Source organism: Pteronotus mesoamericanus, unplaced genomic scaffold (genome assembly GCF_021234165.1).
Source record: "Pteronotus mesoamericanus isolate MK-2021 breed Mesoamerican mustached bat unplaced genomic scaffold, CSHL_Meso_final contig_177, whole genome shotgun sequence".
In the NCBI taxonomy this organism is placed as follows: Eukaryota; Metazoa; Chordata; class Mammalia; order Chiroptera; family Mormoopidae; genus Pteronotus; species Pteronotus mesoamericanus.
The window spans coordinates 6511161-6627289 of record NW_026555073.1 but is presented as its reverse complement, the minus strand read 5'-3'; the positions used below and the strand labels follow the sequence as shown (position 1 = coordinate 6627289).

Genomic DNA, 116129 nt, shown 5'->3' with positions numbered 1-116129 from the left:
AAAGAGAGGGAGAGAAACATCAATGTGTGGTTGCCTCTCGCGTGACCCCCTACTGGGGACCTGGCCCACAATCCAGGTGTGTGCCCTGACTGGGAATCAGTCGGGGACCCTTTGGTTTGCAGGCCGGCACTCGATCCATTGAGCCACTCCAGACAGGACTCATCTTGTAACATTCTAGGAAAATTGGACCTAGCCGTGTGCTTGACAGCATGAAAGCATCTTAACCCCTCACTCTACTGCCAAATTATTTAAAATAAAAATAATCTTAAAAAGCAGGAAAGCCAAAACATACTTAATATTACTGAAGGAGGTTTTTAAAACTAAGTGAACAAGCCCTAACTGGTGTGGCTCAGTTGGTTGGGTATCCGCCAGGAAACCGAAAAGGTCGCCGATTGGATTCCCAAGTAAGGCACATAACTGGGTTGAGGGTTCCTCCCCGCTTTTCGGAATGCGAGAGGCACCAGATTGAATTTTCTCTCCCTCTTTCTCCTTCCCTTCCCTCTCCTTAAAAAAATAAATGAAATCTTTTAAAAAAGAAAAAGTGAAAGAATTGTACTCTGAACACCCACCAAGATTTTACAATCAACAATTTGTTAGACTGGCTTCATCACATATTTATCCACATACCATGAATTATTTTTATTATTCTTTTAACTTTTCTCTAAATTTGAAATTGTTTCAAAAGTAAAAGTTAAACGACTTAGTATGTAGTAATAGGAGACAAAAAAAATCAAAGAAGTGAAGGAAGTTTGGGTGGAACAGAAAGAATTACTAGTGTGGAGCAAGACACAAATTCAAGCCTCTGAAATAATATGTATTTCGAAGCTGATGACTGGTCTAAGATCAGTGTCTCAACTCTCCTCTATTGGGCTCTAAACCTGAGTTCAAGGTTTGAGAGAGGGCGCCAAACGTCATTTATAAAGCCCGAAACGAAACTACATTTCCCAAAAGGCGTTTGTCTTTCCGTGTTATAAAGAGGTTACAATTTCTATAGGTTTTCAGAGGTCTCGCGAGATTTCATTAAATCTCATTAAAGTGCCCGTCCGAAAGCCATTTTGTTTTTCAGAGTTCTTTGCAAGGGTACTTGAAGCGAAGATCCAGCAAACCCAGCAGTGCAGTTGCTACAGTTCTGTCTTCAACTTCACGATGTTTCCATTGGCCAAAAACGCGCTAAGTCGTCTCCCAGGTGAGAAAAATTGTGATCAAATCATTTCCGACGTCCTTTTATCCATTTGTCCTCGAAGTCGTTCTTCCCTTTCCCTCCACTTGCATCCCGACCTTCTAATTCTAAATGCGTAGTCTCTCACTACTCTCTAACTGCAAAGATGTCCTTAGCATTAACTTAATCACCCAGTGTTTCTGTTGCGGTTCACAGCTCTCTTTTTGTTACCGGAGCCATACCCCAGCCCTTTTTTATTATTCAGTAGTAACCTACGATTTCAGGGTAGAGCACGCTGGTCGACACCTCTTGTTCCCTAAGTAATTTCGTTAACTTTTAGCGTTGTTGGTACATTTACTCCCAAATAGAATTGCTGTAACCGTAATGGAAGGAAGCTGTAAATCTAGCTCTTCATCTGGTTTTATCGTTGGGAGACAACCTAAATGGTAGCCCCACAGCTTTTGTTATTTGTGCGTTATTTCTCATCGAAAAGTTAGGAAGGTGCTGGGGAAATTTGACACCATCATTATGTATTTGGAATGCACTAGATTGGAGAGGAAAGTCATTTCCATGATTTATTTGCACTGAAGGTGACCTTGAGTAAAGTGAGTAGTGTTAAACAATGAAAGTGACCTTAAGCTGTTACTTAGCTTTTTTAGCCATCTTTTTATTTTCAGTTTAGAGCAGTTGGAGGTATAACTAGGTGTATATAACTAGCTTGTGTTCTGAACACTCAAGCAGCTTTGACAATAACCAAAATATAGTTGCCCAGCTGGGGGTTTTTTTTGTAATCCTAAATCCCCTTCTGTTATGTCTTTCACATTGAGCAGACCTCTCTGAACCTCATTTTCCTCCTTTGTAAAATCGGGGGCTATCAAATAAAACCTACCACGTAAAGTTCTTTGAGGGTTATGAGATTACTAATGGGTGGTAACTAAACCACTTCTTGTCACAGAGAAGTCTAAAGAAATTCACGTGGGCCACCTGAGTATTGAAGTCATTAGGTGTTGCAGAATTGTTTGGTAATCATTTTTCCCCACTTTGAGCAGGTAGGGAGGGCGTTGTTGTAACTCAGGAAAGGGTTTGTTGTTGTTGTTGTTGTTGTAGTTTTTGGTTTTTATTCCAATGTGGAATTCACAAACTCACTTTTGAACTGCTCTGGAGCAGACTATAGTGTGAAATGTTTGTGAATTTGCTCATCCAAGTGTGATTAATGGTTTAAAAAATTGTAAGGCAGTTAAGAGAAGAAACCATTAATAAGAAATAACTATCCTGAAATAACACATTGTCTCATACAGAAGCAATTATATTCTTCAGTGCTAGTGAATAATCAAGATTTCTGTTTCTTTTAATATGCTTTCCATGAGTAGTGCATCAGTACCTTTTGGGGCTCTTAAACAATAAGAACATACCACTTAGATTGGAGGGGAATTTAAAAACAGCTGGGACTGTGCATTTTCCGGTTTTGGCTATTCCCAAGCCTTCCTAAGCCCCACCAGAGGCAGTGAGGCAGTGATAGTAAAAGTGAAGTTTTAATGTGGTCATTCTGCTCAAAAACCTTTACCTCAACCAAAACTATGGCCCTCCGTGAGGCTTTCTGTTTTATCCCCTATGGCTTGTCTATGCAAACAGATAATTGGTTTTCTGCTATACTGGGTTTTTCTGTCTGCCTTTTTTCAGATTCCCCTTTCTCACATCTACATAACCAAATCCTACCTGGTATTCAGAGTGCTTAGTTAACATTCTACTTCCTTCTATTACAGTGATTTGTGTCCACATGCCTAATATCTTCCTCTAGACTGGAAGTTACCTGAGGATGGGGCCTGTGTTGTACATATTTTCATGTACACCATTTCCTTTAGCATAGTGATGTATTCGTTAGTAATTTTTTTTAAAATCAAGATTGCTCTAGTTTTTGGAGGGGTTCCCTCCACCCAATTTTAAGGCCATGACCATGTAGTGTGCTTTAATTTGAAGTCCATTTTGAGTTTATTTTTTATGTTGTAAGTTGAGCAGTGCCGATTAAACCTGAGTGAAAATTTAAGTCATAAATATTCAAATTAATAATTAGGAGTCAAGTTCCAGACATGATACAAATACGAATTTGTAGTGAATGTTACTGACATAACTTGTTCTTTGTTTTCCCCCCAATACTTAACTGTGAAAACTTTCAGACATACAGAAAAGTTGGAACAATTGTATGATGAACATCCACATACCCACTGTATAGATTCTATAATTAATATTTTGGTATATTCTGTCACTTAACTTTCCATCAGGCCATCTTATTTTTGATGCCTTTCAAAGTATGGCACTTTTAGCTACAATATGTTTTAATGTTTTATAGAACTGTGTAATACTGCAAAGTTAACTTCTTTGGCTTTCTCACTTGCCAATATCAATTATCTCTTTTCCTGATAATTCATAGATATGCTTCTGTGTATTTTTTTCTTTAAGTTCGAAGCATTCAGCAAATAACAGCGAGGCAGATCAGCCAGAAACGGACACCTGATTTCCATGACAAATATGGTAACCTTGTATTAGTTAGTGGAGCCACTTTCTGTATTGCTGCGTGGGTATATGTAAGTACTATTGATTGATAATTTCTGGCTTAGATGTTTTTCATTCTCATTTAGATTTCGTATTCAAAATGTTTTCATGCAGTAGCATACATTTCTGGTTAAGAGGGACTTTAGGAGATTCCCTAATGTAATCTCCCAGAGAAGGAATTTCTTTCTCAGCATTTAGCATTCATCCGTCATCTGTTCTTAACCTTTTCCAGTAACAAGTTGCTTACTGGATCAGAAGGCAGCCAGCCCTTCCCGTGATGTATAGCTGTTTTAAAAGAATCGTATGTTGAGTTAAAAATCTGCTTCCTTCATATTTTACCAATCATTCCATTGTAACAGAAATTCTTAACTCGTTTCCATATATCAACCATTAGACGTTAGAAAAATTGCCGTCATGTGTCCTGGATCTTTCAGAGTAACAATCTATTTTTTTCTTTTTAAGAGAGGGAGAGAAATATCAGTTGGTTGCCTCTCACATGCCCCCAGCTGGGGACCCGGTCCACAATGCAGGCCTGTGCTCCCAGAGGGAATCAAACCTGCGACCCTTTGGTTTGCAAGCCGGCACCCAGTCCACTGAGCCACACCAGCCAGGGCAACAGTCTTTTTTTTTTTTGTTTTGTTTTGTTACATGGTTTCCAGGGTTTTCACCATCTTGGGTCACTATCCTTCATTTAATTAGTTTTTCTTCTAAAATTCTGCCCTTAGAACTGAATATAACATTTCTGATGGATGAGATATAAAGTGACTTGCTTTCAATATTTTAGGGTTTTTTTCCCCCCACAATCTACTTATTAGCCACTATACTTGCTGGTTAAAAGGAGGAGTCTTGCCCTGGTTGGGTGGTTCAGTTGATAGGAGCGTTCTGCACACCAGAAGGTAGTGGGTTCAATTCCAGGTCAGGGCACATGCCTAGGTTGTGGGTTTGGTGCCTGCAGAAGGCAGCTGATCGATGTTTTTCTCTCCCTCTCCCTTCTTCTCTCTAAAATCAATGAACATATCCTCATATGGGGATTAAAAAAAAAGTAGTCTTGAAGTTAAAATAATTATATAAGTTGATTTTAAAAGGTAGGAATCAATGCTTGCCTTAATAAACAAAGATATTTTAATAGGCCTTTTTCATTCCTGTTTTGATCTTCCTGAAATCAGATATACTATTTAAATAAGTGTGTGTATTTAATTAGAAGAGTAAACAGATGTTGAACAAATGTGTGATCGGGGCACTTTTGGAGGTGAAGTGCTCCTTTATGAAGGGTTATTACAAAAGTGTTCTTTGGCAGTTGTGCATGAGTGAATCAACATTTTGAGGAGGTAGTATAAAATGTGAAATACAAACTTAGTTAATTAAATAAAGTTAAAAATTCAGTTCCTTTGCCATACTAGCCACATTTTAATAACTGATGCGGCTGGTCAGTACCAATACAGAAGATTTCCTTCACCTCAGGAACTTCTATTGAACAGCATTGCTCTAGAGAATTAGCACAGGAATTAGATTTGCCTACAGAGGGCACTATATTCCAGTGAGTTTCTATTTGTTTTTCACCTATAGAGCAGAAGAATGACTTTGTCACTTTGAAGAAATAGTCTCCAAGGGAGAAGGGACTCTGGTTTAAACATGTATAACTGACACCATTTTAATTCTTACAGACAGCGACACAAATTGGAATAGAATGGAACCTGTCCCCTGTTGGCAGAGTCACCCCAAAGGAATGGAGAGATTAATAATCATCGCAGCTGGTGTAATTAATTGTCCCAAAACCAACACATAATCTGCCAAGTGAAAGCGCTGTGTACCCATGAAAATATGGCATGATTGAAGAAATAAAGTACATTTGAAATCTTCATTGTAGGTTTGTTTGTTTCTTTTGTGAATGGAACCAACCTTGATCACTTACCATTTATTTAACCTTTGTGTTAATAAAATCAAAATGGTATACAACCTAAATAGCGTTTCTAGATGAGATCGTGTGAAAGTAAAATTTGGTCATCACCTGGAAGTCGACTTTATAGTGGACTGAAATTGAAGTTCATGAATAAGTGATCACAGAGTTATTTTAGGTCATCTTTGGGCTAAAAATCTGATATCCAGATCTTGGTTATGCCTGCTACTTCGTACCATTTCTGTTTATATTTGAAATTGGCATTACTAAATCCTTTTCATTTCTTCCAAGGGAACTCAGGGTGCCACTGGACCCAAGGGAAGAGTGTTCTATCAAATGTATTCCTAGGCTGTCTGTCTCAGGACTAACTAGCTTCTTGGTTCTCTCAGCACATTTATTATAATTAGTCCTTTAGATTTTTCAGTATATTTATCTGAAATGTTTATGGTGTTATTAAAGAAAGGACCTGTTTAGTTTTTTACTTATCTACTGTCAGCGCTGCACTGTTTTTTATTTTTTTAATGAATTTATTGGAGTGACATTGGTTAATAAAATTATGTGGGTTTTAGCAGTACAATTCTATAATATATCTGTAGTACACTGTTGGTGGGAATGCAGCTTGGTGCAACCACTATGGAAGAAAGTGGAGGTTCTTTTAAAAATTAAAAATGGAACTGCCTCATGACCCAGCAATTCCACTTTTGGGAGTATATCCGAAGAAACCCAAAATGCTAATTTGAAAGAATATGTGCACCGTTATGCTTATTGCAGCATTATTTACAGTAGCCAAGATAGGGAAACAACCCAAGGGCCATCAACAGACAAGTGGGTAAATAAGATGTACACATATACAGTGGAATACTAGTTGGCAGTGAAAAAGAATTAAGTCTTTTGCAATAGCATGCTTTCTCTGGCCACTTAGCTTTACATCTGAAGCTGGTACAGAAAAACAATGTTAAGTGTTTGAAAAATAAAGATATAAAAAACCTGTAGAATTTAGGCATGCAATTGATAAGCGTTGCCAATTTAAAAATGTTATTGAAGGGCTATCAAGTTTTTTTAAATTAGGGTGAATGTCATGAATCCCATTGTTAATTTCACTCTAAAACAATTATTTTAGTGAGTGTATTCTGTTTTAAATTCATACTTATTTAGAACTAGGTACCTTGTTAGTTGTAGAGGCACAAATGAGTTGTCACTCGTGACTTTTATTGGAAATACTGATACCACTTCGTAAGCATTTTGGGGGCACCTACAAGCTGTTCAACCCCATGAAACTTGATTTCTTGAAACATTCTATTTGAAAGTGAAAATTATAGAACATTGTAGTAATGTTTTGAGCATTGAGAAGGAAGATTAGGGTTGATGCATTTAGAAATGTGTTTTAGAATGAATGGATTGGTGACTACGGATGTGCATGGCAGAGGATCTTGCAGTTTATAATGGTAAACTAGGAAAACTACAGAACTAGTAGATTGGTATTCTGATAAAAGTTTTCTAGAAGATAAGCTAGACCTAAGAATATTTTTGAAAGCTCAGCACAGTGTTAATACTGTGGTTAAAAACTAACCTGCTACCCTGGCTGATGTCGCTCAGTGGACTGAGTGCTGGCCTGCAAACCGAAGGGTCATCGGTTCGATTCCCAGTCAGGGCACAGGCCTGGGTTGCGGGCCAGGTCCTCAGTAGGGGGCGCGTGAGAGGCAACCACTCATGGATATTTCTCTCTCTCTTTCCCTCCCTTCCCCTCTCTAAAAATAAATAAAATATTTTTAAAAAATAACTTGTAATTGGAAGTCCACTTAGGAGCCATTCAAATTTCATGTGATGTATTTTTAAGATTTTAAAATTGGAAATGAATTTGTATGCTAATAGTTAAGGCTGTGCACGTTGATTAACAGCTAGAATTCTTGTCTGGGAAGGTAAGGAGTTTTGAAGGTAATTTTTTTTTTATGTGTATTGGTGTTGAGGAGGAAGGAAAAATTACTTCTGAAATACTTAATTGTAGGCCTATAATTTACATCCGTAGGCAGTAAAGGTGGTGTCTGTCAAGGCTTAATAGGAATCTGACAACAGGTAGGATGAAAATTATTTAATACTTACATATGCTTATTGTGTGTTAGACACTTGTTTTTTTTACAAATACTAATTTAATCTTTGTAGTTTCTTACTATTTTGAGTTCCCCAACATTTATTAGACTTGATGGTCTTTTTATGGGAACTGGGTTCAAATGGTTGCTGTCAAAAATATAAATAACTGTGATTAGTTTTTCCCTACCTCATATGACAGATATTTAATGAAACGAAATATGAAAAGACTATATGTCTATTTGAAGTTAGCAAGATGGAGCCTCACCTCTTACTCTTTTAACGTTAATGGTTTTAAAAATGGTAGGATTTTGCTGCTTTTTGAAAAGTCAGATTGGAAAACAAAAATACATTTTTCTCAAATGATTTCTGTAGCGCTTACTGCCATGTTACTACATTTTATACAGCTCACTTCTCTCTAAAACTCATGGTAATATATAATATTTTTGCATCCTTGGAATACTCTAGGTTTTTAAGTGCTGAATAACTGAAAGAATAAATGTAGAAGTGATTCAGAGCCTGGAACAGTGTTGTGAATGTACCGTGAGGTGAGATTCCTGCGCTAGGTGCAACATATATAAAAATTAGAAATTCAGATGCATGAATTAAATATAAATAAAATTTTTGGAACTCATTTTTCAGTGGAGAGAGGAGAGCAAGTTTATAGTTCCAATATTCACATCTGGAGTTAGGCTGTAACAGTCCGAGGGAAGTACGTTAATTTCATGCTCGGAAAGGCTTAACTATTAGGAAGACGATTGATTTACAAGGAGCTGTATAGTACTTCTTGGCTGGAGGTTAGGAAACTGCAGATGACAGACGTTTGGATGGGTTTTTAAAACAATGTTCTGTTTTATTTCGGTTTGGTGAAGGGGGAAGGAGACACTCTACAGCGCCAAATAGACTTTCTCCTGAAGCCGCGTGTCAGCCAGGGGGCGGTAGGGGACGGGAAAGCCTGACTCCAGCCCTCGCGTTCCCCTCACGTGACGCGTCCGTTTCCCCGCCCCATCCGCCCTGCTTCCGGCCCGGGCATCACCCGGAAGTGAGGGGAGGAAGAAAAGGAGGGGCAAAGGCTGCAGGCGGGCGGCGGAGGGTGGAGGAAGAGGGGCAGCAGAGGGAGGAGTTGCCGCCGCCGCTGTCGCCCACAACACCAGTGCCGCGGCCACAGCCACGGGCGCTGCTATGATTTCTCCCGGTGTGTGAGGTTGGAGCCTCCGCGTGTGGATTTCTCGCTGTCACGAGCTGCGAGCTCCGGAGGTTTAACCGTAGGACAAAAGCCAGGTTAGTCCTATATCGGCTTCCCGTCCTCCCGTTCTCTTAGAGGGGTATACTGTGCTGTCAGTCTGTACTACTGAGTGGGGCAAGAAGGTCATTTTAATCTGGGGCAGTCTCCAAACTCTCAGTTCTTTACGACTCAGGTATTTACCATACTCATGTTTTACTGCCCCTTACGCGGGAATACAGATGGGAAATTAGGTTCTGACCTGTGTTAATTTCTGTACCCTCCCGGGGTAGTTTCCTGATTATCCATGGCCTATCTTATTACCTGATTAATTGAAGGTACAAAAAGGTCTCTGTCCGGTATTGAAAATTCCATAGACTGTCCATCATTATTAATGAAATAATATAAAAAAAATTTTGCGGCGTGTCTCGCTCTGGGAGGATAAGCTAAACTGAGAGAACGCTCGTGTTTCCTTCCATTCCGTTTTGTTCATTCTGTCCCCTTCCAGTAAAGTTACTCGCCATCCTTGTTGCACCCTGTGGCATCCTTATCTTTGTCACGTTTTCTTGTAGGAGGTGAGGTACTCTTAATCAACAACTCTTACTGTTTCACAAGTTAGTATTTTTCAGCACCTCGTCTTTGTTTTAATTACAGCCTCTTCATCCGCAGTAATATGGCTTTGTATTGAAAGTGTGTGCACAACATTTAATTAGGTGATACTGACGTCTGAGGGGTGGTAGGGGACATACACAAAAAATACGACAGAGTTTCTGGCCTCAAAAGAGTTCGCACTCAAGTAGTTGAATTTAGTTGTGAAGACAATGGGTTAGAGCAGTTCCACTAATTGAATAATTAGGCTCGCTCTCCCACCCTTTTTAAAGGATATTTTGAACTGAGATTTTATATTTTATCTTTCAAACTTTCTTATATCTACAGTCGACAGGAGAGGTTTTTGTTTTTGATTTTTTTAAATACTGGAAGGTCTCACAATGTAGTAGGGAAGACTGATACACCCTTTTAATCTCAACATATATTAGAGCAGAAAGTGTTAGCAGAGTAGAGGGAAAGGAGCATTTGAGCTAGGCCTTGAAAAATGGAAAGCCTTTACCTTTGTAAGGGATGGCAGGGCAGGTAGAAAAAATAGTGTGAGCCAAGCCTTGGAGGGGCTAAAAACATGCAGGACATCCAAGAACACAACTGTGCATCAACACCCCTATTTCTAACAGAGCCACATCTTGCAAGATTTCACTGGTTAAGAGAAAAAAATACAGAATACAAAACTGGTAACCTTACAACCGTATCCAACCACCCTGCAGCCAACTAAAGAGCTTATACACATCCAGTCAAGACGGTGGAGTAGAATGTTAACTGTAATTGAAAAATAAAAACAAATAGAAATCACCCGTAATTCCTTCACTTCGCAATATATCCACTGTTTTTTAAGGGTTTTTTTTTTTTTGTTCTTCTGTATTGGTGAGATTTTCAAATCTTTATAACATTAAACATTTAATCCATAGAAAAGCTTATATAGAGTAAAAATACATGAAATGACAAAGACTGTTAATGTATGGTATTTATTTCTAATGTAAACTCTAAAAGAGGAAGAAGTGACGCTAGCTATACTTCAATTCTGATTGAGTGTTGTGTGTAAATATAATTTGGAATCATTTTTCTGTTTTTTATTTAATCTTTATTGCATTTTTCCCATTACCATTTAGTCCCCTTAGACCCCTCTCCTCCATAGACTCATTTTTTACATTGTTAGGAATGAATAACAACATTGTCTAAAGTCAGAAGCTGTTCCAGGTTTTCACCAAAGAATTTCTGCATTTCCTTTTGTCTTCTAAACTGATTTCTCTACTAGTTTTTAATGTGATAGAAACTATTCTTTTCCAATCGTAGTCTTTTCCCCCCATTTTTATTGTATTTTTCCCATTACCATATATCCCCCTTATACCCTCTTCCACTCTTCTCTCCCTCCAGTCATAGATTTGTGGCTTCTAGGTAGTAATCCCTAGGAACAGTAACCCCTCTAGAGGATAGGTTAAAATCTCTGGTCTGTAATGCATGTACTTCTTTTAAAAGTACATGCAGAAGCAGTAAAATTTCTTTGAAAATGACAGCAAAGAGCAAGAGAAAACCCCAACTTAACACGCTACAACTTTTACTTCTCTGGGGGCTCTGAGGCAATACATTCCTTTTTAAAAATCCTCGATATAAATATATATTTGACAAATTGAGTCACTACTTTTGACATCTCAAATCACTGAAAATAATCTGCATTTGTCAGTTGGTGAATTTTGAGAAGAGGTTTGCCTGAGATGCTACAGGTACTAACAGAGGTGAAGAATAATATTTGGGAGTTTTGTCTCAAGATTTTCTCTACTCATCTTTGTTAAAGGGCAGTAGAGCATCGAAAGGTTTCACAGACTTTTGTTTTACACAGTGATCTTTCCTAGGACATGAATCAAGATGGGGGCAGGGAGCAGGGAGGCAGGCAACAGTCAGGCCTATTCATTTCAATTTACCATCCCAGCAGTCACGTTTTTCACTTATAAATTTGTCTTCAGGTTGATTTAATGTGCTGTAACTTACTTGCTGAGATAGTGTGGCAGGAAATATGTCACAATACCTTTGGAATGTGTTTCATTAAAGTGAAAACGTAGATTGTTTCTGGTTTCATAAATCTGTTCCTAGTTTCTCCAGCACTGTTAGAAAATTTAAGTGATTTCCTTATCCTGTGGGCTGAAATGTGTGGGGTATTGATAGGTTACATCCATTTTCACAGGTACTTCTTTCCCTGAAGGAAATGACAATAAAATATCCCCATTTTGAACCAATTAGGTGCACTTTGTCCCAAGTTTTCTGCCCACATTTAGAATTATACAGCTATGGCTCGGGGATTTAATTTTTTCATCTGTTTTTTACTTTATAATTCCTCAAGTATAGAATTTCAGTTTTCCAAACCTATAATCAGAAGTGCATTTTAATAATTAACTGATTGAAATAAATGGGTTATTTCACATTTTAGGGAAATTGTTTTAGTTGGGCCATTTACCTTAGTTGATTTTGTTTGTAAAAGTTAAAGTGTTTTGTTTTATGCAGAATCAACCAATGAATGCATAACTAAGTGGAAGAACGAATTGATGTTTTTCTCTCTCTCAAATCAATTAAAAAAAGAGTTGATTTTTCAGCTAACAAAAGCCTAACAGAGAGCTTAGCTGATAAAGAGTTACAAATGTAATCTCCTTTGTTGATCCTTGCACTTAACAATAGTAGGGGAAAAAAGAAGACATTTAATTGTTTTTGGTGATGCTAAAATTATTTGCTCTAAGGATCCTACTTGAATTATTATATTAATTTAATAATATAAAGTATATATTGACTATTAATATATTAATTATATTAAAACATCAATATTATTAATTCATTTGTATGCAACTAGTTTCATTTTGGTCAATAAATGCTCTCTTATTTTACTATACCATTTTATTGTTAGTTCTAAATATCATTTTTTAGTTCCGATTTACAGTCACAATATCTTACTATTAATTTCTAATCACAACTGTAAGTTCATTTTCATGTATCAGCAATCAGATCGGTGTCATATGTCTTCAAGTATCATCCATCTAAAGCAGTCTTTTCTTGCTTTTTCTACCTAGGTGATAAAAGGATAAACCTTTGTAGTCTTCACATAGTTTTAAAGCCTTAAATTCATGTATGATGATGGATAAAGGAATAATTTGTTTAGTACAGTGTATTATTTGACCTTGAGTGCCAAGTTATGATTATGATTGTTTACTGTGTTATTACAAAGTAACCCACAAATTCTTGTTTCTTAACTTTAGGGCAAATGGTGAATCATGGGACCCTGAATTTTTTACTGGTTTTGTTGTTGTTGTTGCATATAAATGAAGACCAGAGCCATTCCCCTGTCTGTTGTGAAAAAATAAATCTGGTACTTTGTCTGTTTTCTCTACCTTGGTAAGAGTTGACATATGCTTTCATAGGGCAAAATTTTATTCCTAGACCTAGCAAATGGCTAAACTGAGACTAGCTACTCAGTCTGGCGTAACAACCTATGCTCTTATCTAACAACAAAAAAAATGAACTGCATTTTTTCTTTTAAATTTTTTTATTGTTCAACTACAGTTGTCCCCATTCTCCCCATTACTCTCCCCTGCCCTCCCCCCTCCCACATTCAATCCCCCCTTCTCCTTGTCCATGTGTCCTCTGTACTCGTTCCTTGACCTGTCCCTTCCCCTCCCTTCCCCAGGTGTCCCCCTTCCCCCTCCCCTCTGGTTACAGTCAGTTTGTTCTTTGCATTTTTTAAAGAACATAGACATTTGAGCAAAATTCAGGCTAATGTGTAGAGTGCCTTGTTTGTCCTAAAGAGAGAAATGCCCAGTTGCCTTCTTTGAAATGTGAATGAACAAATTTATTTGATGATTAAAAGTTAAAATATTGGTAGCTCAATATTCCCTTGGGAGTTTCAAACTAAATTCAAGAGTAAGAACTCATAGTTTTGTTTTCTAATGTTTAAAATGGTGTTAGTCTTATTTTATTTGTATTCTCAGAGTGTCTCAGGAAGAGAATAGAAATGGTTTATGTTTCTTGGTTTCTTTTAAATTTTTATTTATTTACTTTTAGAGACAGGGGAAGGGATGGAGAAGCGAGGGAGAGAGACAGCGATGTGCGAGAGTTACATCGATTGGTTGCCTCTTGCACCAGTGCCCCCTACTGGGGACCTGGCCTGCAACCCAGGCATGTGCGTGACTGGGAATCGAACCGACGGCCATTTGGTTTACAGGTGGGCACTCAAGCCATTGAGCTACCCCAGCCAGAGCTATAGTTGTTTTATTATCTTTACAGTGAGCACATCTTTGAACTTCATTTGGACTTTGATGTTTATAATAATATGTGTATTTAAACTGTACTAAGAGATCATGCAATAAAAGGTGATAAGCGTAAATTGGAACATGTGCTGGTTACATTTTCTGGACTACTGGATATTATTCTCTTGATAACTTGAAGGCATCTTAATTTCCCAGGCCGCGATGTGCTATTTTAGAGAGGCACTATAACAGAATTAAGAATGGCGTCTGTGGCACCAGACTGCCTGGGTTGGAATCACACGCAGCTCCTCTGCTTACTGCTTGTATGACCCTAGACGGGTTTCTTATCTTTCTTGCCTCAGTTCCTCCACATTTCTGAAACGGGGTCAATAACAACACCTGCTTCTTAGGGTTGCCAGTGAGTTAATACAGGTAAAGCCCCAAAGCAGTGCCTGGCAGGTAGTGAACACACAAAGTTTAGTTATTGTTATTCTTTTAAGACATTACTTACTGTAAACATAGTTTTAGCAACCTGTATAATAAAATTTTAAATTATAATTTTGCTGTACCATAAATTAGTAGACTATAGGAGCAATATACTAATCAGTCAGTACCAGGAAACAGTATTTAATTAGGTTGGCCAAAAAGTTCATTTGGTTTTTTTCCGTAAGATGGCTCTAGTGGCGCTTAGTTGTCTTTAACTTCATTCAAAACAATTTTGTTAGATTGTATTGTGACAGCTGTCATATCAGCATGCATAAAAAAACTTATCAAAATTGGTGAATTTTTGTGTAGCCATTTTAACATTAAAGGCGGAAGAAAATAAGTGACATATTTGACATACCGTGCTTCATTATTTGAAGAAAGGTAGAAACGCAATTGAAATGCAAAAAAGATTTGTGCAGTGTATGGAGAAGGTGCTGTGACTAATCAAACATGTCTAAAGTGGTTTGTGAAGTTTCATACTGGAGACTTCTCACTGGACGATGCTCCACGGTCGGGGAGACCAGTTGAAGTTGATAGTGGTCAAACTGAGACACTTGTTCAGAACAATTAACATTCTACCACACAGGAGATAGCTGACGTACTCAAAATACCCAAATCGATAAAGTTACTGGTGAAAATGAAAACCGTGTTTTACTTTATGGAAAAAACTATACGGACTTTTTGGCCAACTCGATTTCTACATTGCGCCATAGAAAGTGGAAACCTCAGACTAGGAGGGTACAGTAGCCTGCAATGCACGTACATTATGCTGGCATGCTATTTCAAAACTCGTTATGACAGCTAGCAAGTCATATCACCCTGATGTACTCGTTCTATTTCTTCACCAGTCTTCTTGTAGAATTAATAAGACACAGACTCTGTCTGGGCTGTGGAGATTTTCTAGATTATTTTTCAAATTGCCAAATGCTGACCATACTTCTGCTGAATGGTTTCTGATATGTAAAATGGAAAAGGCTTCATTCACGTCTAACCTACTTTGCAAAATAACTGAATTTTTATGAAGTTGTGTGCAAATTGAATTTTTATATTGAACTATATCAGCATTCCAATTAATAAATGCTTATTATATTCTCATATATCTAGTGTTTACATCAGCTCTGTGTAGTATGCAAAGAAGCACAAAGCATATGCTCCAATGTCCAGCCAGACAAAGGAGTGTAATACCAAACGATTACAGAGAAATTAGGTACTAAACTGTGATGGTTATTCCAAGGGTATCCAGCGTTCAAAAAGGGGGTGGGTACAAGTATTTGACATGCTTTTCATGGAGGAGTTGGGACTTGGGTTCATTGACTCACTCCACAATTATTTGAGTAGGTACCGTGTGCAGTGTGCTGGGGATATCGTAGTGAACACAGCAGATACGGTCCTGCTTTGTGGAGTTTACAGACAAGTAACGTGATAGGATTTAAATGTGTGGAAGAGAACACTCTCGGTGAGGAGAATCATCTCAATAAAATCATAGAAAGAGGTGGCAAACAAGGACCGCGTGGCAGTGAGGGCACTTGCCTGATTGTAGTAGAGAGTTTAACCTCGGAGAGGAGTGTTGAAATTGATAGATGCGGGCCATCTTTTGAATGATTTAAACAGCTATGGGAAGTGGGGTAGAGCAGCCTTGTGGGACTGAGCTCTTAACCCATGACATCTGACACTATCTCCAGATGGACAGTGTCAGAGTTAATTAAATTGCAGGGCACTCAGCTGGTGTCACAGAGAATGGCTTGGGGAAAATCCCCACCCATCTGGTGTCCGAAGTGTTGTGAGTGCGGTAGTAGTGTGAGAGTAGAGGAGAAACACGGGAGGGAAGGCTGGGTTTTTCCAGTACACTCGTCATCTTTTGAATGCTTTCAACAGCTATTTAATCTGCGCTAAATTCCTTTGGATACCCTGTTTTGGAGAAGGTTAGGAACATGGGCTTTGGAGTCATGCCGGCTCCGTTTGATACCATCTCCGCTCTTAGGTGTTTCCTGAGTTTAGAATGTTGTATTAAGTTTTCCCAGGGACACAAGTATAAAGGCAATAACATGATATTCACGCAGAGCGGCTGCGGTCAGTAACCACAGTGACACCGGGTAACAGTGGAGAGCAACGTACACATGAAGTGCCAGTGGGAAGTCCAAGAAGTTGGGCGAAGTAGAAGAAGGTTAGGCAAGGCAAGGAAATACGTTCTGTGATGCTTGGTGGAATGCCATCAGAAATGTCTTCGAGCAAAACAGACCACATTTGCCTAACCTTTGGTTTTGGTTGTCTTTCTGTTTGTTTGTTTGTTTGTTTTTAAAGATATTATTTAGTTATTTTTAGAGATGGGGTAGGGAGGGAGAAAGAGAGGGAGAGAAACATCCATGTGTGGTTGCGTCTCGTGCGCTCCCTGCTGGGAACCGGGTCTGCAACCCAGGTGTGTGCCCTGACTGGGAATTCAGCCAGCGCCCCCTTTGGTTCACAGTTCGGCACTGAGGCACCAGCCAGGGGTTTGGTTGTCTTTCTGTGAGAAGAGAAACGTAACTGCAGTTATTTGACTTGGCCATTTGAGGACTACCAGTGGTCATTGTTTTAGGTTCTGTGCTACATTGGAAGCATCTGGTCAGTTTTAGAGTCTATTCTGTATTTGAAGCCTAGACCATTTGTGTCCTAGTTCTTGTGTGGTACCTAGATACAACTCTGTCAGAGGCTTGTGTAGTTAGTTTTGTTTGTAGTCTGTGTTAGTATTCTCTCAAGTTGGTTTAAGGCATGAGTGCTTTGCCAAATGAACGCCTGTTATGACCTGCCTTATTCTCTCGTTACCCTTGGATTTGATGTTGGTATGATCATATTCTAAGAAGATTCAACAGCAATATCCTGGCAGTTTTTAGAATTTTTTCCACACCAGACAAGTAGAAATGATCACACAGGACCATCTCTGTTTCCTCCCAATCCTTTATTATGGTGAAGGCCAACCTTATTAAAGGAGGAGCTTCTTTTAATCTGAGTCTTGAGATCAGGACAGATACAAGCATTGCAGTCCTTGAGAAGCTGTTGCTGGCTGTGCTGTTCTCCCCTTCGCTCTGGGAATATGCTGGCTGAGACTTGTGGCAGAAAGGGTGAGTAGCAGAGAGAAGCCATTATTGGAAACCAGCTTGGCGCTCCATGAGGTGAGGTTTCAACCTGCCAGTAGATCCTGATTTGCAGGTTGGAGACTCCCACTTTATTTTCACCCAGGGCTGTTGTCTTACACAACTCCAGGGGGCAGCAGTTACATTATGAGTCTATAAAAATTATGACATGGAGTTATGCAATATGGCGGCCCAGAAACCTATGGAAACCACTTCTACTTTTGGCCCCAATTTCCCCTCAGTATCTACTACATACAGCAGCACGGTTGTGCCAAGTTCATCATTTGCATCTCACTTTCCACCTTAAGGCTCTCCTCTAATCAAACAGAAGACATTTAGATCTTTGAGGATGTTAAAGACTTGCATCAATTTTCTTACTCTATTTAAGTGTACTCATCTGTAAAATTATGATGAAATTTGCTCTAACTCATAGGTTGCGATGAGTATTGAATGAAATAATGTATGTGAAAGTACTTTTAAATTATAGAGTGCTATATAAATGTAAGATAATATTCTTTCTTGATGTGTTGTGCTGTAATAGAAGGAGAACTGAATTTGAATCAGGAGTCTGGTGTTTAAGTTCCAGTTCTGCTATTAACAAACTAACGTTGGACAAATTACTTTGTGTTTCTGGGCCTTTGGTTCCTTATGATAAAAGGAAACTTAAACTGCCACTCCTCTATACCCAGAAACCCGAGAGATATTTTTTTCCTCACCTCACATTGTCAATCACCAAATCTGTTAAGTTCTTGATATTTCTCAATTTCCCCCTCCCACCCCCTTTCTGTCTCCAGACCTAATCATTTCCCTTCCGGGCAATAGATTTGTTTGTTCTTTTTTTGTAAAATATATATGTAATATAATACCAGTTTAACCATTTTATTTTTTAAAGATTTTATTTATTTTTAGAAAGAAAGGGAGAGTAATATCCATGTGTGGTTGCCTCACACGCACCCCTTACTGGGGCCCTGGCCTGCAACCCAGTCGTGTGCCCTGACTGGGAATCAAACCAGCGACCCTTTGGTTTGTAGACCGGTGCCTAATCCACTGAATCATAGCAGCCAGGGCCAGTTTAACCATTTTAAGTGTACAATTCAGTGGCATTAAGTACATTCACAATGTTGTGTAACTCTTAAACCACTATTTTTTTTTTTTTAATCCTCACCTGAGGACATTTTTTCATTGCCTTTAGAAAGAGAGGGAGAGAGGAAGGGAGAAAGAGAAACATCAATGCAAGAGAGACACATTGATTGGTTGCCTCGCACACACTCCTGGACCAGGGTTTGAATGCGCCTGGACTGGGGGACCGAACTGCAACCCAAGCATGTGCCCTGACTAGAATCGAACCTGCAGCCTTTTGGTTACAGAACGATGCTCCAATCAACGGAGCCACACCAGCCAGGGCCTAATTACTATTATTCTTTTCCAGAACTTTTCATCATCCCAAGCAGAAACTCTGTACCCACTAAACAATGACTTCTCACTGCCCTTTCTCCCATCCCTGGTAACATCTATTCTGCTTGCTTGCTTTTTTTTCCTTTGGTGTTACGAGTCCACTCTCTACTGGTAAATTTAAAATATACGAGTGGAAATTAAAGCACAGAATAGAAAAACAAGCAGACCCGTGATCAGTTATCTAAATGAACCAAGATTTCTAAACAGAGACCTAAACATACACATGTACCAATGTAAATTTTCTTATTTTGGGTGTCGTACTATAGGTATTCAGGATGTAACATTTGGGGAAATTGGGTAAAGGATACACAGAATCTCTTTGCTATCTTTTTAATTCCTGTTAATCTATAATAATTTAAAAAAATTCAAAAGTGAATAAAATAATCAAAAATGTAATTGTAGCCAGAAAAAAAGTTAACAGCAACTCAACATTAAGTTTTGAATATGCTGTTAGTGAAGATGGTAACGGGGAGAGTTTAAAATAAAATGTGCAATCAAAGAAAGAATTGCATTATTTTAAAAATATAAAAAATTAGCCCTGGCTGGTGTGGTTCAGTGGATTGAGCAGTGGCCTGCAAACCAAAAGGTCACTGGTTCGATTCCCAGTCAGGGCATATGCCTGGATCATGGGCCAGGTACCTGGTTGAGGGGTATGCAAGAGCCAACTGATTGATGTTTCCCTCCCTTCCTCTCTCTCTAAAAATAAATAAATAAAATCTTCAAAAATCTTAAAGCAGCAGCCTGGGTTGTGGACGGGACTGGAGCTTTATCTAGTCCTGTGGCTGACAATGTGTTTATTAGAGATAGCAGTCTTTGAAGTGGATTTCTCAGCAATCAAAGCTAAGTCAAGCATTTGTATTACAAATAAGAAAAAAACAAATGTCAGGGTTTACTACAACCTGCTTCTAAGTCTAGTCTTTTTTTTGAAAGATTTTCATTTTATTTATTTTTTTAGATAGAGGGGAAGGGAGGGATAAAGAGGAGAGAAGCATCAGTGTGTGGTTGCCTCTTGTGCACCCCCTACTGGGGACCTGGCCTGTAACCCAGGCCTGTGCCCTGACTGGGAATTGAACCAGCAACCCTCTGGTTTGCAGGCCGGTGCACAATCCACTGAGCCACACCAGCCAGGGCTAAGGCTAGTGTTTATGCAGCTATTTTTGGAGGCCTGAACTTACCTTGCATTTGCAGGGGACATCCAAGCAGAACTCTGGAGAGTCAGACAGTCTGGAGCTATGTGCATACATTGGACCACATAGCCTATTGGGTATGATACTCCTGAGTCAGAAGATAGGAAGACATGGCTCCTCTACTAACACTTCCATCTCAAACAAGTGACTGGTCTCTTTGTTTTCCCACCTTTATCACAGCCACTTGCTGAGTTTTCCTGTAGGTCCCAGTCGCCACCATGCAATTAGGTGCTACGGATGTCCTTCTTAGTGACCAAGATCACTGCTTTACATCTCTCTTTTTTGCTATTCTGCTTTTTGTCTCTCTGAATTTATCTCTTCTAGATACCTCTTTTTAAGTATGTTTTTTTAATTGTCGTTCAGTTACAGGCGTCCCCATTTTCCCCCATAACTCTCCCTCACCCTACCCACCCCCACCTCCCACATTCAATTGGTACCTCTTATAACTGGCATCATGCAGTAGTTTTCCTTTTTATCTGGCTTATTTTACTCAGCATAACGTCATTAGGGTTCATCCTTGATGAAGTATATGTGAGAGTTTCATTCCTTTTTATGGCTGAATAGTACTCCGTTATTGGACAACAGACTTTTAGCTGGTCTTTCTGACTCTAGGCTTGTCCTTTTCAAATTTATCCTTCATGATATGACTTGACCTACCTTTTCAGTCTCCTTGTCTTTCCCACCTCATGTCATATTCCCAGTCATAGTAAAAGCACTCCTTCAAAGGTGCCACAGTGTGACACCTTTTATTTTGTTCTTGGCCCTTTTGTTTGGAGTTTCTTTCTGTTCCTCTGGAGAACTCCTACTCAACCTTCATGACCCAGTTTACCTAACAATAGCAGTTTGGTTCGATTATGGTGCAGTCATATAATGGACTTCTATTTTGCCTTTTTAAATTATGGCATAGACTATGGACTGGATTTACTGGGTTCAAATTTCAGTTTTGTCACTTCCTAGCTGGGTGCCTTGGGAAAGTGCTTTACCCTCTGTGTGTCTCAGTTTCATTATTTGTAAAATGAAGATAGTACTGCTATCTATCACATTGGGCTGTGAAGGATAAAATAGTAAAAAGTATTAGGTGTTGTTATATATTACAATTTACTGACAGAAAATATTCATTATAACAGTGAATAAAAAGAAGCATATTATAAAGCAATAGTGTATCACTTTATTAAAAATGCATGTGTGTGTGTGTGTGTGTGTGTGTGTGTGTGTATATATATATATAAAATATTCTCCTAAACTTACAAAGACACATGCACACACAGAAACACACACGTATACATCCCTACCTCCAAATGTTTATACTAGTTCTCTCTTGATGGTGCACTGGTTTGTTGTCTTTTTTTAAATACTTCTTATCTATATTTTCTGTTTTTCTCCAGTTGACTTTTTTCTTATATTTTAAAGGGGAAAAAGACAATTAAAGCATCTCTTCTATGAAGTCTTTGCTCAACTCCCTTTGTTTTTAGGTTACTATAGTAACCATGCATCCCTGAGCCCTTTGAAGGCAGAGCCTGTGTCCTATTCACTCACCTTTCTGGGCCTGGCACAGGACCTAAAAGACACTAGGCTCTTAGCAATATCAGTAAGGCAAAGACAATATCAAATTATGCGCAAAGAATTTTACATATGTTGTCTGATATATTCCTCTCAGCAGTCCCTTGGGTAAGAATTACCTGGTAAGAGATGAGGAAACTGAGCATTAGAGAGATCAAACAATTTGCTTATTTATGATCACACAACTACAAAGTGGCAGAATTTGGATTCAAGTCTAAGTTTGTCTGATGCCAACAATGTTCTCTTTAATGTATATTGAATTAATGAATTGCCTAATGTATATACCTGCTATTTTCAATGAAATAAATTTATGAAAGGCCTCTGTGTAAACAAAAATATGCTCAGTGAATGTAAAGATAGGCTATTATGATTCCTTTCCTGCCACATTCCCACCCACACCCTTGATCCTGACTAGGCAAACCGGCTTTCCTGCTCCTATGCACAATATTTCTTCTCTCTATTCAACTGGCACGTTAGTTCTCTGTATGTTTTTTTTTAGTATATTTTATTGATTATGCTATTACAGTTGCCCCATTTTTCTTCTCCCCTTTGACCCCATCCACATGGTGCCCCCCTTCCCTCCAGCCTTCCCGCCCCCTTCGTTCATGTCCATGGGTCATACATATAAGTTCTTTGGATTCTTCATTTCTTATACTATTGTTAACCTCCCCCAGTGTATTTTGTACCTACCAATGATGCTTCTTATTCCCTGTACCTTTACCCCCATTCTCCCCCTTCCCCTCCCCTCCCAGCTGATAACCCTCCACGTGATCTCCATTCCTGTGATTCTGTTCCTGTTCTAGTTGTTTGCTTAGTTTGTTTTTGTTTTTCAGATTCAGTTGTTGATAGTTGTGAGTTTGTTGTCATTTTACTGTTCATAGCTTTGATCTTCTCTTTTTCTTATATAAGTCCCTTTAACATTTCATATAATAAGGGCTTGGTGATGATGAACTCCTTTAACTTGACCTTATCTTGCAAGCACTTTGTCTGCCCTTCCATTCTAAATGATACCTTTGCTGGATAAGAGTAATCTAGGTTGTAGGTCCTTGCCTTTCATCACTTTGAATATTGCTTGCCAGTCCCTTCTTGCCTGCCAGGTTTCTTTTGAGAAATCAGCTGATAGTGTTATGGGAACTCCTTTGTAGGTAACTCTCTTCTTTTCTCTCTTTATCTTTGATCTTTAGCATTTTAATTATGATGTGTCTTGGTGTGGCCCTCTTTGGGTCCAACTTGTTTGGGATTGTCCGAGCTTCCTGAACTTGTATGTCTGTTTCCTTTGCCAGATTGCGGAAGTTTTCTTTCATTATTTTATCAAATAAGTTTTCAGTTTTTTGCTCTTCCTCTTCTCCTTCTGGCACCTCTATGATTCGGATGTTGGAATGTTTAAAGTTGTCCCAGAGGTTCCTAAGCCTCTCCTCATTTTTCTGAATTCTTATGTCTTCATTCTGTTCCGGTTGAATGTTTATTTCTTCCTTCTGCTTCCAATCATTGACTTGAGTCCTGGTTTCCTCCCTTCACTGTTGGTTCCTTGTATATTTTGCTTTATTTCACCTTGCATAGCCTTCACTTCCCCTCTGTTTTGTGTCCATACTCAATCATTTCTCCGAGCACCCTGATTACCCGTGTTTTGAACTCTGCATCTGGTAGGTGGGCTATCACCTTGTCACTTAGTTCTTTTTCTGGAGCGTTGATCTGTTCTTTCCATTTGGGCCATATTTCTTTGTCTTGGTGCTCCTGTTACATCACGAGGGGCGGAGCCTTAGGTATTCTCCAGGGCAGGGCAACCCACTTCCCTGCTTGTGGTGCTGTGTCGGGTGGAAGGGGTCAGAGAGGGAACAATGCTGCCTGCTTGGCTCTCACCCTGCTTTCAGTCACTTTCCCTGCTTCCCCCAAGTGAATGGCGCCCTTCCAGGTGCTGCCCCGGTGCTGATTCCTGAGTAAGTGGGCGTGTGTACGTTCTAGGACCCCGTGGGCCCCTCCAACGGATTCTGTTGAGAGACTGGCAGTTTCTTTCACTGCCACAACCCCTACACGTTTTTCCAGTAAGAGGTTATGAGGCTTTATTTACCGGCACTGGGACCCTGTGTTGCACAATCTTTCTCGCTCCCCAGTTGTTCCTCCTGGTTTTTATCTGCATGTGAACGTGGGACCGATTGTCCGCCAGCCCTGCGTTTCCTGGCTGGTCCCCCAGGTTCCCTCTTGCCACGTGTCCTCTCCACCCTGGCTGCCTATCCCCACCGCTCCTACCAGTCTGCATGAATGTTTCTTCTTTGACTCCTTGGTTATCGACTTCCATACAGTGTGATTTTCTGGCAGTTCTGGTTGTGTTTTGTTTTTAAATTGTTGTTACCCTTCTTTTGGTTGTGCAAGGAGGTGAAGCATGTCTACCTAACGCCCTCATCTTGGCTGGTCCATATGTTTTGTTAAATTTTTTTTATATTGTCCAAGTTCTACCCACTCTTTAGGAACTTGGCTCATAATTATTAAGCTTTGCAGGTTAATTCAGCCATTTCCATCAAGCTCACTATTGTGTGTGCATGTTGGAGAGACTGATTGGCAAAAATCTGGCCACTTACAGTTTGTTTCATGAGAAAAGTATGGGAGTGTCATCTTTGAATGTAGATGCTTACACTTATCCTGATTTGATCGAATTACTTTTCTTTGTGCTGTGTCCAACTTTAATTCCCTACATTCATAGGAGGTGTTGTCAGAATTAGTTTTTAGCTGGAAGATATTAATTACTTAAGTTCAGCCTGTCTTACTTATTTGTATGTATATGTTTATGCACATGAACCCTTCAAAAATAGAGGAAAAAAGGGCAGGTAAGGCAAGAGAAGAGGCACTTTAACAATTTATTTCAAAAACCCAACAGAATATACTAAACCAAACTTTAGAATTTAGTTACAGCTTGACTCACAGATTTTTCAGCGTTAAAAAGGTGAATCCCTTTTAAAGCAAACTAATGGAAGGAAAGCATTTACTTTATGAAAATTACATGCCTTAAATGGGGGGAAATAGCTCCCCTGTAGATAAAACATAGTTTTTACTCTACCATAACTACTTTCTAAAGATTCCAGCATATTTTAGAATCTTAGTTTTGTGAGATGACAAAATTCATCCTAGTGCTTTCTAAGAAAACACAGAATCATAGAACTGAGGAATGAATTCTTTTTAAAAAGATTTTATTTATTTTTAGAGAGAGGGGAAGGGAAAGAGAAAGAGAGGAAGAGGAACGTCCAAGTGTGGTTGCCTCCCATGCACCCCCAGTTGGAGTCCTGGCCCACAACCCAGGCATGTGCCTGACTGGGAATGGAACCTGTGACCTTTCAGTTCACAGGCCAGCGCTCAATCCACTGAGCCACATCAGCCAGGGCAGAATTTGTGCTTTGAATTCCCAAAATAGTACATATCGTTGATAGATTTTTGTTCAATAAATGTGCAATGGACTTCTAATAATATTTTCCCCAGCAATTCAGTGGATTTGATAGAGCCATCAATATTAGGGCTTTTGCTTGTTTGTGATAACAAAGCACTTGAAACTTGCCAGTTAAAAACCCTTGTCCTAGCTGAGTAGCTCACTTGGTTAGAGCATTGTCCCCATACGCCATGGTTGCAGGTTTGATCCCGGTCAGGGCACATACAAGAAGCAACCACTTAATGGATAAATAAGTGGAACAAGAAATCAATGTTGCTCTCTCCCTCTCTCTCCCTCCCCCCCAAGATTAATTTTTTTAAAAAGAAAGCTTTATTTTTTTAAAAAAAAAAACCTCTTACATGTCTGGAATGATGAAAACCTTCTCTGAATTCATTCTCATTCATATGTATAAAAATACCTGGCTTAACAGGTGTCCTTAACAATTTTTAATTGCTAGTTCCTTTTTAAAGGAACTGAAGCTCCCACACATTTCCAGTGCATAATTTTTCATCCTAACCTGTTCTGATAGTGATTCAACTTTGAACAGGACAGAATGTTATCAGGTTTTCACCTTTATTAACCAAAGTCTATAAAACAGGACATTAAAAGAATTGAGGGGTTGGGTGTGGGTGGGAGTATAGATAGGGACTATGTTTATGGAATGTTTGCTTCATGCTAAAAATTGCTCTTTGGACCTTGGTCTACCAAAAAGAGAAAATTTATGAAAAATATGGATGTTGGGAAAAGTCAAAGTATTCTGGAATACATAATGTCAAATCCTACTTCCTTGTCACCACATTTAACTGAACCACACTGGTCAGGGCTCAGTTCTACTTGATCATTCAACTATTTATAAAAGTTGGCTTATGACAAATTTTAGGCGCGGCTGAAAATGTAAATTATGAGGGCCCTTTTAAAACACAGTGGAATCAGATTTCTTTCCTCTTTGTTCTGTGGGTTATTGTAGAGTCTTATCTCACACAAAAAAAATGGACCCATGCTAAAAACTTTCCTAACCATTCAGTGGTGGCGAATTGAAGAAAGGAACCATAAAAACTGTGAATATATGGCTTATTACTTTTTTAAAAACCTAGAATGTCTTTATTCATTGTCTAATTGTTATTTGTAGGGCCAAAGCTTGCTCTTTGCATATGGGTCCTCTGGAGTTCTTTCTTTTCTTTCTTGCACATACCACATCCATATTGCTTTATTCCAGCTTTCCAGTCTCTAGTCTAGTTTCATGTGAGTAGAGAACAGAATTCTTTTAGATTTTTATGATCGCCCCCCAATCGCTAAGTTGTTTCATGTATAGCTGTTTCAGCAGTTTACTGTTCGCCTTTAGTGAGTGTTTCTAAAAGCATTTACCTTTGTTTTCATAGAAAGAATAGCTCTCTTTTATACTCATATTTCACTAGTTTACATAATATTTCATTGAATCACATGATTATGAGAAGTTCAGTGGGCATAAACAGGCTTGGGAGCAAACGCAGGGGAATCAGTAGGCCAACATACTCCTGGTGAGGCAGGGAGTGCGTATAAGCGTGCTGTGGGCATCTGAATATTATAGTGATAGATGCTGTGGGCATCTGAATATTATAGTGATAGATGCTGTGGGCATCTGAATATTATAGTGATAGAAGCGAGACCATCAGTTAATCCACTGGAAGTTGGTTAAGAGAACTTTTTGCAGCATGAAAATTTTGCTTTTTCTTACTTAATGTGTCCTGAACTTTTTTTCTGTCTGTAAATGGAGATCTAAATCAGTTTTTAAAGAGGTTTTATTTATTTTTTTACAGCGATGGGGAGGGACAGAGAAAGAGAGGCAGAGAAACATTGATGTGCGAGAGAAACGTCGGTCGGTTGCCTCTCACACACCCCTATCCCAGGACCTGGCCCCCAACCCAGGCATGTGCCCTGACTGGGAATTGAACCAGCAACCTTTAGGTTCACAGGCTGGTGCTCAATCCACTGAGCTACACCAGCCAGGACTAGATCATTGTTTTGTTTTGGTTTTTTTAAAAATTATTTTTATAGAGAGGGAAAGGGAAGAAGAAAGAGAGGGAGAGAAACCCCAATGCGGCCACCTCTTGCACGCGCTCAGATCAGTGACCAAAGTAAACCCACAACCTGGGCACGTGTCCTGACTGTGAATATAACCTGCGGCCTTTCAGCTTTGCGGTATGACCGCTGCCTGACTGAGCCACGCCGGTGAGGGCTACATCATTGTTTTTAATGACCACATGGTATTATACATGTATTAGGCCAAGGTTTTGCTTGCAAACAATATAAAACAGTTCTGACTCACTTAACCAGACAAGGAATTTATTGGTAGGCTATTAGGATTGCTTATGGAGTCAACAGGGAAGATGGTCAGCCAGGCTTGGAAAATGGGCAGGAATCCAGCGAGGCTACACCAGGGCAAGGTCATACCATAACAACAGTCTGGTGGGGACCTGTCCAACAACACTGGCTTTCTCAGTACTTTGGCCATCACTGCTGCTGGCCCCCTGATGCTGCGGCTGCAACTGCCGTGAATTCTCTGTGACTGTCACCGTGTATTTGTATAACTTCCTCTGGATTCAAAACCCTGGGCAGAAGCATCTGCCCAGCCAGGTCTAGAGTCACTTAGCAGCATCTCAGCTTCAGGGATGAAGGGTAAGAAAATATCTCTCACTCCCGCTTTGGCTTCAGTATTGGGGGCAGTAATGCCCTAATGTAGAAATTTAGGTTGTTGCCTATTTTTGTTCTGTTTTAAGCTATATGGTAATAGTCATATTTTACTAACCTAGTAGGGAGAAAGTGTTTTATTATTGTTGTTTTAACTTATAACTTTAAATGTAAATGTTCATGTGTTTATTGGTATTTTGAATTTCTTACCTTGTCAGTTGCCTGACTTATAAATAACTATTTGGGTTTCTTAAGTATAATATGCATATCCTAAAAGTTACTCTATTGAAGTGTATAATTCAGTGGGGTTTTTTTTTTAAGGATATTCTGTCTAATTCCAGAACATTTCATTACCCCCAACAGAAACTCCATGTATGTTTTTCTAGTATGTTTACATGGTATATTTTGCCACATGAAATTTTAACATTTTTTTATCATTAAATGTTAATATCTATTCCTTTTTGGTTTCTGCTTAGAAGGGCCTTCCCCACCCTACGTTTTGTTGTTGCTATTGTTAATTAATATTCACCTTTATATCTTTGTAGCATTTTCTATTTTCTTCTTCCATTTCAGTCTTTAACTCGGTTGGGAGTAATTTTGGTGCACGATGGGATCTGAAAACATTCCCCTCAGATGGTTAGCACATACCGAGCTGTTCCCCAGGCATGCTGTATCACAATTGAGCTGTTTGCACTGGATGAAGTTTCCTTTTTCACCGAAAAAATGGTTAGCGCATGATGCTAACACCACTTAATGGTTTCTCCATTGATTGGAAATGCTGCCTTTATTATATACTACATTATTTTTTTAAAATTTATTTTTATTGAATTTCTTGGGGTGGCGTTGGTTAATAAAACTCTGTAAGTGTCAGGTGTGCAATTCTATACATACATCATCTGTATATTGTATTGTGTATTCACCGCCCAAGTTAATTCTCCCTCCATCACCATTTATTCCCCCCATACCCGCTTCTATCTCCTTTCACCCCCTTTCCCTCTGGTGATCACCCTGCCGTTGTCTGTGCGCACTGTATTCTCATATATACACATAGGTCTGTTTCTTGGACTTTCTGTTCTGTTGCAAGCATCTGTCTATTCTGACATCAGTATAAGAACTTTTAAATAATACATTTAAAGACATTTTAATGTCTGATAGGGTAATTAATATTATTTGTTAGTAATTTTAAAAATAAAATTAATGACATACTTGAGAAGTTTGCCCAAGCTGACTTGTCATTTTCAGATCTGACAGACTTTTATCGTTTATTTTATAGCTTACTTGTCCTTAAATCAGTTATAGCAAATGTTAAATAAATGCTTTTTCAACGTCATAAAATGGTTAAATACAGTTGTTTTTACTTTTCATAGGTATTTAAATTTTTTTCTTTTCCTCAGGGGCTTGGGGCACTTATTTTGTCTTAGAGCTAAACTTATAAAATGAGCCCTGGCTGGTGTGGCTCTGTGGATTGAGTGCCAGCCTGCAAAATGAAGGATCGCCGGTTCGATTCCCATTCAGGGCGCATGCCTGGGTTGCGGACTAGGTCCCTAGTAGGGGGTGTGTGAGAGGCAGCCATACATTGTTGTTTCTCTCCCACTCTTTCTCCCTCCCTTCCCCTCTCTCTAAAAATAAATAGATAAAATATTTAAAAAAATGTATAAGATGGACTCTTCCTTATGAAGAAAGCTATAGCATTATAAGTAGTCTATGATTTACCTGCAGATTGTATCTGACATGCTTAAATTAGATGGTTGTTTTAATGGGGAAAAAAGTGTTCCAACTACCAGTCTTCTTAGAATCTGAGGTAGACAACTGTGCCAAGACCATTTTTAACCCATAATATGGTTGAAAAGTAGCTGACACATTTTAATGTCAAGTAATTGAATTCTACATCCCTCTACTTCCCAGAGATTAGAATGGTTTTATCTGAGGCAAGAAAAGTTTCATCCCTATTAAAAAAACAAAACAAAACATGTTTTTTTCCCTGGCTGGTGTGACTCAGTGGACTGAGTGCCAGCCTGTGAACCAAAGGGTTGCTGGTTCGATTCCCAGTCAGGGCACAGGCCTGGGTTGCACTCCAGGTCCCCAGTAGGGGGTGTGCGAGAGACAACCACACATGGATGTTTCTCTTCCTCTCTGTCTCCCTCCCTTCCCCTCTGTCTAAAATAATAAATACTTTTAAAAAACACCCCCCCTCCAGTCTATTATTGACATGGCAGCAGAGGCACAGCCCCTGGTGGGAAAGAAACCAGTAACTGGAGGGCTATTTCTCAGTTTCTGAGGAACTTGTCCCCACCTGTGTTTATTGCAGGGGACCATTATTTTTCAAGCATTTTTTTTTTCTACTCTACTCCCACCTTTGGCCATTTTTATTTTATGCCTTTTGCAAACAGTACCCTATTAAGTTAATCCGCCTGAGGCTATTGTTAGCTCTGGCCTGCAGCCTGAATTGGCTGTTTGAGTGTGGGTAAGTCTGAGTGTTGAGCTTCCTTAATTTTAAAAGGAGGCTACTACCCTATTTATGTGGCAGGCTGTCGTGAAATTCATGTCTATGAAAGTTTTGTCAACTCTAATGCTATAGGAATATGAAATATATGTATTGTTATCACAAGGACAACTTTTGTTGTTTTTTTTTTTTAGAAAGCGATTACCAAAAGCCAAAACAAACAAACAAACAAGGCCAGCAAAGCACATTGCCTTTCTTAATTTTAATGTTCTGTTGTTTTTTGACCTCACTAATTTGTCTTAAATATTGGCTCCTAATCTTTTGGGAATGATCAAAGGAAAAGAACAATTATGTTTCAGAACATACACTTGTCTACTCCAGCTGTTTCATCTGGAATCTTTGTCCTCTGTTTATATAATGACAGTTGTCTGATGAATGAGATTAGGCACACTCAGTGTTTTGAAAACAGGTTAAGGAGTAAGATCAATTTTCATTTTAAAGGCTTACATAATTTAAATGAATTAGGTGAATTATATAAAGTAATAGATAAGCTAATGCTTTCCTCTTTTCAATTTAGATGTGGCAGTGATTTTAAATAAAACAGGTACAAAAAATTAAATTTACTTGGAAATATTACGTAGCTACCTTGAATGCAAATCTAGTTCACTGTTGTTTGCAAAGCTTGAAATCATGAATCTGTTTAACAAATTGGTGCTTTTAAAACCCTGGTAAAATAGGCTGGGTGATTTTGACTGCTTATATGTTGGAATTTATTATTGGTCTCACTTACTGAATTATGCCAATTTTGGAAACTTCCCTCTTAATTTCTGCACATTCCCTATATTTTTCTTCTTTTTTTAGCCCTAAAGTGGACTGGTTTTTAAAAATCTTTTTCCTCCAGCTTTATTGAGGTATAACTGACAAAAATTATATATATTCAAGGCATAATATGTGATGTTTTGATATACATATCCATTGTGAAATGATTACCACAATTAAGCTATTTAACATATCCATCACCTCAAATAGTTTCCAATTTTTGTTAAGCACTCTTAAGATCTCTCTCACCAAATTTCAAGTCTATAACACAGTATTATTGACTATAGTCACCCTGCTTTCTGTATGTTAGATCTATAGAATTGGATTAGCATCTCTCCATTTCCCCCTCTGCCCAGGCCCTGTAACCACCATTCTAGTCTCTGCTTCTAAGAGTTGGAAATAACCTAAATGTCTTAGGTTAACTAAGACATTTATTTCCAAAGTTTTAACTATTAGGAGCACTGTTGTAATGAGCATTCTTGTTCATGTTTCTTTGCGCACATGCGTGAGACTTTCTGCAGGGTAATAAATATGCCCAGGAGTGAAAATGTTGTGTTCTGGTATATGCCTGTTTTCAACTCTACCAGATATTGCCAGGCAGGTTCCATAGTTGTTGTACTAATTTATACTCTTTTTGTTTTTTAAGATTTTATTTATTTATTTTTAGAGAGAGGGGAAGGGAGAGAAACATCCATGTGTGGCTGCATCTTACGCGCCCCCGACCAGGGACCTGGCCCGCAACCCAGGCATGCGCACTGACTGGAATCAAACTGGCGACCCCTTGGTTTGCAGGCCGGCGCTCAATCCACTGAGCCACACCAGCCAGGGTTATACTAGTTTTTTTTATTGTTGCTCAAGTACAGTTGTCTCCATTTCCCCCCCTCCACTCTCCCCCCCCCCGCCCTCAATCTTACCTCCTTTTGGCTTTGTCCATGGGTCCTTTATACATGTTCCTTGATGACCCTTATCCTTTTTTCCCTGGTTATCCCCCTCTCCCCTCCCCTCTGGTTACTGTCAGTTTGTCCTTTATTTCAATGTGTCTGGTTATATTTTGCCTGTTTGCTTGTTTTGTTGATTAGGTTCCAGCACAATTTACAATAGCCAGGTGCGGAGAGCAGCCTAAGTGCTCATCAGTAAATGAGTGGATCAAAAACTGGTAGATGTACACAATGGAATACTACACAACAGAAAGAAAGAATTCCTGCCCTTAGCAACAGCATGGGTGGACCTGGAGAGCATTATGCTAAGCGAAAGAAGCCAGGGGGTGAAAGACAAATACCATATGATCTCACCTCTAAGTGGAACCTAATCAACAAAACAAGCAAGTAAAATACAACTAATTTATACTCTTAACCTGCTGAATTAGAGAGACCCTGTTCCTCCACACCCTCAGTAACACTTGGTATTGTCAGATTTTCACATTTTTTTCTACCTTATGGGTATAAATCATATTCATTTTAGTTTTAATTTGCATTTCCTTGATTACTGTAGTGAGAAAACGTATCCAGGTGGAGCTGTATCCAAAAAGAATGTTAAGTTTTACTGTATAATTTATTGTGAATCTAGAAACCTTTCCTAAATTATGAGAACTGTCTTTAGGGGAATTTTATGAAGGTTTGAACTTCAGTGATCAGCTTTATGAAGAAGTTTCGAGCGCTCAGACTTCCTGTTTGTACTCATCCCCTGCAGTTTCTGTTTTCCAGTCAGAGATGATGACCTAGTCATAATACTGTTCCTCCTTTGGGGAATGTTATTACCAGTGGTGATTATCATCTGTGTTTAGGGAGTGACTCGAAAATATTTTAATAATCGAGACGTTATTTCCCTCAGTGGTGTTGGATGCTCTTGTTCTCAGAGTTGCCTCATTACTCAGAGCTGCATGCCAGATTTGTTTCTTTGATACTGTGGTCTCCCAGAAGCCTGCCTTTTCTCTGTACCATATGAAATTGTTTATGCTCTTACTCTGTTTTCTGAGTCACTTTGCTAAATGCAGCGGGAGGTTAAACATTCCCGACTGTGTACCTGTCTTTGAGACATTTAAAATTCAAAAGATGGACATAACATATATTACAAAGTCACTTACAGTTTTATATATATAAAAAGTTGCGTGGCATGAGGGAGCTGGAATTCCTCTGAGGTTTCACGTGTAAGATCCAAGTTAAGTAAAGTTTGGAATAAAAACAGGTGAATTTTGAAGGCAAAAATAAATATTTATTTTTCATAGGTGATTGGACGTGCATATATTAGTATGTAGTGGGAAATGTGGCTGTATTAATGTAATTTGCATTTATGCTCAGACATTTTTTTCTTCTTTAACATATACTTCCAAGTTGAATATTCCAGTTACTTTAAAAGTGGCTTTCTGCTTTATAGTCTCCCTCAGCTTCTCAGTAAGCTTGGGGGATGCTCCAGTACTTTGTTTTGGGGCATACACTATAATAAAACTGATTACAATTTTACATTCCTAGCTAATCAGGTAAACTAGCCCTCATTTGTTGAGTGTATTGTATTCCAAAAGTTTGTAAGCAATTCTGCTGTTTGAACTTGACACTTTCCCATAAAACAATGTACTCCTTTTTGCTACTAATGGACCTAGATCACCCCTCAAAAGCCCCACTTGACCCACAAAATATCTGAGCTATATATTAGCTGAGCTATAAAATGTCTGAGCTAAGTCTGAGTGTCCTGTCCTGAAGGAGGAAATAGGAGTCTACTTTCTTAAGCGTGGGACTAACCGTAGGTAAAATTTTGATAGGATTTGTTTGTTTAGACATTATTCCACTTCCCTTTTCATACCCGTCACTGCTTCCCCGTGGTCCTATCCCTAACCCCCCCATGCCTCATGCTTGCCTTAAGCACCCCACCGTGGGTTCTGCACCTAGGCCTGCGAGTTCCCTTCAGCCCAAGTATCCTTTGCTCACAGTTACCTGCCTTTCCTGTCCAGCTGGGCTTCTGTTCCCTTGTAGTAACTGATCTTATGAAGGTAGAATTCCAGCTCTCGGCACCTTACACTATCAAAGAGGAATTTGTATTTGAAAAAGAGGGTACAATGTCCATTAAGCAACTGGCCTATATTATTCAAAAAGTCACTTCATTGGGAAAGAGATATGGGGGAGGGTCTGGTCTAGATTAAATGGGACAAAAGAGATAGCCAAATGGTGTGTGTGAACCCTGTCTGGATCTTGAGCTGGGTGAGAAAAGGCTCTAAAGGGTACTCCTGGGACACATGGATGGGACGTCGAGAACATTGTCAGAGAACGACACATTTGAGATAATTTAAGTACAGGATGTATATTAGATGATGTATAACCATTTTTTCTTAGCCATGATAATAGTACTGTGGTTGTGGAATGATTTCTGAAACTTATATTCAAATAGTCCAGAATAAAAGAACATATACCAAAATGTTAACACTTGTTGAATTTATGCAGAGGATATACAGATAGATGTTCATTGTACTATTTCAGCTTTAATGTGTGGTTGAAATTTTTCATAATAAAAATTTGGAAAAGGGAAGATATGTGTTAATATAATCTCTAAAATCGTGAAATATCACACAGTGGAAATACAGGCAGTATGGAGAATTTGTTTTTGAGTTGGAGTAGAAAGTTCTTCTAGATCCTTTAAACGAATTCAGCTCTATAGCTTCTTCCCTTACTCCGCTTTTCATTCATTCAAAGACTCAGATTTTGTCCTATTGGCAACTGCTGCTCTGGCTAGAGGAAGAAAGATGGACTTTCTCAGGGCAGCGACATCTTATTTTTCCATATAGATCGTTTATAAATCATATATTACCAGAATGTGAAAATCTTAGGCAGTGTGGTTCATTAGAGAAAATAATTTTTTTTGACCTTGAATGGAGGCTACTTGAGGTCATTAAAAACAAAAATCAGATCAACTTATTCTTTTATATTGAGTAGATATTTTAAGTCTCTTTATGTAAGAATAGGTAATAATTTAACACTAATTTCATAAGCCGAATCTGTGGACATAACTGAATTGTTAACAGTTGCATTTGGAGTAACTTTAGCTGTAACTTTAAAAGTAAATAACACAGACTAATAATTATGAATATTTCAGATCAGGTCACACTCTAAATTACAGTTCCACAATTAGTGCTAGTTGAAATTAAGACTGAGTATGGTGGGCCTAAGGAAGAATTTTTTTTTTAATGTTTCTAAGATTTTTTATATTTAAAAAATGAGTAGATATGGAAAACAGCTTGGCGGTTCCTCAAAAAATCAAAAATAGAACTACTATATGACCCAGTAATTCCACTTCTGGGTATTTATCCAAAGGAAATGAAATCGCTATCTCTAAGATATTTCCACCTCTGTATTTATTGCAGCATTATTTACAATAGTCAAGAGATGGAAACAACCTAAGTGTCCATCAGGGAATGAATGGTCGTAAAAAACAAGGAAATCCTGCCACTTGGGACACATGGATGGACCTTGAGGACATTGTCAGAGAAAGACACATGTTATATGGGCTCACTTATATGTGGAATCCAAAAAAGAAAATGACCTCATAGATACAGAGAAGAGGGTTGGTTCGTTGCCAGAGGACAGGGGCTGGGGGTGGGCGAAATGGGTGAAGGTGGCCAAAGGGTATAAACTTGTGGCTATAAGTCCCGGGCATGTGATGTACAGCATTGTGACTATAGTTAACAGTATTGTGTTAGATATTTGAAAGTTACTGAGAGAGTAGATCTTAGAAGTTCTCATCACAAGAAAAAAATATGTAACTGTGTGGTAACTAAGCTTATGGTGGTAAAACCTTGCAATATACAGGGTTATTTATGCAGCACAAATAATGCCCTGTTTTTATTACAAAATCTTTTATTACAAAAACATAAGCATGTAGTTCTGGAGCATAACAATATCATACTCAAGCATACCATGTGACATTCTAGGTGAAATGTTCAAATAAAAACTATAAATTATTACACCCATATTATCACCCTACCAAAACTCAAGCAGGCGTTACTTCTGCCAGACCCTGTATACATATATCAAATCATCACGTTGTACACCTAAAATTAATACAATGTTATATGGCAGTTATATCTCAATTTAAAAATGAATAGAGGCAACAAAAGAAAAAATGGATAGAATGGACTTCATCAGAATTAAAAACTTTTGGGCATCAAATGGCTTTATCAATAGAATAGAAAGATAACCCACAGAATAGGAGAAAATATTCAGAAATCATATCTGATAAAGGATTAATGTGCAGAATATATACAGAAATTCTACAACTCAACAACAACCAAAACAAAACAAAACAAAACAAAACAAACACCCCAAAGCCCTATTAAATCTGGGTAAAGGATTCGCATCGACATGTCTCCAAAATATATATACAAATCTCCAATAAGCCCATGAAAAAAATGTTCAGCATCACTTAGTGATCAGAGTCACAAATCAAAACCACAATGAGAAACCACTTAACATATAGGATGATTAGAATAAAAATATCGGATATGGACAAGTGTCAGGGAGGAGACGGAGAAAGGAGAACCCTCACAGCTGCTAGTGGGCATGTGAAATGGGGCCGCTGTGGAAAACGTGGTGGTTCCTCAAACAGTTAATCGTAGAGTTACCATGTGACTCAGGAGTTCTACTCTTAAGTATTACCCACAAGAAATGAAAGCACAAGCATTTATTTGCACATGAATTTTTATAGCAGCATCATTCTTAGTAGCTGAAAGGTGGGAACAACCTAAATATCCATCAGCTGACTAATGGGTGAAGAAAAAAAAACATATAAACAATGGAATATTATTCAGACATAAAAAGGAACTAAGCACTGGTATGTGGTACAACATGGATGAAACTTGAAAACATTGTGCTAAGTGAAAGAAGCTAGTCACCAGCTGTTAGATGGGACGGGGAAAGCGGATGGATGAAAAATGGTAAAGGGATTAGCTACAGGCACAGAACACAGTGTGGTGATGGCCAGAGGGAAGCGGGGAGGGGGCTGGGTGGAGGCAGGCAGGGGCAGGGGGGGCGGGAAATATGGACATCTGCAACAATGTCAACAATAAAAATAAGGAAAACGTATGTTATAATAAAGAAGAAGCCAGTCACAAAAGATCCCATATTATGATGATTCCATGCATATGGAATGTCCAGAAGAAGAAGATCTATGCAGGCAGAAAGATTAGTCATTGCCTAGCATTGGAGGTGGGAAGCTTAGGAGGTTGAAGGGTGATTACAAAAGGGCGTAGGGCTTCTTTTTAAGATGATGAAATTGTTGTAAAATCGACTGCAGTGATAGTCGCACATGTCTGTGAATACACTCACTCCTATTGACTATACTGCTAATATACTAATACCTTAAATGTGTGAATTTCAATATATGAACTGTTTCAAGAAAGCTGTTTAAAAAACGGTGCTGGGAGAACTGGACTCACATATAAAAGAATGTAAGTTGCATCCTTACCGCACACCACAGACAACAGCTCAAAATGGATTTAAAGACCTATGTGTAAGTGCCGAAACTCCCAAACTCTTCGATGAGAACATAGAAGTAAATCGTCATGGCTTTCAATATGGCAATGGGTTCTTAGCTGTGACGACAAAAACACAAGCAACAGAAGAAAAAAAATAGATAAACTGGACTTTAGAAAAATGAAAAGTGCCCTGGCTGGTGTGGCTCACTTGGAGTGTCGTCCCGTAAACTGAAAGGCCGCAGTTCCGTCCCTGGTCGGTGCATGTGCGGGAGGCAACCAGTTAATGTTTCTTTCTTCCATCGATGTTTCTCTCCCTTTCTCTCTCCCTCACTTCCCCTCTCTCTAAAACCAGTAAGCTTGTCCGGTGAGGATGAAAGCAAAAAGTTTTTGTGCTTCAACGGGTACCATCAAGAAAGTGAAAACAGGGATGTACAGATACATTCCACACATTGTTAACCCTGAAAATATGCTCAGTGAAAGAGTTTGCTGCTGGGCGTGGGTTTTCTTTTGGGGGTAATGAAAATGTTCTGCAATTACAAATACGGTTGCACATCCTTGTGAATATTACTAAAGACCACTGAATTGTACACCTTAAAAGGGTGATTTTTATAGTGTGTGAATTACATCTCAAAAAAAAGTATGTATAAGGAAAAGATAAATGCTGAAAACCAGTTACCATTTGGAAAATAATTACCCCCAAGCAACTTCTGCGATCTGAGATAGTGGGATATTTTATTGGTGATCCAGTTGTTTTAAGCTCCACAGAAAGTACTTAAGGAGATGAGAAGAGTCCGCTGTTCATTTTGCTCTGTTAGGAGCATAGGATGTGATTCAGTAGCAGTTTCTGTTTGCTTCTCTGAGCCTAGCAAAGCTAAGATGATGTGATCATTTTTATACCATTTGAAATAAATTAATTGCAAAGAAATGTTTTAGTTTACATAATTTTTGAATAAATTTTACTTATGTTGAACTGGTTTTATATTCACATAACTCAAAAACATATTTCAAAACCCAAAAGTTTCCCCTAATCCTCCTCTCCTGCCACCTTCTTTCCCTCCCAGGAGGTAACTGATGTTACCATTTTTTTTTTAAAAAGTGACTTTTGGGGGGAAATAGTATTTGTAAACTCATGTTGAGTTCTGTAGTTGGCCATTAATTTGACAAATGAGTATTTTAAAAAATTTTGGTGTCTGTAATTTTTGACTATCCTCATACAATGGGACCTTTATCCAAGGGCAAGGACACCCGCTAATGAATATTGGATATGTGTTATTGGACCTAAGACTTGTATTTTTATTTCTACTTCAGTTCTAGGTGATAGTATCTTCATAATAACTGTGTATTTTCTGCTCCTCTTCCTTTCCCTCATCACTGCTTTGGGTGACGGTTTTACTTAAATATGCCTGTTCTGCCTCTTACATAAAACTTGGTATTTTTCTATGTAATTTGCAACCTTTGCAAGATAAATGCAAGTTCTTTGCATTGAGCTAATGTATTTTTCCAAATAGAATTTTTCTTATAGAATTAAAAATATTTTAATTAACACCCTTTAGTTTACCTAAACATGAATAATCTATGGCGCTCTGAGAGAGGCCCTCAGATGTATATGTATTGGAGAGTCTCTTTATTTTTTCCTGAATAATTTGTTAAGCCCAATTCTGTGCTGCTTTTATCACTCCTTTCATACTAGCCTCTAAACAAAAAAGTTTTGCAGAAATATACTCTTAGTTGTTTCTAAAATTTTTTTCATTCATCTTCCTTGCTGTTAATTGGTTTCTTTTCTTTATTATTTAATTTTAGACAGAGGGGAAGGGGGAGAGAAAGAGAGGTAGAGGAACATCAGTGTATGAGATGTCTGTTGGTTGCCTCTCACACGCCCCCTACTGGGGAACGTGGCCTGCAACCCAGGCTTGTGCTCTGGCTGGGATTCGACAGGCAAGCAACTTTTCAGTCTCCAGGCTGGCTCTCAGTCCGCTGAGCCACACCAGCCAGGGCTGTCTGTTTAATTTTCTTTATTCCCTTTTTCACTCTTCTGTTTTGGAAGCTATATATTGTTTTCTAGTCTCCTACCAGTTATCCTTAAGGTTTTAACATGTGTTCTTAACAAAATCTAGGTTTTGTCTTTATATATACTGTGAAGAAAACCAAGGATCTTAGACTGCCTCAGTTAAAAAGTCCCATTCATATTATTGTTTTCTAGTATTTTGGGTCCACTGGTTTTTTTATGTGTGTTTGCGTCCGTGTTTGTGTTTGAATAGATAATACATTCTCATGGTACAAAATTCAAAAAGTACGAAAGAGACTAGATCTTAATTGTTCTTACCACAAATAAATGTTAAGTGATGAGACAGAGAGTTAGTGGTGGAAGTCACATTGCAATATAAAAAATGTATTAAACTGACACATTGTACATCTTAAACTATACAATGTTATAAGTCAGTTACATCTCAATTTTTATAAAAGGTATAAAAGGTTATACTGTGAAAATTCTTTTTCTCACACTTAACCATTCAGTTTTCCTCACCAAAGGAAACCAGTGTTTCCATGGGATATTTTAGGTTGATCCATATGAAATTGCCAATATTCAACTATTTTAATAAGCGCTAATGACAGTTTCATGCAGTTCAAACTGATACCAGTGAAAAAAACAGATTCCTGTTTTCATGGAATTTTCATTCTAGTGGGAATCGTATTAGTTAATGATTTCAGTGTCACAAATTACCCCAAAATTGAGTGGCTTAAAACAACAAACATTTATTATCTCAGAGTTTCTATGGGGCATGAATTTGTGAGAGGTATAGCTGTGTGATTGTGGCTCAAGGCCTGATAATGTTGTAGTCAATCTGTTGGCTGGGGCTGCAGGCATCTAAAGGCTTAACAGTCTGAAGGAAGTTTCCAAGACAGTTCACTCACCTGGGTATTGGGAGGAGGCCTCAGGTCTCTGCTGGTTGTTGACAGGACACCTCAATTTCTTCGCACATAAACCTCATGACGTGGCAGGTGACTTTCCCCAGATCTGGTGATCCAGGAGAGAGGACAGGGAGGAAGCCACAGTGTGACTCCTCCCTGCTCCTTGCAGCGCTCTTTAAGACCTAGTCTTGGAAGTCGCACCTCCTTGCTTCCACCATATTCTGTTTGTTGGAAGCAAGTCACTGAATCCAGGCCACACTCAAGGGGAGAGGAGTTAATTTCCACCTCTTGAAGGAAGGAATAACAAAGAATCTGTGAACATATTTTAAAACCATCACAGGAAGACAGATAATAAGCAGTGAACAGAATAATTACGGGAAACATCAGAATGCGGTAAGTTCTAGGAAAAAAGAAAAGCATAGCAGAGGGAAGGGGAATCAGCGTGTGTTTGTGGAAGTTCTGTGGGTTACGATTTAAAAGAGAGTGGAACGGTCCGGGGAAAGGCTCCTGGTTGCTGAACCCGCCCAGCTGTGGGTGCGCCCCGTATCAGGCAGCCCTACCCTGACGCAGAGTAAATCCCCAGGAGGGCATTTCCTGGGTTGTGAATGTGCAGTAACAGGTGTGAACATTCTAGCAGCAGTTTGGTGATCATGTATGATACTGCAAACAAGACAAAAAGAAGAAATAAAAGCGGGTGGCCAGTGTAAGACTCATTAAGAAGGTTAGGTTGTAAAAAGACGGTGAAGTTAGCAAAGCAAATTATCTGGAAGAAGCAAGCCCACAACCAAGAGAATAGCAAAAGCCAAGGCCTTGAAATGGGAGTAACATGAGGTGAAAGAAAAGAATACCAACTGTATTTTATTAGCAGTGTATTTTCAGCTGAGGAGGTGGGGTAGAGTTGAGGAAGTATTATTTCCACGGCTGAAATTAATGAGTTCATTTTCACTAATAGGAATGTAAAGAAGAAATCAAAATGGATCCACATATGCGTGTGAGTTCTGTCAACATCTCTGTGGAGGGGATGACATGCGGTTCCTGTGTTTGGACCATTGAGCAGCATATTGGAAAACTGAATGGTGTACATCACATTAAAGTAAGTTACTCCTCGGAAATTAGTGAAGTCAGAGATTTCAAAATGGATTTGGCTTCTCAGTGAAGTAAAGGGTTTACACTTCTTGTCTCTACAGTATTCTTGTCTGTGCTTCATAAGATCTTGAGCAAATTGACGTCAGTTTGCCTTGTTTTCATGACAAAAAATTGGCTCATTGGCATGTAGTGATTCTTTATGCAGTTTGATGCAAATTTCCTTCATTCAGGAGTCATGTGAAGTGCGGTGGCAATATGCGGGGAATTCTTTTCCATGCCTGAAACTGTAGGGGATTTTTTCCCCGTGTCTGAGTTTCATATTCATCTTGGCCAGAGAGGGCAAAATAAGCTTTGGATCCTTTCTCACTTTTTTAAAAAGATTTTATTTTATTTATTTTTAGAGAGAGGGAGAAAGACAGGAAGAGAAATGTCAGTGCCTAATTGCCTCTTGTACGCCCCCTACTGGGGACCTGGCCCCCAACCCAGGCATGTGTTCTGACTGGGAATCAAACCAGCGACCCTTTGGTTCACAGGCTGGCACTCAAGCCACCGAGCCAGGGCTCATTCTCACTGTTTGCGTGGTGGGAAAGCAGCGCTTCTTTCATCTGTTGTCTATACCACACACTCTGGTCAGCTAAGACTGTGTTGGTGGCTGTAGCTAAAAACAGTTTGTTTTTTTTTAACAGATGAGAAAACATTTTATTATTATTTTGCTATATAGCATAGTAGTGAATATACTTGATTGCATTTTCTCAAATGGCAAATGAGACACAGGAAAACACTTTTCTTTGATTACTGAAAACCTCAGTATCATCTGTGTTTTGGAGGATTCAATTTCTTACAACGTCTACCACTGGTGCTTGGTAGTAAAGAACATTTTGCTAAGTTGTTCTATCATAGGTCCTTGCTCCCAGTGCTCCTCTTTTTCTTCTAATCTGGTTTTCAGTACTTGATCTAGTGTTTCTTGATGATGATGCACAGGATCGGGCCGAGGGACAGGTTTTGTGTGTTCATACGAAATGTCCACAGAAGGATGGTAGCAAACTATCGTCCTGCCATCAGATGTCAAAGCAAGCTCTACTTTGCAATTATAGTCATCTGGAAGAGCAGAATACGTGGATTTATGACAAACACAATATAAAGGTCCATTTTGAAATGGAAATAAACGTTTCAAGATAGTTCTGTTTGGTACTGCCCATTTCCACTGCTGCTCCTGCCATGGTGAATCAAGATGCGTATCGGGTGGTATGGAAAAAGATGACTTGAAGAGAAAAAGCTTTTAAAATTTGCTTCTAGGCATACCTATTTTCGTCCCTTGACAGCTGCTCACCACGATCCTGCCATCTTGCCTCAATGCCTAAAAATGCTTTATTTACATAATATGATAAGCCTTCTGCAAAGTGTTGTGCCCATAGGAATACTTAGATATGAGTTTTCTCCACTTGCGTATGCTCCACAAGTAGGCTTTTCTTTTATATTCACCGTCTACCTGCACATAACTCCAGTCTTAGAGGCTCTTTACTGCCTCTCCCCACGCCCCACACCCCTCGCAAAGGTCCCGCTTTCCTTAGTTTGCTTTGGGGAGACCACCAAGTTGGAAAAGCTGAGAAATGACAGTATTTACTTCATCGAAGGTTTTGTCAAGCTACTTTGCCTTCAAAATATTCAAATTTATGAAAACCATTTAGTAATTTTTTTTTCACTAATTTGTACGCTATCCAGAAATTAGGCAGCTATTTCGCAGTTTGTTGATTTGAAAAGAGGATGGCCAAAGTAACTACCACCTTTGGTCCCAAAGCTTTAAAAACAAGTCATTTAATTTCACTGAGTAAGAAGTGTGACACCTGCATTTGATTTTATCCTCACATGAAACCAAGTAAACGTCCTCCAATTGACCTGAGGTGGCTGGTGCTGGGGGAAAGAATGGAAGCTAAATTTTACTAATTGTCTTAGCTAATTGCAGTAAAGCTACTCACCATCAAGAAACTAGTTCACATAATTTTTCTCCAAGTGACTTAGGTGCTTACTCTTTGTCTGGCAAACTATTTTAGATTAATACCTGTGTCGCCAACTTCTCCATGTGTAAATGGAGGACTAAATCCTGCTTTCACGTTTGCATGCACGTTCCTGTATAGAATTTTTTTTTTTAAAGCCTACTGCACTGCACTCGTCTGTAAGGCTGCTGTTTCTACTGCATCTTCCCAGAACTCACTTCTGTTAATAAAGCCGGTTTAAGATCAGAAAAACCATTTTGAATTGGATTAAGCATAAAGGAAAAGTAGCAGCGGTATAATGTGAAAGCACTTTGTGTTATCAACAGTGATTTATAGGGATCCCAGGGACAGATACTTGAGGCTATACTTTCCAGGGCACATTCACAATTTGATTGCTAAAAACAAAAGGAAGCACTCTTTCTCTGCCTTTTTCAGCTCAGCTCTGTGCCTTCGGTCAAAAGCCCATATGATATAGAGTAGAATTTTGACCTTTCTTCTTTTTTTCTTTTTTTAAAAAATATTTTCCTGGGCGAGGCTAGGATGAAGAGGGTAAAGGAGGTCAAAGGCAAGGTGACGAAAGGAGACTAGATTTTGGGTAGTGAGAACACAAGGGAGTACACAGATGTTGAATTATAAGTTGTAACCTGAAATTTACATGTTATCAACCAGTGTTACCCAATGATATTTAATAAAAAATATTTTACTAAGTGTTAAGTCTTCTAGGCCCAGAAAGAGATTTATTGTGAAGTTAATGAAGCTGAAGTTTCACAGCCCCTCACGTACAGCGACCCCTTCAGAGACCCTGGACGGAGTGTTAGCCGTGTGCTCACATGGTTACATGTTTCTGCAAAAGTAAAATATTTTAACCATAATCCTTTATGTCTGTTTTCTATTGCCACTTGGACTCACCCCGTTAGACATCCCCTTTGTGCTGGGTGGTACTGGATGTGCCGTGGGAATTTGGAGGATCTGACTGAGAGGAGGTTGAGTTGGGGATATATTTAGTTCGAGGTTAGTAGGATATTTAGCTATATATGGTTCTTAGTCATTTGTGTGTACAGTGACATTTTTGCTAGAAATTGTGGTATAGGAGCGGCTTCCAGTAATATTAATACCACCAACTCACCCAGTGTCATGGCAGAAAACTGTAGGACCCAATGTAAAAATGCTCAATGACTATTATTAATTCAAAGAATATTTAAAATTAATCACTGCACAAGTAAACTTTTCTGAAATGCCTTGAAACCTTTTAGCTCATATATGAAACTGGATAGTGTTCCTCAATTTGACGGCAGCTCCAAAAATTTGTCAATATTAATGTCATTGATGATGTTGAAAGGAACTTTTCTATACTCTCATTAATAAAAAATATTTTTGACCTGTGGGAAGGACAGTTATCTTTCTTTTCTCTGTGTTGAAAAATATTTTTACAAAAGCATTGCTAAATGAAGCAGCAGAGTATACAGGCAAAAATATAGGAAAATAAAATACTCGAGGTAAGTGTATCAGGCATTAGTATAAAATATTTTATTTTTATGGATTTTATGGTATTTAGTAGCTTTTAAAACTTTGTAAATTATAACTTTATGACTTATTCAGAATATTTACTTTTGAACTAATTTTTTTGGCCTTGGGTCATTTTTCTTAAAGAAGGTCCCCCAAAATGTTTACGTTCCAGTGGTTACAAAAGGCAGATGCACCTCTTTCTAGGAACCATACAGAAAATCGTCCATGTCCAAACATAATTTATAATCAGAATTTACCTCAACATGTTAATACATAAATATTGGTCGCATTTTAGAGAATGTCAGTGTTTAACATTTCTAGATCCTAGTTTCTGAGATGACATTTACTGGGACTGATGTGCAGTCAATGTAGAAACCAGGTTTGGAGAGGACATTGTTTTGGCTAAGTTAAGAAGTTCTGGTAGTATTTGGAATAAAACTGATATAAAGTAATGTAATTGTGATATTAAGTTGAGTGTGGTTGCTTTATTGGAAAAAAAAATGATTCGGTGGAACAGATTAGAGCTTTAACAGAATTCAAGGAGAGTGAATAATCAAGGAGTCTCTAGTTTTAGAGTAAGTAGAATGGATGATTATTTCTCACTGCAGCTTCTGCATTTAAATACATTTTGGGAACTTTGTCTTAAATTGTAAAGTTTGTAAGCGAGTGGAGCACTCTTGTTTGTTCCTGTCGCTGTCAAGACTGCAGACTTTAAAGGGATTAACCTGAAGTTTAATTTAATCACCCCAGTGGTCTGTTCAGGGGGGAAATGAAATAGGCTGATAATGTGAAGGTCTTTCTCTGGGATTGGTTGGCCTTTTTGAAAGTAGAAATGTAAAAACAAATTTAATTAGATATAAGTACTGAATGACTCCAAAGGTTAATGCTTTATTAGCAAATTACTTTGTCCTTGAAACTTAAACTGCTAAATCTGAGTGCTTTCTCCCTTTATGTAGATAAAGGCTTGCCATCCAGTCTGCTAATACAGACTATCCTTTTAAAAAATGACCACCCAGATGCTAGCAGTAATTCAATTCATCCCGTGGATCTATACGTTGTTTGCTCATCTTAAATTTAACTTTTCTTTTTTTTATTCTTGAAAAGGTAACACATGTACAGAGTAAAATCCCTCTCTCAAAGGAAAGCAGTTACCAGCTTGCTATGTATATATCCTTTCAGAAAGACTATAACTCTAAAATGGTTATACGTATATATGCATCTCTATATGTGTGTTTTTATATATATATCCCCTTTTATATAAATGGAATTATACTATAGATATTGTATACTATCCTGCACCTTGCTTTTTTTCACTTTGCAAATATATGTTAGATATTGTTCCATGTCGGCATATAGTGATTTTGATTTCTATTTGGAACTTTTTCTATTTCTTAATTTTTGCTATGACAAATGATAGTGTATTGAACATTGGACTTTCCTTTTTTCAATTACTGTATTAAAGTAATATAGGCATTTTGCTTAATTTAAATTCCTAGGTAATAATCATCCATCCATGAAGATGTAGAATCAGTTGTTCAAGGAGGCTTAGGGTCCTAATTTAGTAGAACTTTACCCCAAGTATCAAAGAAAGGTCCAGCCCAAGGTAAAAATCTACCAGTGGGGGAATGGTGTGAAGAGTGGCTTTCACTATTTTCTTTCTATAACTTTTACTTAATTTTTATAATCAATAATTGTGCATTAGTTGTATAATTTTGGAAGTAAAAAGAAAATATATTAGCGATGAAATTCTGACAAAGCACTCAGTTTACAGATAATTCATGAAATTAATGGTACAACTTAAAAAACCTGACAAAATCTCAGTATCTTTTTCATTTTAAAATAGTTGGGTTTTTGAATTTTTATATTGTAACTGTCTTTTTCTAGTTAATAAGTTGATTTAATTGTTTTAACTGGTAACTTTTATTGAGATTGGTCAAAAAGTATGTGTAAACAGAGCTGGATGTTTCACTTTATGATATTTTAATTCTTAGTATTCTATACTGAGACATCACAGTAGAGTATTATTTAAAATACACACATATTTTAACATAGAATTCATATTAAAATATATATAATATGAGATTCCTATTATGTATTAAAATAGTTTTTAGTTGAGTCAAAAATACATTGTAGCCCTGGCGCAGTAGCTGTGTTGGTTAGAGTGTTGTCCTGATACACCAATATTGTGGGTTCGATCCCCAGTCAGGGCACATACAAGAATCAACCAGTGAATGCATAACTAAGTGGAACAGCAAATCAATGTTTCTCTTTGTCTCTCAAATCAGTAAAAAAAAAGTTTGAAAAATATATTGTAAGTGGTGAATCAAACCTTAGAAATTCAAGATAATTGATGAATCATTTCACTTTTAAAAATAAAATTTTAGATTATACTGATTGTCAATCCTGATTAAAAACCCAAAGAAATATATTCTCTAAATCATTTTTAATTTAAACCAGTAGGGGAGAAGATAGCAAATGTAGGAGGGAAGACAAGCAGAACCAAAATTTGATTTAAACACTAGAAAACAATTTATACTTATAAACCACACGTTCCTCACATTGCAGGCATAGAATTCTAGTTATTGAAAGAAATTGATGATCATCTAGCCTTTTCATGTGTAGATAGAAAGAAAATGGACTTTGGAGTTAGACCTCCATCTAAATCATAGCTTTCATTTTCTTTCTGAGTTTTCTGGGCAATGAGTTCCGTTTCCTAGACTTCATAAATGAAACTGGATCACCTTTTATTATCAGATGGGAAGGAATACAAAAGAGAAAAATGTGCTAATGACAACCCAAGAAATGGTAGTAACACAGATTTTAGCTTCTATGGGAAGTTAGTGCTCAAAAGGATTATCTGGTTCAGTCTCTCAAGAAACTGCAGCTCCTGCAATTAAGGAGATGTCTCCAAGGTCTAGCTTTCATCTTGCTTGAGAATAGCTTCTGCAGCCTTTGTATATTTATGCAAATTGTACCGAAATTGCATGCAGATAAGGTATGCTGTGCCTGAATTTCATGCTTTAGGCATTTCGGTCGATAAAGAACACCATACGCATTAAAATAATGGATCTTCACAATCTGTGTGGACAGTTAGGGCCTCTGCCCACTGTTAATGCTGTCGAGGTCACTGCGAGCATCCGGTTTCTTTTCTACTCCTCAACTCCTGCCTTCATCTAAATACAACAAATAGTTCTCCACTTAGAGTCCTTCCTAGGAACCACAGTCATAATCGGTAGACTGTGCTTATTTTCAGAAGAACTGTTGATACAGTGGAAAAATAGTCCGTCTGAAAAAAAAAAAACACCAGCTTTGGTCCCTAATGAAAGATTCTAAGAAAAAGACAGGCTGTAGAAACTTTGGAATGATGTGGGGAATTGGCAGAGGTGGTTTTGTGGGTGGGGAACCGTGAAAGAAGAAAGAGCTGGGCAGATGCAGTCAGACTGGAGTTTGTGCCTGTTTTTCTTCACCATTGTATCCCCAGCAGCCAGCACAGCGCCAGCCATTTAATAGGCACGCGGTAAATATTTGTTGAATAAATAAATGCTATTTTAGCTTCCTGCCCAAGGGTTTGGCATCCACAACAGAGTATTGTGATAATCACTATGAATTTCCTCTTAACGGAAACAAAGGACCTGCTTGTTTTTGTTCCTTTTGAGGCTTTAGGCGTGAAAAGTCTCTGATTGCTAACATTTAGAGAAGAGTGCTATTATTCCAAAAGGGAAGTGGGGCGGGGAGCATTTTTGGGTGCGCTAAGTGTGGTTGGCTGGCTTTGAAACATACACATAGAAGTTACTAAATCAGGAAATGCTTTCCAGTTTGCAGCATGAAAGACCCATTGGGTAATAAAACCTCTTGTATATTATTTTCTATCCATAGTTGCCTTATTTCCTTATGTCCTTTTAATCATTAGAAGGGAGGCTAAAGCAGTAGAAAGTACCACAAATCGTCTAGCGACAAAGTAAATTTCGCTTTTAAAATCAGCTTTGAGAGCAATTTCTCATCAGGTTTGTTGGTAAATTGACTTTTTTGGGGGGGGCGGGATTAGCTCAAGAGGCGGGAGGCAGATGAAGAGATTAAAGGAGATCAAAATATACCGTTTATATTAGAAGGAGGCTAAACTGTGGGTGGTGAACACACAGTGCTACTACATACAGGTGATGGATTTCAAAATTGTACACCTGATACTTATATAACAATATTTACCAATGTTACACCAATAAATTTAATTTTAAAAAATAAATAAAAGTTTTAAGATATCTCAAACCAGGCCTTGTTTAATTGATACCAGATATAATGTATATAATCTGAAAGGGAAAAAGAGTCCCCCTTATTTTTAAAAAAAATGTTAGTACTTTATCAGAACACGTAGTACCTAGAGTGGTACTGTCCAATGGAACTTTCTGTGATGATGGAAATGTGTTATATCTGCCCTGTCCTGTATGGCAGCCACTGGCCACATTGGCCATTGAACGCTTGCAAACATGCCTGTTGAAACTGAGGAACGGGATTTTTGATCTTATTTAATTTTTTTTGGTTTAAAAATTACAATACAGTAGAATTGGCTTCTTTTGGTGTAGAGTTTTATAATTTTTTTCAGTTTGTTGAATTTGACCGCAAGCATTCATTTACCTGCCACCACAGCTGGGACAGCAGGGTCCCATCGCCGCCCACAACGCCCTCGTCCTGCCCTTTTATAGCCATTCCTCCCCCACCCGCCATCTGTCCTCCATTCTCCCCTTTAGTTTGAATGTTTAAATTTCTTAAAGTGATTTTCTTAATCAGAAAAATCCCTCGACCTCAGGGGGGTGATATTAAGAGTTTAAAAGAGAATCTCTCTGAAGATACAAAGACACAAAAGCCTTCATTTTAGAGTGACTGTAAAATGAACTCTATGTGCTTTGGCTTTTCTGCAGCTTTTTCTGGGACAAGTGTCATACAGTGTATTCTAAAACAAAATAGAAATTATTTTTCTACTTCTGTTTCGGATCATTTATGCTAATAATTTCTTCCACAACTAAGAGCAGCCCGGCCAACTAGAATGATCAGCCTTGGAAACATTTCAGGCCATGAGCACATTTCAAGATTTCCCCAAATGCATAGCCATTGATTACCAAGGTAAAGGAGAAATAGCACTATGACATATATTAAAATAAGTAAAAGATTGGACTGTGTAACTGTCGTACATGATTCGAAGTGAGATTTTCCTACTCTGAATTACTTTTAATTATATTTTGGAGTTGTTTTTATTTTATGGGACAAAGCTTTTCACCAGGAATCAGCAGCAGTAGCACCACCCATCTTGAACCACCTTTCGAACATTTATACCCTATTGCCTCCTGTACCCTCCGTAGGCTCCTTCCTGGGTTTCGCCCTCCTAAAATGTCTCTTGGCGCTGCCCCTCCCCCCCCCATGTTGATGCCTTAATTGAGACCTTCTGTTGTGCCGCCACTGCATTTACAGCAGCCCCCCCAGCTGGCCTCCCCTCCCCCTGCATCACGCCGTCTGCCCCACCATCGTCTTCCCCAGTGGCCACCCACATGCTTCTTCTCGAAAATGGGAATGTGATCGTGTCATCCTCCTGCTTCGCTTTTCCAAGGCTCTCTATCACCTGTGGGATAAATGACAAGGCATTACTGGCAGGCAAGAGGCCCATAATAAAGCAGCTGCTTAATTCTCCAGCCTGCCATCTTTCTCTACTGTTGTGTGTCCGTTTGTTTGGAATACCCTGCCTCGTATGTGTTTCCTGATTCCCGTTTGTCTTATAATATTCAGGTATTGTCTCCGCCGAGAAGCCTTTTCTCCCCCACACTCCCAGGAATGAATGGCTGTCTGTTTTCTGTATTCTCTCTTCTAGTATTGTTCCCTGTGACTGTGTCACGCTCGGCTTTGTATTCTGAGAATCCCAGTCCCCAACACGTATAATAAGTGCTTGATAAATATTAGTTGTTCAGTGTTTACTTTCATGTAATTCGCTGGCGCAGAGAACTGCTTTCCTATCTGTTTACTCATCTGATCCTTTTAACAACCCTGGACGGTAATAGGGCATATTTCCCGTTTTGCAGATGGTGCAACTAATGAGTATGGTTGGCTAGTAAGTGTAGAAGCGGCATAGCAAGTCAAATCTTGTGACTTCCAACCCAGAGTGTGTGTGTGTGTGTGTGTGTGTGTGTGTGTGAGAGACAGAGAGAGAGAGACAGAGAGAGACTACATCATAATTTTGTGTAAGATGTCAGCCAAAGAGATGCACACCATCATGGTGGCAGTTCTTGGTGTATTTGTCTATGAGTATGTTTCAAATACCTGATCAGTATCAGAGTCACGTGCACCTACATAGAGCTTTACCATTCCTGTAGGTACACAAGACATTTTGTGTTTCTCTCCAAAGGTAATAGTAGTGATGAGAAGTCAGAGACAAGCTCCATTAGAGTAAACTGTTTCATTCTTAAATGAGGTGTGATGACTGTTTTTAGGCTCTCCGTCATGTAATTTAACTAAACTGACTTCTGAACTTTCTTTCCAAAGGTTTCACTGGAAGAAAAAAATGCAACTATTATTTATGACCCTAAACTACAGACCCCAAAGGCCCTGCAGGAAGCTATTGATGACATGGGCTTCGATGCTGTTCTCCACAATCCTAACCCTCTCCCTGTTGTAACTGACACTGTGTTTCTAAATGTTACTGCTTCACTGACTCCGCCATGGGACCATATCCAAAGTACATTGCTCAAGACCAAGGGCGTCACAGATGTTAAGGTTTCCCCTCAGCAAAGAACTGCGGTGGTAACAATAATCCCTTCTTTAGTGAATGCGAATCAGATAACAGAGCTGGTTCCAGATCTCAGTCTAGACACTGGGACTGCGGAGAAAAAGCCAGGAGCTTCTGAAGACTACAGTACGGCCCAAGCAGGCGAGGTCACACTGAAGGTGAAAGTGGAGGGAATGACCTGTCATTCATGCACTAGCACCATCGAAGGGAAAATAGGGAAACTGCAAGGTGTTCCACGAATTAAAGGTAACGTACCTGGTGGCACTTGTTTGCTTCATAAGGCTTAGTTTGCTCTTTTGGCCTTTTAACTTTTGCTTCTTCTCAAGCATGGGATTTGAATTCATGGGACTGGGAAGGCTTATTGCTTCATTAAAGCCGCAGGTACAGTGTGCTGCCAGCATTAATGTCAGTAAAGCTAATGATGAAAAGTTACACGAGTCTCGAACTAGCAGTTGAGGTGGAATTTCATGGAGTTTAGGGTTCGTAATGCCGCATGACCGTAGTCTTCTTTATGTCTAACATACGTCTCTTCAGGCATGCAGAAACTTGGAGACCATACATACAGTGGTCATATCTTTTACTTTCTTCCAGTCTCTGTCAATACTATTTTCTGAAAAGAACAGAATTATTTTGAGAAAGGATAATAGCAAAAAAAAAAAAAAAAAAGAAAAGAGAAAGGGTAATAACAGAGAGAGAAACGATTTTGTGTGATACTGGTTTGGTCTAAGGAATGTTTTCTGAAGCGGGCCCTGAGTAGCTGAATTAAATAACTACTTTTTTTTTATTAATTAGTTTCCCTGGACAACCAAGAAGCTACTATTGTTTATCAGCCTCATCTTATCACAGCAGAGGAAATACGGAAGCAGATTGAAGCGGCAGGCTTTCCAGCGTTCATCAAAAAACAGCCCAAGTACCTCAAATTGGGAGCTATTGATATAGAACGTCTGAAAAACACACCAGTCAAATCCTCAGAGGGATCACAGCAAAGGAGTCCAGTATATACCAATGATTCCACAGCCACGTTCAGCATAGACGGCATGCACTGTAAATCGTGCGTGTCAAATATTGAAAGTGCTTTATCTACACTCCAGTATGTAAGCAGCGTAGTAGTTTCTTTAGAGAACAGATCTGCTGTAGTAAAGTACAATGCAAACTTAGTCACTCCAGAAGCCCTGCGAAAAGCAATAGAGGCCGTACCACCGGGAAAATTTAGAGTTAGTATTGCAAGTGGAGTTGGCAGTACCTCAAACTCTCCTCCCAGCTCATCTCTTCAGAGGATTCCTTTGAACATAGTTAGCCAGCCTCTGACTCAAGAAACCGTGATAAACATTGATGGCATGACTTGTAATTCTTGTGTGCAGTCTATTGAGGGTGTCCTATCAAAAAAGGCAGGTGTAAAATCCATACTGGTATCCCTTGCAAATAGGAACGGCACTGTTGAATATGATCCTCTACTAACCTCTCCAGAAACTTTGAGGAAAGCAATAGAAGACATGGGATTTGATGCTACCTTGCCAGGTAATTATCACTTTTTTCTTTGACTTCCCTAATGTTCTTTTACGACTCTGGCTTGCTGATTCTTTTGTCTTTCATCAATGAGAAACGAGTAATAGGCATTTTAATCCCACTTTTTGGAAATAAATCCAATGGCAGTAGTCAGCAATGTATAAACAGATGCATAAGGATGTTTGCATAATTATTTGAAAACTAGAAACCTTAAATAAATCATGATATATCCTTGTGATGAAATGTTATGAAGCCATACCAATTATGGTATTAAAGGTACTTAATGCCACAGGAGAGTGTCAGATATTTTGTTAAGTGAAGAGAAATAAACTAAAAAGCTGTATATTCAGTTTTATCATTTTATAAACACAAGTATAAAGATTTATGCAATGTATATGCTATATATATATATATGAATGACTAGAATTCCTGGCAGGAAATGAACTAAAATTTTGACAGTGGTTATTCGTGAGTGGTAGGATAATGGTGATATTTGTTTCCATTGTGCTCTCATATGTATTTTAAGTTTTTTTATGACAAGGATGTATGTAGTTATGTATATACAGGGTCCAGCACAAATAACACCCCTTTTTATTACAAAATCTTTTATTTCATAATCATAAGCATGTACTTCTGTAACATGACAATAGCGCACTCAATTGCGTCACTTGACATTTTAGGCGAAATATTCAAATTGAAACTATAAATTATTATCCCCATATTATTATCCTACCAACCACACTGAGGCAGGCCTTACTTCTGCCGGACCCTGTATCATGGGAGAAGCAAATATTGTTTTTTAAAAAAAGATATCGATAAATCATAAAATTTTAACCATAGTTTTAAATGGAAGCATTCAAAGTCTTCCTATTTCCTGACAGCTCTCAGCTTGAACTGAAACCAGGAATGTATATGCAATGGAATTTGCCTGTGTAAAGTTGTTTGGAACTGGAATTGAACATAACCTTGAATTAAACTGGAAATGCCCTAATGAAATTTCTTGCTGTAAATAACAATCACTGATTCCCAGACACTGTCACCCTTCACCTTTGCTCTTTTGCTCGGATTGAAGGATATCAAATAACAATACACTGTTTCCAAGCTCACTAAACCTGCGAGGCGTAAAAAAATCATATTAAACCCATGCTCAAATTATTATACGTTTTAGTGGAAGAGGACCCAGAGTCATACTAAACATTCTTCTCATATTCATGACAGAAGGTAGAAATTACAGGATTCTCACCTTTTAGAGTCAAGATAGAGTTCACATACCATAAAATTTACCCCTTTAAAGTAACAATCCAGTGGTGGTTAGTATAGTCACATAGCATTGTGGACATTACCACTATCTAATTTTATAACATTTTATCACCTGCAGAAGAAACCCCGCACTCATTGGCAATCACTCCCCATTTCCCCTGCCTCAGTCCCTGTTACCTACTGTTGAGTTTTTATTGTTATGAATTTGACAGCTCTAGGTCCCACTTAAGAGTAGTCAGGGAATATTTGTCCTGTGTGTAACTGCTTTCACTTAGCGTATTGTTTCCAGGGTACACAAATGTTCCTTGACGTTGACAACATTAACTTCATTCATTTTTATTGCTTTTATAGTATTCCTTTGTATGTGTTATATACCTCATTTTGTTTCTCCATCCATCAACTGATGGAAATTTAGGTTGTTTCCACTCCTTGGCTATTATAAATAATGCTGCTATAAACAATTTGTGAATAATGTTTTGCATGAATGTATGTTTTTATTTCTCCTGGGTATATACCTAGGAGTTGAGTTTCTGGGTGAGATGGTAAATATGTTAACATTTTTAGGAGCTGTCAAACTCTTTTCAAAAATAGCTGTACCATTTTACTTTCCTACCTAGATTTCTCACTTTGATAAAGAAAATCTCAGGCCAAGATTCCTGTGCTCTAAAAAGAGATACATAATTCCCTATTAGAAAATTTATACAGAGTATGCCCTGGCTAGTGTGGCTCAGTGGATTGAGTGCCAGCCTGCGAAACAAAGAGTCACTGGTTCAATTCCCAGACAGGGCACATGCCTGGATTGCGGGCCAGGTCCCCAGTAGGGGGCGCTTCATAGGAAACCACACATTAATGTTTCTCTCCTCTTTCCCCCTCCCTTCCCCTCTCTCTAAGGGTAAATCAAATCTTTTAAAAAAAGAAAGTTTATACAGAATACTAAAATGTTAAAGAGCTTCCAGTACTAAAAATCTGAACAAAGAAATACATAATTGAAAAAGGAAGTAATTATGAAAGCAGAAGAAAATTTAAATTGGAAATACTGGAAGTGAAATTCTATGAGTTAGGCATAAAAAATGACTAAAATTAGTTTCAGCAAAATTGAGTTGTATCTGTCATCAGTTACAATTTTTAAATGTTCAAAATGACACTATTTGTAATTCACATTTTACTTATAATGTGGAATTATTCCTCAGAGTTTCTGTTAAATTAAATAGTTCAGCATACATGATACATTATGTTGCCAATGATGGACACTGCATAAATAAGTTTAGTTTACATCAGTATCAGTCAACGTTACAGTGTGCTATTGCTATGTCTCTTATATACATAGAAACCCCAATTATATCACATATGGTATGAAACAAATATTTCTCATGATCAAATCTGGTATCTGTCATACCATAAATAAGGACCTCACTAACTTTCAGACTGGATCCCAAAACAGATTTTGTCCTTTTCACTTGGGTCTATATTTTGCCAGAATCCACATTTGACTTTTAATAAGCTTCCAGGAAATTCATATACACATTCACGTTTGAGAAGCACTGGTCTAAGTAATTGGCTGCATTGACTTCTTTGAATAAAGTCTCTGAATTAAATGTATTATTAACATTGTTCATTTAATGCCATAATTATATAACATGAAAAATACAATTAAAAATAGCTAACATGTAGGAGATTTTATATACCAAATGTGGGAAGAGCAAAAGTGGAACTTCTAATTACCTTAGGACAATTCTGGAGTACTTGATAGTCTCTCATGCGATGCCTAGCATCTACCTAGTCCTCAGAACCATGAATGCAACGTGGTCAGTAACTTTTAGTAATGACATTTATGTTGCCCTACTCTTGTCAAGGGCCCTAGAATTCGATTATTCAACAAATAATTACCAGGAGACTGTCATGTGCCCTGAATCTGTTAGGGCTCATAAACACAGTACTGGCCACGATGAATAAATAGGTGAGAAAAACCTTCTCACAGTGAATGGCACCATAAAAGAATAGGTCGAATTGTGACTACAGCTACCCGTATTATTGGAATAAAAGGTGGACATCAAAATGACTGTATTCTGTGTTTCTGCTACCGATCAATCAGTGTTTTAAGATGCCACCAAAACTGTGTTTTCATTGTGTTTTTTTCCATTACCATTTAGTCCCCTTATACCCTCCCTCCCCTCGTGGCCACCACATTGAGTCCATGTCCATGAGTCCTTTCTCCTTTTTGCTCAATCCCTCCACCCCTATAGCTGTCATCCTGCTCTCTCTGTGTGTCTGTCACCAGAATTGTTGCTGCCAGTCTGCTGAATGGCAGTGGCAGTGCGGATCCAGACCTCACAGTATATGCACCGCTATGACGCGGGCCAAAAAGAGAGAGATCAGTACCTGTTGCTTTCATGCCATACTAGTCCTGGATAAGCCATACGTGTTAAAGAAGCTAGTGAGCCCTGGCTGGTGTGGCTCAGCGGTTTGAGCGCCGGCCTGCAAACCAAAGGGTCGCCAGTTCGATTCCCAGCCAGGGCACATGCCTGGGTTGCTGACCGGGTCCTTGGTGGAGGGTGTGTGAGAGGCAGACGCACATGGATGTTCCTCCCTCTCTCTTTCTCCCTCCATTCCTGAGTTTTTCATATTCCGTTCCCCTCTCTAAAAATAAATAAATAAAGGCTTTAAAAAAAAAGAAGATAGTGAGAAAAGTGGAGGAGGGGTGCTTTTTATGACCATCAATCTCATCATTCTCTTAAACAGAAATATGATATCTGAAGTAAAGCCTTCACTAACCAGTTAAAGCAAACAAAATACTCGATTACATTGCTTTCCTTTTTTGTAACTTTTTTATCTTTTTTTTTTTAATTTATTTATTTTTAAAGAGAGGGGAAGGGAGGGAGAAAGAGAAGGAGAGAAACATCCCATGTGTGGGTGCCTCTCGAGCGCCCCCTAGTGGGGTCCTGGCCCGCAACCCAGGCATGTGCCCCGACTGGGAATTGAACTGGTAACTCATTGGTTTGTAGGCTGGTGCTCAATCCACTGAGCCACACCAGCCAGCGCCTTTTAATTTTTTTACAGATTTTATTTAAACTTTTTTATCTTTTAATTTCAAACTTACAGAAAGGCTGCAGGAATAGTACGAAGAATTTCTGTTTATCAATTGCACTCAGATTCCCCAATTGTTAATATTTTACCACATTTTTTAAATCATTCTCTTTCTCTGTTGACAGATAGACATATATATACACACATATACAAAAACACACATATATACCTTCTTTTGAATCATTCGAGAGGAAGTTGCAGACCTGATGTTTATTTATAATTGTTTTGAAGCCACTTTCTGATTGTGTTTATTTCTCACGTTAATTTAGATACTGAACCTGCCCGCTTTGAGGGTCAGATTGGAAATCCTTTCTTGAAAGTGTTGGAATCTTTTCTGATCGGTGTCTCAAGTGCACGAAAATGAACCTTCCTTTTAAATTCATTTAGACATAAGTAATGTTGCTACAGCCTATATAAAGTAGAAGATAAAATCTTTGCCTCTTCTGCTTCCCATACTAACTGGGGTCACAGTTTTATGGATCTTTGTTGAGAGGTCATGCCGAGGTAACTTAAAAGGGACTACCTCTGTGACTTATTTTAATTGAATACTTACAGAGTGTGAAAATTACAGATTACCTCTTGTACCTGAAATAACTTATTCTGGAACAAGACATATCGCAATTTGCAAGATGAACTTTTTTTTTCTCATATTCCAGTTTCAAAATTAAGCCTTGTCAGTAATTATGAGAGAATTAAGTAAGATCTGCCTAGATTAAAATAGTCCTTTTTTCCAAAGCCAAAGCTATTTCCTTTGGGCAAATGGGCCTCCTTTTTGAGTCCTTCAGCATTCCGGTGCTCTTTGGTAAATTTGGTCCTAGGCATTCTGAATGATGCTCTTCATAATCTTGAGTGCTTCACTCAACACCAGAGACTGACTAATTAGAGAATCGGGAGAATCTAGTCCTTTGCTGTTCAGAGTGTCCTTTGCAGTACCCATTCTGATGGAAAAGCAGAATCTCAGGCCCTACCGTTCATGTCCTCAATCAGAAGCTACGTTTTAACAAGATTCCCCAGGTGGCTGTATGTGCATTAAAATTTTAGAGCTGTCATTATTTTGACTGGAGGAGTCTATATCATTATTGATTAGGGAAATGCTCGGGCTTTTGTTAAAGTTTCTTCAAAGATGCCCTTTCTCAGCATCCTGAAAACCACCTCTGTCATGTAGGGCTTCCTTTGGGGGCTGCTCCTATACACCCAAACTAGTTTCTTGCTCAAGGAGAAGAAGGAACAAGTTAGGTTAGTGGAAATTTCCACATCACTTCTTTTCCTCCTTATCTCTGCAGGAGAGTAGAAAATCTTTAGCCTTCTTTTTTCTTGCAGGTGCTTGGATATGCTGGAGAGAAAATATTTTTCTTTCTTGGCAGGTGATTAATGCTGCACTGAATAAACTAAAACACAATAGCAGATTTTCCGGGACTGCAGTACTATTTTGTAAATTGCTCTTTGTTCCACTTACTATACCACAAAATGCTTTACCACCAGAATGCAAATTGTTAACATGATGTTAAAAATTAATTCTAAAAATAAAAGCCATCTATTGACAAACTGCTCTCTACTTAGGGTTTGGGCTGGAAATTATGGCTGAAAGAACTTGATATAACCAAAATTTTGTTTACTCTCTGCCCTTCCCCAAGGGAACTCATTTTTTAAAAAAATTTATTTTTACAGAGACAGGAAGGGAGGGAGAGAAACATCAATGTGTGAGAGAGAACAGTAACCGGTTAACTCTCGCACACCCCCAACAGGGGACCTGGCCCCACAACCCAGGCCTGTGCCCTGACTGGGAATTGAACTGGTGACCTTTTGGTTCAACAATCAGGTGCTCAGTCCACTGAGCCACACCAGCCAGGGCTTTAAAGGAATGGACTGACTGCTCCTAGGGGTGGATTGTGATGAATGACCAGGATGCAGCTGGAGAATACCCCAAATAAAAAGACTCTTTCTCTGTCCAGCAGATGCAAATGAGCCATTGGTAGTAATAGCTCATCCCTCATCGGAAATGCCACATCTGACCTCAACTAATGAACTTTATACTAAAGTGATGGCACCAGTTCAGGACAAGGAGGATGCAAAGACTTCATCTAAGTGTTTCATACAGGTCACTGGTATGACCTGTGCTTCCTGTGTGGCAAACATCGAACGGAATTTAAGACGAGAAGAAGGTGAGGCACTCTTAAAGCCCATTGTTTTATATTCTAGTTTGAGGACTCTGTTCTTTTGTATGTGTTTTGTTACTGTGTCTATTGTTCTTTCCAGGACCTTGCAAACATTCTCAGTGACCAGGCAACCTTGACTTTCTGACAGCCAGTTGTTGTTAGTGTTTTGTTCTCTTAGATATACCTCCTATCTCGCGTGCTTCATGAGCACATTTTAACAGCAGTGAAATTTGCAGGAAAATAGCAAAAAGAAATACGTAAGATTACTATTCTTTGTGGACCTTGGATGCAATGTATTTTAAGAAGCATACAAATTTCCTGATAAACTTAAGCTTAAAGCTAACAACTAGGACCCATAGATTTCAGTATTACGATACCCAGCCCACATACGAGACTAAAACCAGGTTTGTTTAGAATTACAGGGGTGGGCAGAAGTAGGTTAAATTACCAGCCATCATTACCTAAAAGTTAAATCATAAGTAAGGGTATGAAATAATCGCAATAAGAAGATGACAAATAATACAAATAAAAAACACAATAATAAATAATAATACAAGAATAAACTATTTCGGGTACGCACAGCTGTAAACCTATTCTTGCCAACCCCATATATTCTCTTCCAACAGTTTGATCATTGATCTTTGCTTGCAGTAAAAATTGTTCAAAAGTTATGTAATATTTTGTACAAGTTTTAATTCTAGGATACAAAATCTTAGAAATTCCACATCATCATTTAGTCACACTCTGATATTTTAGCTTATAAATTTACACTCATATCGCTAGACTTCACAGTATGGCCTAGTAGATTTGTTAACCATAGAGATGTCTGATTATGTTTAATGAGACTGAAGTCATAGGCTTGGTCCTTAGGTAGCTCTAGCCCCAGAGGTTTTAAAGAAAAAGGCTGTTAGTTACAAGGACTGAATAAGGAAGATTAGCATAAGCTTATCCCTACTACTGGGGAAATAACTCAAAGCATATATAGTAACAACGTAGGCCTGTAGCCAGTAGAATCACCTTATATATAAAGGCCAAAACATTATAACCAAATGTATGTTACACAGAGCCATCTTCATCTCGATATTATCTGGTCTTCATTCTGTCATTTCTGCATCCTTCATTTCAGCCTCCATTATGTCTAATTAAAATGTACTTAAGGCTAAAAGCTTATATTACACTTTGATTGGCTGAAAAAGAAAAGGAGGAAGGTTGCAAGCAAATGAAAGCCAAAGGACTAGTCGGGTAGCCTAGCTGGTTTGAGCATTGTCCTGATCGTCGTTAAGGAACATAATATATACAGGACTCATGAACAAAGCCAAAGACGGTCAGATTCAGGATGGGAAGTGGGGGTGGGTAGGGCTGGGGAGATTGGGGGGGGGAACAGAGACAACTGTACTTGAGGAACAATTAAAAAAAAAGTTCAAACACTTTAAAAAGACTTTTACAAAGAAATACACTGTTATATTACCATTTTTAAAAATTAAAAACCACATCCTCAGAGGGAGTTTAAAAAAGAAAAGATAGCAAAGAAAGTCTCTGAGGTTCTTCTTTAATTTTATAACCAACTATTTTTGGGTAACTCAGAAATAGCCTTTTTCATGAGATAAGCAGTGCCTGTGCAAATTACAGATCTTTTATTTAAAGATTTTATTTACTTATTTATTTTTTTTTAGAAAGAGGGAGAGAGATATCAATTGGTTGTATCTCCTATGTTCCCTGACTGGGGACTAAACCCGCAACCCAGGCATGTGCCCTGACTGGGAATTGAACGAGCGACCTTTCACTTTGCGGGATGATGCCCAATCAACTGAGCCATACCGGTCAGGGCTCCAAATCTTTTTTTAAAAAACCTATTGGGCTGATTCTCTCAGTTACTCCCTATTACCCCTTTACCACCTTTTAACCCAATTAGGAGTATCATCGGCCTAGCTTGGGTAACCACATTGACTTTTTTGTTTTTTAAACCAAGTAACACTGGTCTTCCCGCTGTTTAGGCTCATTATATTTCTAAAAACGAAGACAAAGACTTCTAATTATAGTTTGAAGTAAGAATTTTTAAAAATTATCCATAATTTATGTAAGTATGAAATCTGTTTTTTGAAACTTAAAAAATCATAATTTCCTTTGTATTTCTGTTGGGCTATGGATTACATTCGACCAAAAAGCAAAAAGATTTTTTGCTACTTTCTCTGTCCTCTTATTAGTGACACTTTACCATGACCTGTTCCTCTAAATTATTTGGTGCCCACACAGCCCAAGAGAAGCACTTTATATAGAAAGCTTAGATTATAATTAAGTACTTTGTTTTCTTAGTCAAAGTATCAAATTAATATTTGGTTAATTTTTTTCTTTGTGTCCCCCGCCAGAGCTGACTTATTAACCGCTGACGCCCTTTCCCTGTCAGGTAGCGACCAAGTGCCACAGATTCCTAGAAAGAGCTGCCATTTCTGCTGTGTGGAATTAATTTCCTTGCTGGCAATGACAGCGGTAGCTGGCCTGGAGAAGTGGAATGTTTGTTAACAAAAGGCTTTCTCACCGGAGCGCAGCGTGACTGTCATAAAATGAAGTCCTTTGTTCTGTTAACGAGTTGTGTGGCACTTTTTCACTCTAGGAATTAAGAGCACTTTAGATTAGCGTGTGCCAGACAGTAAAACTTGAGAATTATAAGAAATGAGTATCATTGGAAAATATTAAATGTGTATGTTGGCACATTCTTGGAATTTTTGCTGCAACTGCAGCCGTTTCCTACGTTCATGAGTTCCTTTCTCTAGGACTCTGTCTCATTAGTTTCTAAAAATGCTTTATGTTTACATGATAAGGTCTCAGCTGGTTGCAGTTCATGGGCCTTACTTGGATCCTACTTCTAACAAAAAAAAAACAAACTGTATTCAATGAACCAGCAGTTATAAGACCCCTGTGGGCAAGTGAATGTTGCCTGGATAGTTGATAATATGGAAGAATTATTTTAGGTATGAGAGTGGTATTGTGGGTATTTTTAAGGAGAACAATATCTTTTTTAAAACATATTTTATGTTTTAAATTGCAGTTGTCCCGGTTTCTCCCCCTTTGCCCTCCTCCACCCATCCCACCTCCCTGCTCCCACAGCTAATTCCCGCTCTGTTGTCCGTGTCCGTGGGTCATTCATACACGTTCTTGGACTAGTCCCTTCCCCTTCTTTCCACCATTATCCGCCTCCCCCAAATAGAAATACATAGTTAAATATTTACATGTGAAATGATATGATGTCTGGGATTTGCTTGAAAACAGTCAGGATAGAGGGCAGGGATTACTTGGCTAGGAATACGGATGAAACAAGATCAACCTGGTATTATTGATAACTGTTTAACTGTTGAAGCTGGGCGATCAGTTTATCAAGTTTATTATGTTGTTCTCTCTTGTGTGTGCATATATACATTATATATATATATATATAATTGAAAATCTGTAAAATAAAAATTTTACAAATTCTTAAAAATTAAGAAGCGGAGACCCCTTTTTCAAATAGTTTTATTTGGCTTGGGTTTAAGACTATGTACAAGTAATCAGTGTCTCCAGATTTACTTTAATCCTTTCACAGTTAAGTGGAAAACAAAAATATTATAACATTACTTTTTTTCAAAAGCAGTGTTATCTGAGTTGTTTTCCTTATCCATGCTCCTAGGAATATACTCTGTGCTTGTTGCTCTGATGGCTGGCAAGGCGGAAGTAAGATATAATCCTGCAGTTATACAGCCCCCGATGATAGCCGAGTTCATCCGAGAGCTTGGATTTGGAGCCACTGTGATAGAAAATGCCGACGAAGGGGATGGTGTTTTGGAACTTGTTGTAAGTAACAATTTTAGTGTAATTAATAAGATTTCCAGAAAAAATATAGAGGCTTCAGAAAAGAGTTCCAAAGATAATTAAAGTTGGGAAAATAAGACATAAAAGGAAAATTAAGGGAACTAGAAAATGGAAAGATAAGATATGATTTTGTGGTAACTTTCAAGCATGGATGTAAAAGATAATCATCATATATCTGCTACAAACCAAAAAAGAAGAATTGGGTTGGAATGAATAAATGAAAATCAAGTTTAAAAAATATATGATTCTTACCTATATAGCATGTAGAAGAATAAGTTCCAAGTGCATTAAAGACTTAGGTGTTTTTTTTTTAATGATATTTACTTCTAGAGAGAGGGGAAGGGAAGGAGAGAGAGAAACATCAATGTGTGGTTGCCTCTTGAGCACCCCCTCCTGGGGACCTGGCCCACAACCCAGGCATGTGCCCTGACTGGGAATTGAACTGGCTACCTTTCTGTTCTCAGGCCGGCTCTCAGTCCACTGAGCCACACCAGCCAGGGCACCTCTGGCTGTGTTTGACAGATTTTTCCAGAGGAAAAAGCTTTTGCACACATTGAACCGTAGTCAGGGAAAGTGGAATATTTCATAGAACTCAGTTCAAATAATGAAAGTTCACTGATAAAGAGGCTTTGGAGCAGCCCCAACCCTTTTTGCCCACTCCGGTGGCTTTTGATGCTGTTTTTTACCTTCATTGTGAGCTGGTGGTCTTCATGACTACCAGAGAGTTGGAGGGGAGGGGCGATTATAGTGCCACATAGGTTGCTGTTTTATTGGGATTCATCTGATTTTCCTTTTTTTCATCCTCACCTGAGGACGTTTGTTCATTGCTTTTAGAGAAATGGAGAGAGAGACACACTGATGCAAGAGGGAACCGTGGACAGTTTGCTTCCTGCACATACTTGGACTGGGGATCGATCCCATAACCTAGGCATCTTGCCCTGGCCAGGTATCAAATCCACAACCCTGCGGTTATGGGACAATGCTCCAACCAACTGAGCCACACTGGCCAGGGCTCATCTCATTTTCTTGAAGAAATGCTTCTTGGGTTGCTGCAAGCTTTCATGTTCCAAATTTCTGAAAAAGTTGGATCTGACAATTTTTGCCAGTGTTCTCATTGCTTTTATGAAGGATAAAATTCCTAAGGATCCACCCATGAATGCATAAATAAGTGGGACAGCAAGTTGATCTCTCTCCCTTTCCCTCCCCTCCGCTTTTCCACTCTCTCTCTAAAATCAATCAGTTAAAAAAAAAATGATTTGTCAAATTCCCTGCAAAGAGTAGTGACAAGAAAGGGAAGACTTTTCATGAGATCCTCTGCCATGTAACATGTGGCAGCTGGCACATATCCTTGTTCAGTGTGATGTAAAAGTGTCCTAATGGTCATATATAAAGCATAATCGTAGTGCAGAAAGATCTTGTGTGTTTATCCCCTGTTGCAAGAGTTATCTTAATTGAAAATAATAGCCCTGGCTGGTGTGGCTCAGTGGATTGAGTGCCAGTCTGCGAACCAAAATGTTGCCGGTTAGATTCCCAGTCAGGGCACATGCCTGCGTTGCGGGCCAGGTCTCCAGTAGGGGGCGTGCGAAAGGCAACCACACATTAATGTTTCCCTCTCTTCCTCCTTCCCTTCCCCTCTCTCTTTAAAAATAAATAAATATTTTAAAAAATAATAAAATAATAGCTCATGTTTAATGGAGGAAAAAGTATATTTCTGAATAACAATGCATCTGTCTTTAATAGGTGAGAGGAATGACATGCGCCTCCTGTGTACATAAAATAGAGTCTACCCTCACAAAACACAGAGGGATTTTCTACTGCTCTGTGGCCCTGGCCACCAACAAAGCACACATTAAATACGATCCAGAAATTATTGGTCCCAGAGATATTATCCATACAATTGAAGTAAGTGCCACTTTCTTTGTTCTTGCCTATTTAATCAGTATTCCTTTGAATTGCTTCCGGTTTGTATGAGATACAAAGAATGAAAAAATCTGATGCCTTTGGTTACTCTAGACAACATCTGTCTCAGTTTAATGTAAATGTGTCTTGCCTTTTGTTTTGGTATTTGTCAGGAAGAGTTAGGCAAAGGGATACTGGCACTATAAATCAGGAGCAGACTTAAAGTAGAAACACAAGGTATTCAAAAGGTATTTCAAAAATGTAAGTGAAATACAATTTGTTATGAGTAAGATTTATGTGAATCACTAAGATGTGAAGCATCCTGCTAGATACTTTACTGTTAGTTAGGTCAAAGCAAATGATGTATTTTTATGTTAAAGTAAGAAATTTAAAAGCCCAAACCCTTTTCTTCATGATAGATTCATCTTGTGTTCTTCAGTGTATCTTAAGTGGTAGTACATGTGGAAGCGCTTTAAAAGCTTTAATGCCGTTTCCATAACTATTGGTCTGCAGCTGTTCTGCTGGTGGCAGTTGTGGCATTCCTCTGTGGGAAAGGGATTGTTACACGATGAAACACCTCTTTCTTAAGAAAACGGAAAGTGGGCATATGTGTGGCAAACACAAGGAAAAAAGGGAAAAAAATTTAATGTCATATAGCATTGGTGTTCTCATGATCTGCAGGGGTGTCGAACCTTTTGGCGTCTCTGGGCTGCATTGGAAGAAGATTTGTCTTGGGCCACACATTAAATACATTGCGACAATCACACACACACACACAAAAATCTCATAATGTTTGAAGTAAATGTATGATTTTGTGTTGGGCTGTATTCATAGCCATCCTGGAGCCCATGAGCCATAGGTTAGACAGCCCTGAAAAGCATATTAATAGTTCAGATAAGATCCTATTAGAATAGATAATAGTACCATTAGCATCTTTGTGAAACTAGAATTATTGAGTATCTACTATGTGTCAGTTACCAAGATAGCCAATGGAAAAAACCACTTTAACACAGAAGAAAAATCTTTTATGGTAACGGCAAGTAAATTATCTGGAAAGCCTATTGTCTGAATTCATAAATCAGTGCTTTAAAAAGACTTCAATGTGGAAAGCAGTTTGACAGTTCCTCAAAAAGTTACATGGAAATGCCATGTGATTCAGCAATTCTAGTCTGAGGTATATGCCCAAAAGAATTGAAAGCAGCAGCTCACAGGTGTTTGTACATCAATATCCATAACAGCATTATTAACAATATCCAAGAGGTGGAGATAACCCAATGTCCATTGGTGGGTGCAGAGATAAATAAAATGTAATATGTGTGTGTGTGTACACACACACCTATATATATAATGGTAATATCATTCAACCTTAAAAAGAAAAGATGACTCTTAAGACATTACGCTAAGTGAAATGAGTGAGTCACAAAATGTCAGATATTGTATGATTCCACTTATATAGACACAGAGAATAAATATTGGTTTCCAGGGACTGAATAGAGGGGAGGACAGGGAGCTACTATTTAGTGAATATTGAGTTTCTGTTTGAGATGATGAAAGATTTCTGGAAACAGAGAGTGGTGAGTACAACGTGGATACACATTGTAAACGTATTTAATGACACTGAATTGTACATGTAAGGGGTTAGAATGGTATATTTTGTGTTACGCATTCTTTACCACTATTTTCAAAAAGTCCTCTGTTTTCTTGTCTCATCTTTCATTTTTTTTAACTATCTGGATTTCATGTTTTTTGTATGCAACTTCCTGGTCTCCGAAGCCACGCTGGTCCTCACATCAGGCACATCATGCTCTTACTTACAGTTAATTACAGCTGCGTGACCTTTGGCTCAGGATGGCACCTCTCTGAGCTTCAACTTTGTCACCCACACGTGGATTTTCAACTTTTAAGGAGTAGAATCCTTGCTGTGGACAAACTCATACAGAAAAAAATCGCATAGAACCCAAATCGGGCAACACATATAAAAGCAGTTACACGGGCTATATATGTAACAGAGGTCATTGCATTTTGGTGGGGTGGGTGGGGTGAAGGAATCCCTCGGTCTCTATCCCGGCTTCCAAATCCCTCCCCAGGGCCCCCAGGGCAGAGAGTCACATGGCTGGAAAACCACGGGGCTACACAGCCTCTTCGGCTGTGACACTCTGTGATTATTCATTTGCCTTAGAGAATCCGTAATCTCTGGATCATTGAAATGCTGCTGTTAGGGACAATCCGGGGTGACATGCGTGTGAAAGCGCTTTGTCAACTGCAAAGACGGTCATGGATGGGAGCTGCTGTTATGATGATTACATCCTGCTTTATCCTGCAATGTGAGGAAGCATTGATAGAGCGAGCATTGCACCGGGAAGCCTTGGAACATCCAGATCCTTCCCTGCACTGGTATTTAGGGACACGGAGAGATGCCAGTTAATGCTGAAAGTCCAATGCAGGCGGTGCGCACGGAACACTCCATGGCAGCAGCAGAAAGGTCGAAAAGCAGAAAGAAAGGCGGGAGTCGGGGGTGGGGTCTGGCCAGCCTTCCCTCCCTCGTGGTATCAGTTACCACGTTGCTTTCATAACAAAACGGTATTTATTATTAGAATACGCATCAGGTGAAATTTTAGGTCTAGAAATTCATATTTAAGTGACTTTATTCAAATAACCCCTCTCCATTTTATAATCAGAAGAAACAAAGTAAAGTAGAAACTAAAAGGTGGAACTAGACCCACCTCAGAATGAAAGATACACACAGACTAAAAGTAAAGGGATGGAAAAAGGTATTTCATGCACGTGGAAAGGGGAAAAAATCTGGGGTAGCAGTACTTACATCTGACAGAATAGACTTTAAATCAAGGCTCTAGTAAGAGACAAAGAAGGCCACTCCATAATGATAAAGGGAACAACCCAACAAGAGGGTAGAACCCTGGGACAATTACGCACCCAACATTGGAGCACCTAACTATGTAAAGCTAATCCCGGTGGTCACAAAGGGAGAGGCTGACAGTAATACAGTCATACGAGGGGATTTTAACACCTTATTGATGTCAGTGGATTGATACCTCTTCCACATAGAAAATTAGCAAGGAGACAGCGGCTTGAAAGGACACACTAGATCATACGGATTTGATTGATATCATCAGAGTGTGATGGATGGTTAGGACCTTGTTTTTTGAAAGTAAGGGGGTTGGAGAGATAGTAAAGGGTAACAGGGGAGTCATATATGGTGACAGAAAAAGATTTTACTTTGGGTGATGGGCACACAATGCAATATACACATGATGTCTTATAGAATTGTACACTTGAAACTTACATAATTTTATTAGCCAATGTAACCCCAATAAATTTAATATAAAAATGAAGAAAAAAATTATACTGTTCCCCCAATATTATTTATGAAATTTGCATTCCTTCTATATTGATTGCAAGTGCTATTTTAATCAAATACTCAGTTCCCATATATACGTATATTCTCTGGGTTTTTTATTGTTTTAACGAAATATTTTACCAAGTTTTGTGCTAAATGTAATGTTTTAACTATTATAATTTTGTAGAATGCATTAATATCTGATAGGGCAAATTGCTCCTCATTGTTACTTTTAAACTCTTTGGTTTATGTAGTACATTTTCTCCTGTAGATAAATTCAATTGTTTAAATTTTGGTATTTATCTCCATGTCTCCAAATCGTACTTGTTTCTCGATGTTTCAATTTTAGGAATTGTTCCTTGACATATTGCTATCAGATACGAGGATTTAACTTTTCCCCTCCTCCCTTCTTTCTTACAACACACACAAAGCCTTCCTACCTCCCCTCCTCCCCGTGAACTCTCTTGCCCATCCAGGCACCGTCTTCTATGCATCTCTTCGCTACCCAGCCTAGTGGAAAACATGTCCGCCCACTCTCTCCACCGCACCCCCCCCCCGCCCCGCCCCCCCCCCCCGCCCCGTGCATTGACTTAAACCATCCCAGTGTATTCCTCTTTCCTCTGGACTCCCCACTGGAGCTCTTCTGTTCGGGGTCAGTAGATCTCTGAGCTGCTAAAACCAGGATTTCTGATTTTACTTGAATCGTGCGCCACGTTGCAGAGAGTTCCCTCCTTGAAATACTCGCACTTGGACTCTGTGGTCCATCTCGGGCACCCAGCTTCCTGGTGCCACTGCTGTGTTTCTGATCATCTCCCCTCCGCTTTGGGGACCCCCCACCTCTCCTGTGTTAGAATTGCAGTTACTCAGAGCTCAGGCCTCAACTCCCTTCCTTAGAGTCTTAACGTAGGTGGCTCACTCAATCCCATGGCGTCTTTTTACTTGTGAAATTAATGTATTAAAACTTACTATATTTTAACCGTATTTGATAAAAGTTATTAACTCTGAATTTTTCATTTAGAAAACTTTAAACTCCTAGAGAGAGCTCAATCTCTCCAGACAATGCTGCTGTGTAGCAGAAAAGGAAAGGGGACAGTTCTTTTCTCTTGCAGTGTAGCGAGCTACATGGTATACATACTTCCTGAATACACTCATGTAATGGAAGCAGTACTTTTGGATACTTGCATTACACAGTACCAGAAATAGAATAGAGGCCCTTGATAACCTCAGAATTTCAATAGTAGTTGTCTTCAAAATATTTTAAGAACTACTTTAAGAACTGCCTGTGCAGCCCTGGCTGGTGTGGCTCAGTGGGTTGAGTGCCGGTCCGTGAACCAAAGGGTCACCAGTTTGATTCCCAGGCAAGACACATGCCTGGGTTGCGGACCAGGCCCCCAGTGGGGGTGCACGAGACGCAGCCACACATTGATATTTCTCCCTCCCTTACCCTCTGTCTAAAAATAAATAAAATCTTTAAAATAAAATAAAGTATTTACTGTGAAGTAAGTGGTAATAGTTTTCTTGGACAAAGAAAATCATGGATTATTCTAAAGAAAATCCAAATAATTATTAATGACTTAACTAGTGGAAAATAAAACAATAGAGAGTTATTTTCAATTCAGCTGGGTTTATTTATTTGCTCATTTTCTCCATCCAATTAGCCTCACCGATTCACCAGAATTATGTCCCATAGCTCAATGAGAAATCAATACAACTTGCTTCACTTTTAGGAACTTCAATTTTGGCTTTTTGGCACTCGTTGATCTTCAGTTTTCTATAGCTTTCCTTATTGCTTCCGTCAGCGCAATCTTTACTCTGGTGAATGCTGGTATAGGTGGTGGACATTCCTTTAAGGTGGCGTTCCCTGCAGCTGATGAAGACGGGGACACTGGTAGAGCCAATGAGCTCGGAATGTGAGATGGTGTTTGTACAAAAGAAAACAAAGACTGTAGGTTGAAAGACTTTGCTGGATTCGAACTTGAAGGTGTTTGTTGTGGTGGAATCAAGTGCCTTGTTGATTGTGCAGTTGAAGGCCTTTGTGACTGAGCAACTGAACGTCTTAATGGCCATGCATCTGAGCATCTTGACAAGGTGGTGGTGTCTGACCGGCTCGTGGCCAGAGAAAATGAACTTCTTGGTGATGAAATCAAAGATGTTGATGTTTGTAGACATGAAGATATTGGTGAGAGTGGAATCAAATTTCGTGAAGTTGATGATCTTGGCAGTAGTATAGCCGGGTATCTTGGTGGTGGAATACAGTAGCTTGGCAATGATGAAAGTGAAGATCTTGGTAAGTTTGAAATTGAAGGTGGTGGTGGTTGTACAACTGACATAGGGCCAATTACGTGGGTAACTGTGGCCCTTGTTGGAATACTCTGTAAGGTTATTGGAGAAGAAGTTAGAGATGGAGGCACGTCCCGATCTGCACCTGGTGCACGCGGATCATCTCCTGTCAGTTCATAATGTGGAAAGGGTTCAGATGCTGGAGTAGAGAAGTCCCCTTTAGGTGGCATAATGGGAACAGCTGCTCCAGGAACACTTGGGCGGCAGGCAGTAGGAGATGTTGCTGCCGGGGTTCTCAAAACAGGCGGTGCAAGTTGAGTTGGGAGAAGCATGCTTGAGGAAGGTGTTTCCATCTTTGAAACTTTTAATAGAGCCAGCCAATCAGTTGGCAGTTCAGGCGGTGAGTCTGGCGCTGTAGGGCTCACGAACACCTTTGTTTTAAGATGATTTTGAGGTTGGGATTGCATTACTTCTCCCCTTCCAGTTCCGTACCTAACGTATGGAAGGGGATTTTTAACCTCTCCGGCTCCATGCGTTGGCAGATGTGGAGAGCTGGATAACACTTTTCCTACAGTGCTTGTTACAAACTTATTGATTTCGCATAATGGGAAACAGGGAAATGAGGAATTTTCATCTGGTTGATCCATATATGAAAGAGAGACCCAAGCAGTTGGGACCTGGTACGCTGAAGCTTCGTCTTCCATCCGTTGACTCTGAGGCACACTTGCTGGTTTACTGGGATGCTCTTCATGCTTCTTTTGCTTGAGCTTTGCCCCCTTTTCTTCTTCACACTCAGGTACAGTCTTTTCTTTGTAAAGGTCAAAGCAATATGAAGCATCAGGAGACACCTTTAAACCTCCTGTATCCTCTTGGCAAGAAGAACTATTCATAGGTAATGTCAGTACACGAGTATCATGCATTTCAGACATTTTAACAGGTAATTGCTTGGAGGAGTATACCTGCTGTGTTTGAATAGCTGTACTTCGAAAAGTCTCTGATTTCATAATTCTCAAGGATAATTCTCCATTTTCATTTTTGTAGGTAATACCATTTGTCAGCTGGATTACATGATCTTGTAAAACTATAACTCTGAAAGAGAGCCTGTCAACCTCTTTGGATATTTCCCCAAATATATCTTCAGCACATTTACTCAGATTATTTATTTGTATAGCTATATTGTTTAAAGACGTCTGGATTACATGAATTAACTCATCTTGAGTTTTTCTGGGTATCACTAATGTATCTGGATACCCCTCATCTTTCTCTTCATTTAACGACATTTTAAATATATTTTAGTTCAGTACCAATGTTGGGGCGCCCCCACGTCACCCCCTTTTATCCATCCATACCTTTTCTTAGGCCCCCTCTGAGCTCTGGCTGGTCTTCAGCCTCACAGGCAGCGTCTGCTTCTGGCAGAGGCTGCTCTGATCTGAGATGAGGTGCCCCTGCCTCCAGCAGTAGCCCGGCAACCAAGCTCCATGTCATAATTCCATGGCTGCGCCAGCAGCGATTGGCCAGGGCCTCCAAGCTGTCGTCTTGCCCCTCTGCCCTGCTCTCTGCTGGAACTGATTTCTCAAAGAGGGACAGAGACTGGCAGACGAGGAAGTCACAAAGCAAATAATACGTTCTCACTTATTGTATCTCAGGGGTGACCCTACATGGGAGGCCAAATTTTCTGTGTGACCTCTAGCTCTCTTTTCTGAATTCGGATAATATCGGTCCTTATCCAATTCCAAGTTACCTTCCAGTCGAGCTGTCTCTTCTAAGCTCCACCTGGATATCACATGGCCTCCTCAAACGGGTACTTAAATTTTTTTCGATGTCCAAAAAGCTACACGTAATTAATGTGTACCACTTTATAAATGTGGAGATAAGTGTACACCCATAAAACCACCGCCCCAGTCTATGCCATCGGCCTGTCCATTGCCTTCAGAATTTCTTCCCACGCTGTTAGGATTGTCGTCATCGTCGTCATCGTCATCGTTGTGATCACCATCGTTTTGTGATAAAGACACTTAACATAAGGGCAAAACTTGTTCGTACATTTTTCTTTATTGTATTATTTACTATTCCAGTTCCCCACTTTCCCCTCTTTGGCCACCTCCACCCGCCTTCGGCCCCCTCCCCTCTGGCCGTCACCACGCTGTTGGCCGTGTCTGTGGGTCATGCGTGGATGTCCTTCAGTTAGTCCTCTCTCCTTCTTCCATTCACCCCGCTTCCGCCTCCCGTCTGACAGCTCTCAGTCTGTTCCATGTGTCCATGTCTCTCTTTCTATTTTGTTCGTCACTTTGTTTTGTTCGTTAGATTCCACATGTAAGTGAGGTCATACGGTGTTTCGAACTTGGGTTTATGGCTTACTTCAATTTGCGTGATGCTCACCAGGTCCATCTATGCTGATGCTGAGTAAGATTTCCTTCTTCTGTTTTTAAATTGTTGTTCAGTTACAGTTGCCCCAATTTTCTCCGGTAGCTCTCCCCTGCCCAGCCCAACCCCCGCACACACACTCGGTCCCCACCCTGCTGTCCATGTCCTTGGGTCATTTATACCTGTTCCTTGACTTGACTCTTCACAGTCGCTCCCTCCTTCTCCCCTTCCCTTTCCCCTCTGGTTACTGTCAGTTCTTTATTTCCATGTCTCTTGTTCTGTTTTGCTTATGTGTTTGTTTTGTTCGTTAGGTTCCTCTTACAGGCGAGATCATATGGTATTTGTCTTTCACCTGCTGGCTTATTTCACTGAGCATAATACTTTCCAGTTCCATCCATGTCCTCTCAAAGGGTAGGAGCTCCTTCTTTCTTTCTTTCCCCTGTGTATATTCCATTGTGTAAATGTACCACAGTTTTTTTGATCCACTCCTTTACTGATGGGCACTTGAGCTGTTCCGAGCACTTGGCAATTGTAAAAACGCTGCTATGAACATAGGGGTGCATAGGTTCTTTTGAATGGGTGTTTCAGGTTTCTTAGGGTATACTCCCAGCATTGGGATCACTGGATGAAAAGGCAGTTCCATTTTTAGTTTTTTGAGGAAATTCCATACTGTTTTCCACAGTGGCTGCACCCGTCTGCATTCCCATCAACAGTGTACTAGGGTTCCTTTTTCTCCACAGCACTTGCTGTGTGTTGATTTATTGATGGTAGCCATTCTGACAGGAGTGAGGTGGTATGCCATTGTGGTTTTAATTTGCATCTTTCTGATGGCTAGTGATGCTGAGCATCCTTTCATGTGTCTCTGGGCCCTCTGTATGTCCTCCTTCGAAAAGTGTCTGTTCAGGTCCTTTGCCCATATTTAATTGGATTGTTTGTCTTCCTGGAGTGGAGTTGTGTGAGTTCTTTATATATATTGGAGATCAAACCCTTGTCTGAGCTATCATTGACAAATACGTTTTCCCATATGGTTGGTTCCCTTTCATTTTGCTGATGTTTTCTTTAGCCATGAAGAAGCTTTTTAATTTGATGTAGTTCCATTTATTTATTCTTTTCTTTATATCCCTTGCCCTAGGAGCTATATCGGCAAAAATATTGCTGTGTTGGATATCTGAAATTTTTCAGCTATGTTTTCCTTTCGAACTTTTATGGTATCACAACTGATATTTAAGTCTTTTATGCATCTTGAATTTTTTTGGTGTATGTTTTAAGTTAGTAGTCTAGTTTCAATTTTTTGCATGTAACTTTCCAACTCTCCCAATGCCATTTGTTGAAGAAGTTATTTTTACTCCATATTTTGCTTCTGCACCCTTTGTCGAATATTGACCATAGAGATATGGGTTTATTTCTGGGGTCTCTATTCTGTTCCATTGATCTATGTGTCTGTTCCTATGCCAATACCAGACTGTTTTGATTACAGTGGCCTTGTAATATGGTTTAATGTCAGGTATGGTGATGCCTCCTACTTTGTTGTTCTTTTCTCAGAATTGCTGAGGCTATTTGGGGTTGTTTAGAGTTCTACACAAATTTTTGAAATATTTGTTCTATTTCTGTTAAATGTGTCATTGGTATTTTAATTGGGCTTGTATTGAGTCTATAGATTGCTTTGGATAGTATGGACATTTTGATATGTTAATTCTTCCAATCCATGAGCAGGGTACATGCTTCCATTTATTTGTGTCTTCCTTAATTTCTTCCTTCAGTGTTCTATAGCTTTATGAGTACAGGTCTTTTACCTCCTTGGTTAAGTTATTTCTAGGTAAATTATTTTTGTTGTTGCTATATTAAATGGGGTTTTTTCCTAATTTCTGTTTCTGATATTTCATTATTGATGTACAAATATGCCTTTGATTTCTGCATATGGACTTTATATCTTGCTACTTTTCCAAATTCACTTATTAAGTCAAGTAGTTTTCTGGTGGAGTCTATAGGGTATACTATGTATGCTATCATGTCATCTGCAAACAATGACAGTTTTACTTCTTCCTTTCCATTTTGGATTCCTTCTATTAATATTTCTTGTCTGATCACTGGGGCTAGAACTTCCACTACTGTATGTTGAATAGAAGGGGTGAAAGCAGACACCCTTTTCTTGTTCCTGATCTTGGCCGGGGGAGGATGCTTTTAATTTATGCCTGTTGAGTATTATGTTGGCTATAGGTTTCTCGTATATGGCATTTATTATGTTGAGGTATGCTCCCTCTACTTCTCCTTTGCTGAGTGCTCTCATATGTGCCCGACCGAGTACTAAACTGACAACCCAGGCATGTGTCCTGACTGGGAATTGAAGGGGTGGCCTTGGATGATGCCCAAGCAGCTGAGCTACACTAATCAGGGCTGAGTTGTTCTTAATGACAATACCATGGCTTAGAATTTCTCTACATAATATTTATACTTTAAGTAAAATAATTGTTTTCTCATGGATTTCTTTTAGAGCTTAGGTTTTGAAGCTTCTTTGGTCAAGAAGGATCGATCAGCAAGCCACCTAGACCATAAACGAGAGATAAGACAGTAAGTACTTCTGGAGTGTCAGTGAAAAACCTATTTTGATTCCTTGTTACAAATTTAACATCCCGCAAGCATGTGAGTGTTTCCAGTAGCATCCCTAGACCCAGCAGAGTGGTCATAACTTGCTTTTACATATAGCACATATACTTTTTAACCATTAGCTACTTACTAAAATGACTTTTTTTTTTCTACTTAAGATGGAGACGGTCCTTCCTTGTGAGCCTGTTTTTCTGTATTCCTGTAATGGGGCTGATGATATATATGATGGTTATGGACCACCACCTTGCAAGTCTTCACCATAATCAGAACATGAGTGAGGAAGAAATGGTCAATATTCACTCTTCTATGTTCCTGGAGCGCCAGATCCTGCCAGGATTGTCCATTATGAACTTGCTATCCTTTTTATTGTGTGTACCTGTGCAGGCAAGTGAAATGCTAGCAAGTATATTTGTTGATAATGAAAAATAGCTAAAATGTGGCAGGCAAGGCTGTTTTCAATTGGAAAGCAGATATTAGCCAGAAGCCGGTCATTTTATGGTGGATGTTTTACAAAAATTATCTTAAACTGAATGATTAAAGTAGGTAATAAATTCCACTTAACACCTAATGATATTATTTAATGACAAAGCAGACAGTAAGAATTTAATTTGTATTCAGATACAAATTTGCTGTTTATATCCGCTACTGTATGTAACTTTATATTTAAAATTATAACTAAAATACATTTATTTATATATTTAATGTTTTAAAATTAATTCTATTTATATTAATATTAAATACATATTTTAATATATTGTATAAAATAAAATAATTATAATAATTATTTTACTATATTACTAGTTTTATTGTTTTTCCCTAGCACTGAAATTTATTGCTTTTTGTAGGTTTTCAACCCTTCTTTTGAGATAAACTCACTGTGGAACACTTCTAATAAATATATTCATTTTTCTGATTCTTTTAAAGCGATAATGAGTTTCTAAAAATATTAGTATGTTTCTCTATACTAAAAAAAAAATAAGCCTTTTGGTTATGTTTACTAACAACAACCAGGCAAAAGATCTAATAGCTTGTGATATACCAGTTCAGTTCAGTTTTGGAAAGGGGGAGATGAGTTTTATGTAAAAAAAGAAAATCCTTGTCAAAAGAATGTAATTCTTTTCCTAGTTCTTATTTTTGCTAGAACCAAAGAGAAAATTCTAAGAGCCATCTGAATTTCTATCATGGAACATCCATGGGACCCTAGGGGACAGCTGCCAAGGGCTGAGACAGCCATTTGAATCCTTGCACATACATATCTGCTAAAATACAAACTATTGTTTCAGCTTAAAATTTCTCTTTAGTGTTTACGGATTAGGTAAAGGCCAAAGGAAGTGAACGCTGATACTGTACCTTAGTTATTGAAGTATATATGTGAATTTTCAGGGGTTTTTTAAAAAAGCGATTATTATTTCTCGATTACAGTTTTTCGGAGGCTGGTACTTCTACATTCAGGCGTACAAAGCACTGAAGCATAAAACTGCGAATATGGACGTACTGATTGTGCTGGCCACCACCATTGCATTCGCCTACTCTTTGGTTATCCTTCTGGTTGCAGTGTATGAGCAAGCCAAAGTGAACCCTATTACTTTCTTTGACACACCTCCTATGCTGTTTGTGTTTATTGCACTAGGTCGGTGGCTGGAACATATAGCAAAGGTAAGGTCAGAAAAGGTGACATTTGTTAAAATCTTGGGTGGATAAATGACCATATTTTCTAGACAAATGAATGGAAGCATATATTGATTTATGTAGTTGATCATTTATTTAAAGAAGTATTTGTTTTTGTTTGGCAATATTTTAAGTACTTCTTTAGATTTACCAAATTTATGGAATTAATATTGTAGGTAGGTAGAGTACATCCATGTTTATTTTAAGAGAGAGGCATTTGAGCCCTGGCTGGTGTGGCTCAGTGGATTGAAAGCCAGCTCCAAAGGGTTGCTGGTTCGATTCCCATTCAGGCCACATGCCTGGGTTGCAGGCCAGGTCCCCAGTAGGGGGCGCTCAAGAGGCAACCACACATGGATATTTCACCCCCTCTCTTTTTCCCCACCCTTCCCCTCTCTCTAGAAATAAATAAATAAAATTTTTTTTTAAATAAAAAGAGAGATGCATTTGAGAACTACTTGTTTTATTTATTTGTATCATATTATTAATGGAAAAATTGATGTGACTGTAGGATTTACAATGATGATGGAAAAATTTTACCCATAATCCAATGCTCTAATGGAAATCAGTTTCTAATCTTCTTCCACATATGTTTATATTTTCCATACTGGCAAACATAGTATTACATGCTACTTTGCACCCTTAACACTGTAAGGATTTCCTCCCATTTTTTCAGTCTAGATAATTATTTGGCATTTCTGAATAATATTCTTTTAAATCAATGTGCTGTAATTTACTGAACCATTCTGGTTTTGTTCTCAATTAAACTGTTTCCAATTTTTAATTTCGGATAACCTTGCGTTAAACATATTTAATGTTATTTCTATTGAATTAGTGTCTTAGGACAAATTACAAGGCCTATGGTTAAAAATTATAACTCACTCTGATTTATGCTACAAGTCGAAACAATTTTTTGCCAGCAAGGATATGTTAGTGAAGTAGTTTTACTACCACTTCATCAGTTTTGACTCCTGTCTAAATTCTTGCTAAGTTAATAGGCATGAAATGGTATCATGGAGTTGCTTTAGTTTGCACATATTCCATTAATAACAGGGATAAACATTTTTCCACACATCGGGTATTATGTTTCTTCTTAAGTGAATTGTCTATTTATGTCCTTTGCCCATGTACTTATTGGGTTCCTGGTGTTTTTCTTATTAATTCACATGATTTATTTATAAATTAGAGCTAATTATATATTTTATATTTTGTGTACTTCGTATTTTTGAAGTGAAATATTTTGATTTGAGCTAGTTAATATTCCTAAAGCTGCCTTTTGGATAAATATTAAAGACCATACCTTTATTTTAGGTAAGACCTGAGCTTTTTCTTCCTTAGTATTGTTGACTTTTTTTTAATTTATAGGGCAAGACGTCAGAGGCTCTTGCCAAGCTAATTTCACTGCAAGCTACAGAAGCAACTATTGTAACTCTTGACTCTGCTAATATCCTCTTGAGGTATTTATCTTCATTCTTTCCACTTTTCTTTTTTAACTCCTCATGAAAATATCAAATATACATGGAAGTCGAAGAGTGTAACAAATGGACATAATCCATCCCCCAGATTTAATAATTATTCACATTTGCCACATATTACTTCATCTGTACATTCTGTCTTTGTTTCTCTTGCAGTAGGATTTTAAAGTAAATTCCAGTCATATCATTTGACTGCTAAATATTCCTGTAGTCTCTCTAAAAAAAAGCATATCCTTATATAACTGTAACACCATGTTGCATCTAGTAAGATAAACAAAAGCTCCTTAATATCATCTCATATGCAGTTCCTGTTCACATTTCTCCTGTTGTCTCCAAAAATGGTTTAAGTTTCATTGTTTGCAGTGGAATTCAAACAAATTCCATGAGTCATTACATTTTCTTTTCCTCTAAAACAGCTCATCCTTCCCTTTTTCTCTCCTCCTTTCCCCCCTAGTTCTCCCTCTCCGTACAATCAACTTGTTAAAGAAACATCCATCAGTCATCGGTATAATATGCCACCGTCCAGATGGGTCTCTTTGTTCCCTTGTGTTGTCACTTAACTCGTTTTATAACTCCTGTGTTACCTCTAAATTAGAAGTTAGAGCCAAAGGCTTGATTAGATGTCATTCTTTCAAACTTCTCATTTGTACACTTATAAAACTATTTAGGCAAGTTTATACAATAAGTAAATTGTTCAGTTAAATAAAACCCATTACACTATTTTCTGAAGTTTTCATTTATTTGGTCAGTGACTATTTAAGAAATATTTCAAGTGCCTGCTTCATGCCACGTACTGAGTTGTTCCCCAGCAGTGAACAGGACCGATGTTGGGGTTCCTAGCTGAGATGCTGGTTCTGGCTTCCATTGCTAACAGTGATGGAGCCACAAGCTTGATATGAATGGAAAATCTTGCATGGAAAGATCAGCATCGGAAGCATATTGTCATAATGCTTTTCATTTTAACTCATATCCAGTGAAGAACAAGTAGATGTGGAGCTTGTGCAACGTGGAGACATCATTAAAGTGGTTCCAGGAGGCAAATTTCCAGTGGATGGCCGTGTCATTGAAGGACATTCTATGGTAGATGAGTCCCTCATCACAGGTATGTTCTTTCAGAGGGTCATGAAGATGAAGCGAGTCCAAGTGTTAATGAAAAATAGGCATGAATGTGGGAGGTGGGGGGTGGGTAAGGCAGGGGAGAGTCATGGGGGGAAATGGGGGCAACTGTGATTGAACAATAATAAAAAAAAAGAAAAATAGGCATGAAAGGTGAAGATCTTTTTACAGAAATTGGAATAAGTAAATAAGGAGCAAAGAGAATATGAGTGCTTTTGAAGACTATTAAACCAATTTCTGCAGCTTTACTTTGTGGATTTAATTGTGCGAGTGAAGGCTCTTTTTTAAAATATGTATTTTATTGATTATGCTATTACAGTTGTCCCATTTTTTCCTCCCCTTTATTCCCCTCCACCCTACACTGTCCCACCCCCCAGCATTCCCCTGCCCCAATTCCTGTCCATGGGTCGTACATATAAGTTCTTTGGCTTCTCCATTTCCTATACTGTTCTTAACCTCCTCCTGACTACTTTGTACCTACTATTTATGCTGCTTATTCCCTGTACCTTCCCCCCGCATTTTCCCCTTCCCCTCCCCTGTTTTACTGTTCATAGTTTGATCTTGTTTTTCTTAGATAAATCCTTCTAACATTTCATATAATAAGGGCCTGGTGAGGATGAACTCCTTTAACTTGACATTGTCTGGGAAGCACTTTATCTGCCCTTCCATTCTAAGTGAGAGCTTTGCTGGGTAGAGTCATCTTGGATGTAGGTCTTGTCTTTCATGACTTTGAATACTTCTTGCCAGCCCCTTCTTGCCTGCAAGGTTTCTTTTGAGAAATCAGCTGAGAGTCTTGTGGGAACTCCTTTGTAGGCAACTGTCTCCTTTTCCCTTGCTGCTTTTAAGATCCTCTCCTTATCTGGCTCTGGCTGGTGTGGCTTTAGTGGATTGAGAAAGTGGATCTAGAAAGGATGGAATCTCCTTTCTAGATATTTTTTAACAGTTAACAAATGATGGTGTGTTTGAAGCGACTGCTTATTTATGTGCCCCAAATCTTTCCTTCCGCCTTATACAGGGGAGGCAATGCCTGTGGCCAAGAAACCTGGCAGCACAGTGATCGCTGGCTCCATTAACCAGAATGGGTCACTGCTCATCCGTGCAACCCATGTCGGAGCAGACACAACCCTTTCTCAAATCGTCAAACTTGTGGAGGAGGCACAAACATCAAAGGTAACCTAACTCACTAGGAGAAACAAAATCTTTTCTTTGAGGCCCACTCAGTATATATGTTTATAGTTTTTGTATTTTCCTTTGATTAATTCTATTTGCATTAATATGGAGTTTATCAAAATAGTTCTGTTTGTGTTCTATTCATTATAAAAAGGTGACTTTGACTTATATATTTTTGTTGTTATTATTATTATTATTATTATTATTATTTAATTCTAGGCTCCTATCCAGCAGTTTGCAGACAAACTCAGTGGCTACTTTGTTCCTTTTATTGTTATTATTTCCATTGTTACCCTCTTGGTTTGGATTATAATTGGATTTCTGCATTTTCAAGTTGTCGAAACCTACTTCCCTGTAAGTGACATGTGATAATTCTTTGCCATTTGTAAAACAGTTTGTGAATTTTTTGCATAAGTCATTAATTGGAAAATAACCTTAATAATCATTACTATGTTTAAGGGACTGGAGTAGGAAGGTGATATGAATAGCATCTACATTTCTGTAAATATAAAAGATTTCCTTTTACAAAGGTTTTTTTCATTATGACTTGTGATGTTCCCAAAGCAAGCACTGAGCTTTTGCATTTCATACCTAGTCTCATTTCCAGCCTGATTTTGCCTTCACAAAGGACTATAGACATATCAAGGAACACGTTGCGATGTCAGCTCTGCTACACACCACCTACATGATCGTGGGTCAACTTAATTTCTCTCTGAGCTTATTTTTCTCATGTATACAGTGAAGTTTTCATAATCCCATCCTGCATAACCATTAGTTGTTGTCAAAGTTAAATCAGATGATATATTAGAAACACTTGGTAATTTATTAAATGCTGTATAAATATAAGACAATATTGGTGCCTGCCTCTCTCTAGTCCTTAGATAGGACTAGACTCTAGTCTTTTTTTTTTTCAGTAATGTATATTTGTTTCATTTCAGTAATACAGTACTTGTTGACAACTACCTTTTAAATTTTGGTTTCTATAATATCACAGCTTTTTGGATTCAGGTGTTTTTTTAATTAATTCATTTATTCTTCCAACTACATTTGTCTCTGCCAACCCCCCACCACTTTCCCTTGCCCCCTCCCTCCCTCCCTCAACTCTTCCCCTTTGGTTTTGTCCATGAGTCCTTGCTCTATGTTCTTTGCTTTGTCCCTTCCCCTCCTTTTCCCCCTCCCCCCTTCCTCCTTCCCTCTTTAGACTCTAGTCTTTCAAGTATGGTGTCATAAGGTGGTAAAGTAGATCTACCTGCACTGCGCCTCACTTAGAGATTTAATTTTTAAGTCACCTCTCAGCCTCAGTTTTGTCATCTGTAATCTAGTGGTAATTAACATCTAAATTGCAGGATTAGAATTAGTGTAGGTGAAAACATGCACATATGACATATACAAAACCATCAACCTAAATGTTTATGAAAGTCCCCTGTAACTCTGTTACTGTACAGATACACAATTCTTAAATGAACACTTAGTTTATTTAAGAACTTAATAAGAAGCCAGCGCTGTAAAGCCATTACTACTAAGAACGTCTTATTGTTGTTACCTTTATCTTAAAAAGTCCTGTTCTGTACACTGCTTTTATGCTGTTTGTCCTTTCAATTAAAGAACAAGTAGAATCATAACAACTGTGTGCCTGTTCCATGTTATGGCTATTAGTATAACATTTCAAAGTTTCTTTAAATGATGCATGTCGGTTAACCACACATTGGACAAGAGGATTGCTGGGAGGCATTTTGGAATGTGTATCACGAGTTCAGGGGATCTTAGGAGAGTTTCCCTAATGCAGTCAATCATATATACCGACACATGCAAGTATTCAGTGCCATGAAGAGCTATACTACACCTGATATACTCAGTTCACATTATTATGTCCAAAAGAATGTTACTGAGATATGATTAAACTCCCTTTGCATGCTGGATGATTTTTTCCCCATTGTCCTTAGGGAATAGTGTGAAAGGCAGATCTATGGTCTCGGTATATAGAAGTTCAGAATTCCTTTTGTTTAGGATCACACTTGTTGAGAATTAGGTCCCACGTTTGCAGCTATTTTTTTTTTAAAGATTATACTTATTTACTTTTAGAGAGAGGGAAAAGGAGGGAGAAAGAAAAGGAGAGAAACGTCGATGTGCCAGAGATACATCAATGGGTTGCGTCTCACACGCCCCCAAATGGGGACCCAGCCCACAACCCAGGCATTCCCTGACTGGGAATCGAACCAGCAACGTTTGGGTTCGCCGGCTGGTGCTCAATCTACTGAACCACACCAGCCAGGCCTGCAGCTATTTTTGAAAGTCCCAAATGAAAACACTTACTCTTAATATGAGGCCAAAAAAAAACAAACAAACAAACAAAACAAAACGCTGACGTTTATGTTCCTTATCTTCACTCCATAGTTCGTAATTCTGAATCAGTGAAATTGAAATCTTGATTTGGGGACCACGACTTGTTTACCAGTTCTGTTACAATATCTTTTATTCATAAAATTTAAAGAGTGTTTTCTTACTAATACATAGAACATTTACATTGGTAGCTGAGTGGGATTGAGGTTTTATTGAAATGGAGTTAACCCGTATTCCTTTTGCTTTTGTACAGCCCTAAATCAATAACCAAAATTCATGCATTTCTTCTAAAGGGCTACAACAGAAGTATCTCCCGAACCGAAACCATCATACGCTTTGCTTTCCAAGCCTCCATCACAGTTCTGTGCATCGCATGCCCCTGCTCCCTGGGTCTCGCAACCCCAACTGCCGTGATGGTGGGTACGGGAGTAGGCGCTCAAAACGGCATATTAATCAAAGGCGGCGAGCCATTGGAGATGGCCCATAAGGTAAGATAGCCCCAGACTAAGAATTGTCCCATCTAAGCTGTGCAGTAGCACCCCTTGGAGGAACATAGAGTCCTAAATTATTTCCGCCTGGTCCATAGTCGAAGCCCCTTCTGGCACTGTCCTGAGGGTCAGGGTAGGAAAGGTTTTATTTTGGTTCTGCTCCCGGTCGGCGTTAGTTACCCAGGATCTCTAAAAATGCTAGAGACCTCGTCTCTTTGAGCAGACGCTGATGTGGAAAACCAGAAGTCCCACCCCAGCTCAGCCTAGAAAAGTCTGTAGGGCAGGAGGACAGAGGAGGCGTTCGCCCAGGTCTCGCAGGCTTCTCACCTGTCTGTGTGTGACTTCTTGTCCGCGTTCCTCACCGTGAGCTAGCGCTCCAGGTTACATTGCGGTGCCTTTGCCTTTCTGCCACCAGATGACAGTTTGCAACTGTGACTTCAGGAATATAATCCTATCCCTGGTGTCTCTCCCATTAGCATTTTCTTAACAGTCTCAACCTTGACTTCAACTAAAACCATGTTTCAAACTTAAAGAAAAATTGCAAGAATAGTATAAAGGACTCTGGTATACCTTTTGCTACAGATATCAGCCTCCTCTCCTAAGAAAAAGGACGTCTTCTTACAAAAACAGAGTACAAACATCAAAATCCAGAAATTGATATTGATATTGTACTGTCATCTGGTTTCCTCAGTTGTCTCCATAATATCCTTTATAGCTATTTTTTCTCTTGTCCGGAATCATGCTTTGTGTTCAGTTGTCACGCCTTTTCATCTCCGTTTCTCCAGCTGTTCGTTTTTCAAGGGTTGTATTCTGAGACGACTGTTGTCTAATTCTGGGCTCTTCCTTTTTCCTGCCTGGGCTGCCTTTCCTCCTTTGATTCCCTGAGCTGTCTCTTCTCAGGCCAAGCTTCTCATCTAGACCCAGTAAAGTCAGAGCCGCCCAGCAGGTCTTCTCTGCTGCTCACATCAACTTAATTATGTACTTTTCTCTTATAATTATGTTCCTCATGCCCATATTCCCCCTATAGATCTGCAATTCATTACTATTTAAACCCCGTGTCTTTCCCTGGAGGCACTACAGGCATCTCTTGATTACCTGTTAACACTCAAACTTTAACAATTCTACTCGTTGAACGTGTGTCTGCAGTAGGGGGCATTAGGTGTAACTAAGAGTATTTCTTCCCTTATTTTCCCCTCCTTTTATTCTCCCAAGGACAGTTTATTAAGTCAAGGTTTATTAAGAAGGAAAGCCTTTTCTCATTCCTGGAAAGGTGATTTTAAGGATTATCCAGTCACGTTGGTGCATTGCATTTTACCTTTTTTACAGGTGAGGGTAGTGGTGTTTGATAAGACTGGAACCATTACCCATGGAACCCCAGTAGTGAGTCAAGTAAAGGTTCTAGTGGAAAGTAACAGAATATCACGCACTAAGATCCTGGCCATTGTGGGAACTGCTGAGAGTCACAGTGAACACCCCTTAGGAGCAGCTGTAACCAAATACTGCAAGCAGGTACAGTTTTTCCCCTTGTTTATTGATGTCGTCATCGCCTATTGGAATTGCTCAGGCCAAATCCAAACATGTTTGACCATGATTTATTATATAGACACTAGTTCGTATGAGGCTTAGAGACCTGAATTTTCCTACTTTGCTTGTATATGTGCCGTAGAATCTTCAAACAGAAAAAATATAAAGATGAAAACAGAAATTAATTATAATCTTACACAGATAACCCTGCTTGACTAAAAAATTAAAATAGAAGTAATACGTATTTATGATAGGAACCCTCAGGTAGTTCAGAGTGTTACACAAGGAAAGGGGAAAGAAAGCCTCATTCCCGCCCACTTCCATAGCTCCTCTCTCCAAACTTTTTAACAGGAGTGAAGCTGTTGGTATTTTTAAATAACAGCTTTATTGAGATACAATTCACATACTGTAAAGTTTACCCTTGTAAAGTGTACAGTTCAGTAATTTTTAATATATTCACTAGTATGTGTCTGTTAACTACTTGTAATGCATATAACAAAATATATGCATTTATTGTCTTTTCAACTTAACATAGAAAGGCCACACAATGACCAATCTTTGGTACCCTGTTTTTTCAATTTATTAAATGATTTTTCTATATCAGCACATACAGAAGGTGCCCCGTTTCTAATGTCTATGTTATATTCTATCGTATGATGGTTTTTGGCTCTTACAATGTACAATTGACATCCTTGTCAGCTTTTCAAGTTTATCTCTATGTTAAATGCCTATTCCTGTAATTGCCAGATCAAAGGATACATGCAGTTAAATTTTGATGAATATTACCAGTGCCCATGTGACAAATATTATCGACACCCACGCAGAAGGTTGTACCAGTGTACACTTCCCCTGGAAGTTACGACTGCCCATTTCCCCACATTTCTACCAATACTTTATTTTTTTTCCAGTATAATAAGTAAAAAATGTTAACTCATTCATGGTTTGCTTTTCATAAATGTTAACTCATTCATGGTTTGCTTTTCATTTCCTTAATTATGAATAAGATTGAGCATCTTTTCATATGTGTATTAGCCATTTGAATTTTTTTTTTTCTGTAACCTGTCTGCTTGAATCCGTGGCCTGTTTTTCCATGATTGTTTACCTCTTTCTCATTGCTTTGTATAAGTTCTTTGTGAGTTATGCACATACTTTTTTAGTTAACATGTGGCAATTTCTACCATCGATGTTGCCATTTCTTTATTTGTTTTTTTCCTTTTTACCTATTAATTGTACTATTACCGACCAGGCTTCTTTACACCCACATAGAACAACAGAGAGGGTGAAGATACAGAGCCAAAATTCCTTGGCTTACGGAGGACACAAAACTGTGCTAGAGAGGCACTCTAGTAACTAAAGGCCCTGTTCTTTGTTACCCTTTGCCTTCTACTGAACAGAAAACCTGACTTGAAAACAGAATTAAATCTTTAACTTGTAATTCTCTACTGGAAAGGGCAGACAATGTTGATCAGCCTTCCATGTTTTCTTTCCCTGAACTTGGTATACATTTTAAAGGATGAGATTAAAACAAAGGATTCTGAGGTTCGCCTGTAACTTTGAACATTACACTCAACACCCTGTCCTTTCATGCTTATTAAAATGCACTACCAGCTCTGGCTGGTATGGCTTAGTGGATTGAGCACTGGCCTGCAGAATGAAAGGTAGCCAGTTCGATTCCCAGTCAGGGCACAGGCCTGGGTTGCGGGCCAGGTCCCCAATGGGGGATGTGAGAGAGGCAAACGATTGTTGTTTCTCTCATACATCATGTTTCTCTCCCTCTCTTTCTATCTCCTTTCCCCTCTCTCTAAAAGTAAATAAATAAGTAAAACCTTTGAAAAACAAATAATAAAATGCACTATCAAGTACACAGTGCTAAGTGATCATTTTATTCTAAACATTTACAGTTAACCAGCAGTAATCTTTGATCTCACTAATGATGACCTTGGATTATTAGAACAGCAGAGAAATTCTTCTGTTTCTATTTGTTAGGAGCTGGCCACTGAAACCTTGGGTACCTGCATAGATTTCCAGGTTGTGCCAGGCTGTGGTATTAGCTGTAAAGTCACCAATATCGAAGGCTTGCTCCATAAGAATAACTGGAAGATAGAGGAAAATAATGTTAAAAATGCATCCCTGGTTCAGATCGATGCAAGTATTGAACAGTCATCAACTTCGTCTTCCATGATTATTGATGCCCAGCTCTCAAGTAAGCTCATTTTCTTTGTAGTGCCAATGACGGGACAGTTATTAACAGATGTCTAACTTTATAATCCTGAACTGTTATGTAAGACGCAAAGATTGGCCTTACCGTTTCATCCTCGCCACTCAGTTTTACCATAGGCCTCTTGAGACCATTTCCCAGCTGTGCTCCTTGATTCCACTGTAGGGTGATGAAGTCTAACCTTAGCCGATCTTCCATCTTATTTCAGTTACCTTTCCTTTCTTTCTCACCACAGCTCCTCCAAACCTGTTATATCCTTCACACGACCCTGTGGCCCTTACCCCTAGTTTCTTCAGCAGATTATCCAGCTTGTTTTTCACATGGCTCCCAGACACTTGCTCTTTCCATTTTTTCCCACGTTTATTCCTTTTTCGGAGGAACAGTTGTCCCTCCTCTTGTCTAATGAATCCCCTCGTTTCTGCTCTGGATCCCACCCGCTCTCGACTCCTCCGGGACCTCGCTCTCTTGTCTGTCCTCTTGCTGCCGCTTTATTTCTCAACTCTCTTTCTGTAGTAGCTCCTTCTCCTAAACACACTAACGTATCTTCCATCCAAATCACTGGATTTCCATCTGCATTCCGTCCCATCTATTTTTCCCTTTGCATCCAAGCTTCTAGAAATAGTAGCCTAGGCTTGCTGAATTCACCTGTTCACTGCACACTCTGGACTCTGCCCCATCCGTACTACTGATGAAGCACTTGACAGCGCTGGCCATTTCGTCCTTCCTAAAACTCTCTCCTCCCTTTATTCCATGACCCTGCTTGCTCTAGCTTCTCCTCTCACTTACCTGGCTGTTCTTTCTAATCCTCTTCTTGATTCCTCTTTTCTCCTGCTCTCAGGAGTCTGTTCTTTGCCTTCTTCTCATTTTACATGTTCTCTCTGTACAATCTCATGCATGCCTACTGGTTATTGTGCCACATGGGGGCTTCCCCTCCCACTCCAAAGTCTGCCAAGGCCTGTTTCTGGAGTTTCCTGTTGGTCTGTCCATCTGTCCCCAAACATAACATACCCGCCTAAGTGTCCAGCACCCCCCCACCCATCTGTGCTCGAGTGACTTTGCTAACATGCGAACCTGATGGACCATATTACTTTCCAATACATTGTATTGTGGCGGCTTGTAGCCCGTTTTTAAATCATCAGCCTTTGGCCGAATGTGATAATAGCTATGCTCACCCCTCAGAAGATTTCTGTCCTGGAGGTATGCATCCATACTAAAGCCCATCCAAGGGACCCCCGTTAATGACCCCCAACTTCCCTGGCTCTCTGTCTCCTGCAGGACAGAGTCCAGTCTCCCTGGACTTCGTTCACGATGTGTTCATCAGGGTGTGTCTGTGGCTTCCCATTTTGTCTTTTTCCACTGCCTGCCTGTCCGCCCGTGTAATCTGTGTTCTGTCCATATGAAACTGCGTGTAGTTCCTCCTCAAATCATGTCATTTCATGCTTTTTAGATCATTTCATTTGCTACTTTCTCTGGGTGATGTCCTTGGCCACAGTGGCATCTCCCTGATGACCTTAGTTTCACCTTTTAAGACTCAGCTCATGTCTCTTCAGCGAAGCGCACACTGGCTGACACACATAGGTAGAAGTTGCTCTTCTGTTAAATCATAACTGTACTTGGTGTCTGTTTTTATACTAGGCACACTGCATGAAAAAAGTCTTTATTGACATGTCTGATTCTACTAAAGTGTAATTTTGAAAATGTTGTTCACGTGACAACTTTTACTAAGCACTGTTTGAGACAACGAAGAATCAGCGGTGAGCAGAATAGACTAAAGTCAGTCTCATGGAACTTAACATTTCTGGTGGGAGAACACAAGGCAGTGAGCTCTGAAATTTAAATATACACATAGCATGTCCAGTGGAGGAAGATGAAGCAGAGTAATGCTGAGAAGATGGTATTTGACCAAAAGTCTCAGGCAGATGAGGGAGAAAGTGATGTGAGCATCTGTGATAAGAGCATCCTAGGCAGGAGGAATGGGAAGTACAAAAGCCTTGAACCAGGAGAATGAATTAACATTAACATCCAGGAGAACAGCGTGACTACAGCACAGGAAACACATGGGATGGGGATAAGACGTGAGGCCGAGAGGCAGGGAGTGCAGGGCTACATCCAGTAAGGACGTTGAAGGGACTCTTGTTCTTGCCCTGAGACATAAGCCACTGAAGGGTTTTGAGTTTAGGAGTGTCAGAATATGACTTAACATTTTAAAATTGTTACTCTGGCTGCTCTGGTAAAAATACACTATTGGGGGAGGGGCAAGAGCAGAGGCAGGGGGACAAGTTAGCGCCATAATCCAGGTGAAAGATAATGGTCGCTTGGACCAGGGTGGTAACAGTAGAGGTCATAAGAAGTGGTCGATTTCGAGATGTGTCTTGAGGCTGGCCGATAGATTTTTTTTCACAGACTGGGTGTGGGGTATAAGTGAAACAGGACTCAAGAATTATGCCAAGATCTGTGGCCTAAGCCATTTAGACAGGTAGTATTACCATTTCAATGAGAGAGGAAGACCACAGCGGGGGGCACTGTAGAGGAAAGCCGATCAGTTTTCAACAGGTAAAGTGGGAGCGCCTATTAGATGTTCTCGCGGAGATGTTATATAAATGGCTGTTGGCTTCACAAGCCTGGAGTTCAAGGAAACTGGGTTGGAGATAGGGATTTGGAAGATCCACTTACATAGAGATCTGTGCTGTCCAACATGGTCGCCATTAGTTACATGTGGCTTCTAAAAATGTAAACTAAGTACAGTTAAATTGGATTTGAAAGTCAGCCCTTCAACCATACTAGCCCTGTTTGCAGCGCTCAGTCGCCACGTGTCGTTAGTGCCGACTGCATTGAATAGAGCAGATGTAGAACATTTCCGTCACCAAGAAGTTTCTGTTGGACAGCGCTGGTATAGATGGTATTTAAGGCCACGAGACTGGATAAGATCCCCAAGGAGTGAGAATAGATAGAGGGGGAAAAGGAGGTTTAGGGGTCGAGCCCTGCAGCTGTACCAGGAAGAATCAGAAAAGAAGACCAAGAGGAAGCAATGAGTGAGGAGGTAACTCCCAAGAATGCAGTGTTCTACAAGCCAAATGAAGAAAGCATTTCAACAAGGAGTGAGTGATTAACTGTAAAATGCTGCCATTAGGGCAAGTGAAATGAGGACTGATAATTTGCCATTAGGTGTATTAAAGGAAAGGTCACCAGTAAAAAAAAAATGAATGAAAATAAAAAAGTAAAGGTCACTGGTGTATTGTATGAAGAATTCTTTGAAGTATTAGAAACAAAAGCTTCACTGGAGAGTGTTCACAAGAGAATGGGAAGATATGAATTGGAGATAGCCAATAGACTTAACACTTTTTTAAAGACTTTATTTACTTATTTTTAGACAGAGGGGAAGGGAGGGAGAAAGAGAGGGAGAGAAGCATCTATGTGTGGTTGCCTCTCACGCGCCCCCTACTGGGGACCTGACCTATGACCCAGGCCTGTGCCCCGACTGGGAATCAAACCAGCGACCCTTTGGTTCACAAGTCAGCACTCAGTCCCCTGAGCCACACCAGTCAGGGCAGACTTAACAGTTTTGAGAAGTTTTGCTATATGTACAGAAGTCGAGAAACGGGACAGTCGCTGGAGAGGTGAGATCGAGAGAGGGTTTTGTTTTTTTTTAAAAAGATACGACTATCTATAGTAGAAATAGAAAATTTGATTATGTAGGAGAGAGAGAGGTGAATTGTTAGAGAGATGTTCTAGAACAGGCAAAGGAGGGGGAGCTGGTGCACAGGTGGAGAGCTTGTCCTTAAATAGGAGCAGATTAACAGAAGGGAAGCTAGATTAACGTGCACACAGGAACAGGTAGCTGAGTAGATGTGGCAATGAGAGCTTGTAGGAGTTCTCTTCTGATTGCCTTTATTTCCTTTCTGAAATAGGAAGCAGAGTCATGCTCTGCTATGACAGTAGGTGAAGACATCTAGAAGGAATGGAGAATGAATGGACTAGGGCAGAGGTGTCCAACCCACGGGCCACATGCGGCCCAGGATGGCTATGAATGCTTTCCAACACAAAATCGTACATTTACTGAAAACATTATGAGATTTTTCAGCTTAAAATGTTATGGGTATTCAACCTAAAGAAAAATTTGATCATGTCTCTTTACTGGACTTTTATAGGTCCTACCTTCCCAGAGACAAACATCCCTTGCCTCACAATCACGCCTTATTCATGTCATCGCTATTTGGCGGCACCTACATTTGCGAGCGACTATTTTCAAGAATGAAACACATTAACAGTAAAATTAGAACCAGAAAATCTGATGAGCACCTTGAGGAGTCACTGAGAATTGCAACTACTTCTATCAAACCATATTTCGGTGCACTGGTTTCTCAAATACGGTGTCAAACATGCCACTAGTTTTATGTTGCCCTCTTTTCTTTTACTTTTATAATAACAAATATTTTAAAAATCAGTGATATTTTATTACTTAGATATGTACATTTTCTACATTAGTGATCACAAACTTGGGACCTACGGGACAATTTTAGAAGATTATCGAAAGAGCTGCGCACAATGAGGGTTATTATGTGAGGACTTTTTTGCTTATCTTTGGTGGCAGATATCACGAAAATTACGCATCGTCCTTGTTTTTTGCTCATCAGTTTTCATTAGTGCTTGCATATTTAATGTGTGGCCCAAGACAACTTGTCTTCTTCCAGTTTGACCCAGAGACGCCAAAAGCTTGGGCACTCTATAACTAGGGAGATGTGGTAGAATTGCCAGATAGCACGAAGGGCACACTTAAACTTAACGGTCACACGTTCACACCGGGACATCAGTATGGATGTATGTTTTTGTTCAGCCACATTCAGCTGCTGATGCACAATAAATATTTTTAGTTTGATTCAGTTCCTTCGGAAGGTCAAAGGGAAAGGCCAAAAGGAAATCTTCACCAAGAAAGTAACATTTGAACTGGCTCCTGAAGAACATGATGGAGTTTGGTATTTTGGGAGGTGGGGAAAGGGTGTTTCAGGTGGAGGCCGCAGTATGTGCAAAGGCCCAGGGGCATGCAAGAGCAGAGTACGTTTCTTAAACATTGTGCAGTCAGTGTCGTAGGCTGCGTTCTACCGAATATACGCTAGTGAGTATGCAAGGTTAGACAGGGAGAATGCGCCTCATGGGGGTGTTATAAATACTATATTAAATGAGCTCACTAAATGTTCCTTCTGTACTTTCAGATTCTCTTAATGGTCAGCAGTACAAAGTCCTCATTGGTAACCGGGAGTGGATGACTAGAAATGGTCTTGTCATAAATAATAATGTAGATGATTGCATGACTGAACATGAGAGAAGAGGTCGCACTGCTGTCTTGGTGGCAGTTGATGGTAAGGTTTTCGAAAAGTGCGCTATGACTCAATGTTGTGATGCCAGTTATGGTTTTATGTGTATTTTTGAGAGACTTCTGATAACATACAAAGCCTGGCTTGGTACGTCATCAGAAAAAAATTACTTCTCAGTTTCATTTGCCTTTAAATTAGCTAAAGCATTTGGGCTGTCGGCCAATAGTTCTCAAAGGGAAGAAAAGGGGTCCTTTAGTAGCCAGTGAGATTTCTCCTTTTATTTTCTTGTTACTAACCATCATTGAAAATCCCTACCTTACCCTGTGAAAATGTTCATGACCAAATAGGGAACTTTGCTGAAGGATTGGTGGTATAAACTCTGCGTGGGCTTGGTGATATTTTGAGTTAAGCCAAGTCCTGAACCATTTTACTTCACAAAATGCTTTTCTTTTTGAAATGTTAGGTCAGAGCCTGGCTTGCATGGCTCAGTGGATTGAGTGCTGGCCTGCGAACCAAAGGGTCACTGGTTCAATTCCCAGTGTAGGGCGTACGCCTGGGTTGCGGGCCAGGTCCCCAGCAGGGGGCTCACAAAATGCAACGACACATTGGTGTTTCTCTCTCTCTCTTTCTTCCTCCCTTCCCCTTACTAAAAATAAATAAATAAAATCTAAAAGAAAAAGAATATTATTCTGCCTTCTCCGTATTCCAAACTCCCATTGTCTTGTGCTCCTGTACTAGATGTGCTGTGCGGCTTGATAGCTATTGCTGATACAGTGAAGCCCGAAGCTGAACTGGCTGTCCGTATTCTGAAATCTATGGGCTTAGAAGTCGTTCTGATGACTGGTGACAACAGTAAAACAGCTAGATCTATTGCTTCTCAGGTAATCACCTTACTGAGTTGTTGGGGTGGGGTGTGTGGTAACTCCTAATTCTTCATATACATTTTCTTTCTTGCGTGCCTTCAGATGCTAAAATTTTTATATTATCTATTATTATTTCCATTATCCCCAAATAGACATATGTGGTCCCTTAAAGAATGGGCAGGCACCCTGCCTGGTGTGGCTCAGTAGCTTGAGCGCCGACCTGTGAACCAAAGGGTCGCAGGTCCGATTCCCAGTCAGGGCACATGCCTGGGTTGTGAGCCAGGTCCCCAGGAGGGGGCGTGCAAGCTGCAACCACACGTGGGTGGTTCTCTCCCTCTTTCTCCCTCCCTTCCCCTCTCTAAAAATAAATAAAAAATAAATAAATAACAGCCTTAAAAAAAGAATTGGCATCCTATTCAGGCAGGAATTTGGGCCCTGTGTGCTACTGTAATAAGTAAAAATCTATTTGCTTAGTTCATGAGATGCTTCAGGGATATCGTGTACCAGTGTCTGTCGATGCTTCCTTTGAAATGTCGTTCATATATGTTTCACCAGTGCTGCCGGCCTAAGGCAGGCTCTGATCCTCTCATGCCCACAATACAGCTCTGGCTCCATGCACTTCCCTCTTCAGTCCATGCTGAACACCATTTCCTAATGTGCCACCTGACATTGGGGTTGGCCAAAAAGTCCGTGTATGTCTTTCCTGTACAATAAAAGACACATTTTTCATTTTCACGAATAACTTCATTGATTTGGATATTTTGAGTATGTCAGCTATTTCCCGTGTGGTATAACATTGGTCATTCTCAATTAATGTCTTGATTTGATCACTATCAACTTCAACTGGTCTACCGACCGTGGAGCATCGTCCAGCGAGAAATCTCTAACGCGAAACTTCACAAACCACTTTTGACACGTTTGATCAATTGCAGCACCTTCTCCACCCACTGCACAAATCTTTTTTCGCATTTCAGTTGCATTTTTACCTTTCGTGAAATAATAAAAGCATAATATGCCAAAAATGTTGCAAATTTTCTCCCATCTTTAGTATTCAAGTGGCTGTACAAAAATTCACCAATTTTGATAAGTTTTTAAAAATGCACCCTGATAGGACAGCTGTCACAATGCACTCTAACAAAATTGCTTTGAATGAAGTTAAAGACAACTAAGCGCTACTAAGAGCCATCCTATGAAAAAAACTAACAGATTTTTTTGGTCAACCCATTATCATTTTTCTGCTGCTGACCCCCTCGTTTGCCTTTCCCTCAAAACTTTTCTCATATCAATCTTTTCCTCTATTAAATAACACAAGTAATGTACGAATGCATTCTTGTATAAAAAATACAGAAGGTTACAAAGTGAAGAGTTTGTCACCTTTTTCCCAAGCTCCCCGCCAAGTCCTCCCCTCCCACATCATTTCACATGTGTACATGTTCCTAGACAAATGTATAGTTCTGGTATTTTCAACATACATTGGATCATTCTTACATAGGTTGTTTAGCAGTTCGCTTCTTTACGCCACAATATATATGCCTTGGTGCTTTGTCCATGTCTGAAAATATAAAGTTATTTATTTTTCTACATCAGTGCATGGAATTGCATGGTATGGTGTGCATCATAACTTATTTAACCATTTCTGTAATGATGGGCATTTAGGTGGTTTTGAAAATTTTGTTGTTACAAACAGGGTAGTATTGTACATCCTTGGACATACCTCTCCTTGTGCATGCACAAGCATGTCCAAAATAGACCTAGATGCGAAATTGCTAAACCAAGTGATACGCGTACTTTGATGGATGCTAATACCCTCCAAAAAGACCGTACCAGTGCACACATTTACCAACATTGGGTAAGAGAGCTCACCTCTTGCTCTCCTTTCTGTCACTGGATATTATCAGTCTGTCCACCTCTGGCGGATGGGAAGTGAAGGCTCATTGATGGTGAGTTATATTTCAGGTACTCAGTAATATTTCTTGACTTGTGTTTATTTTCCCCGACGTAGGTTGGCATTACTAAGGTGTTCGCCGAAGTCCTACCTTCGCACAAGGTTGCTAAGGTGAAGCAACTTCAAGAGGAGGGGAAACGGGTAGCGATGGTGGGAGACGGAATCAATGACTCCCCCGCTCTGGCCATGGCCAATGTTGGCATTGCCATTGGCACGGGCACAGACGTAGCCATTGAAGCGGCCGATGTGGTTTTGATAAGGGTAAGTCCTCTAGCCTGAACTTGGCAGAGTGTATGTCTGCTCTCTATGCTCAGGGATAGTGTCATAAAGTATATACAGCGCGACCGTTCTGTTCTTCTCATTCTCTTGCTCCCAGTTACTGAGACTGGGAGAATTCACGGTAGGCGTGTGAGAAGTCTTACTAATCACTTTCAGACTCTCTCCATCCAGTGAAGCCAATGAGAGCGACAAGCTTGCAAAGTGAAGGACAAAATTTGGGAACATGCTTAACAATAAAAGCATCCTCATGGAATAGTGAGGTTATTTTAATAGCATTTAATCCCTCTTCCAACATACAACCGTAAATGTGTTTTCAAAACCCTGAGGAAAATTCTTGAACAACATTTTCCAAGGCCGACTCAAATTGTTAGCAATATCTGAGATTTGTAGTTAATTCACATATTACCCTAAGCTACATGTCAGCTTCAAATGCAAAAGTTACGGTAAGATAGAGTCTCTCACTAATATTACACATATTTCTCTTCTCAGAATGATCTTCTGGATGTAGTGGCAAGTATTGATTTATCAAGGAAGACAGTCAAGAGGATTCGGATAAATTTTGTCTTCGCTTTAATTTATAATCTGGTTGGAATCCCCATAGCAGCTGGTATGTGACTGTTAACTAGTATTGCTTTTTCCTCTGAAGTCATCAGAGACCTATCATGCTGGAAGTTTTAGTCTTTTCATTAGTTTTGAGTTCATTTTTTGTGTGTAGCCTGCTGGTGCGCTGAGAGGTAACATTAAAATCAACAATTTTAATTTTCAGCAATGTTGATTATAGTCTAGAATGTCTAAGTATTCTAACAGGTTTTTTTTTAATCTTACTTTACATTTTCCTCCAAATTTACATTTTGAAAAATTCCAAACTTCCATAGACAAGGAAAAAAATGATGCAATGAAAACCTGTATGCCCCTAACCTGAATTCATCAGTTAATTGCATTTTGCTACATTAGGTCATTTCTTTCTTCGTATATTCTCATACTTGTATATATCTATTTACTTATTTTTTTTTGCTTAAGAGAACAAATTTACTATTAATCTCACTACCCAAACACAACTGCTGTTAGCATTTTAGTCTATTTAGTTCTTGGGTTTTTTTTTTTATGTCAGGTTTTATATTGTCACATGGTTGTAATTACAGGGTACAAAGAATTTTCTGTTCTTCCTGTAATGTTGTAATAGCCAACAGTTTTTTCCCCCCCCAGTTTGGGGACCAGATGAGAGATTGAATGAAGGAATACAACCAAGAAAAGCCAATTTTGAATTGTTTAATAAACATCTGATAATCTCCTGTACTTAGGGGCTTGGTAGAAGTTAGTAATAACGTAAGAGAAATAGTTGTCACTTTCTTCTTTTCTCTCTGGTTTGTGAGCCAAAGAAAGACGTAAAATGACATGAGAGCAATTACAAAGCTGTTGATAAATGGACAAATGCTGAGAGGAAAAAGTAAAAGAACAATCAAAACCCGGAAACATTAATGCATGGATCAAGTGGTTTTTAAAAAATATATATAATAATATATGATCACTGTACTAAAAGTAGAAAATACAGATAAGTACATAAAAATTAAAAATATAATAAATTAAAAAAATTAAAAGTACAATAAGTCTGTCGTCCCTGTCACGTGAGCAGATATTAACATGTCTGTCAAAACCAAGTGTGGACGAGTTTGTAGACATGAGGCTCTTGTTTCCTGTTGATGGTGGTGTGAGCTGGTACAGCTGCTACGGGGAGCAACTGAGGAATGTCCACCTAAAGTTAAAAACGTGTCCATGATATAAGCCAGCAGCTTCCCCTCTAGGTGTATTCTCTGGAGTGATTCTCAAACTCATGCACAGGGAGACAATGCACTAGGATGTTCACAGCAACACTCTACTAGTGAAAAATCGGCAGCCGCATAAATCTCCAGCAACGGGAAGCTAAATTGCTGAATAAATATTGAACGAGGAAATGATTTATAAATACGCGCTGGAAACACGTTGCCGACCTGTTTAGTGCCATCCGCCCTAACTAATGCGCCCTTGTTTCCTAGGAGTGTTCATGCCCATTGGTTTGGTTTTGCAGCCCTGGATGGGTTCTGCTGCAATGGCTGCTTCATCGGTTTCAGTAGTACTTTCTTCTCTCTTCCTTAAACTGTAAGTATGCTGGCTTGCTGACATTTGTATTTTATATCCCTTTTATTATCCGCAGGCTTGGTAGGTTTTATTCTTATGTTGATCGATGATAAGCTGAAAATGTCTTAATATAAATGGTAGCTACGTAATTATCACCTCATGGGGCCTCTACGTTGCGAGCACAACGACCAAGTGGAGTAAAATCCGAGTAGTTGGCTCTGAGAGGCGGGCTGCTGATCACGTGACTGTGCACGCTGCCTTTTGAGCGGCTTTCCCAGCAGCGGCTGCCTTTGCACATTTCACACCAGGCAGATCTCCTTTCACTTTTGAAATGTAACAGGCCTCTAGTTCGCATCTGGTTATTTCAAACTAGTGTCCTTTTTGCATGTGTCCAGTTATAGGAAACCAACTTACGAGAATTACGAACTGCATGCCCGAAGCCAGATGGGACAGAAAAGTGCTTCAGAAATCAGCGTTCACGTCGGAATAGACGACACCTCAAGGAATTCTCCTAAACTGGGTTTGCTGGACCGGTTTGTGAATTATAGCAGAGCCTCCATCAACTCGCTGTGGTCGGATAAGCGGTCCCTGAACAGCATTGCCACCAGTGAGCCCGACAAGCACTCACTCCTGGTGGGAGACTGCAGGGAAGACGACGACGACACTGCGTTGTAACAGGCCGCAGAGAGCGCCACGAGCTCCTGTCCTACGCCCTGACGCAGCCTTCACGACCGTCACCTTCACTTCGCAAAATATTGTGGAAGGATTTTCTGTTGGTCTCATGCTCTTATCCTAGGGGTTCTATTTGAATTGCATTTTTCTAATGGCAAAAATACCTTTTTCAGGGCATCAGCACTGAACCCAGCTTTATTTAGAGTGAATTTCCAGTATTTTTGTTCTCTCCAGCAACAGGTAAAGGAGGCCAGTGAGCTTTACGGCAAGCCAGCGAGCCCTACAATAGAAGATCGCCAAACTGCTGCTACAGTGACAGATGCATTTTTTTAGTTGAAAAAAGAAAAAAGCTCAAGGAAAGGGTAATTAAAGATTTGAAGATTCCAGAGTATGATCTTAAGAACCTTCTCAAGCCCTGAGCCCTGCCAGAGTGGGGAACGGCGGCTTTCAAAGCACTGTATAAAGCATCTAGTTTTAAAAGGAAAACAGTAGAAACTGTTTGAAAATAGATGTGCCTTAATTATTACTGGCTTGATTCCCCTCGCCTTATTCTCCCTGCATCTCCATCTTTGCAGTTGCTTTCGTAGGTGAGCCAGTATGTTTCCTTCTGTATTTCCTTTGAGTAAGCTAAGTGTAGCTGGTTTTTCATTGATAAAAATAACTCACAGTTTTTTCCAGTTTCTTGTTCCTTTCTTTATCTCGTAGTTCAAAAGCCCTTAAAGGTAGTGTCCCCTGCCTCTCATCCTGCCGTTGCGGTGAAAAGGAGAGCAGGTTCTCCCTGCAGTAGCTCCCTGGCTTGGTGTGAACTTCCCATTTTCTCCTGGTGGGGTTAGCGCTGGGTGGTTCTTGAGTAAGTCTATCGGCCTCAGTCCACAAACTTAAGATTTTGAGCCTCTTCCACAGTTGTTTTCAAAGATCAAAGATTTTTTGAAACCATGTTCAACATGTACGGGTCATACAAAATTACCTGGATTCACTCAATTTGTCCTTTTTGGGGACAGAATATAAGACCTTAGCTGGTATATATAATTTAATACATTTTAATTGTCTTTTAGTGTTTTAGGTAACCCCTGAAAATGACTTTAAAATAATGCTATTACACAAAACTGCTTTTACCAAAAATACAGTAAATTGTCATATCGAAATGAGAAACTTCCCTAGGTTGTGATTACCTCTCAGGCAAATCTATAGTTTTCTCTTGTTTAAAACATTTGCACTTGCTAATTACTGTGATTGGCAAATTCAGGGGCTTGTTCTCATTGCCACATCAATCTAGAAATTCCCCTGTAAGTGCCTGGGAGTTAATTCACTGGCCAGAGATCTGGTACTTGTATCACTATTCCAATTTCCTTGTTAATTGTAAGATGGATTTCATACGTAGAATACGTAAGTGAAGAGAACTCAGAAATGAATTTCCAGTATTTTGTTCCCATTGCCATACGTAAAGCTGCTAGCTCAGTGCCTAGCACATACGGTCTGTACTCAGTAAATGTGAGTTCTTTTCTCTGCTTGAGGTCAGTAATAAAGATTAAAACTCATTTTAATAGGGCAGAGTCTCAAATCAGGTGGGAGTTGGGCATGGGTTTCTTCCCAGCCTACTTCTTTTCTCTCTTATCTTTTCATACATACACCCCCATACACACACACGTACACGCACGCACACACGCAAGAAGTTTACAGCATCATTCCATGTTGTCTTTTTAGATTTGGAAAAGAACTCATTTTTATCTCAGCTATTTTAAAGAGAGGACTGAAACTTGATGAAGGTGCTATTACTCTCGAAAGGCAAACCCATTTTAATGAAGTGAGAATGAGTTCGTAGGTCTAGGCCCTTCCTTAGACCAGTGCCTGCACCATCTTTCACGCTACCAGCTTGAGTCTTAATGTTTGTGTCTTGCTTGAATTCCAGTGGCCCACCGTACCTAGAAGAAACACTTAATATGACAGGTGTGTATTAAGACTTTTCAGAAAAGAAGCCCGCCTCTCTCTCTCTCTCTTACTTTTCTCTCTCTCTCTGAAGCACTTGAATATAGCCGGTTACGGCTCTTATTGTTGTGTGTGTGTGTTTGAGCTGGGCTCTTGGCCCTATGTGCCAAGGGACCCAAGTCGTAGCATAGTGAAAAGAGCAGCCGATGGTCTGGAGAAAATCAAGGACGTAATTTCAGCCCTTACTGCGAGAGCAGAAAACACGCTCTTTAGAAGGCATCTTGTTTTAAATGCCGCAGCCCTCTTTGAATTCCCTACCACACGTCTTGTTTGTGATCTCGAGCGCCCATGAGCTTCCCAGAGCAACTGTATTCACGGGAGAGAGAGGCAATATGTGGAGGGAATCAAAACCATTGCTTTCAGTTGTAACTAGCATTCATTAACTAGTAGCTAGTGAGAACAAATTTTATAAATGTGTATATGTGTGTATGTCTATTCATATACAGGTCTAAATACACACACATATGTATACACACACATTACCATATAGAAAGAAAGCATCGTGACAGTAGGTCCCCTCTATCCAAGCGGGGCATGTTCCAAGACCCCCATAGATGCCTGAAACTCTGGATACAACTGAACGCTAGATACACTATGTTTTTCCCTATCATGTGTCGTTTTCACTTAAATGAAGCACTTTATGGTTTCTCTTTGGCATATCTGAATTGCCAGCGTCTCTACTCTTGTACTTTAGGGCTGTTAGTAGAGTAAAAGGAAGGTGACTTGACAACAGACACTTTGACACCACAACCGTCAACCCCATAACTGACACGACTACTAAGTGGCTCGTGGGTGGGGAGTGGATACAGTGTGGAGATGTGGCGCAGACCGGGACAGCGTGAGGTTTCATCACAATACTCAGAATGGCACACGGATTAAAACTCATGAATTGTCTTTTTCTTGGAATGTTTCATTTAAGACTTTCAGACCACAGTTGACTGTGGATAACTGATAGGGAAAAGTGAAACCGCAGGTAAGTAGGGACTACTGTGTATTTGGATCTGATATTTGAAGTTCTTTAATTGTTACTCATTTATCGTTCTTCTGTATTCACTCAGCAACCATGTCCTCAGGCTGAAGTGAACAAGGATGTTTTGATATTCACTGCTTGTTCAGACTCAACTATGGGGCGCATTTTATCTTAAATATCCAAAGATGCCTTTTGAACTTCAAAGGTTAAAACACACCTAAAGTATTTAGTGTCGTAGTCTAAAGAAGTGTGGTTGTCATTTGTGAAAATAGAAATGTTATTTTTCTTAGTTTAGTATCGACATTTTAGAGTGTTCAATTTGATGCCTTGTGAACAAATACTTTTATATTGTGCTTTAACTTTTTAAAAGTTCTTCTTTTGTTCAGAATGCTTAAATAACACTGTAGACAGATGTTTCCAAAACTTTAAGCGTGCGTATCTTTCATGTACACAGCTTAAAATCAAGAATGTATGTTCTTAGAGAATTTTTTCCATTACTTGTGGATCTTGCTTTAAAATTATTTTTCTTAATATTTATTTTACCCTGTTGTTATTTTCTTTGGGTGAGGCATCTGGTTACTGGTTATTTTAATGAGAATAAAAACATTCCTGGAATCACTCCCTATGGATTTTTTGTTTGTTTAATTCTTACTGTTCTGTAATTAAAAATAGTATTTTACCAAATATAAAAATATATAGATTCATGCCAAATTATTAGCTATTTTTACACTAAATGTTTGTAGTCCTTCTGCAAGTTTCTCTGGTATGAGTAACCAGAATGAAGTTTTAATTGTTCTTCAATTAAAAGAGCCTCTGTAATGGCATCGATAATAAATGCCTTTTATAGCCAAAACCAGGCGTCTCAACCTTATGTTTTTTGGTTCAAGAAATGTTTAACTAAACATTGTTAAACATCGATTGTTTGCTACCCAAGCAGTGGCGGGTGATGTTGTGCAATAATCATCTACTGTAGTCAAGATATTTAGTAGTTTGTTTTTCCATAAGCATGTAATTGATCATATTTTGATCTGCCAAGGATGTGCCTTCAACTTTATAATTATAGTATTGTAAAAAAAAAAAAATTGTTTTCGTCAGTGTCTCATTCGTTAAATCTTGCAACTCCTCTACCAGCAGTTTCAAGATACCCTTTGTTTTTAGTGTTCTTTGTTTGTTTATTTTCTGTTAACAATGAGGCAAGATTAGAGGTAGCACCATTTATTCACTGAGAGTGGGAGGGAAGAAATCTGTTTTCCTCCAGACTCCGCTTGCGTACCCTTTAGTGAAGATGAAAATCAGAGAAAGGAATGTCGTTGTCCTCTTGATAGATTATATACCCCAAATGAGCTAAACGGAGCTAAGAGCTACATTTTGAATTTTGGGAGTCCTCTATAGTGTGTTTGAGGATCTGACCCCAAATACATCCCGACACCAAACACTTCTTTGAGTTAAGAAAAGCGTTGTAAACATTTGTAAGGGAAAACTAATTTTCATCCCCTTCCCAAATCCTTGGGATTGTTCGGGGTGATAGGAGTAGAAATGGAAAAGTAAGAGTAAAACACCTGAGGTGTCCACTTAATTGTCCAGCCTTTCTTTTCTTTTGGCATCTTGACTAACCTCCAAGAAGGACATGCAGCATAGCTGTTGAGCAAAGTCCTTGTTTCAGATAGGCATAATGAACCAGCTACCTCTGTTGAGAACAGGTTACTCTATTTTTTTAATTAGATTGAACCACTGGCAGTAACTCTTTCCCAGCTGGTTATATTTTGGGTATAGTGTCTGAGACCAGGCTTCAGTAATGCCTTAAAACCTTGCTACTTACCTTGGCTGCTGTGGCTCAGTTGGTTGGAACACTGTGTTCCCGTAACCTGAAGGGTCGTAGGTTCAATCCCTGGTCAGGGCACATACCTCCTAGGTTGTGGGTTTTTGATCCCTTCTAGGGGCACATATGGGAGGCAACTGATCAACATATCTCCCACATCCGTGTCTCTCTGTCTCTCTAAAATCAATGGAAACCTCCTTGGGTGAGGATTAAATAAATAAATAAATACCGAGATGTTCTTTATGAGATGCCTAGGGCTTATCAATCTTGTTATTAGATGTAATCCAGAAAATCAAGTCCTGGTTTTTTTTCTCTTTAAAAATTGTGGTAAAATATACGTAACGTAAAGTTCATTCTTTTAAGTATTTTAAGCGTACGATTCAGTGACATTAAGTACATTTCACACTGAGTCACCAAATCAGATCTACACATATCTGCCTCTGTGTCTTTGAAAATGGACCATCCTGTCAGTAATGAATACCCTAGTACCTGCTGATACCTTTGAATCATTCTGTTTTCTTTTCATGGACCGAGGAAAGTGACAGCCTCTTCAGAAAGTCACCTCCTACGTATTTGGTAGGTCTAGCAGTTCAGAATTCATCCTCTTGTCTTTATTACACTCTTCAATAGCATTTTTATTCTTTACTTTCTGCATATTGTAGCTTAAGTTTGAGGGGACCAAAAGCCTCCTCTATTCAAAAATATTCCCTTCGACACATCCCTACAATAAAGTTTAAACCATTAATTAGTCTTCTGTGTTAAGGTATTGACCATAAACATGTTACCTGTCACTCATTTACATATTATGTGCTCAATTTGAAAATGGCATAAAGATGTCTGTCTTACTCATAGGAGCCAGTGAAATGTAAAAAGCTGCATTGATGGTCTCTAGCATTCGTGGTCATTTTTATTAAAAAGCCTTCTGGATTGTTCTCCAATATTGCATTTAATTATTTTAATAGAAGTTCAATGTTTACTTTTCAAAACCAAGTGAAATGTTAACATGTTAAGTAATAACGCTTAACATCTGTTTGTAAGAGGGTGCTTTCCAGCGCCAAGTGATACAAAACCAAACCGGAAGTGGCTTTAAGGGTAAGGAAAATGTACTCTCTCACGTGGCAAAAGGTCCCAAGAGGGCCAGTTCCAAAGTTGATTATTGCTGATGTCATCAAGGATGAGACGGCTATAGCAGCTCTTGGAATCATATCCTCATTTAACAACGTTGAAAAATGTTGTGTCATGGCTTTTTTAATCCTCTTATTTAAAAAATACTTTTTAAATGAACATACAATAAAATTGACTCTTGCTGTACAGGTCTTTAAGCTTTAATACATGCAAGCACACTGCCATAATCAATAAACAGAAGAGTTCTCTCACCCTCTAGAACCCCCTCGTGTTAATTAATCTTTTATCCTTCCTTCCCTTCATTCCTAACTTCGGAAAACCACTGATCTGCCTTCTGTTGTTACAATTTTGTCTCTTAACAAATGCCACCTAATGAGTGGATAAAAGCTTTGTTGTTTGTATGTATAATGGAACATTGGCCATGGAACGAAATCTTTCCCTTTGCAACAGCGAGGATGGAACCGGAGACTATTATGCTAAGTGAAGTCAGTCAGAGAAAGACAAATACTGTATCATCTCACTTATATGTGGCATCTAAAGAGCAAAAGAAACAAAATAGAAACAGACTCATAGATAGAGAACAGACTGATGGTTGCCAGAGGGAAGAGGGGTTGGGAGATCAGGTGAAAGAGGTGAAGGGATTTAGAAGTACCGATCGGTAGTTACAAAATAGTCATGGGGGTGTAAAATACAGAATAGGGGATATAGTCAATAATGTCATAACTATGTAGAGTACCAGGTGGGTACTGGAAATATCAGGGGGATCACTTTGTGAAGTATGTGGTTGCCTAACCACTATGTTGTATACCTGAAACTAATACAAAATAATGTTGAATGTAAACTGTAATTAGAATGTTATCTAAACAGAATCACACAGTCTGTAAAATTTTGAGACTGACTTCTTCCACTTGGCATAATACGTTTCAGATCCAATAAATGGTTTGTGCATATTAATGGCTCGCTCTTGTTTATTGCAGAGTGGCGTTCCATTGTATGCATTTGGCACTGTTCGCTTACTCATTTGCCAATTGAAAGACACTTGGGTTGTTTCTTGTTCTTGGGAATTATGACTAGAACCCCTATAAGTACTTGGGAGTAGGTTTTTGCATAAACATAAGTTTCATTTGTCTATGGATGTGGATCTCAACCAGGGACTATTTTGCCCCGAAAGGGTATTTGGCGGTGTCTGGAGACATTTTAATTAATTGCCTCAGCTTGGGGCATGGGGGTAGTACTACTGCCACCTACTGGATGCATCTACCAGGGATGCTGCTAAACATCCTACAATGCACAGGACAGGCCCTTGCAACCAGGAATTAGCCGGCCCGAGATCTCAATATGTCAAGGCTGAGAAACCTCGATCTAGTTAGTGTAAGTGCCTAGGACTATGATCACTGGGTCATATGGTAAGTGTACGTATATAAGAAACGGCTAAACTTCTCTCCAGATTGGCTCTGCCATTTTACATGCCCAGCAGTAATAGAGGAGAGCTCCCGTTGCTCCATATCTTTGCCAGCAAACGTGGATGGTTTAAACAGGTGTAAAGCGGGTATCTCACTTGTACCACTTTGTAAGAGTGAGGAAGCATTTCCAGACACCCCGAGTCCACCTCATGTCTCATTGGTCAGAACTGCATCACGTGCCTCTTCCTAACTCAATCGCAAGCTATGGAGAATAGAATTATCATGCATGATCCAGAGTGCTTGCTGTCTGAGACTTTGAAATATATGTTCTGTAATTTTTTATGCCTTCCCCATATTTTCTCATGAAACAAAACAAAACAACAACAACAACAACAAAGGATTACCTATAAGAAGCCCCATACTTTGATGCTGTTCTTAGAAGATCATGTAGGGAGTGACACCTTCCCTATCTGTGAATTTTGTAGGGGACAGCTCAAGAATTGGCCACCTCCATGCTCCTCCTGTTCCCAAGAGGAGTTATCTTAGTACCATAAGCGAATCAATCCTAAACCTGCTATTTTCCCTTCTCTTTTCTTCTAGATAATTTCTCTGGTAGTGCAGACTTGGAAAATGGGTGGTCTCATGTCAGACTTGGGAAAGGTCAGGGGAGAGGGGTAAGTTGCGCACCAATTTAAGAGAAGGATCCGATGAAATGAATTCCTTTTATTATTTTAGATACATAATGAAGTGCATAAAATAAATGTTCTTTGTAGCATCACACTTCACTGGCTTATAGGCTATTTGGCTGATAGAGCTTGTGTAATTCAGGCAGCATCTAGATCAGCATTCTGGTATGTTTGCCCAGAAAAGCAGCACTTACTAGCACCATGAATTTCTTCTCTAAGTTACTTACATGATGAGTCGGAGGGACGCTTTAACCTTGCCTTTCTTGCAGCTCAGTTGAGAGAACCGGTCATGAATGATTTCTAGAAAGAAATATGTAAAGAAGCCATCTCTGAGTGGCAAGGAAGGGGTGGATGTCTTGCTGGTAGGCTTATAAAGCCCTTTTTAGTAAGAAAAAGCTCCCGGGAATGGTCCTCCCAGAAAGATGAATAAAAAGACTGTTTCAGGAGTGATGTTACTTGGTATGACTTTCTGTTTAAAAATTTGTCCTGCTTTTCTAAATTGTCTCAGCTAAAATAAATAATATTTTAAAAGGTATGCCCTGGCTGATGTAGCTCAGCAGAGTCCCGGCCCGGGAACCGAAGGGCCCCCGGTTCGATTCCCACTCAGGGCACATGCCTGGGTTGCAGGCCAGGTCCCCAGTAGGGGGCGCGTGAGAGGCAACCACACATGGATGTTTCTCTCCCTCTCTTTCCCCCTGCCTTCCCCTCTCTCTAAAAATAAATAAATAAAAGTCTAAAAAAAAAAAAAGACGACTCAGAGCACACCCAGGAGTTCAAAGGAGCTAGCAGTGCCTTGGGCAAGAAGAGCTCCAAAGAGGAGGCGACACTAGCTCAACCCACCAACAGAAAGTACGCAGGCTCGAGGGAAGCCACACGGGTGCTGGCTGAACAGAGATACCGTCCCAGCTCCGTTTATTACTGGCTCAGTGACCTTGGCCTACTTATGTAACTATTCTGTGTCTCAGTTTCCTCATTTAAAAACTGCAAAAGTAATAACATTTACCTCATAAAGTTTTTTGTTATCTGTGTAAATACATGCAAAGCACTTATTGCAATACCTGGGATATGATAAATGTTCCCTAATTTTTGCCAGCAACTATTATTACTATTATTTATTATTAGTATTATTAGTATTCTTCAAGAGATGCTACATAGTATGACTGAGAGTATTGAAAAAGCCAAAAGAGCCCTGGCTGGTGTGGCTCAGTGGATTGAGCTCCGGCCTGCGACCCAAAGGGTTGCTGGTTCGATTCCCAGTCAGGGCACGTGCCTGGGTTGTGGGCCAGGCCCCTGGTTGAAGGCCTGTGACAGGCAACCAGTCAATGTATCTCTCACACATCGATGTTTCTCTCCGTCCCTTCATATCTGTCTCAAAATAAATAAAATGTTTAAAAAAAGAAAAAGAAAAAAGCCAAAAGACAGGCCCCCGCCTGAAAGAAATGTCTCAGGAATCCTGCAAAGGGAAGTCCCCCTTGCCAAAAAACAAAAAGAAATAAAGATTTTGTTCAGCTGTAGTCCACCCCATTCTCATTACGATGTTATTGTAAAATACATTATTCTGCATTTTGTCTTTTTATGCATGGCACCTCTACCTAAATGTCGTGGTTTCAGTACTTAAGCATAAGGAGCACAGGACTGTCAAAAGACGGCAGATACCCAAGTTTCTGAGTGTGGCACATGGTACAAGGCCATGTCCCCCCCCACCCCCCGATACTATAGAGACGTTAACTAAAGTTAAACTGCCAAGACCCGGCTAGAAATTCCTCAGTTCTGGTCAGGGCTGGCCCTGGAAATGGGTTTCTGTGGTGTTTCTTCTTCCCGCAAAAATAAAAGCATAGATGTTTTGAATCGGTTCTTAACACTGTGGATTCAATCTCTCCAGAATTCAATCTCTTCACAAGCTCCTTCTGGCGATAATTAGGGGGAAGGAACAAATTCCGCACCCCAAACCAAAGAAAAGGCAGTGCAACATGGGTAATCTCTTCATGAGGCAGTCAAGCTTGTGGCCAAAAGGAGGAGTCGGAGGAGAAGGAAGCAGGTTACACAGCCTGACCCCAAGGCTCAGACCTGGCTGAGGCCTAGCCGGAGAAGCTCACCAGTTCCAGGAAGAAAATAAAAGAACAGAGGCCTCTCCCTACCGGTTTACATGTGCAATTCCGGGCAAGTTTTCTGGAACTGCTCCCAACACAGGGCTCGAACCAGCTGAGCAACCCCAAGACCTCTCAGGGAGCAAGAAATCTGGAGGAACTTGTGATGGGCACATGATAACATCTTCTCACCATAAATGCGTTTTGCAACACACACCAAGCAGGATTTTGGCACTTCTGATGAAACTCCCTTAGTTACCCCAAAATGAGCAAATAAAAAAACAAAACAAAACAAAAAACATGAAGTCTGAAGAGGAAGAAATGCTTCTTAGTTTTGGTCACATGTCTTTGGAGCTCAGAGTGAGCATCTTCAAGTTCTGAAACTCCCCAAGAAAGAATTTCATTATTCTCCAGCAATCTGACTACAGAAAGATGAGCAACAGGAATGTGTACTGAGAGCCTCTTGCAGGTACGTCATTTTCTTCAAAACTTGATTAGCATACCAGCAATATACAGAGAATTATGGAAAGAAATCCTTGCCCAGAATTGTCCCAAGAGACAGATGGCATTATTAGGGTCTGAGGGATCAGGAAAATAAGGTTTTCTTTAAAGTAGCTCATTGAGAAATGTCACCACAGACGATGGTACTACATGGAGGTGGCATAGCATGTATTTTCGTATCAGTGTGCAAGACTTGTTCCCAGTGACTTAGGCAGTTCTTAAGAATTTGGGATCTGAAGAGGTGTCTGTGTCCCCATGTTCATTGCAGCATTACCTACAATAGCCAGGATATAGAAACAATCTAAGTGTCCAACAGTGGGTGAATGGATAAAGAAAATGTGGTATATTTGTACAATGGATTATTATTCAGCCATAAAAATACAGAAATCTTGCCATTTGCGATAACGTGCATGGACTTGGAGGAGGTTATGCTGAGTGAAATCAGTTACAGAGAGACAGGCAAATACTGTATAATCTTGTTTATATATGGAATCTAAAAAAAAACAAAACCAGGTTCATAGAAACAGAGATCAGATCTGTGGTTGCCAGAGGTGGGGTTAGGGTAAGGGAATGGGCTGAAGATGGTCAAAAGGTACAAACTTCCAGTTATAAGTTCTGGGGGGTGCAATGTATAACATGATGACTCTAGCTCACAATACTGTTTTGTATATTCGAAAGTTGCTAAGAGAGTAGATCTTAAAAGTTCTCATCACAAGGAATCTCTGGCTGGTGTGGCTCAGTGGATTGAGCACCAGCCTGCGAACCAAAAAGGGTCACAGGTTTGATTCCCAGTCAGGGCACAGGCCTCAGTTGCAGGCCAGGTCCCTAGTTGGGGGTGCGCGAGAGGCAACCACACATGGATGTTTCTCTCCCTCTCTGTCTCCCTCCCTTCCCCTCTCTCTAAAAACAAATAAAATATGTTTTTTTTAAAAAGTTCTCATCACAAGGAAAACAATTTGCTAACTGTGATGTGATGGGTATTAACTAAACTGACTGGGCTGATCATTTCAAAACACACGCATATACCAAGCCATTGCATTTTGCACCTTAAGCTTATACAATGTTATATGTCAGTTACATCGCAATAAAACTGGAGGAAAAGAATGTGGGATCCCCCTTACGTCCTAAGTCACGTGCTGCTGTAACTGTGGGCACAGAATATGGTGTGCAGATTATCACTTTAAAACTTTCCACTCTCAATCCAATAAACTCTCTAAGATACATGTGCAAGTTTAGAGTTAATTTTCATTTTGACCACCGCAGGGATCCTTGATTGGGTTTCGTCAAGCCTCAGAATTGCCAGGCGGAGGCCGATGGAAGGAAGGGGTGGAATTCTAGACAGCGCTCTGGGCCGCAGTGCACTCAGCGGCCTTGGGCATCAGGCATCAAGGCCTGTGCCTGGACCACTCGTGTGTAAGCGGTGAGAGGCCCGGGTTGCAGGTCAAGAGGTCTGCATTTGAAACTCAAGCATACATACCGTTTACTAACTCAGTGCCAAGCCCTGCTGCCTCTCTGGCCCGGCTTTCCTCTTCTGTAGAACTCCACGGGCCTTACGTGACAGCACAGTGAATGGTAAAGTGCTCAGCAATTGTGAGGTTTCTTTTCTGGCCCTCAAGTTCCATAGACCCCTTCAAACTAGAGCATGTACTGTGGATCGCCCCCTCTCTCATCTCCCCCAGCCCAGGCCGCATTTTCAAGTACTAGCGCTGCCACACAACTTCCAAGAGCAGAAATGGAAACATCCATTTCCCCCTATTTCACAAAGAAAACATCATACAGTAAAGGTAATAATAACAAGCCACATGCATTTTATTTCTAGTTTTAAAAATATTGTATTTATTTATTTTTAGAGAGGGGGAAGGGGGAAAGAGAGGGGGAGGAACATTCATGTGTGTTTGCCTCTTGTGCGCCCCCTACTGGGGACTTGACCTGCAACCCAGGCCTGTGCTCTGATTGGGAATCGAACCGGCGACCCTTTGGTTCACAGGCCACTGAGCCACACCCCCAGGGTAGCCACATGCATTTTAATTCATGGCAAGATTTCAAGTGAGAGTATTGGGTAGAGTGCAGGTAGTGTAGAGTGTTATTTGAAGGAGTGTCATACTCTCAGGTTCTGGGTGAGTCATGAAACCCCGTTTTCTAAAAATCCTCACCAGAACTTTTTCCCATATTGTACCGAGAAAAGTCCTTTGTTCCTGCCCCTTTGCACAGGCTTGAGGATGCCTTTGAAGGACACAGTCAGGGGTGGGTCAAAGCAGTAGGGTCATCAGCCTTAAAAAAGGGGGCTCAAGAGTTCTTCAGAGGCACGATAACCCTTGTAAACGGGACAAGATAAGGCTTCTGGTATCAGAGTTAAGCTTATCTACTACTGGACAATTGATTCGGGTGCTGACGTATCTGCATGGAGACTCGGGTCCCTCTGCCGCACTGTGTAGTAGGTCAAAGCCTGTGGCTCCCTGCTGGGCCAGGCCTGCTGTGCAGGGGCCAGAGGTTGTCCAGGAGAAATTCTCCATTATGAAGCAAGAGGCTTGAGGTGTGTGTATGTGTGTCACCCTCCGCTTAACCTCACTGACCTTGGGGAAGTTGGGAGATGATCGTTTTCTGCAGTGATGGGTACAGTAGAGCATTGAGGCCGCTCCCAATTCCCTCAGCAGTTGTTCTGTGCAGGAACCTACAGAGGAAGAAGCCATAGGAATTGTTTGACATCTAGATAGAACTAAGATAGGCTATGCCAGTGTTGTCTGCTGTGGCTCAGTGGGTTAAGCGCCGGCCCGCGAACCTAAAGGTCACAGGTTCCATTCCCAGTCAGGGCACATGCCTGGGGTGTGGGCCGGGTCCCCAGGAGGGGGCATGCAAGAGGCAACCACACATGAACGTTTCTCTCCCTTTCTTTCTCCCTCCCTTCCCATCTCTCTAAAAAATAAATAAATAAAATCTAAAGAAAAAAAGATAGGCCATGCCAGTTGTTTATAGAATGTAGTCCCTGAGACAGTAACTCAACATCACCTGGGAACATCACCTGGGAAACGGAAAAAAAATGCCAAATTCTTGGGCTCCTCTTCAGACCAAATGAATCTAAAACTCTGGAGGTTGAGCCCGGCCATTCAAGTTTTAAAAGAGCCTTGGGCAAATGTGGGGGAGGGGGAACAGGGACACCTGCAATAGTGTCAACAATAAAAATAAAGTTAAAAAAAGCCTTCCAGGTGATTCTGATTCAAGCTGAAACCAGAGAACGACTGGGTTAAGGTCTTTTCATCCCTGGCTGCATAACTTAGGCATTTGTTTAAAACACAGCTTCTTGAGAGGGGCCCAGGATATCCCCGTTTTTAAACCCTAGGTGATTCATTCCATTGCTCAGGCGGGATTGAGAACCGCAAGTACATTCTCTCCTTATGGACAGATTACTCAGGACTATGCCCAGTATTGGTCATGGGCCTTCCATCCTGTTGCCTGGGTTACAGGTCACAATTTTAGGATTAGAAGGCATTTCCTGGCGCCCGGGCCTGCCTCTGTGATGGAATCAACGCTTAGGCAAAGAGTGAAGTCTATGTTTCTTGGTAAGAAAGCTAGTGTGTCTCTACCTAGTAGGCTCTTCTGTCTCTCCTCCCTTAGGGGTCTTGAAGAAACAATTTCCGGCTTACTGTATACAGGCCTGGAAACAGAAGCTCTGCAGAAAGAGGGAATGGTGGGGGTTGGGGGAGGTGGTTGCTGAAATGCAACCACCATAGTCCCTGAATCTTCCCTATTTCAAACCGGATATATCTAGTTCCTTCTGTTCTTTCATCATCTCCCAACTAATCCAAGATGCACCGGACACATAGTCTGGGACCCCGGACGGGGCACTTTTGCTTTCAGTTCTTGTTTTTAATATTTTTTTCTTTTCCTTCTTCTTTTCCTTCTCCTTTTTCTTCTTCTTTGTTTCACCACCCAGAGTCAAGTCTCTTTCTGTCACGATGTATCCCTCCTTTACCCTCTTCTACCTCCCTCCACACGTGAAACTTTTTAGTTCGACATAGTCACATTTGCGTATTTTTTTTCTTTCCTTCTGGTCATCAGCATGCTGCTGCCTGGGTCTATGAGTTTTTGTCCGTCTTATTGTATTTTGCTTAATCTCTTCACCTTTTTCACCCAGTCATCCAACCCCCTCCCCTCTGACAGCTCAGTCTGTTCTTTGTATCTATGAGTCTGTTTCTCTTTTGTTAGTCTATTTCGTGTTTTAGATTTCACGTATAAGTGAAATCGTATGGTATTTGTCTTTTACTGACTGGCTTATTTCACTTAGCGTAATAACCGTCCAGGGTTATCCACACTGTCACAAAATGTAAGATATCCTTCTTTTTTACAGCCAAGTAGCATTCCATTGTGTAAATGCACCCCAGCTTTCTTATCCACTCATCTACTGATGGGCACTTGGGCTGCTTCCAAATCTTGGCTATTGTCAAGGATTAGACATAGCAATAATGCTGCTATGAACATAAAGGGTGCTTGTGTTTTTTCAAATGTGTGTTTTGGGTTTCTTTAGATAAATTCCCAGAAGTAGAATCACTGTGTCATAAGGCAGTTTCATTTTTAATATTTTGAGGCAACTCCATGCTGTTTTCCACGGTGGCTGCACCAGTCTGCATTCCCACCAGCAGTGCAAAAGGGTTCCCCTTTCTCCACACTCTCGCCAGCACTTGTTATTTGTTGATTTATTGATGATGGCCATTCTGACAGGTGTGAGATGGTATCTCAGTGTGGTTTTAGTTTGCATTTCTCTGATGATTAATGACCTTGAGCATCTTCATATGTCTATGGGCCACCTATACGTCCTCTTTGGAGAAGTGTCTATTCAGGTCCTTTGCCCATTTTTTAATTGTATTGTTTGAATGTTGGTGTTGAGTTTTATAACTTCTTTATAAATTTTGGATATTAATCCCTTATCAGATGCATAATTGGTAAATAAGTTCTCCCATTTAGTAGGCTGTCTTTTCATTCTGATGATGGTTTCCTTTCCTGTGCAAATAATTTTTAGTTTGACATAGTCACATTTGTTTATTTTTTTCTTTCATTTCGCGTGCATGAAGAGATATATCAGAAAAAGTATTGCTATGGATAATGCCTGAGATTTTACTGCCTATATTTTCTTCTAGGAATTTACGTTATCGAGATGTACATTCAAGTTCTTAGTAATCCCTTTTATTCTTGTATATGGTATAAGGAATTGGTTTAGTTTCTGTCCAATTTTGCCAATACCATGTATTGAATAGACTGTTTTTACCCCATTCTTGGTTCTTCCCTCTTTTATCAAATATTAATTGACCATATAGGCATGGGTTTATTTCAGGGCTCTCTATTCTGTTCCGTTGATCTATATGTTTTTATGCCAGTACCATGCTGTTTTAACTACTATGGGCTTGTAGTATAGTTTGTTATTAGGTAGTGTGATATCTCCAACTTTGCTTTTCTTTCTCAAGATTGCTGTGGTCATTCAGAGCCTTTTAGGATTCAATATAAGTGTTTTGGTATTATTTGTTTCAGTTCCGTGAAATATGTCATGGATTTTTTTTCAGCTTAAAACAACAGAAATTTATTCTGTCGCAGTTCTGAAGTCCAAAATAAGTTTCTTTTCTGTTAAAAGATTTTATTTATCCATGACTTTGTTTATTTCATTTATTTATTAGAGAGAGGGGAAAGGAGGGAAAAAGAGAGGGAGAGAACATCGACACGAGAGAAAAACATCAGTTGGCTGCCTCTTGCACATGCCCCAACTTGCGTGGGCCCACAACCCAGGTGTGTGCCCCAAGTGGGAACTGAACCGGAGATATTTTGCTCTGTGGGATGATGCTCAACCAACTGAGCCATGCCAGTCAGGGCCAAAATAAGTTTCAATAAGCTGTAATCAAGATGTTAGTAAGGTTGTGCTCTAATTGGAGGCTCTAGGGGAGAACCTGTTTCTTACCCCTTCTAATTTGTGGGGACTGCCTAACATCCCTCGGTGTATCATGGCATCACTTCAAACTCTGTCTTCACATCTCCTTCTCCTCTAAGTGTGTCTTATCATGGACATCTTCATAGGAATTGCATTGAATCTATAGATTGCTTTGGGTAGTATGGGCATTTTAACAGTGTTAATTAAGTCTTCCTATCCATGAACATGGTATATGCTTCCATTTATTTGTATCTTCTTCAATTTCTTTCTTCAGTGTCTTATAATTTTCTGAGTACAGGTCTTTTACCCACTTGGTTAAACTTATCCCTATGTATTTTTTTGGGTGCAATTGTGAATGGGATTGTTTTCTTAGTTTCCCTTTCTTATAGTTCATTATTGGTGCATAAAAATGTATTCAATTACTGTATACGTACTTTCTTTAAAATTTTCATTTATTCATTTTAGAGAGGGAGAGCAAGAGGGAGAGAGAGAGACA

General features: G+C 39.5%; 2 protein-coding genes and 2 non-coding genes across 4 annotated transcripts; all 4 read left to right on the top strand.

The window, feature by feature from the left end:
• The first annotated feature begins 1025 nt into the window (after positions 1 to 1025).
• On the top strand, positions 1026 to 5567 carry LOC129065349 (cytochrome c oxidase subunit 7B, mitochondrial). Its single transcript, XM_054566614.1, has 3 exons — positions 1026 to 1186; positions 3617 to 3741; positions 5374 to 5567. Exons 1-3 carry the CDS (start codon positions 1147 to 1149, stop codon positions 5446 to 5448), a joined length of 240 nt encoding a protein of 79 aa, XP_054422589.1. The 5' UTR covers positions 1026 to 1146; the 3' UTR covers positions 5449 to 5567.
• A 3242-nt stretch (positions 5568 to 8809) lies between these two features.
• ATP7A (ATPase copper transporting alpha) lies at positions 8810 to 99548 on the top strand. Its single transcript, XM_054566661.1, has 23 exons — positions 8810 to 8972; positions 41210 to 41350; positions 51366 to 51855; positions 52402 to 53127; positions 59415 to 59621; positions 63277 to 63440; positions 65199 to 65360; positions 75851 to 75927; positions 76122 to 76347; positions 77386 to 77619; positions 78994 to 79085; positions 80078 to 80205; positions 81235 to 81389; positions 81609 to 81743; positions 84023 to 84217; positions 85544 to 85726; positions 87728 to 87944; positions 93170 to 93316; positions 94010 to 94152; positions 96137 to 96340; positions 96848 to 96965; positions 98392 to 98494; positions 98869 to 99548. Exons 2-23 carry the CDS (start codon positions 41231 to 41233, stop codon positions 99146 to 99148), a joined length of 4506 nt encoding a protein of 1501 aa, XP_054422636.1. The 5' UTR covers positions 8810 to 8972; positions 41210 to 41230; the 3' UTR covers positions 99149 to 99548.
• LOC129065407 (small Cajal body-specific RNA 16) lies at positions 40746 to 40929 on the top strand. Its single transcript, XR_008528583.1, has one exon. It is a non-coding gene; the product is annotated as a small Cajal body-specific RNA 16 (non-coding RNA).
• On the top strand, positions 65849 to 65981 carry LOC129065411 (small nucleolar RNA SNORA41). Its single transcript, XR_008528585.1, has one exon. It is a non-coding gene; the product is annotated as a small nucleolar RNA SNORA41 (small nucleolar RNA).
• Positions 99549 to 116129: the final 16581 nt, after the last annotated feature.

Coding starts and splice junctions, on each gene's coding strand:
- LOC129065349 (XM_054566614.1), top strand. CDS start 1,147: ATGTTTCCATTGGCCAAAAACGCGCTAAGTCGTCTCCCAG. Junction 1,187..3,616: donor CGCGCTAAGTCGTCTCCCAG/GTGAGAAAAATT, acceptor TTTTTCTTTAAG/TTCGAAGCATTCAGCAAATA. Junction 3,742..5,373: donor GTATTGCTGCGTGGGTATAT/GTAAGTACTATT, acceptor TAATTCTTACAG/ACAGCGACACAAATTGGAAT.
- ATP7A (XM_054566661.1), top strand. CDS start 41,231: ATGGATCCACATATGCGTGTGAGTTCTGTCAACATCTCTGTGGAGGGG. Junction 65,361..75,850: donor ATATTATCCATACAATTGAA/GTAAGTGCCACT, acceptor GATTTCTTTTAG/AGCTTAGGTTTTGAAGCTTC. Junction 77,620..78,993: donor GGCTGGAACATATAGCAAAG/GTAAGGTCAGAA, acceptor TTTAATTTATAG/GGCAAGACGTCAGAGGCTCT.